At 43.0% G+C, this 144,179-nt stretch overlaps 1 protein-coding gene and 1 long non-coding RNA gene across 2 annotated transcripts; one reads left to right on the plus strand and one right to left on the minus strand.

Moving 5' to 3' along the window:
* Positions 1-7,188: 7,188 nt before the first annotated feature.
* Positions 7,189-111,432, minus strand: LOC115142809 (copine-9-like). Its single transcript, XM_065001641.1, has 14 exons — positions 110,774-111,432; positions 57,759-57,822; positions 54,789-54,892; positions 54,306-54,410; positions 46,805-46,846; positions 46,198-46,273; positions 45,271-45,324; positions 44,752-44,813; positions 44,497-44,543; positions 43,836-44,017; positions 26,673-26,800; positions 19,036-19,138; positions 18,800-18,857; positions 7,189-8,603 (listed from the first exon to the last, which is right to left on the minus strand). Exons 1-14 carry the CDS (start codon positions 110,869-110,871, stop codon positions 8,338-8,340), a joined length of 1,389 nt encoding a protein of 462 aa, XP_064857713.1. The 5' UTR covers positions 110,872-111,432; the 3' UTR covers positions 7,189-8,337.
* Positions 63,085-66,983, plus strand: LOC115142810 (uncharacterized). Its single transcript, XR_010458775.1, has 2 exons — positions 63,085-63,296; positions 64,246-66,983. It is a non-coding gene; the product is annotated as an uncharacterized LOC115142810 (long non-coding RNA).
* Positions 111,433-144,179: the final 32,747 nt, after the last annotated feature.

Raw genomic sequence — 144,179 nt, forward strand, 5'->3', positions numbered from 1 at the left:
TACTGTACACAGAACACAGCCGGATATTCATGCTTTATGCAAAAATATTCAACAGGTGATGTGAATTTAAGTTTACTTTGGTACTTCATAACACTGCTACACGCATGCACTATGTTTAAACGTTGTGTCTATTAGAATTTTATCTACTATTCAAATGCTCCATTATCGTTTTTGGTTCTTATATATATGTATTATATATTATTTTTATTTTATTTTTTTATTACACCTTTATTTAACCAGGTAGGCCAGTTGAGAACAAGTTCTCATTTACAACTGCGACCTGGCCAAGATAAAGCAAAACAGTGTGACACAAACAACAACACAGAGTTACACATGGAATAAACAAACGTACAGTCAATAACACAATAGAAAAGTCTATATACAGTGTGTGCAAATTAAGTAAGATTAGGGAGGTAAGGCAATAAATAGGCCATAGTGGCAAAATAAATGACAATTTAGCAATTAAACACTGGAGTGATAGATGTGCAGAAGATGAATGTGCAAGTAGAGATACTTGGGTGCAAAGGAGCAAAAAATATTAACAATATGGGGATGAGGTAGTTGGGTGGGCTATTCACAGATGGGCTAGGTACAGGTGCAATGGTCTGTAAGCTGCTCTGACAACTGATGCTTAAAGTTAGTGAGGGGGATATGAGTCTCCAGCTTCAGTGATTTTTGCAGTTCGTTCCAGTCATTGGCAGCAGAGAACTGGAAGGAAAGGAGGCCAAAGTAGGAATTGGCTTTGGGGGTGACCAGAGAAATATACCTGCTGGAGCGCGTGCTATGGGGGGTGCTGCTATGACGACCAGTGAGCTGAGATAAGGTGGGGAATTACCTAGCAAAGACTTATAGATGAGCTGGAGCCAGTGGGATTAGCAACGAATATGAAGAGAGGCCAAGCCAACGAGAGCATACAGGTAGCAGTGGTGGGTAGTAAATGGGGCTTTGGTGACAAAACGGATGGCACTGTGATAGACTGCATCCAATTTGCTGAGTAGAGTGTTGGAGGCTATTTTGTAAATTACATCGCCAAAGTCAAGGATTGGTAGGATAGTCAGTTTTACGAGGGTATGTTTGGCAGAATGAGTGAAGGATGCTTTGTTGCAATATAGGAAGCCGATTCTAGATTTAATTTTGGAGATGCTTAATGTGAGTCTGGAAGGAGAGTTTACAGTCTAACCAGACACGTAGGTATTTGTAGTTGTCCACATATTCTAAGTCAGAACCGTCCAGAGTAGTGATGCTAGACGGGCGGGCAGGTGCGGACAGCGATCGGTTGAAGAGCATGCATTTAGTTTTAATTGCATTTAAGAGCAGTTGGAGGCCACGGAACGAGAGTTGTGGGCATTGAAGCTCGTCTGGAGGGTAGTTAACACAGTGTCCAAAGAAGGGCCAGATATATACAAAATGTTGTCGTCTGCATAGAGGTGGATCAGAGAATCACCAGCGACAAGAGCGGCATCATTGACGTATACAGAGAAAATAGTCGGCCAGAGAATTGAACCCTGTGGAACCCCCATAGAGACTGCCAGAGGTCCGGACAACAGGCCCTCCGATTTGACACACTGAACTCTGTCTGAGAAGTATTTGGTGAACCAGGCGAGGCAGTCATTTGAGAAACCAAGGCTGTTGAGTCTGCCGATAAGAATGCTGTGATTGACAGAGTCAAAAGCCTTGGCCAGGTCGATGAATACGGCTGCACAATATTGTCTTTTATCGATGGCAGTTATAATGTCATTTAGGACCTTGAGCGTAGCTGAGGTGCACCCATGACCAGCTCAGAAACCAGAATGCATAGTGGAGAAGGTACGGTGGGATTCGAAATGGTCGGTGATCTTTTTGTTAACTTGGCTTTTGAAGACCTTAGAAATGCAGGGTAGGATAGATATGGGTCTGTAACAGTTTTGGTCTAGGGTGTCACCCCCTTTAAAGAGGGGGATGACCGCGGCAGCTTTCCAATCTTTCACAATCTCAGACGATACAAAAGAGAGGTTGAACAGGCTGGTAATAGGGGTTGCAACAATTGCGGCGGATAATTTTAGAGAGGGTCCAGATTGTCTATCCCAGCTGATTTGTAGGGGTCCAGATTTTGCAGCTCTTTCAGAACATCAGCTATCTGGATTTGGGTGAAGGAGAAATGGGGGAGGCTTGGGCAAGTTGCTGTGGGGGGTGCAGAGCTGTTGACCGGGGTAGGGGTAGCCAAGTGGAAAGCATGGCCAGCCGTAGAAAAATCGTAGATTTATCGGTGGTGACAGTATTTCCTAGCCTCAGAGCAGTGGGCAGCTGGGAGGAGGTGCTCTTATTCTCCATGGACTTTAAAGTGTCCCAGAACTTTTTGGAGTTTGTGCTAATTTCGGCAAATTTCTGTTTGAATAAGCTAGTCTTTGCTTTCCTAACTGCCTGTGTATATTGGTTCCAAACTTCCCTGAAAAGTTGCATATCGCGGAGGCTATTTGATGCTAATGCAGAACGCCACAGGATGTTTTTGTGCTGGTCAAGGGCAGTCAGGTATTGAGTGAACCAAGGGCTATATCTGTTCCTGGTTTAAAAAAATTTAACGGGGCATGCTTATTTAAGATGGTGAGGAAAGCACTTTTAAAGAATAACCAGGCATCCTCTACTGACGGAATGAGGTCAATATCCTTCCAGGATACCCGGGCCAGGTCGATTAAAAAGGCCTGCTCGCTGAAGTGATTTAGGGAGCGTTTGACAGTGATGAGGGGTGGTCATTTGACCGCGGATGCATTACGGACGCAGGCAATGAGGCAGTAATCGCTGAGATCCTGGTTGTAGACAGCAGATGTGTATTTAAAGGACAGGTTGGTCAGGATGATATCTATGAGGGTGCCCGTGTTTACGGATTTGGGGTTGTACCTGGTAGGTTCCATGACAATTTGGGAGAGATTGAGGGCATCTAGCTTAGATTGTAGGACGGCCGGGGTGTTAAGCATGTCCCAGTTTAGGTCACTCAACAGTGCAAACCCTGAAGATAAACGGGGGGCAATTAATTCACATATGATGTCCAGGGCACAGATGGGAGCTGAGGGGGGTCTGTAACAAATGGCAACAGTGAGAGACTTATTTCTGGAAAGGTGGCTTTTTAAAAGTAGAAGCTCGAACTGTTTGGGCACAGACCTGTATAGCATGACAGAACTCTGCAGGCTGTCTCTGCAGTAGATTGCAACTCCACCCCCTTTGGCAGTTCTATCTTGGCGGAGAATGTTGTAGTTGGGGATGGAAATTTCTTAATTTTTGGTGGCCTTCCTAAGCCGTTTTGGCAGTTCCTGTTTACTATACAGTGTACAATAAAGAATATTGACAGAATTCAATACAAAATCCGATCTCATACAAAACCAACCCAGCATAGAACACTCATCAAATATTTATGAATGTTTTAGTCAATTTAAAATGTGAATAACGGTTATTCTCGATGACCACAACTATCAGAAATGTGTTGACTAATCAGGTTAGCGTTCAAAATAATGGAATTATGACTTGCATTGAATCAAATAAAAATAGAATCCTGCCTAACTCACACTTGTGGGATTATGACAGAATTAAGGCCACATATCCATATCCCTATGCCATAAATCATAAGACAACCCTTCATACCATTGTCCATCTTATTCTATAGCCCCTGTTGACCTACTCTTACAATGTCCTAAATGCTTGATCATTCCCCAAAAGTTTGGTGACAAATGTTTCCCTAATGGTTCATCTCTTCCCAGGGTATCTAAGGGCCACTTCCCATTACGGTTTAAATCCAAAATTCTCCTTAAGTGCTGTAGGAAAAAGGAACAACGGCATTTGGCACGACATCGACTAACTGTTGTTGTGCAATTTACTTACAGAGAAATCAAAATTGTACAAGAGAAGCCATGTCCGTTTTTGGCACATCTCCAGAAAGCTGTCAGAAGGTTATTGGCAGTCTTTTTAGTAGTAGTAACTATCACTATGGTGGAGTGAGTGAGTGAGTGAGTGAGTGAGTGAGTGAGTGAGTGAGTGAGTGAGTGAGTGAGTGAAAGAAAAGAGAGAAGAACGTGTGTATGCAGTAAAAGAGAGAGAAATCAAACAAGTCAGAATAGAGACTTGACTGTGAACAAAATCTCTGCGTTTGAATGATCCGTTATAGTCAGGAATTTCTCAAAGAAAAAATATATAATAACAAGACAAGTAGGCCTACAAAACAATGACATGCATTGTAAATAAACTTGTGTAGATCCTATGAGCCCAGCCAAAATAATGAAAAAATATAGACCCATATCTTGGAAACCAGAGCTGTGGCGGAAAGAAACCATGCATAAATATGCAGTGTAAATCAGCCCATTGCAACTCCTTCGAAACAGGCTTAGTGGCAAGGGACCACACTTTTGAGAACAACTTATGCTGAGGCACAATCTCTTTCACTCCTCTCCTCTTTCTAGCAGAAATGGAGTGACACAAAGTTGACCCTGATGCTTTGACATGTTTGAAAGACGGAGCAGGTTTTGCCACCATTGACTAAAAGCTTGGAAAAGTTTACATTTGGAAGGAGGAAATCAAGGAGAAGTAAAAAAAAAAAAAAAATAGTGACTAGGTACTGTGGTATATTCAGACCAGTGTTTGGGTCAGAATGAACCTGTGCAGTGACGTCAGACGGCCAGTTGTATGGTGGTATAAAAATAAAAATGGGGGGCACACAAGCTATTTCCATCTCAAGACGATTTTTAATTTCCAACCCGTCATTTGAAAGATCAAGACTTCGCTCTCAACAGGAGTACGCATTGCCAGCCAGCAGGCCCTTATTAAGTTATTTCAATATTCACACATCCTGTCTCTGAATTTATTTTCTGCAATATAGAGCTTTCACAGGCCATCATATGAAACATGTATACAATTCAACACGTGGAATATATCAGTAATATAGAGAATATATTTATCATGAGGTAACGTGGCTAAGATATCCAACTACATACATACATACATATAGTGAGGACTGGCATAAAACAATATAATCACTTTTCAATCGCCCCCTGGACAAGAGGAACCAGTCCTTAAACAAGGACATGATGTACAGATATATGAACACAATGGGCGTTTCTCAATATGCATACTACCGTGCTGCACACTCTCACGCTCCGAGTGCATTCTCCGACCATGTTCTCTTGAGTACATAATTGTGAGGACGAGAGTGTGGAGAATGCATAAAACGATACATTTGAGAAGCACTCGCACTCCCTCTACTGTACTGCCTCACAATTCCCCTCCCCATTCACTAAACCTTCTTCCAGCCAGGACAATGGCAACAATAGACGACACAAGATATACACAAAGCAAACGTTTTACTTTCTAATTATCAGCTAGATCTGTGTATCGTAATAATCTAGCTAGCCAGCTAGTTAAACAGGCAGAAATGACTTAAAACTAATGTTATGCAAGGTAGATGTACAGTTGAAGTCGGAAGTTTACATACACTTACGTTGGAGTCATTAAAACTCGTTTTTCAACCACTCCACAAATTTCTTGTTAACAAACTATAGTTTTGGCAAGTCGGTTAGTACATCTAATTTGTGCATGACACAAGTAATTTTTCCAACAATTGTTTACAGACAGATTATTTCACTTATAATTCACTGTATCACAATTCCAGTGGATCAGACGTTTACATACACTAAGTTGACTGTGCCTTTAAACAGTTTGGAAAATTCCAGAAAATGATGTCATGGCTTGGAAGCTTCTGATAGGCTAAATGACATCCTTTGAGTCAATTGGAGGTCTACCTGTGGATGTATTTCAAGGCCTACCCCTTCAAACTCAGTGCCTCTTTGCTTTGCAAGACCTCAGAAAAAAAATTGTAGACCTCCACAAATCTGGTTCATCCTTGGGAGCAATTTCCAAACGCCTGAAGGTACCACATAAACAATAGTACGCAAGTATAAACACCATGGGACCACGCAGCTGTCATACAGCTCACGAAGGAGACGCGTACTGTCTCCTACAGATGAACGTACTTTGGTGCGAAAAGTCAAATCAATCCCAGAACAACAGCAAAGGACCTTGCGAAGATGCTGGAGGAAACAGGTAGAAAGGTATCTATATCCACAGTAAAACAAGTCCTACATTGACATAACCTGAAAGGCCGCTCAGCAAGGAAGAAGCCACAACTCCAAAACCGCCATAAAAAAGACAGACTACGGTTTGCAACTGCAAACGGTTTGCAACTGAGGACAAAGATTGTACTTTTTGGAGAAATGTCCTCTGGTCTGATGAAACAAAAATAGAACTGTATAAATATATAAAATAAATAAATATATATATAGAAACTATAGAAATAGATATAGAAACTTAAGGACAACAAAGTCAAGGTATTGGAGTGGCCATCACAAAGCCCTGACCTCAATCCCATAGAAAATGTGTGGGCAGAACTGAAAAAGCATGTGCGAGCAAGGAGGCCTACAAAACTGACTCAGTCCCACCAGCTCTGTCAGGAGGAATGGACCGAAATTCACCCAACGTATTGTGGGAAGCTTGTGAAAGGCTACCCGAAACATTTGACCCAAGTTAAACAATTTAAAGGCAATGCTACCGAATAGTAATTGAGTGTATGTAAACTTCTGAACCACTGGGAATGTGATGAAAGAAATAAAACCTGAAATAAATCATTCTCTCTACTATTATTCTGACATTTCACATTCTTAAAATAAAGTGGTGATCCTAACTGACCTAAGACATGGCATTGTTGCTAGGATTAAATGTCAGGAATTGTGAAAAACTGAGTTTAAATGTTTTTGGCTAAGGTGTATGTAAACTTCCGACTTCAACTGTACATATTTCATTGGTAGCTACCAATTCTTCATGGCTAGCTAGCTAGCCAGTTAGCCCTATTGACTTACTATGGACTTACCCATTCACTGAACCGTCTTCCAGTCAGGTCAACAATGGCAATAGTAACGAAACAAGATATACACAAAGCAACCTTTTTACTTCATAACTATCAGCTAGCATAATAATGTAGCTAACCAGATATTTTAACATGCAAAAATGATCTAAAACTAATATTATGTGAGATATATTCTTCGTGGGTTGCTAGCTAACAATTATTTGTGGCTATCTGGCTAGCTAACAGTACTAGTTGCTAGCCAGTTAGCCCTATTGACCTATTATGGGCTTGTGATATATGGTATGTAGGCAGATAAACATGGCAAAATGAACACCGCCTGTATTTATTAACGTATCAAAATAAAATATTATATTCAGGCAACATATGAGATGTGAATAAGCAACATTTCATTCTGAATAGGAGTGTATTTTCTCTCGCTTCAGCTCAAATAATGGCCACCATTGATTTCAATACATTTTATGTCATTTTTTACGTGGTTGCATCATATTTCTTTGCATACTTTCCGTTGAAGCTTGCATTGATGCATGCTTCAAAATAAGTACAAATGGAGTACACATTCCAGAAGTGCCCTCTGTGCTCCGTTTCGCATACTTTGACTTCAACTCATACTCTGACCCTCCCGTGCTCCAATTTGCGTGCTCGAAGCACGGTAGTATGCATTTTGAGAAACACCCAATGACTCTAGATGCCGAGGCTGAGACCTCAACCGTCCAGAGACGCCATCTTGTTACCGTCTCCCTTGTTTTGCGAAACTCATCCAAAAGCTTTCAGAAATGCCCTGAGAAGAATCCAAACATGAATAGACTTCCTGTGCCTTTCACTTGTTTTGGATATTAACCGGCTATCCCACTTTCTTCAATGTTTGTACAGTGTCATTATACACATGGAAATATACATTGGCCAGAGAGTGGACAAAGTAAAGTACTGCCATTGAATCCCAAGTGGCCAATTTGTTTCTGTTTTGGACCACAAAAGATGTGAGAATGAAACACTCATTGCATGCGTGGCTAGTGAGGCATAGGAAAAAAGGTGAACATCGATCGCTCTTTCTGTCTGTTGACAAGCCAACAAACCCTTGCTTTTTACAACGTTTAACGGTGACTGTTCCTTGACCCCTGCATATAAAAAGAAGCTAAGGGGTCAGTGAGGGGTTGGCAACCACGAAAGCAGTTCCAACAGTTCTCACTCCAAAGGTCATGCTCCATTTGACCCTTGTTAAGCTGTACAGTTGTTACATCACAGCATGCCGGTGTTCACCAGGCAGGAAATCGCTACTGCAGTGTGTGTGTGTGTGTGTGTGTGTGTGTGTGTGTGTGTGTGTGTGTGTGTGTGCGTGCGTGCGTATGTGTACCCCAACGGCTTCAGTGTGTGTCTCTTCAGGTATTTGCTGCAACTGAAAATGGTCCAAACAATGTCTCTAAACCCAAGAACCAAAGACCCCCACCCAAACCCCTCTCTCAGATGCGCAGCTTGTGGAGTCCTGGCGGGGTGGTAGTGGTGGTGGAGGAGGCGGGCCGGGGCTCGATGTCCCTCGTCTTCATGAAACCCAGCAGCTGCTCAGGGATTTCTGCCAACACGTCCTTGGCCAGCCGTGCCATGCTCAGCACCTGGTTGCCCTGGCGGTCTATGTAGTCCCGGAAAGGCACAAACTGGACTATGTCTCGCTCGGCAATGCGCCCCTTAGAGGACACTCTGACCTCGTCACCATCCAGTTCCTCCATCGCTATGGAGCAGAAACAGATAGAGGCAGAAGTAGAGAAATGGGGTAGAGGCAGGGAAAGAGAGGGAGTTAGAGACAGAGTTAGAGTCATAGACAGAGACAGAGAGAGAGTCAGACAGAGAGTCAGAGTCAGGGACAGAGACAGAGATGACGTCACGTAAATCCATTTTTAGACAGAATGCTGTTTGTGTTATTAATGTGTATTGGATTTGTGATAAATATGGCAACCTACCAGTGGAGGCTGCTAAGGGGAGAATGGCTCATAATAATGGCCGGAACGGATCAATTGGAATGGCATCAAACAGCTGGAAACCATATGTTTGATGTTTTTGAAACCATTCCGCTGATTCCGCTCCAGTCATTACCATGAGCCCATTCTCCCCAATTAAGGTGCCACCAGCCTCCTGTGTCACTTTGTTTGCCAAAAGCGCAACTAATAATATAATAGTAGGTCAAAGACATAATTCTGTACATGAAAGCCCCAGAGCAAACATATTTTAAAAACATCTTCCTGAAACTTCATTCTTACATTATTAGGAGTGATTTTAATATAACCAACGGCATCCATATTAGGAACTATTTTCTGAGAACCGACAACATCCTAATGTGGATGCCGTAACTTTCTAACAGACTACATCATGAATACTAATATCTATTTTGGTGGCGAGAAGATGTGGGTCCATCTTATCTGGTGTACTGGAGTAGAGAGGAGCTGGGAGGCAGATGCCTGGCCATGCCTGTGGGACTATACAGTTGGGTTCACACTGATGTCTTTGAGAGAGCATGCCTCAGTCATGGGCAGCAACCCAAAACTACTCAATACCCACCCTCCCTTATCTCCTCTCCTCCAGGACCAGTAACCTGAAAAGCACTGGATAAATAAAGGCAATGGGCTGGAGACCTATCCAGTGCTTTCACCTATGGCTGTAGGGTATAGCAGTGCAGAGAAGAAGAGAGAGGGGGTGAAGGGACAGCAGGATGGCAGGAAAGTGGGGCAGGTGTCTTGGGTAAACCCAGACATGTGGGGGGCATCCCCTGAGTCACTGACTTATACAAAGCCTTCTGCTCCCTTGAATGTCACACACACACACACACACACACACACACACACACACACACACACACACACACACACACACACACACACACACACACACACACACACGTGCTTACAGAGTACACACACACACTCACCCACCTTCTGTTTCCCATGAATTTCACACCCATGAATGTGTGTGTGTACACGCAGGCGCAGGAGTGCTTGGTACACACTGATGATGCACATACGTTCACTCCACACACATATGCACACAAACATCTACAGGTACACAGGTGCATCCAAACAGATGCCCACATGCAGACTTCATGGGAACATGGGAGGCATTTTGGAGAGAGGAACATGGCATGATGGAAAGATTCGAAGAGGGGAAGGATAAGAGAGGAGAGGATGGGAATAGCAGAGGAGAGAGGAGAGGAGATGCGTTGCACTCAAGCATATGTGCGAGAGACAGTCTGTTTGCACAGGCTCCCTGTGGAGAGAAAGAGCTCCCAGTTCCCTCTGACTGAGCAAGAGAAGGATAAGAGAGCGTAGATGAGTCAAATACCCTTCCACCTATAGACCACTTAAAGGTATGCTGATTTCCCAACTACCACACAATCTGGAGCAATCAGTCAAACCATCACAAACCAATACTCTAGTGATTTAATTTATACACTTTTAAATCGCTCTGTCTCACACACACACACACTAGAGACTCACACATAGGCACAAGCATGCATGCACACACATACACACACAACCCCTACGGCAGCTACCCCTGACCCCTCGCACAGCCCTGTGTAGTTTGTAATAGGTCCCAAAGAGACCCCCTTGTCGTTAGGCATGAATAATTTCCCCTTTTCTGCTTCCTTTCCCCAACTACCGGCAGTATCTTTAATTCAAATCACTTAGCCAATTAACTTTTGGAATAGGCATAATGCATAATAAGTGTGCTCCAGTGTTTGCACATTTACTTTGGGAGTGATTGCTTTGTTTTGCTGCTCTCTTGCTAGCTGAAGAGCTTCAGCTTTCCAGCACAACTCTTTCTCACTATGCCAGAAGGAGTGTACACAGCAGTGGCGATCAGTGCCGTTTAAGATGAGGGAGGACGGACAATTTTTGTTGTTGTTGTTGATTAGCATGGTCTTCTTTCTATTTCAGGTATGTTTATCCACGCTTTGTTCCATTTGCTTCCGTTTAAGAAACGTTTTTCACAACAGAATCGGCGGAATGAATACATCACATGAACACATGCAAACACAGTTCACATTCATAGCAGCCACATACAAACAGCATGATCACTTTCTAATAGCCCTGGCCGGGGTTTCCTGGAATGACATTGACCTCATCCCTTCAGTAGATGATGCCTGGCTATTCTTTAAAAGTGCCTTCCTCACCATCTTAAATAAGCATGCCCCTCTCAAAAAAATTAGAACTAGGAATAGATATAGTCCTTGGTTCACGCCAGACCTGTCTGCCCTTGACAAGCACAAAAACATCCTGTGGCGTTCTGCATAAGCATCGAATAGCCCCCGTGATATGCAACTTTTCAGGGAAGTTAGGAACAAATATACACAGGCAGTTAGAAAAGCTAAGGCAAGATTTTTTTTTAGTACTAACTCAAAAAAGTTCTGGGACACTGTAAAGTCCATGGAGAATAAGAGCACCTCCTCCCAGCTGCCCACTGCTCTGAGGCTAGGAAACATTGTCACCACCGATGAATCCACTATAATTGAGAATTTCAATAAGCATTTCTCTACGGCTGGCCATGCTATCCACATGGCTACCCCTACCCCGGTCAACTGCCCGGCACCCTCCACAGCAACCCGCCAAAGCCCCCACCATTTATCCTTTACCCAAATCCAGATAGCCGATGTTCTGAAAGAGCTGCAAAATCTGGACCCCTACAAATCAGCCGGGCTAGACAATCTGGACCCTCTCTTTCTAAAATTATCTGCCGAAATGGTTGCAACCCCTATTACTAGCCTGTTCAACCTCTCTTTCATATCGTCTGAGATTCCCAAAGATTGGAAAGCTGCTGCAGTTATCCCCCTCTTCAAAGGGGGTGACACTCTAGACCCAAACTGCTACAGACCTATATCTATCCTACCCTGTCTTTCTAAGGTCTTCGAAAGCCAAGTTAACAAACAGATTACTGACCATTTTGTATCCCACCGTACCTTCTCCGCTATGCAATCTGTTTTCAGAGCTGGTCGTGGGTGCACCTCAGCCACGCTCAAGGTTCTAAACGACATCCTAACCGCCATCGATAAGAGACATTAATGTGCAGCCCTATTCATCGACCTGGCCAAGGCTTTCGACTCTGTCAATCACAACATTCTTATTGGCAGACTCGACAGCCTTGGTTTCTCTAATGATTGCCTCGCCTGGTTTACCAACTACTTCTCTGATAGAGTTCAGTGTGTCAAATCGGAGGGCCTGTTGTCTGGACCTCTGACAGTCTCTATGGGTGTGCCACAGGGTTCAATTCTCGGGCCGACTCGCTTTTCTGTATACATCAATGATGTTGCTCTTGCTGCTGGTGAATCTCTGATCCACCTCTACGCAGACGACACCATTCTGTATACTTCTGGCCCCTCCTTGGACACTGTGTTAACTAACCTCCAGACGAGCTTCAATGCCATACAACTCTCCTTCCGTGGCCTCCAACTGCTCTTAAACTCAAGTAAAACTAAATGCATGCTTTTCAATCAATCGCTGCCCGCACCTGCTCACCCGTCCAGCATCACTACTCTGGACGGCTCTGACTTAGAATACGTGGACAACTACAAATACCTGGGTGTCTGGGTAGACTGTAAACTCTCCTTCCAGACTCACATTAAGCATCTCCAATCCAAAATTAAATCTAGAATGGGCTTCCTATATCGCAACAAACCATCCTTCACTCATGCTGCCAAACATACCCTCGTAAAACTGACCATCCTACCGATCCTCGACTTCGGTGATGTCATCTATAAAATAGCCTCCAACACTCTACTCAACAAACTGGTTGCAGTCTATCACAGTGCAATTAGTTTTGTCACCAAAGCCCCATACACTACCCAACATTGCGACCTGAACGCTCTCGTTGGAAGGCCCTCGCTTCATACTCGTCGCCAAACCCAAGTCTCTGCTAGGTAAAGCCTCGCCTTATCTCAGCTCACTGGTCACCATAGCAGCACCCACTCCTAGCACGCGCTCCAGCAGGTATATCTCACTGGTCACCCCCAAAGCCAATTCCTCCTTTGGTCGTCTTTCCTTCCAGTTCTCTGCTGCCCATGACTGGAACGAATTGCAAAAATCTCTGAAGCTGGAGACTCACATCTCCCTCACTAGCTTTAAGCACCAGCTGTCAGAGCAGTTTACAGATCACTGCACCTGTACTTAGCCTATCTGTAAACAGCCCATCTATCTACCTATCTCATCCCCATGCTAGTATTTATTTATTTATTTTGCTCCTTTGCACCCCAGTATCTGTCTACCTGCACATTCATCTTCTACAAACTTTTGATCTACCATTCCAGTGTTTAATTGCTACATTGTAAATACTTACAACCACCAAATGGCCTATATATTTTGTCTCTTATAACTACTACCTCATTTGCACTCACTGTATATAGACTTTTTGTTTTCTTTTGTTCTACTGTATTATTGACTGTATGTTTTGTTTATTCCATGTGTAACTCTGTGTTGTTGTATGTGTCGAATTGCTACGCTTTATCTTGGCCAAGTCGCAGTTGCAAATGAGAACTTGTTCTCAACTAGCCTACCTGCTTAAATAAAGGTGAAAAAAAACTTTACTCATTGTAATTCCCTCTCGCATTTACACGCTCTCCTCCTCTTTCACATTTTCCCTTCGCTTGTGGACAACACATCAGCTGTCTGTGACCAGGTGAAAAAACCTTTCAAGCTCAATAATATCTACTTGTGTTAGGATGGATTGTCCTGACATTCTATAAACTCGCCACGGACGCCCTCGCCTTCACGCGCAAACAGTTGTATCGTTGCCAAGCACACAGACATAGGCTGTATTAAATATCCTACCTGCAGCTGAAAATTTAAATTTAAATTAAGAGCGTGTTGTTAATTAAGCTACTGTACCGCTGCTGTGCGTAAATGCGCATTGCTCTTAATTAAAGACGCACTTCCAAACTTTCCATATGCAAACATTCATATCATAACCGCTAACCACTACACACAGCCTACATCATTGTCACCATATTAGCTAGCTAACATCATTGTCAACATAGCTAATAGAACTAACGCATTAGTAAACCCTCTACAGTAATGCAGTATAGTGTACAGTCAGCAAACAGTTTAGCAGTTACACAGCTCTCGTGGCAATAAATTAATAAAACCAAAAGCTTACCTTGACTTGGAATCAAATCAAATCAAAATCAAATCAGATTTTATTTGTCACATACACATGGTTAGCAGATGTTAATGCGCGTGTAGCGAAATGCTTGTGCTTCTAGTTCCGACAATGCAGTAATAACCAACAAGTAATCTAAATAACAATTCCAAAACTACTGTCTTATACACAATGTAAGGGGATAAAGAATATGTACATAAGGATATATGAATGAGTGATGGTACAGAGCAGCATAGGCAAGATACAGTAGATGGTATCGAGTACAGTATATACATATGAGATGAGTATGTAAACAAAGTGGCATAGTTAAAGTGGCTAGTGATACATGTATTACATAAGGATGCAGTCGATGATATAGAGTACAGTATATACGTATGCATATGAGATGAATAATGTAGGGTAAGTAACATTATATAAGGTAGCATTGTTTAAAGTGGCTAGTGATATATTTACATCATTTCCCATCAATTCCCATTATTAAAGTGGCTGGAGTTGAGTCAGTGTCAGTGTGTTGGCAGCAGCCACTCAATGTTAGTGGTGGCTGTTTAACAGTCTGATGGCCTTGAGATAGAAGCTGTTTTTCAGTCTCTCGGTCCCAGCTTTGATGCACCTGTACTGACCTCGCCTTCTGGATGATAGCGGGGTGAACAGGCAGTGGCTCGGGTGGTTGATGTCCTTGATGATCTTTATGGCCTTCCTGTAACATCGGGTGGTGTAGGTGTCCTGGAGGGCAGGTAGTTTGCCCCCGGTGATGCGTTGTGCAGACCTCACTACCCTCTGGAGAGCCTTACGGTTGAGGGCGGAGCAGTTGCCGTACCAGGCGGTGATACAGCCCGCCAGGATGCTCTCGATTGTGCATCTGTAGAAGTTTGTGAGTGCTTTTGGTGACAAGCCGAATTTCTTCAGCCTCCTGGGGTTGAAGAGGCGCTGCTGCGCCTTCTTCACGATGCCGTCTGTGTGAGTGAACCAATTCAGTTTGTCTGTGATGTGTATGCCGAGGAACTTAAAACTTGCTACCCTCTCCACTACTGTTCCATTGATGTGGATAGGGGGGTGTTCCCTCTGCTGTTTCCTGAAGTCCACAATCATCTCCTTAGTTTTGTTGACGTTGAGTGTGAGGTTATTTTCCTGACACCACACTCCGAGGGCCCTCACCTCCTCCCTGTAGGCCGCCTCGTCGTTGTTGGTAATCAAGCCTACCACTGTTGTGTCGTCCGCAAACTTGATGATTGAGTTGGAGGCGTGCGTGGCCACGCAGTCGTGGGTGAACAGGGAGTACAGGAGAGGGCTCAGAACGCACCCTTGTGGGGCCCCAGTGTTGAGGATCAGCGGGGAGGAGATGTTGTTGCCTACCCTCACCACCTGGGGGCGGCCCGTCAGGAAGTCCAGTACCCAGTTGCACAGGGCGGGGTCGAGACCCAGGGTCTCGGGCTTGATGACGAGCTTGGAGGGTACTATGGTGTTGAATGCCGAGCTGTAGTCGATGAACAGCATTCTCACATAGGTATTCCTCTTGTCCAGATGGGTTAGGGCAGTGTGCAGTGTGGTTGAGATTGCATCGTCTGTGGACCTATTTGGGCGGTAAGCAAATTGGAGTGGGTCTAGGGTGTCAGGTAGGGTGGAGGTGATATGGTCCTTGACTAGTCTCTCAAAGCACTTCATGATGACGGAAGTGAGTGCTACGGGGCGGTAGTCGTTTAGCTCAGTTACCTTAGCTTTCTTGGGAACAGGAACAATGGTGGCCCTCTTGAAGCATGTGGGAACAACAGACTGGGATAGGGATTGATTGAATATGTCCGTAAACACACCAGCCAGCTGGTCTGCGCATGCTCTGAGGGCGCGGCTGGGGATGCCGTCTGGGCCTGCAGCCTTGCGAGGGTTAACACGTTTAAATGTCTTACTCACCTCGGCTGCAGTGAAGGAGAGACCGCATGTTTCCGTTGCAGGCCGTGTCAGTGGCACTGTATTGTCCTCAAAGCGGGCAAAAAAGTTATTTAGTCTGCCTGGGAGCAAGACATCCTGGTCCGTGACTGGGCTGGATTTCTTCCTGTAGTCCGTGATTGACTGTAGACCCTGCCACATGCCTCTTGTGTCTGAGCCGTTGAATTGAGATTCTACTTTGTCTCTGTACTGACGCTTAGCTTGTTTGATAGCCTTGCGGAGGGAGTAGCTGCACTGTTTGTATTCGGTCATGTTACCAGACACCTTGCCCTGATTAAAAGCAGTGGTTCGGGCTTTCAGTTTCACGCGAATGCTGCCATCAATCCACGGTTTCTGGTTAGGGAATGTTTTAATCGTTGCTATGGGAACGACATCTTCAACGCACGTTCTAATGAACTCGCACACCGAATCAGCGTATTCGTCAATATTGTTATCTGACATTGTTATCTGATTGTTATCTGATATCCCAGTCCACGTGATGGAAGCAGTCTTGGAGTGTGGAGTCAGCTTGGTCGGACCAGCGTTGGACAGACCTCAGCGTGGGAGCCTGTTGTTTTAGTTTCTGTCTGTAGGCAGGGATCAACAAAATGGAGTCCCAGTGTTGGTTCTTTGGCTTTCCCTAAAGGCAAACTCTTTTTGGTTCCAGGTAGAATCCTTTTGGTTCCAGGTTTCTACCTGGAACCAAAAGGATTCTACCTGGAACCAAAAAGAGTTTGCCTTTAGGGAAATGTAGGACCCTCTGGGGAAAGGGTTCTACATGGAACCCAATAAGGTTCTACCTGGAACCAAAAAGGGTTCTTCAAAGGGTTTTCCTATGGGGACAGCCTAAGAAGATTTTTAGGTTCTAGATAGCACCTTTGTGTAAATAGGGAATAAGGTGCAATTTAGGAAGCATCCACAATCCCGTTCCTTGGTTTTGCCATTGTCGAGTTGTGGCTGACTATTGGCCAATATGGGGAATATATAGGGAATAGCGTGCCATTTCAAGATTGTGCAACAGCTGCAATTGCATCATTATCCAATGATTGACATGAGTATGGTAGGCAGAGAAGGATATCACTCAAACCAAGTTCTCTGCTGCTGCAAATTGTAACTAAAATAAAATGGTACCACAACAGAAATGGGACTCAAGGTAAACTCTTAGAAAAAATGGGTTCCTTGTTTTTCCCATAGGAGAACCCTATTTGGTTCCAGGTAGAACCCTTTTGTGGTGAAAAAGGATCTACTTAGAACATTTAAGTGGTGAAAGAGTTTAACGTAGAACCTTGTATAAGTGAATGAGTTCCAACAAAAAAATATATATTTTCAGAAGGTTCTCCTATGGGGACAATTAAATAACCCTTTATGGTTCTAGGTAGCACCTTCTTTTCTAAGAGTAAGTAGCATGATAATGAAGTAAAAAATGTAAACATCCTTTGCATGAATGGATTGTTTTTTGCAGAGTTTACTCACACATGGTATTATTATTCAGCTCTGCCGTTAACCTTCTGAGCTTAAGCTAGGTGACCCAGGTAACAAAGCCTCAGTGGAAGTCTGATATATCAGGTGTGTTAATCCGGCACCATATTGGAAAAAAATGGACTGAAACAGGGAGGGAATAGATGGGTTGGCTGGAAGCCACGTTTTTATGATTCTGAATGGTCAGACAGCAACAGTGACAAGAAGATACCATGTGGGGAATCGTAGGTGGCTCGTTTCATCTTGTTATTGATACCATGTCTTGTTTTGAGGTGTTTTGACTGATTTCATGTTAATGTCTCAAATTCGCTAGCTAGCTAACCAACAAATGTAACAATGTTTTTGAGACAAGTGCTCATTGTGCAATAAACATTTGAGGATTAAATATAGTTTAAATGTTGTCAACAATCTAAGCCAACCCTGTCTGTGCCCCATAGTTGCGCACGTGCTGGTTTTGTTGCTAAACAACCAACCCGTCTATTGCTAATTTCGTGTTCAATTGCAAAACGTTTTCCATTGCCCTACTCAATACGACCTAGGACTCACTTACTCTGAGTTCCTCTCCACTGAGAGACATGACACAGGAGTCACGACCTGTTACCACATGAGACTAATGCTAAGGATTATTTGGGAAGGGGGAAGGAATCAACACACTCCTCTTCCTGGAGAGCAACTGATAGTATGTTTTTTTTTATTGTTTTTAATTTTAAATTTACATTTATTTTTAGTTATTTTATTCCTTTTGTTTTTCAATTTTGGGAGTCGTTTTCTTTTAGGGTGGATCAGCTTTAATATTGCAGATAGATTGTTACTTCCATCAATGTATTTGTCTGCATCATTTCCAATCCCCCATATATTTTTGGGGTATATATAAACATGCATACACATACACATATATATACAACTGATTTACCTCACCTGGTCCACCTTTTGGGTGGAGTTTGCACTTTAGGAGCAATGGAATGGGGTCAAATAAGCAAACTCCGCCTACCTGGTGCCCTAGGCAAACTAAAAATTAAAAAAACTATTTGGGTGTGCAGGTTTTGGTTCTACCCATACTCAAGCTGCTCTTCAGGATCAAATCAAATGTGTTAAAAGAGTAGAAGAGGGCTGGAGCAAAAGCCTGTACCGCTCCATACCAGATGTGGGTGTCCTTGCTGTACATCTATGATAGGGGGAGATACATTTGGAAGAAAGGGAGAGCAGGAAGGGGATTCACCAGTTCCTAAAACTTCTGGGAAGGTGATTGCAGTTGTTCTGTCACCTACCCTGCTGATCTTTAGTGCACTTCACAGACAGTGACACATTGACAGCCTAGCATTGAGAGAAGAACAGAAGCTGGGTCAGCACCATGCAATTTAAAAGCCCCCCCACCGGACAGACACTTACCATCAAACTCAGCAGGACCCACTCCCACTATGATGATAGACATGGGCAGAGCGGCAGCCTGCGGCGAAAAATCACACACACACACACACACACACACACACACACACACACACACACACACACACGCACAGGAAATGATATCATTATGACGTCCCGTGCCACATTTTGGGACACACACAAACTTAAGGCCCACCAATGTCAACAACACACATCACTGAGTTGTGATGAACACTCACATTGACCACAGCCTCCTTGGTCTGCACCATGTCTGAGATGACTCCGTCTGTGATCATCAACAGCACAAAGTACTGGGATCCGTCAGTCACATCCTCAGCACACCTGCACGGAGCAACACAGCACAGGTTGAAACACAAATCAAACCAAATCGTATTTGTCACGTGCACCCTTCCCAAAATAGTAACACAAGAGGAATAAAATAAAATACACAAGAATGGTGCTATGTACATGGAGTACCAGTGCCAGATCAATATGCAGAGGTACGAGGTACTTGAGGTGGATATGTACATGAAGGCAGGGTAAAGTAACTAGGCATCAGGATAGATAATAATACGAGTTAAATAAAGAACAGAGCAGCAGCGGCAAATGATGAGTGTAAAAGTGTGTGAGTGTGCGTGTGTAATATGTATGTGTGTTTGTGTTGTGTCGGTATGCGTGTGTGTGTGTTGTGTGAGTGTGTATGTGAATGTGTGTGGGTTTTGTGTGGGAGGGTCAATGTAGTGTGTGTGTGTGTGTGTGTGTGTGTGTGTGTGTGTGTGTGTGTGTGTGTGTGTGTGTATATGTTTGTATATATAGTCTAGTGAGTGTGCGTAGGGTCAGTGGAAGGTAGAGTCATTGCAGATAGTGTGTGTACCATTAATTTACTATTTGGCAGTCCGGCTATTTTATTTATCAGTCTTATGGCTTGGGGGTAGAAGCTGTCTCTGAGTCTGTTGGTCCGAGAGCCGTACCGTTTTGAACAGTCTATGGCTTGGGGGGCTTTGGCAATTTTTCGGCCCTTCCTGTCACGTTCTGACCTTAGTTCCTTTATTATGTCTTTGTGTTAGTTTGGTCAGGGCGTGAGTTGGGTTGGGTAGTCTATGTTCTTTTTTCTATGTTGTGTTTTTGTGTTTGGCCTGGTATGGTTCTCAATCAGAGGCAGGTGTCGTTCGTTATCTCTGATTGAGAATCATACTTAGGTAGCCTGTTTACCCCATTTTAGTTGTGGGTGATTGTTTCTGTTTTCTGTGTCTTCACCATACAGGACTGTTTCGTTTTCGTCTTTCACTTTGTTATTTTTGTGTTCAGTGTCTTTTCATTAAAAATGACGAACACTTACCACGCTGCACATTGGTCCGATCTGTCATACTCCTCGTCAGAGGAAGACGAATTGCGTTACACGTCCTCTGACACCGCCTGATATAGAGGTCCTGGATGGCAGGGAGCTTTGCCTCAGTTATGTTCTTAACTGTCTGCACCACCCTGTGTAGCGCATTGCAGTCAAGGGCGGTGCATTTGCCATGCCAAACGGGGATGCAGCCAGTCAAGATGGCCTTGATGGTGCAGTGGTAGAACTCTCAGCCTCTTGAGGGGGACAAGGCGCTGCCATGCCCTATTCACAATTGTGCGGATGTTTGTGTACTATGTTAAGTTTATTTGAGCTGTTCTTGTCATAATATGGACTTGGTCTTTTACCAAATATGGCAATTTTATGTATATCACCCCTAAGTTGTCAAAACAGAACTGATTGGCTCAAACACATTAAGAAGGAAAGAAATTCCACAAATTAACTTTAAACAAGGCACACCTGTTAATTGAAATGCATTCCAGGTGACTACCTCATGAAGCTGGTTAAGAGAATGCCAAGATTGTGCAAAGCTGTCATCAAGGCAAAGGGTGGCTACTTTGAAGAATCTCAAAATAGAAAATATATTTTGATTTGTTTTTTGGTTAATACATGATTCCATATGTGTTATTTCATAGTGTAGGATATAGAAAATACAAAGAAAATAAAGAAAAACTCTTGAATGAGTAGGTGTGTATCCATTCCTATACGGGTCCAACTTTTTTGTCTGGTGTGCATAGAGGGAGACTTTCTTCTGTCTTCTGGTCTTCTGTAGTAATATAGCATACACTTACAACTTTTTGAATACCATTACACTAAACTGTGCTCGATTGCCAGACGTAATATTCCCAGGTAGTCCGTTATTACCACTACATTACTATTCTGTTGTCTAGACTGATGACATAGACTTGTTGCGTTGTTTAGACTGTTGACATAGAAGTGTGTTCCGTTGTTTAGACTGTTGACATAGAAGTGTGTTCCGTTGTTTAGACTGTTGACATAGAAGTTGTAGCTGTCGTGTTTGTGTCTGAGCCGGTTGGCTAGTGCGTCTGCTTGTGGGACAGAGATGGTAGCTAATGGTAAGACTCCGCAGGGCGGACAAAACCCGCTGGCTGACTGTTTGATTGGACAGAGACCCGCTGGCTCACTGCCTGATTGGCTCACTCTCACCGTCTGGATGGAGGTGGAAGAGGAAAAGAGTGAAGGGTAAATGGCACCTCTCTCTCTGTCGGGTAATATCCCATCCTCTCCATCTGTCTGTGTCTAGTTCTCTCTCACTAGTGTGTGAAAGTCTCTCTCCTTCTCTCTCTTACGTCCGTCCGTCGGTCCGTCTGTCTCTCACTATCTCTGTATGTATGCATTTGTCAGTGTCTCTCTCTCTCTCTCTCTCTCTCAAACACACACAGACAAAATCATCTATTAACTTACATTCTACGTAGTATATCAACATTACAAGTGAAATAAAGGACAAGTCAGGAACGCATTGGAGAATGGTTGAATCAGCTGACATGCACAGGGAGAAAGATTGTGGGCCTTTCACTACAATACATGTAGCCCCATTTCTGGAACCACTGGATGGGAGAGGTGGGTGTTATTAGAGAACCAAAATATTTCCCCTAGACTCTTGTTTCTAACTCCACTCAAGGTGTGATGTGGTAGTTATTACTCCAGTCTCTGCTGCTGTGAGGAGTTATATTAGGTAAAGGAGCCCAGAGAGCGGCTTGATTCACCCCCACACCTCACATGTGGACACATCCACATGACTGGAGGGCCTTCCTCCTCCTCATCATCACCATCTCTGTCCCACAAGCAGCCGCATGGGCCAAACCGGGGTGGAGGATGAGCCAAACGAGGGTGGAGGAGGAGGATGACAAAGCCTAATGAGTGGAATGGAGAGAGACTTTTGAGAAAGGGTGAGAGAGAGGACGGTGGAGAGGAGAGACAGAAAGAGAGAAAGAAAGGAAGTGAGAAAGAGAGGAGGGAGAGAGAGAGAGAGTAGGAAAGGAGATGAACGGAAATGATGAGGGCTAAAGGACAAAAATGAGATAATACATAATAGCCAATAATAGCCAATAATAAAGGTATAATAGAAAGAAAGAGAGACAGAGATAATATGTGAAAGAGAAAAATTATATTATTAATCTCATTTCCTCAAACAGGTGCTAATCATCATCATCATTATGCTAATATAGCACCATATTGAACGAGAATTCATGAAGTTCTTGCATCCACAGTCGAGCCACAGCACCCCACTCTATTAAGTTATGCAAAAGAGATGCCGCATTCACTGGAAAGTATATTGCCATACTTATATACACTCAGTATACCAAACATTAGGAACACCTTCCTAATATTGAGTTGCACCCCCACCCCAAAACACACTTCTATGTCAACAGTTTAGACAACGCAACACTTCTACGACAACAGTCTAGAAAACGCAACACTTCTATGACAACAGTCTAGACAACACAACACTTCTACGACAACAGTCTAGACAGCACAACACTTCTATGACAACAGCCTAGACAACGCAACACTTCTATGACAACAGCCTAGACAACGCAACACTTCTATGACAACAGTCTAGAAAACACTTCTACGACAAAAGTCTAGACAACGCAACAATTCTACGACAACAGTCTAGACCACGCAACACTTCTATGACAACAGCCTAGACAACGCAACACTTTCATGACAACAGTCTAGACCACGCAACACTTTTATGGCAGGTGACATCAATAAGAGATCATAGCTTTCACCTGGATTCACCTTGTCAGTCTATGTCATGGAAAGAGCAGGTGTTCTTAATGTTTGGTACACAAAGAATAAACAGGAAGTACATAACAGGGCCATTAGAAAATGTGTTTCATGAAATACATACAACATTTTGGGGGATTTAGTTGTGAGAAATTGTGTATTTTTTACTAAGGTGGGAGGTATGAGACTGTAGTTTGGTGGAAATCCCCATCGACTGACAATGATTGGTCACCATTATGTAGTTGAATGAAAATCCTGTTTAAACTGCATTCATCAATCTGACTCCACTATTACTGTATGTGAATAAATGCAGGCCCTGGGAACCCCTGTGTCACTCCCTCTTTTAATTGACCGCCGTCCGACAAACATTATAACACAGTTTCCCTGTCACAATAAATCCATAGCTGTTACAAACCAAACACGACAATTGAATTAACAGTAACATTCATTTAGACGATGAAAGTTTTCATCAGTTTTCACACCTCTTCTTGCGTCAGTGACCCCAGGACTTTGCTGGGAACTTCTCGTCTCAGAGGATAAGGTGTGTTTCTCCTGTGAGATGCAAATATACGGTCATCCATCAGAACAGTTTCATAAAACGCGATTGAGTCATCACGCTGGGTCTCGGGACCTGCAAGTCGCTAGTCGCGAGTTTCACCTTCTCTCGTTTTTCCACTACAAGACCTTAAGCAGACCATTTAGGGAGAGTCTTTCCTCCTTCCTGGGAAATACCAAGATCACAAGATCTTCTATAATTCATATTCTATGCTCTGCTTATTTCTATGGAAAGTATCCAGGGACACCTTTATAACACCGGAATACCAGTAAAACACTCACACAATGGCACATCTACTATTCCTTTCTAATACTACAACTATTACACCATATAATTAATTATGTTTATATGAACTACATGGCCTTCTCTAGTACTACAGTGTCCTATACAACATTCAGCAACACAACTCCTGACAAGTTTTAATGGTCGCAAGGCCCCATCTAAGCCAATTATTAAGAGTTTTGCAGTTATGTGGAACCTTTAGAGATGGAAAACAAATAGAAATAGAGCACACGGAGGCAGGGGAGAGCAGCTAAGCTAGGCCGTCAGTCTGTCAGAGTGAGAAGGAGTGCGATAGAGACAGAGACAGAGACAGCTCAGGGGAGAACATGTCAGAGTAACTCATGAGGGCTAGGGCAGCCTAAGGGTGGAATACTGCAGAGGAGAGGAGAGGAGTGTGTGTGTGTGTGTGTGTGTGTGTGTGTGTGTGTGTGTGTGTGTGTGTGTGTGTGTGTGTGTGTGTGTGTGTGTGTGTGTGTGTGTGTGTGGTGGGGGGTGGAGGGTAAGAGAGTTTGTGTGTTTGCATACAGTATGTATTTGCATACAGTATATGTGACTCTCGTATCGTTTCAAGCAAGTCAAAACACTGAGTATACACAAACATTAAGAACATCTGCTCTTTCCATGACATAGACTGACCAGGTGAATCCAGGTGAAAGCTATGATCCATTATTGATGACACTTGTTAAATCCACTTCAATCAGCGTAGATGAAGGGAACTGACAACTGAGACATGGATTGTGTATGTGTGGCATTCAGAGGGTGAATGGGCAAGACAAAATATTTACATGTAAGAGCCTTTGAACAGGGTATGGTAGTAGGTACCAGGCGTACCGATTTATGTCAAGAACTTCAACACTGCAGTTAAGAAAGTATTTACAAAAATAAACTGAAGTAAAATATGAATAAATAAAAGAAAAAAAAGAAGAAAAAACAACAACTAATAATTAAGGAGCAAAATAACAGTAGAGAAGCAATATACAAGGGGTACCGGTACAGAGTGAATGTGAGGGGGCACCAGTTAGTCGAGGTAATTGAGGAAATATGTACATGTAGGTAGAGGTAAAGTGACTATGCATGGATAATAAACAGAGAGTAGCTTGCAGCGTACAAAAATGGATGTCAGGAAGCTTGGCCTCAGTGAATGTACTGGGCTGCACGCACTACTCTCTGTAGTGCCTTGCGGTCGGAGGCCGAGTCGTTGCCAAACCAGGCGGTGATGCAACGCTCTCGATGGTGCAGCTGTAGAACCTTTTGAGGATCTGAGGACCCATGACAAATCTTTTTAGTCTCCTGAGAGGGAATAGGCGTTGTCGTGCCCTCTTCACGACTATCTTGGTGTGTTTGGAGCATGATAGTTTGTTGGTGATGTGGAGACCAAGGAACTTGGTGTCCACTCTCTACCTGCTCCACTACAGCCCCATCGATGAGAATGGGGCGTGCTCGGCCCTCCTTTTCCTGTATTCCACAATTATCTTTTATCTTGATCACGTTGGGGGAGAGGTTGTTTTCCTGGCACCACACTGCCAGGTCTCTGACCTCCTCCCTATAGGCTGTCTCATTGTTGTCAGTGATCCTTGAGATATTTCTACAACTTGATTGGAGTCCACCTGTGGTAATTTCAATTGATTGGACATGATTTGGAAAGGCACACACCTGTCTTTTTAAGGTCCCACAGTTGACAGTGCATGTCAGAGCAAAAACCAAGCCATGAGGTTGAACGAACTGTCCGTAGAGCTCCGAGACACGATTGTGTCGAGGCACAGAACTGGGGAACGGTACCAAAACATTTCTGCAGCATTGAAGGTCCCCAAGAACACAGTGGCCTCCATCATTCTTAAATGGAAGAAGTTTGGAACCACCAAGACTCTTCCTAGAGCTGTCCGGCCTGGCCAAACTGAGCAATCGGGGGAGAAGGGCCTTGGTCAGGGAGGTGACCAAGAACCCAATGGTCACTCTGAAAGAGCTCCAGAGTTCATCTGTGGAGAGGGGAGAACCTTCCAGAAGGACACCCATCTCTGCAGCACTCCACCAATCAGGCCTTTATGGTAGTATGGCCAGACGGAAGCCACTCCTCAGTAAAAGGCACATGACAGCCCGCTTGGACTCTCAGACAATGAGAAACAAGATTCTCTGGTCTGATGAAACCAAGATTGAACTCTTTGGCTTGAATGCCAAGCGTCACGTCTGGAGAGAACCTGGCACCATCCCCATGGTGAAGCATGGTGGTGGCACGGTGGTGCTGTGGGGACTGGGAGACTAGTCAGGATCGAGGGAAAGATGAACAAAGCAAAGTACAGAGAGATCCTTGACAAAAACCTGCTCCAGAGTGCTTAGAACCTCAGCCTGGGGTGAAGGTTCACCTTCCAACTGGACAATGACCCTAAGCACACTGCCAAGACAATGCAGGAGTGGCTAGGGGGATAAGTCTCTGAATGTCCTTAAGTGGCCCAGCCAGAGCCCGGACTTGAACCCGATCGAACATCTCAGGAGAGACCTGAAAATAGCTGTGCAGCAACACTCCCCATCCAACCTGACAAAGCTTGAGAGGATCTGTAGAGGAGAATGGGAGAAACTCCCCAAATACAGGTGTGCCAAGCTTGTAGCGTCATACCCAAGAAGATTCGAGGTTATAATCAATAACAAAGGTGCTTCAACAAATTACTAATTAAAGGGTCTTAAATGTCATATTTGTAGTTTTTTTTATACATTTGCTAAAATATAATAAAACAGTTTTTGCTTTGTCATTATGGGGTATTGAGTGTAGATTGATGAGGGGAAAAAACAATTTAATACATTTTCTAATAAGACTAATGTAACAAAATGTGGGAAAAATCAAGGCGTCTGAATACTTTATTAATAATGCACTGTGTGTGTGTGTGTGTGTGTGTGTGTGTGTGTGTGTGTGTGTGTGTGTGTGTGTGCTGTCATTCTCTCACCGTGCCACCTGGTTGATGACAGGAGCAAAGTTGGTGGGCCCGTAGAGCTGAACAGTTCGGAGACTCTGGAAGTAGGCCTCCAACACTCCCTCGATACCCACACAGTTTGGGTTCTCACTGTTGGAGTTCTGTGGGAAACCATGTACAAGAGAGACGGAGAGAGGGAGAGAGAAAGCTCAGATGCATCGAATACTAATGCATCGGAGAGAAAAAAAGAAAAATAATAAAGTGTTTGTGAAGTCAACGTCCATTTTTCTTCCAAGTATTTTATTTTCACATTGTCAGGGTAAATCAATCAAGACATGAGAACAAAAATAATCCATCAAACAATCTGTTTGAATCTTTTGTTCCCAAAAGTACATTTATTGAGGACCAGCAACACAATTGATTAATTCTGTTACATTTTGGTAGGCAGACCAGTTCTGAGCGCAGTGGTCACACAATCTTTAATTGTGACATACACAGACACTGTTTTAATGGTGGAGGTTCGTGAAACATTATCTGTCTCTTGTCTGTACAGTCAGTGTCAAAACTCTTCCGGTAAGAACACCCATTGGCTCATTAAAGCCACTTCCTATATAGCACTCGTACAGTACCAGTCAAAAGTTTGAAGGGCTTTCTTCATTTTTACTATTTTCGACATTGTAGAATGATAGTGAAGACATCAAAACTATAAAATAAAACATATGGAATCATGTTGTAACCCAAACAGTGTTAAACTAATCAAAATATATTTTATATTTGAGATTCTTCAAAGTAGCCACCCTTTGCCTTGATGACAGCTTTGCACATTCTTGGCATACATTTTTGTAGGGGTTGATACATTTTACGTTACAGAAAATCATGTCTGAAATTTTTAAGTGGAAATTACAATATTTAGAAGCCTTTTTAAAACTCAAATAGACTACAAGTTTGCATTTCCTGCTTGGCAGGAAAATTCTCAGCAATAAAAGAGTGATCAAATTAAGATCCTACATCTGTGGCTAAAGCTGTCTGGGTAACTTGCATGTCAGTTAAGATTTAATGAGCTTGTTCAGAATCATTCAATTTTGATCAAAGTAGGCCAATTTGTATTTACAAAAATGTAGACGTTAATGCCATAGTCACTACAATAAATCTAGCAAATCACAAAGCCGGTATGTAGTTCTGTCCTTGAGCTGTTCTTGTCTATTGATGTTCTGTATTATGTCATGTTTCGTGTTGTGGACCCCAGGAAGAGTAGCTGCTGCTTTTGCAACAGCTAAATGGGGATCCTAATAAAATACCAAATAACAACGTTAAACTCTCTCCATTGAGCAGTAGACTGTATCATGATGACATCCAGATGGTTTATACCAATATTACAAGTTATTTCTCGTGTAGGCTGCTACCCTTCTCAAAATCAAATCAAGTGGGATGGAACAAATTATCCAAGTTAGCTACCACCGGCGGCATGTGATACAGCTGCCAGGTGGGACGCAACTGCTGCCTAGTGAGAAGCAACTCATGTTGGCAAGCACTACTAGCCTCTTCGCTCCGGGATACCTCCTCCCTCTGGGCACACCACATCATTTCAATGTGGATAATTGTGTAATAATTGGTAGCTATGTTTGTCATAACGTTGCCCTGTTGGTGAGGTTTATGACCCCCATAAATACCTTTCCCCATTTTCTCTCTCCACTCTACAGAATGGACTCTTGGAAAGCCCTTTGTTAACATAGCGGGAGGATGGTAACATCAAAAGGTTGGGAACGGAACAATTTTTCGGTAATCCAACCAGTTGAAAGTATCCGTTGTCCATGAGTTTAAATTGGCTAATTTCAACCTGGAGGTGACGATCGCCACTCTGGAAGGATGAATTTCGACTACACCAGCCAGAATATAGCACAAGCTTAGTATGTCAACTTGGTATAAACTTTGAACTCTTATTCACTAAAGAAGTGATACATCCTAGATGTCGAGTTATTAGCAGAAGCTGTAAACGTACATGGCCTAGGAAAGGACAGCCAATACAGCGTATCCATTCTACCACAGAAACATTCTTCAAAGGACAAGGGCGATCTCTGCTGGGCAAACCAGCCTTCCATCTTCGAGCAATCTATCGAAGCGCAGCTCAGAGTAAATATATTTCTTGCATTTTCCTTTTTTGAATGGGCGGTTACTTAGAATGCATAAGAATCTGTAGTTATGATAGCATTGCTTCTCAAGGTCCGATAGAGACCCAATCCTTTTGTTCCTCAGTCTTCCCGTTCTTTCATTCAGAAGCCAACCCTCTTTCCTTGTGTAACCATTAGTCATATTGGTTTCGTCCGCTAGGGATGTTTTCTTTTATGACATAATTAGTAATCCATGTCTGATCCATCCTGTGTACATGTAATTCTGTGTGATTATTTAGGTATTTAGTAAATAAATAATTAAACCAAATTTTGTATTGCTGATTCAACTTGTTAGCCAGGGTTCATGAAGATAACCAAGAATTGTACGACGTTCAGATGAGACTGAATAAGATTATTAATAATTGACTGCTATTGAAATAAAAGATGACCAGATCTTTAAGAGTTTATTCGGAAGACAACAGCTCTATAAACATTCTTCCTTGGTACCCCGACTACCTAGTTAATTACATTTACATGATTAGCTTAATCAGGTAATATTAATTACAGAGAATTGATTTGATAAAATAGCATGTCATATATAATTTAATCCAGGGTAAAGACACGACACGTTGATCAATGAGACTACAACCTACTGTATATTCACTCACTCAAAAAGACAGTGAAAAGTTAGTTAGATATCCAATGCGTTATCACTATGCTTTCAACCATCTAAAAGCACAACCAAATGCCAATAGAAAAACAATGTCTGATTTTTGGTTTAGTTGTCACCCAAATGTCTATCCCTGAGCTTTCAACCATTTAAAAGCACCGCAAAGTTGAAATGGGAATACAATGTCAGATATTTTGCTTATTTCTACAAAATATTAATGTGCTATCACTGTACTGTACTTCATTTAATAGCAGAATGAAATGACCTGGATTGCAGTTGACATTACAATATAAATACATGGTGTAAGTGATCAATGTTGTTGAATAGTCTGCACAGATTATTACAGCAATTGTGAAGATCTCCACATACCTGCGATGACCTATGCATGCTATTTTGAACATGCATTTATTTCATATCATTTCATATAAGCAGGGATAGTGAACGTGTCTGAAAGATTTTGGGTCATTATATATGAGCTGGGGTGAACGACTTTGATGAATCCGCATCTAATGAATTGCTCTACTCATTTATGAACTGAGCAAGAGCGAAGGACGGTATGTGAAGCTCCACCCGATGATTAATTGTTCTGTTCCTTTTATGAACAGAAGTTAAGGACCTTTGGTGAAACTAGTGATAGTGAAAGTGTAAAATACGGAAGAAAATACAGAATACTAAGAAGAAATGTATACTGGCACCAAATTGGTACCAAGTATTTGGTCTCCAAAAATCATTATTTCACTGTTAGAATTACAGAACCTTTTTTAAATTCAGAACTTAATATATCCAAAAGTAAACAGAAATGGCATTGACAAAATTATTGACACCCTAGACTTAATATTTGGTAGCACAGCCTTTGGTCAAAATAACTGCAATCATGCTCTTGAGCTTCCTGCACCTCTGTACTGGCAGATTGGCCCAATCCTCTTGTGCAAACTGCTCCAGTTCTCCCAGATTTGAAGGGTGCCTTCAATTTGAAGGGTGTTTTGGTATACCGTCCAACACTAGTATTTTCCACGTTGAAACAACTTTTATTCAACCAGTTTGTGCGCAGTGGGCTGTCTCCAGGAGCAAGAATCTCAATACACTGCTTGTCATTACGTTAGCTAATTTGCATGTCATGGTGACATCCAGATGGTAACCACAATTTATAGAAATGTATTTTACAAGTTTTAACTAGTGCGATGCTGCTGTTGTTACCAGCTAGCAAGCGTAAACTAGCTGGCTGGAAAGGGCTAATCAGATCTCCACTCGACTCTCAGCAACATACATCACCAATTTTTAGCACTAGGCGTGTCCGTATAGCCTCTCCAGTAATTGACATTGGTTTATTGTATTATAAACAGAGGGCATCCGTATAGGAAAAATTTACAATATTGGGGAATCAGCAGGTAGAGACTATGTATCCCCGATGTCTGCAAAGGAGAGTTTTACAATGCATTTCTTCTGATGAATTACAGACAGAGGCCCTGTTAGTAAAATATCCCTATGTTATGTCTCAGCTATGTAAGAACATCGTGAATTTCCAGTAGTCACAACATAGGGTGGCAGGTAGCCTAGTGGTTAGAGTGTTGGACTAGTAAGTGAAAGGTTGCAAGATCAAATCCCCGAGCTGACAAGGTTCTGCCCCTGAACAAGGCAGTTAACCCACTGTTCCTAGGCCGTCATTGAAAATAAGAATTTGTTATTAACTGACTATAGTCTTTGTAAGTCTGTGTGCTTTCTGGGTTGGAGCTAAAGCCTGTATCAGACAATAAAGAGCATCACTGCTAAAGAGTTGAAAAGACATGTCACTACAAGTGAATGGCATTCAGCCAACATAAAAGACAGTATGAGTCTGCTTCAACCCCTGTCCAGACAGGAGAAGAGAGTGTTCTTCAGGCAATATTCTTTATTAAAGTTCCTACGAAAAACAAGTGAACAGCAGTCTGACCTTTATCCTTCTCTCTGAAGAGAAATGTAATTGAAAGGAGGAAGCAATCACCTTAAAAGAAGTGAACTCGTCTGCAAAAGATGAGAGACCTGACTGCATGACCAATCCATTTGTTGAAGCAGTTTGTAGTTCCCACAGACAGAGCCGTAGCAAAGTACAATAAACTTTTCTTTGATACTTTGATTAAATAAGAAGAGAGATACTCACCGCTCATCTAAAATATCTTACAGTTGCGGGCACTAAAGTTAGGTTGCGTTGCGGTATTGGCAGATGCACAATGCATCTGCAACATGACGCTCCGCCGCCTCGACATGACAGTTTGTCTAAAAACTGAAGCATAACTAGTCACGAAGACAACACTGGCACAATGTTGTGACATATTTGTGATTGATATATTGGCTTCATTTTTATTATTTTTATTATAAACTTTCGATTCCAGGTAGAACCTTTGTCTTGTTTGAGGGTACATCATCGTTGGGTGAAAAAAGTGTTCTACCTGGAACCAAAAAGGGTTATTCTACAGGAACAGCAAAATAACCTTTATGACATTCATATCAAAGGCGAATGAGATTCCACAACCAATACACTTGACAACGTTAAAGGAAAGGTTTTCAGCCGAGAGGTACGTTTTCAGGTTGTTAAGATACAGGACTGTTTCGCTAGCACAAACTGGAATATAAACCAGGATTCATATTATAACATTCAGGAGTTTACAACATCAGTCACCGGCTTCATTAATAAGTGCATCGACGTAGTCGTTCCCACAGTGACAGAAGGTGCAGTTGAAGTCGGAAGTTTACCATTAGGTTGGAGACATTAAAATTAGTTTTTAAACCACTATACAAATTTCTTGTTAACAAACTATAGTTTTGGCATGTCGGTTAATTAAGACATCTACTTTGTGCATGACACAAGTTATTTTTCCAACAATTATTTACAGACAGATTATTTCACTTATAATTCACTGTAATCACAATTTCAGTGGGTCAGAAGTTTGACTGTGCCTTTAAACAGCTTGGAAAATTCCAGAAAATGATGTCATGGCTTTAGAAGCTTCGGATAGACTAATTGACATCTTTTGAGTCAATTGGTTCATCCTTGGAATTTCCAAATGCCTGAAGGTACCACTTTCATCTGTACAAACAATAGTATGCAAGTATAAACACCATGGGACCACGCAGCTGTCATACCGCTCAGGAAGGAGACATGTTCTATCTCCTAGAGATGAACGTACTTTGGTGTGAAAAGTGCAAATCAATCCCAGAACAACAGCAAAGGGCCTTGTGAAGAAGCAGGAGGAAACAGGTACAAAAATATCAATATCCACAGTAAAACGAGTCCTATATCGACATAACCTGAAAGGCCGCTCAGCAAGGAAGAAGCGACATTGCGACGTCCCCTTAGACTAGCTTGCCTGCCCCGGTCTGCTAACTGCTAGCTTGCCTGCCCCGGTCTGCTAACTGCTAGCCCCTACTAACTGCTTGCTTGCTAACCCGGTCTGCAACTGCTAGCTTGTTTAGCCCCGGCCTACTAACTGTTAGCATCGGCCTGCTAACTGTCTGAATCACCATGTCCCCAGTCAGCCCAACCACTCACTGGACCCATATGTTCACTTGGCTACGCATGCCTCTCTCTAATATCAATATGCTGTGTCCATTACTGTCCTGGTTAGTGATAACTGTCTTATTTCACTGTAGAGCCTAAAGCCCTGCTCAATATACCTTAACCAACCATGTTGTTCCACCTCCTACATATGCGATGACATCACCTGGTTTAAACATCTCTAGAGACTATATCTCTCTCATCATTACTCAATGCCTAGGTTTACCTTTGTCTGTTCACTATGCCTTGAATCTATGCTATCGTGCCCAGAAAACCTGCTACTTTTACTCTCTGTTTCCGAACGTGCTAGACGGCCAGTTCGTATAGCATATAGCCGTACCCTTATCCTACTTCTCCTCTGTTCCTCTGGTGATGTAGAGGTTATTCCAGGTCCTGCAGTGCCTAGCTCCACTCCCACTCCCCAGGTGCTCTCATTTATTGACTTCGGTAACCGTAAAAGCCTTGGTTTCATGCATGTTAACATTAGAAGCCTACTCCCTAAGTTTGTTTTACTCACTGCTTTAGCACACTCTGCCAACCCGGATGTCTTAGACGTGTCTGAATCCTGGCTTTGGAAAACCACCAAAAACCCAGAAATCTCCATTGCTAACTATAACATTTTCCGCCAAGAGAGAACTGCCAAAGGGTGCGGTGTTGCAATCTACTGCAAAGATAGCCTGCAGAGTTCTGTATTACTATCAAAGTCTGTACCCAAAAAATATGAGCTTCTACTTCCAGAAACAAGTCTCTCACTTTTGCCGCTTGCTATAGACCTCCCTCTGCCCCCAGCTGTGCTCTCGATACCATATTTGAATTGATTTCCCCCCATCTATCTTCTGAGCTCGTGCTACTGGGTGACCTAAACTGGGACATGCTTAACACCCCGGCCATCCTACAATCCAAGCTTGATGCCCTCAATGTCACACAAATTGTCACACACTCCTGGATGTCATCATAACTAACTCGCCCTCCAAATACACCTCTGCTGTTTTCAATCAAGATCTCAGCGATCACTGCCTCATTGCCTGCATCCGTAATGGGTCTGTGACCAAACGTCCATCCCTCATCACTGTCAAGCGCTCCCTAAAATCACTTCTGCGAGCAGGCCTTTCTAATCGACCTGGCTGGGATATCCTGGAATGACATCGACCTCATCCCGTCAGTAGATGATGCCTGGCTATTCTTTAAAAGTGCCTTCCTCACCAACTTAAATAAGCATGCCCCATTCAAAAAATGTAGAACTAGGAATAGATATAGTCCTTGGTTCACTCCAGACCTGTCTGCCCTTAAACAGCACAAAATCATCCTGTGGCGTTCTCCATTAGCATCAAATAGCCCCCGTGATATGCAACTTTTCGGGGAAGTTAGGAACAAATATACACAGGCAGTTAGAAAAGCTGGCTTTTTCAAACAAAAATTTGCATCCTGTAGTACTAACTCAAAAACGTTCTGGGACACTGTAAAGTCCTTGGAGAATAAGAGCACCTCCTCCCAGCTGCCCCCTGCTCTGCGGCTAGGAAACATTGCCACCACCGATAAATCCACTATAATTGAGAATTTCAATAAGCATTTCTCTAATCCGCCAAAGCCCCCACCATTTCTCCTTCACCCAAATCCAGATAGCTGATGTTCTGAAAGAGCTGCAAAATCTGGACCCCTACAAATCAGCCGGGCGAGACAATCTGGAACCTCTCTTTTTTAAATTATCTGCTGAAATTGTTGCAACCCCTATTACCAGCCGGTTCAAACTATCTTTCGTATCGTCTAAGATTCCCAAAGATCGGAAAGCTACCGCGGTCATCCCCCTCTTCAAAGGGGGTGACACTCTAGACTCAAACTGCTACATACCTATATCTATCCTACCCTGTCTTTCTAAGGTCTTCGAAAGCCAAGTTAACAAACAGATCACCGACCATTTCGAATCCCACCGTACCTTCTCCACTATGCAATCTGGTTTCAGAGCTGGTCATGGGTGCACCTCTGCCACGCTCAAGGTTCTAAATGACATCATAACCGCAATCGATAAGAGACATTACTGTGCAGCCATATTCATCGACCTGGACAAGGTTTTCAACTCTGTCAATCACCACATTCTTATTGGCAGACTCGACAGCCTTGGTTTCTCAAATGATTGCCTCGTCTGGTTTACCAACTACTTCTCAGACAGAGTTCAGTGTGTCAAATCGGAGGGCCTGTTGTCCAGACCTCTGGCAGTCTCTATGGGGGTGCCACAGGGTTCAATCCCCAGGCCGACTCTCTTTTCTGTATACATCAATGATGATGCTCTTGTTGCTGGTGATTCTCTGATACACCTCTACGCAGACAACACCATTCGGTATACTTCTGGCCCCTCTTTGGAGACTGTGTTAACTAACCTCCAGACGAGCTTCAATGCCATACAACTCTCCTTCTGTGGCCTCCAATTGCTCTTAAATACAAGTAAAACTAAACGCATGCTCTTCAACCGATCACTGCCCGCACCTGCTCGCCCGTCCAGCCTCACTACTCTGGACGGCTCGGACTTAGAATACGTGGACAACTACAAATACCTAGGTGTCTGGTTAGACTGTAAACTCTCCTTCCAGACTCACACTAAGCATCTCCAATCCAAAATTAAATCTAGAATCGGCTTCCTGTATCGCAACAAAGCATCCTTCACTCATGCCGCCAAACATACCCTCGTAAAACTGACGATCCTACCGATCCTTGACTTCGGTGATGTCATATATAAAATAGCCTCCAACAGTCTACTCAACAAACTGGATGCAGTCTATCACAGTGCCATCCGTTTTGTCACCAAAGCCCTATACACTACCCACCATTGCAACCTGTACGCTCTTGTTGGTTGGCCCTCGCTTCATACTCGTCGCCAAATCCACTGGCTACAGGTTATCTACAAGTCTCTGCTAGGTAAAGCCCCGCCTTATCTCAGCTCACTGTTCACCATAGCAGCACCTACTCGTAGCACGTGCTCCAGCAGGTATATATCACTGGTCACCCCTAAAGCCAATTCCTCATTTGGTCGTCTTTCCTTCCAGTTCTCTGCTGCCAATGACTGGAACAAAATTTTAAAATCTCTGAAGCTGGAGACTCATATCTCCCTCACTAGCTTTAAGCGCCAACTGTCAGAGCAGCTCACAGATCACTGCACCTGTACATAGCCCATCTGTAAACAGCCCATCTATCTACCTTCCTCATCCCCATACTGTATTTATTTATATATCTTGCTCCTTTGCACCCCAGTATCTCAACTTGCACATTCATCTTCTGCACATCTACCATTCCAGTGTTAAATTGCTATTTGTAATTACTTCGCAACCATGGCCTATTTATTGCCTTAACTCCCTTGTCTTACTTCATTTGCACTCACTGTATATAGACTTTTTTTTATTTTTTCTACTGTATTATTGAATATGTTTAGTTTATTCCATGTGTAACTCTGTGTTGTTGTATGTGTCAAATTGCTATGCTTTATCTTGGCCAGGTCGCAGTTGCAAATGAGAACTTGTTCTGAGAACTTGCCTACCTGGTTAAATAAAGGTAAAAAAAAAGAAGAAGAAAAAGCCACTGCTCCAAATCTGCCATAAAAAAAGCCAGACTACGGTTTGCAACTGCACATGGGGACAAAGATCGTACTTTTTGGAGAAATGTCCTCTGGTCTGAATGAAACAAAAACAGAACAGTTTGGCCATAATGACCATGGTTATGTTTGGAGGAATAAGGGGGACGCTTGCAAACCGAAGAAGACCATCCCAATGGCAGTATCATGTTGTGGGGGTGCTTTGCTGCAGGAGGGACTGGTGCACTTCACGAAATATATGGCATCATGAGGAAGGAAAAGTATGTGGACTAGGATAAAAAAATACAGGACTAAGATCAAATCCAGCTCTGACAACTGATGGATGTGGTAGGGCTGGCAAACTATCACAGATTACAAAGGGGCCATACGGAATACCAAGACGCATACTCAGAGCATGTGCTGACTAGCTGGCAAGGATCTTCACTGACATTTTCAACCTATCCCTGACCCGGTCTGTAATACCAACTTGTTTCAAGGAGACGACCATACTCCCTGTGCCCAAGAATGCCAAGGTAGCCTGCCTAAATAACTATTGCCCCGTAGCACTCACATCTATAGCCATGAAATGCTTTGAAAAGCTGGTCATAACTCACATCAGCACCATCATCCCAGACACCCTGGACCCACTCCAATTCGCATACTACCCCAACAGATCCACAGATGATGCAATCTCTAATACAATCCACACTGCCCTCACCCACCTGGATCAAATGAATACCTATATAGGAATGCTGTTCATTGACTGCAGCTCAGCATTCAACACCATAGTCCCCTCCAAGCTAATCACCAAGCTCAGTACCCTGGGACTGAACACCTCCCTCTGCAACTGGATCCTGGACTTCCTGACAGGCCACTCCCAGGTGGTGATGGTAGGCAATAACACATCCTCCACGCTGACCATCAACACGGGGGCCCCGCAGAGGTCAGTGCTTAGTCCCCTCCTGTACTCCATGTTATCCCACGACTGCGTGGTAGCACAGGTGCGCACGACTCCAACACCATTATCAAGTTTGCTGATGACACGACGGTGGTAGGACTGATCACCGACGACGATGAGGCAACCTATAGGGAGGAAGTCAGAGACCTGTCAGTGTGGTGCCAGGACAACAACCTCTCCTTCAACATCAGCAAGGCAAAGGAGCTGATTGTGGACTACAGGAAATGGAGGGGAGAGCACGCCTTCAACCACATCAATAGGGCTGTAGTGGTGCGGGTCTAGAGCTTCAAGTTCCATGGTGTCCACATCACTAAGGAATTAACATGGTCCACACACACGGACACAGTTGTGAAGAGGACATGACAGCGCCTCTTCCCTTTCAGGAGACTGAAAAGATTTGGCATGGGCTCTCAGATTCTCAAAAAGCACTACAGCTGCACAATTGAGAACATCTTGACTGGCTGCATCACCGCTTGATATGGCAAATGGAAGGTACCCAACCGCAAGACGCTATAGAGGGTGGTGGGTACGGCCCAGTACTCACCCGGGACAGTTGTAAATCACGCAGATTTTAGAGAAACAACAAATGTCGGTACATGTAAGTGTCTTATATTGGCTGAAAGCTTAAATTCTTGTTAATATAAATGCACTGTCTAATTTACAGTAGCTATTACTGCAAAAAGAATGCCATGCTATTGTTTAAGGAGCGCTCCTAACAACAAAACACCTTTTTCATCACAATAGGTTTGATAAATTGACCTCTGAAGGTGAAATGTGTACTTACATCCTGAAATCTTGCTCTGATTTATCATCCAAAGGGTCCCAGAGATAACATGAAGTGTAATTTAGTTAGAGATCATTCTTTTTCATATCCTGAAAAGGTTCATATGTCATGCACGATCGATTTTGTATTTCCACTCGTTCAATTTGCAAAGAAAGGAATCTGTGAAAATCTAACCCTAAATGTTGTTTCAATCAGTCAAACCACGTTTGTATTTATTCCTCAGAGATCCTAGAATGTAACCAGACTTCACTATATCATTAGGAGTGTAGTATATCCTATAGGACACCAAATTTGGTCAGAGAGCAACGCCTTCATGGCACACCGATGGCGCGAGCGGTCTTCACTTGATTGACTGTAACTTTGTAAAATAATCACCAATCGGGTTCTAATAAAGCCAGCTAGATAGCCAATGAGCGGGGCTTTACGGGAGTATGTGGAAACCCAGTATTTGTCGCAGAAAGTTGCTACTAACCTTGTGCGACGTCAAGCCTTTTCCTTTTGGACAAACATTTTAAGAATATGGAGAGTTATGAAGTTATGAAAACTGGGTGTTTTGCAAATGTTGAACTTATAATATGGCTACTAATACTGGAAAAGCTAAATCAAAGTCCAAGTATACAGATTTGATGATATTCTTGCAGAAAAATGTAATGTGAATGTAAATGTCTCCTTCACGATTTGCCCAAATGTACCTGGGTGACTTTACACTAAATGTTATGTAGTTTTCTCATACTTCAAGTTATCCGTCTGAAACTTTGCACATGCACTGCCATCTTGTGGACACCGTCGCAGTTACAACCAGAGTGATGGCTAGATGTAGGGACCTTTCTGTTGCATTTCAAAGATGGTGGTAGAAAACAACTGGTTGTTTTTTGTCTTTGTATTTTATTCTACAAGATCTATTGTTATATTCTCCTACATTCCTTTCACATTTCCACAAACTTCAGTGTTTCCTTTCAAATGGTACCAAGAATATGCACATCCTTGCTTCAGGGGCTGAGCGACAGGCAGTTAGATTTGGGTATGTCATTTTAGGCAAAAACATTTTTTTAAAGGGGGCTAGCCCTAATTAACTCTCTTGCCCTGACTCTATGCTCAAGTTCACACATACTTACACTGACAGCCCAACACACACATACACTTTTTTTTAACCACACAGCCATTACTGACAGTTGTATACAGATAGCCATGCAATCTCCATAGAAAACATTGGCAGTAGAATGGCCCGTACTGAAGAGCTCAGTGACTTTCAACAAGGCATCGCCATATGATGCCACCTTTCCAACAAGTCAGTTTGGCAAATTTCTGCCCTGCTAGAGCAGCTCCTGTCAAAGTGCTGTTATTGTGAAGTGGAAACGTCAAGGAGCAACAACGGTTCAGCCACGAAGTGGTAGCCAACACAAGCTCATAGAACGGCACCGTGAGTACTGAAGCGCGTAGCGCATAAAAATCGTCTGTCCTCGGTTTCAACAGTCACTACTGAGTTCCAAACTGCCGCTGGAAGCAACGTCAGCACAATAACTGTTCGTCCGGAGCTTCATGAAATGGGTTTTCATGGCCGAGCAGCCACACATAAGCCTAAGATCACTATGCACAATGCCAAGCGTCAACTGGAGTGGTATAAAGCTCACCATCATTGGACTCTGGAGCAGTGGAAACACGTTCTCTGGAGTGATGAGTCATGCTTCACTATCTGGCAGTCTGACGGACGAATCTGGGTATGGCCGATGCCAGGAGAACGCTACCTGCCCCAATGCATAGTGCCAGCTGTAAATGTTGGTGGAGGAGGAACAATGGTTTGGCCCCTTAGTGTCAGTGACGGGAAATCATAACGGTCCAGAATACTTAGACAATCTAGATGATTCTGTGCTTCCAACTTTGTGGCAACAGTTTGGGGAAGGCCTTTTCCTGTTTCAGCTCACAATGCCCTCGTGCATCAAAGCAAGGTCCATACAGAAAAGGTTTAGCGAGATTGGTGTGGAACTTGACTGGCCTGCACAGAGCCCTGACCTAAACTCCATTGAACAACTTCCGGGTTGAATTGTAACGCCGACTGCGAGCCAGGCCTAATCGCCAAACATCAGTGCCCGACCTCACTAATGCTCGTGGCTGAATGGAAGCAAGTCCCCGCAGCAATGTTCCAACATCTAGTGGAAAACCTTCCCAGAAGAGTGGAGGCTGTTATAGCAGCAAAGGGGGGACCAAATTCTCAGGATTTTGGAATGAGATGTTCGACGAGCAGGTGGTCACATACTTTTGGCCATGTAGTGTATATCTTTATCTTTAACTCTGCATTGTTGGAAAAGGACCCGTAAGTATGCATTTCACTGTTAAAGCCAAATTATGCTTGATCCAAAAATGTGGTAAGAGGGAGTGACGCAATTGTGGTGCCTCCGGAGGCATGCAGAAGTTAAATTGAGCTCGGTATCACGTGTGCGCCTCCCAAATTTTGTAACCATGTGGAGGGCTTCGTCCATCTCCGCATTGACATGATCGTTTGATGGTAGGTGGTGGCGGTGGGGTCAAGTATAAATACAAACTCATTTGCGTGACATCAGCTCTGCTCCACGAAGCGCAAGAAGTCAGGGCAACTTCTGCAGAGGCCGTATCTCAGTAAACGATGTACGGCAACTGCAGAAGTCAGATTTACCATGCAGAGCCTTTTAGTCTACACCTGTTGTTTACGAAGCATGTGATAAATATAATTGGATTTTCTTATGAGTTGAGGCAGCCCTCCTCTTCCAGCAGGATCAGACAATGTGGTCTAATTAAAAGATCTCTTTGCAAGACTTGCTTGGGCTTCGTCACGCCGAGGTGAGCTCTAATTGGAAGAGCTGATTTAGCGGTGGCCCATTCGCAAATGAGCCAAGTTAAAAAGCAGTGATGAATCTCGACAGCAATGGTGTCACTTTGTGTCACAACGTACTCACTGGTTTCAGACACTTTGGGGAGGAAGAACAATAGCACTTTTTGGATACTGCGAAGCATGTCTTTCACAAATCTGATATAATGCTACAATTTGATATAATTTGAGAGGGAATTTTGAGTTCAGACATCTATGAATCATAAGACAGAGGAAGATGATTCAGACAGTGATTGATTTAGTCAGATGTGTCCCTGTCTTGGCATGGGGCTATTAGCTGATACTGAAAATAATAAAATATATAGAGAGAAAATAATCTGTGTGGCATCCATATCTTTCTCTTTATCAATTTGTTTATCAAAATTGACCAGCACTGGTGTTTAGACCTGAACTTTCTATACATCGGTTAAAAATATGGACAGCATTACTGGTGCCGTTGTCATGAACTGTTATGGAAATCTATTTTGTAAAGGCTTATGCATGGCATTGAGACCTTACAACATAGTCTCATTACAGACCTGACCTTCGCATCATTTCCTTCACATCAAGGAGACTTCTGTGTGGCGAATTCCTCCAGCTTTGGGTCTAAAATTAGCTGAAAATAAGACTCCTATTGTTTTTTTACACTTATTTGTTCAGGAAGTCATCCCCTTTTTCTTCCTCCTCTGATGTATCTGTCCAGGGAGATAGAATCCGAGGAGAACTCGTTTTTTTCTTCTTCGTGTTTAGCGTTTGTTATTCTTTCTTCATCGGCTCATGAAAATAAGCTAAGCGCTACGTCCTCTAAAGTCTATTTCGGTCGGTGTCTGTCTTGTCCCTTTTTGTTTTGCACTTTTCCACATCAAACAGATGGAGTTTTTACATTTTTCCCCACCCTTGCTCTACCCTTGTTCAATCACTTCACATAACTACTTGAAGCTGACACTAGCTCATTGGCTTACACAATGGTGCTACAATTTGTGTTTTATGTTGACATATTTAGAGATTCGCGTGTTCTTCGTGACTTTACCACACCATGTTGAAGCATCAACCAGCAGTAGAAACAACAACAAAGCTAAGGGATGGGGCTGGAGAAATGGAACCACTCTCATATTCATAGACAGAGCTATGGATGCAAGGACTGACCATACATGATATCAAAATGATAGTTTTAACCATGTTTTGAGGCTATTTGGTGTTTGTTTACATTTACTTGGTTGACAAACATTGTGGTAAAACAAGTTTATATTTTGGGTTATGATTAGTACGACAGGTGAACTAAGCTCATGAGGCATTTATAAGTTATATTCTTTAAGAATCAATGGGTACATATAATTAATTTATATGTCCAAAAATGGATGTAGCAACTATTGATTGACCCTTGAATGTAATGTGTTCAGGGTGTCATTTATGTGGGCTGTAAGGGTGGGTAGTCATTGTCAGACTTTGCAGGAAATGACAAGGAACTAAGGATACTCCGTTCTGAATCATGCCAATACACACCTTCTGACGATGTGTGTTTTCATTACGCAATGATGTTATATATATATAGTATATGAGTGTGAGTGTTTTTTTTGCCTCATGTCAGTAGGCATAACACAGCTCTGATAGGTATTGGGAGAATTTAAGTTAGCAAAATCAAGTATTTCACAGTTGACCAAATTTGGATTACTAACAGTCCTAGGAAGTTAAATACAATTTATTGTCACATGCTGTCACGACCTCCGCCAAAGTCGGGACCTCTCCTTGTTCAGGTGGTGCTCGGCGGTCGGCATCGCCGGTCTTCTAGCCATAATCGATCCACTTTTCATTTTCCATGTGTTTTGTCTTGTTGTTCCTCACACCTGGTTTCAATTTCCTCAATTACATGTTGTGTACTTAACTCTCTGTTCCCCCCATGTCTTTGTGTAGGATTGTTTATTGTAGTGCTTGTGCACGTTCCCCGTGAGCACACGACGGGTTATTTTTGTGCCCATGTATCTTGTTGTTCAGGTTGCTGTTGGTTTTGCTAATAAATCTCCGGTTATCACCCAGTTCTGCTCTCCTGCGGCTGACTTCTCTGCCGCCAATTACGCACCCCGCTACACATGCTTTGTAACCAGGTGTAGACTGACAGTGAAATGCTTATTTACGGACCCTTCCCAACAATGCAGAAAGAAAAAAATTGAAATGATACAAAAATAAATACACAATGTTATAAGGGGGAAACACATTTTGCCAGCAATATAATAGAGCAAATGAAACATTTATTATTCTTGGAGCATCAGTCAGCCTTGGATACAAATTGATATGGGTGGTGTTCAGTAGCATGGACTACTCAAAAAATAGAACAGGACTCTATTTCAAGAAACAGCAAGGTCTCTCAACTGAGCCCGAACAGATGGACATTCACCATTTTAGTTTCCAACTCTCATTTGACATGAACTCTTATCAGCAAAGGGAAGTGTATGAATAAACTAAAGCATTGTGGATGGCAACTTCACATCTGTAAAAGCGTGAAAGCGAGAAAAAAAACACCTTACAGAAGGGACGTTGTCATCAAATAGTATTTATATAGTTCCCAAGGACTGAGGACTCTTCTGTGGATCAGTAAATACTGCAGCATAAAGTACCAGCACCTCATTGCAATAAATAAAACTGTGCCTGTTCATTACCCACAGTAAGTCCATCATAAAGACAATAAAAAAAATGTATCATCATATACACAACAACTGCTCCCTCCCTCCCTCCATCACTCTCTCACCAGTGGGAAGACATGGGAGATCTTGCCATCCGGGGGCAGCTTTGCTCCAAAGCCGTAGGCAGGGAACATCTTGTCACTGTCGTAATCCTGGATGATCTCCCCCACAGCCTTCAGGGCCATTGCGTAGGCATTCATTTGGTAGGGACTCATGTAGTGCAGAGAGGTGGGCTGGGATGGGTTACCTGGAACACAGAAACAGAGCATTGGTTATTTCTTTATATATCTTTTTTTTACCTTTCTTTAGAAAGGGAAGTCATATTGAGACCCAGGTCTCGTTTTCAAATGAGCTCTACGACACACCACACAAAATACAAAACACACACATCAAGTACAAAAAAGGCATAGGCCAAACAGGCAACGTTTCACACTATCATACTACTTGTCTTAGAATGCATGTTGAATACATTGATATAGATAAGTGCTATGCTATTGACCTATTAACCTACAGCCACAAGGTCGTGGGTTCAATTCCATCAGCATCCACTGACAAGAAGCTACAGCATTGCAGTATCTAACGTTCATTTGATAGTAAAATATTGCTGGCAATATTTGGCCCTGCTTTGACAAATGTTAAAGTAAGATTATTTTGAAAGAAGTTTGGGGAAACTAGTCCTTTAGTAGAGGCCCTATGACTCGTATAAGTGATTCTGCCACACTTTACCATTAGACGCTGTGAAATCGATGGCCACTGTGAAGTTGAGTTGCGTCCTGGGGAGACAATGATGAATTACATTGAATAACCCAAACGTTACCAGACAAAAACATAATAAAGACTAAAAAAAAGGACATTTGTCTGTTTAAACAATACAAAACAATTTCAGACATGAAAGCCAGGCTGAGCGAGCCATCAACGGCTCATCCACATTATTAAGAGTAGCCTCTAATGTTAATGGGACGTCACAAAGATTTGGCTCACCCTCCCCGGATGAAGTCTACAAACGTGTATTCTGACTCCACTTTAAAGGACAGCAGTGTGACCTTCAGGGGAGGGAGAGAGGAGGAGAAGGAGAGGGGGGGGGAGAAATAGGGAGAGAAGGGAGAGAAACAGTGAGAGAGAGATAAAGAGGGGGGATATAAGAAAAGGGATATAAGCAGAAACAGAAAGAGAGAGAGAGGGAAGAGAAAGAGATGGCCAAAGCAAAACCTTTAATGCATATTTTTTACCTTTATTTTACTAGGCAAGTCAGTTAAGAACAAATTCTTATTTTCAATGACGGCCTAGGAACAGTGGGTTAACTGCCTGTTCAGGGGCAGAACGGCAGATTTGTACCTTGTCAGCTCGGGGATTCGAACTTGCAACCTTTCAGTTACTAGTCCAACACTCTAACCACTAGGCTACCCTGCCACCCCAATGACAGGATTCATTGCCAATGTGATATATCTATAAAACATATGATAGATGGACAATGGAAAGCTCAAGCTCAAAGGTTCTTACTGTCCCTGAATTGATGTATTTCTTCTTCTTGCCTTTCTTTTTATGGTTTAGAACCTGGACAAAAAGAGGAAAGATGCGTACATTGAAAAGATGACTAGTTTGATTTCACCACATAGTTTGCTGTGTGAAAGTGTGGTATGGAAAGAAACTGACTGTATGGAACATGTCATATACTAAGTGATAAAGGACGGATGAAAAATAACATTATTTTCATAGCGGGGATATCTAAGGGAAGTCGTAAGAGTTGGAAAATGTGAAGCTTCAAATGGGTAAATCACAAAAATGCTCATCTCCTTATTAAAGATATATGTTTTCTGATGTCTTATTTGAGTAACAGCTGTGTGCTGTGTACATGTGTACTTCAATTATTAGTCAGTAAAAAATGTCCTACATAGAGAGACAACATAATACAACCCTTATTATAAAGCATTATAAAGGCTCAAACATGCTTTAAAAAAGTCATAAATTCCCAGTGAGCACAAGACGTAAAATCTGTTTTCCCAATATCTTTTTTACAAAACAAAGATGTATTTTGAACTTTTTTTTATGTCTTGTGTTCGTTGGGTTATACCTGCAGGCTGTAGTCCTTTCCTAGTGGAATGTTATTGATATTTTTCATAATTAATACACATTTTTTTGTTGTTTGCCCGAAAATCCTGTGTTTCTATGTGAAACAGTTTTGTTATATTTCAGTCTTCTGTGATGTACAGTATATGAAGTGTAATTTTGGGATGCAAACTCAACATTTAATACATTTCAACTCTATATCTGACATGGTACAGGTGTCTTCTTTTTTTTAAAGCCCAGAACCATGTGTGTGAGCTGTAGATTTTAGTTTCAAAGTAGATTTATTTAAGACCACCAAGAAACACTCTGTGTGACCCCTGCAATAATTTAAGTGTTACCGTTATTTTTTCTTTTTTTTACCTCATAGACGTTGAACTGGCTCTGGCCTCTGGAGAATTCTCTGTAGCTGGTGGTGAACTCGCCAATGAAGTCATGACTGTGGGAATAGTTGCGAGAGTAACACCTGCAGCATCTGAAAGAGTATTATACTAAAGGAAACACCAACCCCGTCCCCTCTCTGTACATCTAAATACCATCACCTAAAGCCAAATAGGACCTGCCCGCTATCAATCTGCGTGTGATATTTAGAGAGGAAGCCCTGTGGGCACATTATTAGCCACCATCAGTGAAGAAGGAGAGAGGGAAAGAGGACAGAGAGATGGAGGGAGTCAGTCAACACTCATATTCATAAACCCTCTCGCTTCTGATATTACCGCCAACCTTTAAAAGTTCCGGTCAGTGAATTATGGTTGTGTGCTTATGGTGGAGAGTCCCTCTCACCCCCCTCATCCCCCCCATCCCAATGTCACTGGACTAATAAGGTGATGAAGATTCCCCTCCAGAGAAAGAACGAGGGATGACATTTGAGGGAGACTTGGAGCGTCTGAGTCTGTCTGGAGATTGTAAATGAAATTAATGAGTGAAGAAACAAGGGGGAGGAGGGAAGCGAGAAGAGAGAGAAAATTACCTTCCATCTCTGTCCCAATCATACACGTCCACCTTGACTGTCCTGGAGAAAGGGAAGATACGAGAGAGAGAGAGAGAGAGAGAGAGAGAGAGATAAAGTGTGTGAGAGAGAGAGAGATAAAGTGTGTGAGAGAGAGATAAAGTGTGTGAGAGAGAGAGAGATAAAGTGTGTGAGAGAGAGAGAGATAAAGTGTGTGAGAGAGAGAGATAAAGTGTTTGAGAGAGATAAAGTGTGTGAGAGAGAGAGATAAAGTGTGTGTGAGAGAGATAAAGTGTGTGAGAGAGAGAGAGATAAAGTGTGTGAGAGAGAGAGAGATAAAGTGTGTGAGAGAGAGAGATAAAGTGTGTGAGAGAGAGATAAAGTGTGTGAGAGAGAGATAAAGTGTGTGAGAGAGAGAGAGATAAAGTGTGTGAGAGAGAGAGAGATAAAGTGTGTGACAGAGAGAGAGATAAAGTGTGTGACAGAGAGATAAAGTGAGAAAGAGAGAAATGAAAGATGGTACACTACAGAAGCTTGAACAACAGTAATAACACTGGAAATACACATGTCATATACATGTATTATACAACAGATGGGTCTAATCCTGAATGCTGAATAGTTAAAACCGCATTCCAGCAAAAACTAAAATGGATGAGTGGAACATTTCTTATGATCTTTTCTGTGGCATGACTATGGATGAATGGGAAAAATATATAGATATATATTTTTGAGGATACTGCATTGAATGGCCTAGAGAAAAGCCACAACGAAAAAAACACAGTTCAGAATACAAACTGGGCTATGCGTTGCTTCGAGGGCTGGCTAGCAAAGAAGAAAAAAGTTGCTGACTTCAAAACTGTCATGAAGGAATAGTTTAACATCCTTCTCCGACAGTTTTATGGAAATGTTCGTAATGGGAAGGGGGAGCAGTACAGCATAAGTAGCTACCTGGCATTCCATTGGTGGCAGCTGGTGCCTTATGAAGGACACTGAATTTACCACCTCAGATAATGTATTTCTGGGCAACATCAAACAGCTAAGAAAGCAAGGAAAAAATATCACATACAGCCACCCTCCCATCACCGATAAGGACATGCCCCAGCTCCAAAACTCCCAGGCTCTGAATCCCAGTACACCAAGGGGTCTGGTCCAGAAAGTGTGGTTTGACCTCCAGTTACATACACCAGACAATTAAAGCCCAACTCATTCCTCGTAAAAACAGACAAGAACGGCCTAAGGTATGTTGTTCATAGCCTGTTTGTGTTATTTCTAAGTTGCACTCATAAGTAGGCTACTGGAAATCAATATTATAACAACGTATTCTTTCTCTCAGATACGCCACTCTCGCATATAACGAGACCACAAAGAATTATCTGGACCCAAGGGCCAGGCAAAGTCAGGCATCATAAGCTCATTGTTATGGATCGAAATACATCTTCACTAGAAAACAGCTTAAACAAATGCAAATACAGCTACTTTGCGGTTATTCTGTCTGCACTTTTTGACGTGACTGTAAATTAGCCGTAGATGGCTAGCTAGCAAGCAAAGGAAAATAACGCTGCCAGTCGGTATGGCAATACAACATTTAGAATGAACGACTGGGTTGCGTCTATAGATACAGAACAAAAATAACAAACGACTGGGTCACATCTCTAGCAACCCTAGATTTGCATCGGGACTATATCTTGTGGAAGGATGAAATAGTATGAATAAATTAATAAAAATAAAGTTTAAGGAAAATATGTCGATCATTATTTGATGATCATTTCGGGCCTAACAACGCCCGTGCCAATATATCCAACAAACACCGGCTTCTCGGGCATTATTACTTATATGTAACTACATGTTTGGGAAAGATAAGAAGAGAGGGAGGCAAACACAGTATGTCCCTTGAGAAATATGAGGTGATGATCAATAGACAGTATATCACAAAAGTGAATACACCCCTCACATTTTTGTAAATATTTGAGTATATCTTTTCATGTGACAACACTGAAGAAATGACACTTTGCTACAATGTAAAGTAGTGAGTGTCCAGCTTGTATAACAGTGTAAATTTGCTGTCCCCTCAAATTAACTCAACACACAGCCATTAATGTCTAAACCGCTGGCAACAAAAGTGAGTACACCCCTAAGTGAAAATGTCCAAATTGGGCCCAATTAGCCATTTTCCCTCCCGGTGTCATGTGACTCGTTAGTGTTACAAGGTCTCAGGTGTGAATGGGGAGCAGGTGTGTTAAATTTGGTGTCATCGCTCTCACACTCCCTCATACTGACTGGTCACTGGAAGTTCAACATGGCACCTCATGGCAAAGAACTCTCTGAGGATCTGAAAAAAAAGAATTGTTGCTCTACATAAAGATGCCCTGGGCTAGAAGAAGATTGCCAAGACCCTGAAACTGCAGCACAGTGGCCAGCACAGTGGCCAAGACCATACAGCGGTTAACTGGACAGGTTCCACTCAGAACAGGCCTCGCCATGGTCGACCAAAGAAGTTGAGTACACGTGCTCAGCATCATATCCAGAGGTTGTATTTGGGAAATAGACGTATGAGCGCTGCCAGCATTGCTGCAGAGGTAGAAAGGGTGGGGGGTCAGCCTGTCAGTGCTCAGACCATACGCCGTACACTGCATCAAATTGGTCTGCATGGCTGTCGTCCCAGAAGGAAGCCTCTTCTAAAGATGATGCACAAGAAAGCCTGCAAGCAGTTTGCTGAAGACAAGCAGACTAAGGACATGGATTACTGGAACCATGTCCTGTGGTCTGATGAGACCAAGATAAACTTATTTGGTTCAGATCGTGTCAAGCGTGTGTGGCGGCAACCAGGTGAGGAGTACAAAGACAAGTGTGTCTTGCCTACAGTCAAGCATGGTGGTGGGAGTGTCATGGTCTGGGGCTGCATGAGTGCTGCCGGCACTGGGGAGCTACAGTTCATTGAGGGAACCATGAATGCCAACATGTACTGTGACATACAGAAGCAGAGCATGATCCCCTCCCTTCAGAGACTGGGCCGCAGGGCAGTATTCCAACGTGATAACGACCCCAAACACACCTCCAAGACGACCACTGCCTTGCTAAAGAAGCTGAGGGTAAAGGTGATGGACTGGCCAAGCATGTCTCCAGACCTAAACCCTATTGAGCATATGTGGGGCATCCTCAAACGGAAGGTGGAGGAGTGCAAGGTCTCTAACATCCACCAGCTCTGTGATGTCATCATGGAGGAGTGGAAGAGGACTCCAGTGGCAACCTGTGAAGCTCTGGTGAACTCTGTGCCCAAGAGGGTTAAGGGCTAGGGCTGTTTACCGCCCCCTCTGGAGGAATTGGGTGCCCATATTAAACAGGATAAATTTTTGTCAAAAGTTGCTAATATATGCATATAAAAAATATTTTCGAATAGAAAACACTCTAAAGCTTCTAAAACCGTTTAAATTTTGTCTCTATGTAAAGCAGAACTCTCAGGGCATGCATTCTCCCAAACTCTCTCTTGTCATGGGAAAAGTTGGCCCAACTTTGACGTCATCGCAAACGCCCTTCCCAACCAGTTACAGCTCTGGGAACAGTCTCTACGTGTTCAGCGCGAAGCCTGCTTTCAAATGGGGCTTCTCATTGTGAGAATCGCGAGCTCACGAGAGTTTGAGCGGGCCGAAAGCTCTCGGTCACGCGAAAAAAAAAAGTTACTCTTATGCACGCTCTGGTCGGGTGAAGTCTTTTCCTCAGGATCGATTAAACGATGAGTGTGTTTCTGTTCGTCCTCACAATTTCTGTGCACCTTTATAACATGTTAAAGCTTAATTATGAACATAGTTTGACAAGTTTACTCGACATATAATATGTAATTTCGACGTTTTGGTGCGCATCCACTTGACTTTTGGCTACATTTCGACCGAAATGTGTCGTTTTTGAGAACCGAAAGACACAGACTTGAAAACTAAACGCTGTTTTGGTAAGTATAATCCCTTCCAGGTCTTCTGATGGAAGAACAGCAAAGGTAAGGGAATATTTATGTGGTAAATTTGGGTTTCTGTGGACTCCAAGATAGAGGAGCCATAATGCTACTTTTGGAGCGCCGACTCCTAGTATAGCCTAGTGAACGCAACCTGTAACGTTAAAAATAAATGTAACACAGCGATTGCATTTAGAAGAAGTGTATCTTCCTATACATATCTAGAACATGCATATTTAGTCAAGGTTTATGATGTGTATTCCTTGTTAGCTGACGTTATCTGCCGGAGCTATGTCATTTCTCCGGACATTTTAGTAGCATTTTTTGAACGATGCGTCATTGTAAACAGAGTTATGGATATATATAGCATATTATTGAAAACAAAATGAATGTACTGTGTAACATGTTATATTACTGTCATCTGATGAAGATTTCAAAAGGTTAGTGAAATGATTTTTCTTTTAATCCTGCGTTTGTTGATTGCATATTTTTCCCTACTTGGCTATGCAAATTAGCTATGTCTGCGGTGGTGGTTTGACATAAATATGTGCTATGTTTTCGCCGTAAAACATTTTAGAAATCTGACTTGCTGGGTAGATAAACACCTTGTTTATCTTTCATTTGAGCTATTGGACTTGTTAATGTGTGGAGGTTAAATATTTTTAGGAATATTTCTTGCTTCCCATGCGCCACATTCCAGTTGAAGGTGTGGGGGGGGGGTGTTCCCAATTGGGAACGTGTATCCCCAACAGGTTTTAAGGCAGAGCTAGAAAATGATGGTGGCCACACAAAATATTGACACTTTGGGCCCAATTTGGACAGTTTCACTTAGGGGTGTACTCACTTTTGTTGCTAGCGGTTTAGACATGAATGGCTGTGTGTTGAGTTATTTTGAGGGGACAGCAAATTCACACTGTTATACAAGCTGTACACTCACTACTTTACATTGTAGCAAAGGTAATTTCTTCAGTGTTGTCACATGAAAAGATATACTCAAATATTTACAAAAATGTGAGGGTGTACTCACTTTTGTGATATACTGTAAATAGCCTTAAGGATTTACCTTGTAAAAATGGTCATGTGTTTGTGACACGTACTACATTGAATTGATTAACAATAAAATATGATTAATTGACATTTGCACTTTGCATAAATCAGTAATATTGTGTGAGGGTTTGTGTGCATGTATGTGTGTGTGAGTGTGTGTGTGTGTGTGTGTGTGTGTAATAACCAAAGATAAAACGAAACGTTGTGGAACCTCCATGTTGGTCCCAATAACACCAGCGCTGGCCTTTGAGACAATATGGCCGACTGCTGGCATTATTCTGACCACCACAGAGCATCATGGGTACTGTAGTACATCATGCTACAGCAACATTCCATAGTCCTTAGTATTGAGCACAGACCGTGACAAAACCACAAATCATTGGCTACTTAGTCCCACAGCCTTGCCAATGGCTCAGTTGTACGGAAGGCATAATGGGAACTCCCCCAGATGTTACACCAAACTCATTTAGCTATCAGGAAAAAAATCCCTGGTTTTACTGAATATAGAGTACCTGCTACAGTATCCAAAGTTGCTTTGACTAAAAGCTTCTGCTCAATGACCAAATGTAACAGTAGGGGCAATGTACAGGAAATCTACAGAAAACTACATGAAACTTCCAAAATATACTGAACAAAAATATAAACACAACATGTAAAGTGTTGGTCCCATGTTTCATGAGCTGAAATAAAAGATCCCAGACCTTTCCATTAGCACAAAAAGCTTATTTCTCTCAAAAGTTGTGCACAAATTTGTTTACATCCATGTCAGTGAGCATTTCTCCTTTGCCAAGATAATCCATCCACCTGACAGGTATGGCATATCAAAAAGCTGATTAAATAGCATGATCATTACACAGGTGCACCTTGTGCTGGGGACAATAAAAGGCCACTCTAAAATGTGCAGTTTTGTCACACAACACAATGCCACATGTCTCAAGTTTTGACGGAGCATGCAATTGGCACGCTGACTGCAGTCCACCAGAGCTGCTGCCAGAGAATTTAATGTTAATTTCTCTAACATAAATCACCTCCAATGTTGTTTTAGAGAATTTGGCAGTACGTCCAACTGGCCTCACAACCGCAGACCATGTGTAACCACGCCAGACCAGGACCTCCATATCCGTCTTTTTCTCCTGCGGGATGGTCTGAGACCAGCCACACGGACATCTGATGAAACTGTGGGTTTGCACAACGTAGGAATCTCTGCACAAACTGTTAGAAACCGTCTCAGGGAAGCTCGTCTGCATGCTCGTCATCCTCACCAGGGTCTTGAACAGACTGCAATTTGGCGTCATAACCAACTTCAGTGTGCAAATGCTCACCTTCTATGGCCACTGGCAGGCTGGATAAGTGTGCTCTTTACGGATTAATCCCGGTTTAAACTGTACCTGGCAGATGGCAGACAGCGTGTATGGGCGAGCGGTTTGCTGATGTCAACTTTGTGAAAAGAGTGCCCCATGGTGGAGGTAGGGTTTAGTATGGGCAGGCATAAGCTACGGACAACGAACACAATTGCATTTGATCAATGACGATTTGAATGCACAGAGACACCGTGAAGAGATCCTGAGGTCCATTGTTGTACCATTCAGCCGCCGCCATCACCGCATGTTTCAGCATGATAATGCACTGCCCCATGTCACAAGAATCTGTACACAATTTCTGGAAGCTGAACATTTCCTGGTTCTTCTATGGCCTGCTTACTCACCAGACATGTCACCCCATTGAGCATGTTTGGGATGCTCTGGATAGACAGGTGTACGACAGGGTGTTCCAGATCCAATAATCAGCAACTTTGAACAGCCATTGAAGAGGAGTGGGACTACATTCCACGGCCACAATCAACAGCCTAATCAACTCTATGTGAAGGAGATGTGTCGCGCTGCATGAGGCAAATGGTCACACCAGATACTAACTTGTTTTCTGATCCACGCCTCTACCTTTTTAAGGTATCTGTGACTAACAGATGCATATCTGTATTCCCAGTCATGTGAAAGCCTAATGAATATATTTCAATTGACTGATTTTCTTGTATGAACTGTAACTCAGTAAAATCTTTGAAATTGTTGCATGTTTGTCAAGCCCTGACCTTAGAGATCCTTTTAATGTCTCTATTTTGGTTTGGTCAGGGCGTGAGTTGGGGTGGGCATTCTATGTTTTGTCTTCTATTTCTGTGTGTTTGGCCGGGTGAGGTTCTCAATTAGAGGCAGCTGTCTATCGTTGTCTCTGATTGAGAACCATACATAGGTAGCCTTTTCCCACCTGTGTTTTGTGGGTAGTTGTTTTCTGTTTTTGTGTCTGCACCAAACAGATCTGTTTCGGTTTTGTTCGTTCTCTTTGTTTTTTTGTTATTCAGTGTTCAGTTCTATTAATAAATCATGAACCCTTACCACGCTGCGCTTTGGTCCACTTCTTCATGCAATGATGACCATTACAATTTTGCATTAATATTTTTGTTCAGTGTAGTTCATGTGGTCATGCCTTTACCCTGGGTACTAAGTGACCTTTGATCTCTTGACTGTCTGCATCACTCACCTGTCATAGTCTCCGTTACAGAGGGCTCGTACAGGGATGGTGAAGGGCTGCCACACAGGGTTCAGAGTATTCTTTACCACCTCCGTCTTATGGCAGATGGTGAACCTACGGTACACAGCACACACAAGGATCTCTGAATACAGATACTGCACAGGGATGGAACATAGGCCTTAGAAGTATCAACCACAAATACCAAAGAAGATGGTGAACCTACGGAAATCGAATGGCCGTGGTCTGAGGTGCTTTTCCTCCAGTTCTAGTAATTGTATTTATATGGTCCCCATTTCAACACAGTACACACAAGGACCACTAAGTACAGGGATGAAAAGGCATAGCCCTAGAAGTATAAGCCACAAATACCAAATAAATGAAAGTCTTTGTTTTCTCCAAAATACTTGTGACAGATTCATTCATATATTTGGATCTACATAACAGACAATGTGGGAAGAGAACTCATCTTGACACACGCACACACATACTCACGTTCCGTCTTCATTACTGCGGTAGAAGACCAGGAATGGGTCTGACTTGCCGAAGAAGTCTTTCTTGTCCAGCTTGTTGGCACACAGCTGCATGGTAGCAATGTCCTGAGAGAAAAGACAAGTCTCAACGTCAAAGCAAGGTGGTGGTTTTAAGTCACCATAGTGACATAAGTAACATAAATGACATATAACTAATATGTCAGTTTAAATGACATATATTGTAACTACAACGTCACTGTTAAATGTCACTATTTTGAAATATTCTAAATGTTGCATTTATATATTTCTCTGACCAAGTATGTGAATGTATGGTTCTTGTATGGGGATTGTTTAGAGGTTAAATTATTACAACGTTTTAATAAGGTAAAGAATAACTACACAAGCTTTAATGGTAAAAGTAATTAATAAGTATGGTATGCGTATGGAGCTGCAATGCACCTCAGGAACAACACCCATATTCATAATATTTCACAGGGAAACCTCTGAGAAAGCAAAAACAACAGACTCATTTGGTTGAGCAAATATCTCCTGGGAGGAGAAGCCCACCCATATAAATAGAACATTTACTTGAATGGGGATTCCTGTTCTAGTAATTATATTTCTATGAGTCCCCTGCAGCATGCCCCTTCCACTATATTTCTGTAATGAACGATATAATGAACTATGTTCTCCATGTCTTAGAGCAACGGTCTGCAACCTTTTCTAGCATGACAGCAACTTCCATTTTTTGGGCAGAAAACAGTGCACTAATTTATATTTCACACTAAGGACCTGCAAGCTTTTCTAGCATAAGAGCTCAAATTAAACATGTCTCGAGCTAATCTTTTTTATTCTAGCTTTTCTAGCTTTCAAATAAGCACATTCTTCTCTTCTCCCCTGCAAGAATGTGTCTATTTGAATGCTAGAAAAAATAAGTAGCTCGAGACATGTTTAATTTTAGCTCTCTTGCTAGAAAAGGTTGCAGGTACTTAGCATAAAATAAAAATGTGTGCACTGTCTTCTGCCAATATACCTGGTCAAATAATGGTTAATAAACAACTCTAGGGTGGGGGGGGGGTTGATTTCATATTTTCCCAAATGATGTTTTCTCACTTTTATTTGTCTTTTTTGTGTGTGTGGTGGGTAGAGAGATAGAGACAGACAGAGAGAGAAGAGACAGAGAGAGAGAGAGAGAGAGACTAAGAGAGTATATTAACGGAACAGAGAGATAGAGATACAATTATTCATACCTCTGAGGGGAATTGTCAATGTCATTATTCACAGATCGGATGCATTTTAATTTTAATATTGTAGTCATCATTTCATTGTCAGAATGATAATTCTTTAATGTTTGCGTCCCAAATGGCACCCTATTCCCTGCCTTGCAAAAGTATTCATCCACCTTGGAGTTCTATTCTGTTGTATTACAACCTGTAATTTAAATAGATTTTTTGGGGGACTTAATGTAATGGATATACACAAAACAGTCCAAATTGGTGACGTGACATTAAAAAAATTACTTTAAAAAAAATGTCAAACGGAAAGTGGTGCGGGCACATGCATTCACACCCTTTGCTATGAAGACCCTGAATAAGATCTGGTGCAACCAATTACCTTCAGAAGTCACATAATTAGTTAAATAAAGTCCACCCGTGTGCAATTTACAGAAGAGTGGCCAGATAAAAGCCATTGCTTAAAGAAAAAAATAAGCAAACGTTTGGTGTTCGCCAAAAGGCATGTGGGAGACTCCCCCAAACATATGGAAGAAGGTACTCTGGTCAGATGAGACAAACATTTTGCTTTATGGCCATCAAGGAAAACACTATGTCTGGCGCAAACCCAACACCTCTCATCACCCGAGAACACCATCCATGGTGGTGGCAGAATCATGCTGTGGGGATGTTTTTCCATCGGCAGGGACTGGGAAACTGGTCTTTATTGAAGGAATGACAGATGGCGCTAAATACAGGGAAATTATTGAAGGAAACCTGTTTCAGTCTTCCAGATATTTGAGACTGGGATGGAGGTTCACCTTCCAGCATGAAAATGACCCTAAGCACACTGCTAAAGCAACACTCGAGTGGTTTAAGGGGAAACATTTAAATGTCTTGGAATGGCCTAGTCAAAGCCCAGACCTCAATCCAATTGAGAATCTGTGGGATGACTTAAATATTGCTGTACACCAGCGGAACCCTTCCAATTTGAAGGAGCTGGAGCAGTTTTGCCTTGAAGAATGGGCAATGGCTAGATGTGCCAAGCTTATAGAGACATACCCCAAGAGACTTGCAGCTGTACTTACTGCAAAAGGTGGCTCTACAAAGTATTGACATTGGGGGGGTGAATAGTTAACCACGCTCAAGTTTTTTTGGGGTCTTATTTTTTGTTTGTTTCACAATAAAAAATATGTTGCATCTTCAAAGTGGTAGGCATGTTGTGTAAATTAAACGATACAACCCCCCCCAAAAAAATGTATTTTAATTCAAGGTTGTAAGGCAACAAAACAGGAAAAATGCCAAGGGGGGTGAATACTTTCCCAAGCCACTGTAGTGCATTACTTTTGACCAGGGCCCATTGTGCTCTCAAAAGTAGTCAAAAGTATTGTGGGAACAAGATGTTATTTGGGACACAGACACTCTTTTGTATTCTCTGTTTTTATTTATTTATTTTTACCCCTTTTTCTCCACAATTTCATGATATCCAATTGGTAGTCACTGCAACGCCCATACGGACTCAGGAGAGGAAAAGGTCGAGGGCCATGCGTCCCCCGAAACAGCCCTATGTTGAGGGCTGAGCGCGATGGGACAAGGACATCCCAGCCGGCCAAACCCTCTCCTAACCCAGACGACGCTGGGCCATCTGTGCGCTGCCTCATGGGTCTCCTGGTCGTGGGATCAAACCCGGGTCTGTAGTGATGCTTCAAGCACTGCAATGTATATTCCCTATGTTGAATGGATGATAATATGTGTGTGTGTGTTGTGTGTGTGATACTGACCCTGCAGTTACTCAGTTCCTCAGCGGTGAATATGATGTTCCCACACTTTTTCCCTGGGATCCCACTAGAGAGAGAGAGAAAGAAAAATCAAAAACTCAGAATGATAAGTACTGGGTTAGGGTCCTTTGTCATTATTTTGTGTACATAATTTGCTTTTTAAATGCTGAATTCATCACTAATTATTAGTGCCTCTTTGTATGCATTCATGTGAACATTGCATGTAAGGTCAAGACCTTGAGTGAAATAGACAAACATATGCAAGCATGCACACTCACATACACACACACACACGCACACGCACACACATATATACATCCCTCATGTTGACAGATAGAGGTCTAGAGGTCAGTCCTGATAGCTGTATTAACTTGCCTTCAGACTCCAAATCAACAGGTCTGAGAACAGTCCATCACTTCACATTAGCACTCCACACATTGAAACCAGTGGCAGAGGACTGACTTTAGATCAGATGTTGGGATGACAAAATACTAGTTTCATAGTAACAGACAGGGGCGGTTTAGGGAGACTTTTCTTCACCTCCACACCTTTTCTACTTTCCAAATGGCACCATATTCCCTTTATAGTGCACTACATTTGACCACAGCCAATTCAGCACATAAATAGGGAATAGGGTGTAATTTGAAACGCACCCATAGATGATGAGTCATTTTCACCAGGGGACACATTACCATTCAATCCAAGCAAACAAATTTATTTTAGGGCCGATTGGAGTGTCTATCAAATGATGTATGAGGCGATTAGGGTAATTGTAATGGAATTAGATTTAAAAATGGAGGCCAGACAGACTGATGTTAAGAGGGGAATACCTATTTAACAAGGGGAGGGCTTTTTCATTTTGGGTACCACTATCGATACATTTGCTGTGAGTGATGCTTTCAGAATAGCTTAAATAGATGTGAATCAATGCTAGAGAGAGGAAAAAAGCATTAGGGTTCTCTTCCTAAGAAGAAGATTGATAGAAGCAAAAACCAGAGAATCATTTCACGTAAATGATTAATCACAGGTTGAGTCTTATAAGAGAATTACAGATGGTCAAATCCAGCATGTCATACAGTGATTTATTCCATCCAGTAGACATTGCAGTAAGGCTGGGAAGCGTGGCTATAGGATGATTAACATTCTTGCTGTGAGTTTTAAGGGTGTAATCATAAACACCCATGCCACATACACACACCCTGAAGTGCTCACGACAGCCTGAGGTGGTATGTGCACGGGTGACAATTTACTCTACTCGCACGCACGCACGCACGCACGCACGCACGCACGCACGCACGCACGCGTCAGGTTGACAGCCTCTGCACAGGGCTATTTATAATGCTTACAATGCCGTTTGAACCTTTACCCCAGCATTCCATGTACTCAGATCTTCTCTATTCTCCTCTACGCCACTGTGACAGCCTGATTACTTCACAAGGGCTGCTGTCAGAAAAGACACCCTAATACCTTCGGTTCTGATAAACACACTCACACTTACGCACGTACACGCACAAACACAGAGACACTCAGACACACACAGAGACAGGCACATGCACAGATGGGAGTCTAACTGTGCAGAGCAAATGCCCCTTTGCCCCCCCCCACTCGCCAAGTGCCCTTTTGGGTGGTGATATAGTTTTATGGTGGCCGTTAAAAGCCAAGCTGCAGCATCATGAACTAACTATAGACGATGGAATGATTTCTGACTGAGACATGTTTAGCAAATCGGCATGAGGGGGAAAAAGCATGTACAACTAAAACAAAAGACGACTCATTTATTAGATTATAAAAGCAGGACTGGGCAGCCTTCTTTACATGCAGCTCAAGGTTTAGGTCAGGGTCAAAGAAGACGCCAAGGTTTCTGTCCGTAGGCTTTACATTGGTGAACAAATGACCAAGGTTATTTACATCAGGGTTCTAAAAGGTGGGGGTGAAATTAAACAACCTCTGACTCATCCCTTCTTCAGTTCTGAACCCACTGCCCGCAAGTTGCTGGGACATCTTCAAGTTTGCTAACGGAAGATAAATCACAATAAGAAAAAAAAAGATCTAACTAGCAGATCTACATAAATCATCAACATCAATGATCAGCTGATAGCCCACCCTCTTTTCCCGATGTCAATCATGCCTTTAGGAGGCATTGTAATTGTAAGCAACTAGCTTGCTTACAATTTGTGATGAATGTGTTGTTGCAGAAATAAATAGGCCCTTTTTTCCTTTTGGGCTCTGGTCAAAAGTAGTGCACTATATAAGAAATAGCATGCCATTTTGGACATTTACATGCCAAATTGTACCCTATTCCCAATCTAGTGCACTACTGTTGAATTTCAAGTGCACTACTTTACCACGGGAAGTCGTGCACTATATAGGCCAGGGGATATGGTGCCATTTCAGACGCAGCCACAGTGGCTATGTCCCAACTCTCCATTCCTCTCGCGAAGTGTACACTTGCACACTCCCTGTCATTGATTTAAAAACATTGGCTGGAGGGATTTTCCATCATTACAAATGAACATTTCTGGAAAAGGGAGGAGAATCAGGACATAGCCACTCTCTCGCTCCAGGCCCAATTCACACATTACCTGGAACACAGGTGCTACAGGCTGGATGTGTTATTTCACTGGGCACTTGAAAAATAAAGGAGACTTAATAATAACTTAATAATTGCAATAATTGAATAACCTAATAACCAACATTTCAACAGACAAGCCGACTTCATCAGGGTATAACGAAGACAGCTTGTCTGTCGAAACGTTAGTTATTAGGTTATTCAATTATTGCATCTGAGCTCCTAGAGTGTGAGGCTCTCCTTTCTTTTTCAAGTGTTCTACTCCGCTAGCCAGCATCTCGCCTAAACAGGTGTGCATTTCTTTCGCCTCCAGATTCCAATGGGCACAACCCGTCATTTCAAAATTGTCAATTGGGTAATATTTTGTTGATACGTTGATCAATGAGATTACAACCTATATTCACCCACTCAAAAAGACAGCCAAAACTTAGTTGAATTTCCAATGTGTTGTCACTATGCTTTCAACCATATAAAAGCACAGCAAAGTTCAAATGAGAATACACTGTAAGATATTTTGTTCATTTATACAACAGCTGTGCACTGTGCTTCTAATAGCAGAGCCAAATGACCTGGATTGCAGTTGAGATTACATTAAAAGTATATGGTGCAGTGATCAGTACCATTCGAGATTCTACACAGGATATTACAGCAATTGTGAATTTCAAGGAAGCTAAAATGGGTATCATTCCCATTCATAGTGCGTTAGTTGAAAGAGGCGCTGTGGTTCCCTGTCCGAATTCGCCCTGTAACACGCCAATTTGACCTGTTAGGAAACCATCTGGTTATTATTGTTTTGAGAAAGACCTTATAATAGTAAATGATGCTGTACATGCTAGAGCACTCCTGGTGCCTCCAGGTAGTTTTTTTCAGTAATTGATTTACCCAATGCGTTCTTTAGCATCAGCCACAGGATTGGTTCTCGTTTACGTTTCTTGAAAGAAAATAGACATGGACGGTGATGCCTCAAGGCTACATTGAATCACCTGCCATCTTTGCCCAAGAAATGTATTGGAACCTAGAGGGTTTTGTTGCTCCTGGAGGCAGTATTTTGGTTCAGTATGTTAATGATTTATTGGTTTTCTTACAATCAGAGGAGATATGTCATGAGGACACAAGGGTATTGTTGATTTTTTTGGCAGAAAATTGTCATAACGTTTCCCCCAGGAAATTGGAATTATGCTGGAGCTCCGTTAAATATGTGGGTCATGATATTACTTCTGAGGGTCAACACCCTCTCCAAAGATAGATTATAGGCAATTAAAGCTTTGCCTAAACCTGTTACCAATGAGCACATGATTTCTTTGTTGGGTGTGCTTGGTTACCGTGGTTGAAAAACTATGCAGAGATAGTTCAACCGCTGCACGATTGTGTAGGATTTATATGGAGGTGAGTGAAGTTGTGGTCTAGACTGATGAGGCTGAGGTGGTATTGGTAAAATTTAAACAAACATTAATGTTTACCCCTTGCTTGGGTTTGCCAGACCATACTAAAGACTTTCCATCTGGGTAGAAGTATAACCTTGCTGGTAGATTTTAGCTTTATTATGATGATAGTATTTCCACTAGGCTACCCTGGGGCGGCAGGGTAGCCTAGTGAAATTAACCGGAAGGCTGCAAGTTCAATGAAACAGGCAGTTAACCCACTGTTCCTAGGCCGTCATTGAAAATAAGAATTTGTTCTTAACTGACTTGCCTGGTTAAATAAAGGTAAAATAAAATAAATAAATGAAATTGTGGAATGAAGCATGTGTGTAACTGTATGAGTTACTAGTTTTTTTTTTTTTTTTTAACCTTTATTTTACTAGGCAAGTCAGTTAAGAACAAATTCTTATTTTCAATGACGGCCTAGGAACAGTGGGTTAACTGCCTGTTCAGGGGCAGAGCGACAGATTTGTACCTTGTCAGCTCGGGGATTCGAACTTGCAACATTTTGGTTACTAGTCCAACACTCTAACCACTAGGCTACCCTGCCGCCCCAGTTAGATTGTACAACCCAGAATGAAGGGTTTGAAATGATAAAGTGTCTGGTTTTATGTGTTGATTTTGCTTACTTTAATATAAGTATTTTTGATAGAACCTCCTTTGATAGTTTAAGCCATAATCTAATGATTACCTTAAATCAGAAGTGATAAAAGGAGGGAGTGTGAGGGAACATGTTATTGTCCATGCAGGTGACTGTGACCTCCTCTTCAGACCAAATGGCAGTACGCCCAGAACATTGCTCTGAGAACAGGAAATACGTTTCTCAGTTTCAAGGTCCCAGCTATGAGTGAATAAGTTTTGTGAAGTATCAGTCAGTCACATGCAGGAACCAACGTTAATATTGCATAATGTAAATCATACTTATATGACTTGTTTGTATAGCAGTATATAAGGATTGAAAGGGAACTCCTTTTCAGAGTTTTCACCAAGTTTGGATCGAGTTTGTGAACCTCTCCGGCCATGATAATAAAGAGTGTCTCATTTAATATTGACTTCAGGTGTCAGTGATGTTGAATGTCCATCACAATGTGTTACTCATTTTAAGTTTGAATGTTACATTAGTTTACAAGATACCCTTAAAAATGTAAAGTCCCCATATTTGGGGACCCTATTCGATTTTTAAAAATTAAATTCAGTCTGGTAGGAGAACGGTAGCCCCATCTGCAAAAGCAGGGTGTCTGCGGAAAGCTGAGTATCGTGCCTTCAAAATCTTTGGTGTGACTTACTACCATATATGGGCATATGAATATATAAGGAAAGGCCGAACCAATGACCTAATTTCAAGATGGCTGCTACCTACATTCCTGTTAGGGTTGTGAAGCATAAACAAAGTCAACATGGAATACGGTGATACACACCGAAAGCTGGGACTCCACAGATCATGAGGATATATTATTTGTCTGCCTGTGACCTACCGTTATTGATCTCCAGCCCTGAGAGTCTAAATGTTTATTTTACACTGTTTTCACCAAACAGCAAACATCTTACAAGGTAAGCTTCAATTTGGTCTGTGTTTGAGCTATAGCTACATGGGGGTATCAAATGAATCCTTAGGTTGGAACAAATCTAGCCTATTGCCAACGTTATCTGATGATGTATGACATAATGGCAACATCGAATGTCCACCGAGTGACTATATCTTTGCGCATCAAAAATATGATGTCTCCTGCTTATGCGCTGTGGGCATCCGTTACACAGGGGATTGGCTACAATGGTACCTTGACAGTCTTGTAGCCAATGAAATAAGATTGAACATTTTATGCGTAAATGCAAACTATTGCTACCTGGCTCAGAGACGAGATGCACCGAGTACGCTACATTACATTGCAAACAGATTTCATCGCTTTAGTTTCATTACTTTAGCATAAAAGATAGCTTCTGAAGGGGGAGGTTAAAAATTAAGAATATCGAACAGGAACCTTCAAAGAATGTTGAACAGGAACCTAAAAAGAGGATTTGGACGGCCGACGAAGATTGCTTTCTAGAAGGATTGGATCCACTTTTAGATCTGTACGAAAATTATTTTCATGACTTTATCTAGCTAATTTACTATATGTATTACATATTTTATAAGTTGTCTGCTTTTTGTGCTTTGGATTTAGTTCACATAGGCCTATGTAACAAGCAATTTCAATGTTATATAATTCCAAAGTAGTTCTATTCTATTCTATGTTGCTGTTCTAAGTTTCATCCTTGTAACTTTGGAGAGGCCACTGAACTCTCATGGACATTGTTAACTTGTGGTTCTCACCTCTACCTTTGTCTCCAAAGTGTTACTGTTTTCCATTGTGAGTGTGCTTCACACAATGTTTGTGAGTCACTGTACAGATAAAGTTTAGACTTGGTGTTTTTCCTTTACAGTAATGTTGTTTTGTAAATTTAGTCAACTTTAATTCTGTGTATCTTACAACAATATATCCCTTTATTTTATTCACCACAGAGTGGAGGATGCAGAGCATTTGGATGATGACGTTTGGGAGCTACCCCTCCCCAGCAAGCACCCTCACCGGCCAAGGTGCTCACACCCCACTGCTATGTCAATCACCCTGTCTGATGTTTCTACATCCACTTTTCAAAGACCTCTTGAAGAAGAAAATAGGGTCTTGTGGCACCATTCGTCCTAACAGAATCGGTTTCCCAAGACCAAGGTAAATGACATGACAAAGACAGCAGAGAGGGGGACCATTTGTTGGATCAGGATTAAAAAGCCACTTTTTGTGAAATGGAAGGACACTAGGGAAGTAACCATGCTCACCACACAGCATAAGACATTCAATAACGACCATGTCTCAAGGAGGGTGAAAAATGCCAATGGGGCATGGGTGAGGAAGAATGTCAACGTTTCTGTTTCTGTGAACGACTACAATGCCAGCATGGGCGGTGTCAACCTATCTGATGCTCTGATAGGCTACTACCAGGTCCTCCACAAGACCAGGAAGTGGGTATAAGACTTTTTTTTTTACAACTTTATGGACATTACTACAGTAAATGCTTTCATTCTCCATAAGCAGATGGCCAAAGCAAAAGGTCAAACCCCTCTCTCCCAGTTGGCCTTCCGAGATAAACTGGTGTTGGAAATGGCTGAATTGGAGGTCCAAAGCAACCTCACTACCATCACAAGACCCCCCACTCAAAGTGAGCGCCACTATTTAACACACATGCCAAAAGACAGAAGGAAGAATTGCAAGCATTGCACAAAACACAGATCTTCTGTCCGAAATGACAGATTGCTTTTTGTTTCCTGGCAGAGAGGGACTGCTTCAAAGATTATCACGACATGCACAAGCTATGGTGAAAGTGAAATCTAATCATCTACACCTGGGATGTAAAACATACACGAATGCCATTTGTAAATAGTTCAGCTTATTTAAATTCTTGCACCTTTTGTTGTGAGGGACAAATGTTTTTTATATTTTTTATGTATATCTGGTGCTTTTATATTGTTTATGTAAACAGTTCATTTGTATGTGGGACCAACACATTGGATATGCCTATAGGCTAAACGTTCAAGAACTTTGAAGAGGTTGAAAAAACACGTGGATATCCTTTGTATGTCCCCCGACACCAGCACAATATTTGAGAGAGGTTGGTGTTACAGAAATGTTGTTTTTATAGTGAACAATCTAATCAAATCAAATGTATTTATATAGCCCTTCGTACATCAGCTGATATCTCAAAGTGCTGTACAGAAACCCAGCCTAAAACCCCAAACAGCAAGCAATGCAGGTGTAGAAGCACGGTGGCTAGGAATATCCTTTAGGCACATCCAGTGTGCAAAAACAGTGCAATTACCATATTCGGACACTTTAGAGAGGTTGAAAGGAAACTTGAATGTGCCCTGGATACCCCATATCACCCCCACAATGTTTGAGTGAGGTTGACATGGTAGAAATTGTGTTTTTATACTGAACAGATAGCATTTAGGGATTGCAAATATGTAACAGCACTGAAATTAACTAATTTACAGACATGCCACTTTGGAGAGGTTTAGGGACACTTGGATATGTCCCATGACCACACCTGACACCACTTACTAAAACATCTGCCCATTTTTTTATTTTTTTATTTTATTTTACACCTTTTTTGTGGTATCCAATTGGTAGTTACGGTCTTGTCCCATCGCTACAACTCCTGTACCGACTTGGGAGAGGCGAAGGTCGAGAGCCGTGAGTCCTCCGAAACACAACCCAACCAAGCCGCACTGCTTCTTGACACCTATGCCCGCTTAACCCAGAAGCCAGCCGCACAAATGTGTCAGAGGAAACACCGTACACCTGGCAACCATGTCAGTGAGCATTGCTCCCAGCCCACCACAGGAGTCGCTGGGACAAGAACATCCCTGCCGGCCAAACCCTCCCCTAACCCGGATGATGCTGGGCCAATTGTGCACCGCCCCATGGGTCTCCCGGTCTGTTATTTTGTGTTTGCTTGATCTTGTGAATTCTGAACTATGTAACTCCTATCTATCTTCTGATCATTTCCTCACAATCTCACAGAATGTGAACACACATGAACAGCAGTTACTTTTGGGTATGTCTATTTAGGCGGGAAATCTACATTTTGCCATTATATTTAAGAGGTTTAGACTATTTTCTGGTATTACAAAAGTAATATTGAATTGTGCTTGGTTGTCAATGCAACCATATATCAACATTTCCATGTATCTAATGCTCGAAAAGTTCCATCTGTGCCACTGACTTAGTCTGGCTTTAATTCCAGTTTGTCTTGAAATTAATAAATGATATGTTGGATTCACGTCTCCATTTCAACCAAAAATAATAAGATAAAGAATAGGACAAAATTAAATAAAACTTTAAATGCACTTTAAATCAAGTTTGATTTGATCCTATGCTTTAACCTTGATTTTTGGTTAAGATGGAAACATGAATCCAACATATGAATTATTAATTTGTAGACAAACTGGAATTATAGCTAGACTAAAGTCAGTGGCACAGATGGAATTATCCAAGCAGAAGACATCTCCTTCAAATGTTGGTATTTGGTTGCGTTGACAATCAAACAATTCAATATCGCTAAATAGCATTATATTTGAAATCAGTGATTGAAACCCTACCCACTGGGCACAAACTGGTTGAATCAATGTTGTTTCAACATAATTTGTCAACGTATTGTGACATGGAATCTACATGGAAAATACATTGGATTTGAAAAAAGTAATCAACTGTGGTTTAAAGGGTGGATTTTCCAACGACAGGATTATGTCATCATTGTAACCAATTTTCAACACAGGCAAACCTTGTGTAAAATATGTTGATTTTGTACCTTTGAAACAATGTCAGATCTTCAACGTTATATACACTATCAGAAAAAAACAATAGTCGGGCAGCACCTCCTATTGGAGAGTTGATCTATCTACAGCTATTAATTTGGTCTCCCATCCAGAGTTTTAACCAAGCCCTGCTTAGCTGTTTGTCACTGACTACTACCAAAGTGCTATCGTTGAGAATGATTATTAAGAGATATTTTAATAACTAAATATATTCACTGTTGCAATCGAAGTCATTCCAAAGGGTAGGTTTTACAGATCAAATAAAATGTAACTATACTTTATAAGTAATATCATCAGTGATACTATTTAGGCTTATACAGCATTTGCAAAGTCATTAACAGCGTTTGTTTGGAATGTATTTTGGTTTGAGTGTGTTGTATGTACAGTATTAGTTTGACCAGTAGATTAAAAACCATTGCCCTTATGAACTAAAACAATATTATTCAAGCCAGGAAACAAGCCAGGAAACAATGCTTGCACACTGTATCATCTGTCCTGGATGAGTTGTTGCCATGGTGACATGTGATTGGTAATAATAGCCAGATCTGGAAAGTTCCATAAACACCAAGCCTTCAGATTTGTGCTTGGGATATACAGTGCCTTTCGAAAAGTATTCAGACCCCTTGACTTTTCCCACATTTTGTTACAGTACTGTAACGGTTCTCTTGTGGTGAAGGAGAGTCGGACCAAAATGCAGCGTGTAGATTGCGATCCATGTTTAATAAACGTAAAACACGAATCAATACAAATAATACAAAAACAAAGAACGTAATGAACGTAACGAAAACCGAAACAGCCTATACTTGTGTAAACTAACACAGAGACAGGAACAAGGACACTAAAGACAATCACCCACGAAACACACAAAGAATATGGCTGCCTAAATATGGTTCCCAATCAGAGACAACGATAAACACCTGCCTCTGATTGAGAACCACTTCAGACAGCCATAGACTTAACTAGAACACCCCACTAAGCTACAATCCCAATACCAACACACCACATTAAAAAAACCATGCCACACCCTGGCCTGACCAAATAAATGAAGATAAACACAAAATACCTCGACCAGGGCGTGACAGAACCCCCCTAAGGTGCGGACTCCCGGACGCACCTCAAAACAAAAGGGAGGGTCCGGGTGGGCGTCTGTCCATGGTGGCGGCTCCGGCGCGGGACGTGGACCCCACTCAATCACCGTCTTAGTCCCTCCTCGCGTCCTTGGATAGTCCACCCTCGCCGCCGACCATGGCCTAGTAGTCCTCACCCAGAACCCCACTGGACTGAGGAGCAGATATGGACTGAGGGGCAGCTCGGGACTGAGGGGAAGCTCGGGACCGAGGGAAGCTCGGCACCGAGAGGAAGCTCGGCACCGAGAGGAAGCTCGGCACCGAGAGGAAGCTCAGCACCGAGAGGAAGCTCAGCACTGAGAGGAAGCTTTAGAACAAGGCTGCAACCTAACAAAATGTGTAAAAAGTCAAGGGGTCTGAATATTTTCTGAAGGCACTGTATATATAATGGCTTGTGGCGTACCGCGAACAAGCCACCGGGGCAGACTCGTCAAGGTCTGGTGACAGACGGAGTCTACATCATGCGGCGGTGGCATCACGCGACGTTGGCTCCCTCTGCTGGACGTACCAGGTCTCAAGGGGTCCTCCGGCAAGGACCACCAGCCGTACGGGGCCCATAAAACTGCCAGGAGGGCAGCACACGGGAGGGTTGGAGGTAGTGATAGGTTGCTACCAGATAGACGTCCTCACGGTCTGCTAGAACCGAGGTGCTCGGTGTTCTACCCCAGAGACGACAGCATTCCCAAGAGCCCAGAAGGCGGTAATTCAGAAGAGGTCTCCTGCATCAAATCCCCTGGTCTGCCACAGGCTATACATGTAATGTGAGCTCATTGCAACTCACATGCACCACCTCACCTCTGAGTTGTTGTTATTGTTAAGGAATGGCATTTAAGATGAGTGTGTAGGGCTTGGTCTAAGGTGCATTAATATAGGAAATAGACATTAGAATTAGAGACTGCTATTTGCTTTTATTGTCTTATTAATCACTATGTGAGGTAGCCACAGTTCACATTGCATGGTCTATGCCAAGAACACATTTAGCCAAAAAAGTCAATTGGACATCACTCTGTCAAAATATAAGTCTCTCTTGCCAAGAACTTTGAATAAAATAATGAGATCCACACTGCGTAAACATTAGTGTCACATGAACATGACTGTAGTGCTTCCAACTCTCAACCATTGGGGGTGAGACGCACCCACCACACCTCTTATTTCTCAGGCATTAAAACAGTAGGCCTACTGTTTTTTATTTTCTAATTAATCCAGTTTATTATTCAGTGCATTAACTTTTCAACTGTGCCTCCAAATATTTTTGAAATCGGAGCATATGCGTCTGCAATTCTACATCACAAACGTTGAAACGGCAGCTTCCTTCACCTGTGAGATGCATCATTTTTCTGTCACAACACTGTGAACCACACCATATTGAAGCTTGTGATTGGTTAAGTAAGGGTCCGGGAACAAGGCGGTTGGATTCACGTTTGTAAAGAAACACCTCTCACGATTAGAGTGGAGTGCAGTAATGGCAGACTGGACCCCGAGTGTCCAGTCTGGAGTGTGAAGCCACGAGCTCTGGTGGTCGGCTACTGCGTGGCAACCTTGTGGTACCAAAAGCCCTGGTTTTCTCTAGAAAGCCTATGTAAATTCAGATCTCCAAAAGGGCAAATCAACTTTGATCCCCACAGTGAATTATTTTAAAGTTTGCTACAAATCAAGATGTTTAATTAAATAGAGATCCATTCTGTCTACTACATCTGTCATCACACAGGACCACATGCTGACACAGACCAATTACGGAAGGGCAGGCTACGAGCCGGTTGACTCTCTCAGGCAGGATGATAACGACTAAATCGAGATCATGATCCTTTGCTAGGTACGGCCACATTCACCATGATCCATAGCGATTTTTTGACGCCATTCAACCTCATTCAGCAATATGGCCCGCTTCAAATTCAACTATACTAAACAAAAATATATACGTACCATGTAGTTTTGGTCCCATGTTTCATGAGCTGAGATAAAAGATCCCAAATATTTTCCATATGCACAAAATGTTTTACGTGCCCATAATCAATTGTGTTATTTGTAACTTATTTTTGTACTTATTATGTACATAATGTTGCCGCTGCCGTCTCTTATAGACGAAAATAACTTCTGGACATCAGGACTGCGATGACTAATCACGGACTGGCAAGGCCGACGCAAACGATATACTGCTTTCCCAGGAACAGGCCCAGATCCCTGTGATTTGCGTGAAGAGGAGGCAGAGAAAAAGTGGCCGGAGGGCGAGCTGCTTTCTGAGAATTCGCAGGCGATCGAATAAACCCCCACTGCCTTCCATTCTGCTAGCAAATGTGCAGTCTTTGGACAATAAAATAGATGGCCTACGCCGAAGATTAAACTACCAATGGGACATTCAAAACTGTAATATCTTATGCTTCATGGAGACGTGGCTGAACGACGACACTATCAACATACAGCTGGCTGGTTATATGCTGCACCGGCAGGATAGAACAGCAGCGTCTGGTAAGACAAGGGGCGACAGGCTACGTATTTTGTAAACAACAGCTGGTGCACGATATCTAAGGAAGTCTCGAGCTATTGTTCGCCTAAGGTAGAATATCTCATGATAAACTGTAGACCACACAACCTAACTGTATTTTTCATAGTTATTTACATACCACCACAGTCAGATTCTGGCACTAAGACAGCATGGGGCGGCAGGGTAGCCTAGTGGTTAGAGCGTTGGACTAGCAACCGGAAGGTTTCAAGTTCAAATCCCTGAGCTGACAAGGTACAAATCTGTCGTTCTGCCCCTGAACAGGCAGTTAACCCACCGTTCCTAGGCCGTCATTGAAAATAAGAATTTGTTCTTAACTGACTTGCCTAGTTAAATAAAGGTCAAATAAATAAATAAAAATTGAATGAGCTGTATTCTGCCATAAGCAAACAAGAAAACACTCACCCAGAGGCGGCAACATCCACACTTAGCTAAAGGCTAGAGCTGCCGCTATCAAGGAGCAGGACTCTAACCCGGAAGCTTACAAGAAATCCTGCTATGCCCTCCGACGAACCATCAAACAGGCAAAACGTCAATACAGGACTAAGATCGAATTGTACTACACCGGCTCTGATACTTGTCGGATGTGGCAGGGCTTGCAAACCATTACAGACGACAAAAGGAATCACAGCTGAGAGCTGCCCAGTGACATGAGCCTACCAGACAAGCTAAACTACTTCTATGCTCACTTTGAGGCAAATAAAACTGAAACATGCAAGAGAGCACCAGTTGTTCTGGAAGACTGTGTGATCACGCTCTCCGCAGCAGATGTGAGTAAGACCTTTAAACAGGTCAACATTCACAAGGCCAGACTGATTACCAGGACGTGTACTACGAGCATGTGTCTTCACTGACATTTTCAACCTCTCCCTGTCCGAGTCTGTAATACCAACATGTTTTAATTTAGGATAGGCGTCCCGCTAGCGGCACACCTCGACAACATCCGGTGAAATTGTAGAGAGCAAAATTCTAATTACAGAAATAAATATTTAACATTCATGAAAATACAAGTGTTATACATCAAAATAAAGCTTAACTTCTTGTTAATCCAGCCGCTGTGTCAGATTTCAAAAAGGCTTTACGGTGAAAGCATACCATGCGATTATCTGAGGACAGCGCCCCGCTTACAAAAGCATACAAACATTTTCAAGCCAAGTAGAGGAGTCAGAAATAAAGATAAAACTAATCACTACCTTTGATGATCTTCATCTGGTTGCACTCATAAGAGACCCTGTTACACAATAAATGTTTGTGTTGTTCGATAAAGTTCCTCTTTATGTCCCAAAAACTCTTTGTTGGCGCATTTTGTTCAGTTATCTACTGGCTCAAAGGCGGTCACAACAGGCAGACGAATGCATCCAAATACTACCGGTAAAGTTTGTCGAAACATGTCAAACGATGTTTATAATTAATCCTCAGGTTGTCTATTGTCTACATAATCAATAATATTTAAACCGGACAATAGCATCTTCAATAGAAAGGAAAAAGAACGAAGGGCACGCAATCGGTCATGCGCGCAAATGAGCTCTGGTTCATTCTGCATGCAACTTACAAAATGGTCTCATTTGTCCTAATTTTTCAGAAAACAAGCCTGAAACAATGTCTAAAGACTGATGACATCTAGTGGAAGCCATAGGAACTGCAATCTGGGTCATAACCCAACAGATACGGTATAGGCATTCAATTGAATGTGCTTTGAACGTTCATTGCCCAGTACATCAACTGGGGCCAAGCGTCCTGCCCTAAAAATTGTCAAAGACTCCAGCCACCCTATTCATAGACTGTTCTCTCTGCTACTGCACTGAAAGCGGTCCCGGAGCGTCAAGTCTAGGTCCAAGAGGCTTCTAAACAGCTTCTACCCCCAAGCCATGAGACTCATGAAGACCTAATCAAATGGCTACACAGACTATTTGCATTGCCTCCCACCCCCCTCTTTTACACTGTTGCTACTCTCTGTTGTTATCATCTATCATCTATGCATAGCACACTGTACGTGTACATATTACCTTAAATAACTGGTGCCCCTGCACATTGACTCTGTGACGGTACACCCCTGAATATAGTCTCGCTATTGTTATTTTACTGTTGCTCTTTAATTACTTGTTACTTTTTTATTTCTTATTCTTATCTGTATTTTTTTTAAATTGCATTGTTGGTTAGGGGCTCGTAAGTAAGCATTTCACCATTGTATTCGGTGCATGTGACTAATAAAATTTGATTTGATTTGACAGGTGTACCTTGTGCTGTGAACAATAAACCCCACTCTTAAATGTGCAGTTTTGTCACACAACACAATGCCACTGATGTCTCAAGTTTTGAGGGAGCGTGCAATTGGCATGCTAACTCCAGAGCTGTTACCAGAGAATCGAATGTTCATTTCTCTACCATAAACCGCCTCCAATGTCGTTTTAGAGAATTTGGTAGTACGTCCAACTGGCCTCACAACCGCAGACGTGTATGGTGTCGTGTGGGCGAGCGGTTTGTTGAACAGAGTGCCCATGGTGGTGGTGGGATTATGGTATGGGCAGGCATCAGCTATGAAAAATAGCATTTTACCGATGGTAATTTGAATGCCCAGAGATACCGTGACAAGATCCTGAGGCCCATTGTTGTGCTATTCATCCGCCGCCATCACCTAGTAATGTTTCAGCATGGCCCCATGTCGCAAGGATCTTTACACAATTCCTGGAAGCTGAAAATGTCCCAGTCTTCCATGGCCTGCAAACTCACCTGACATGTCCTCAATTGAGCATTTTTGGGATGCTCTGGATTTACGTGTATGACAGCTTGTTACAGTTCACGCCAATATCCAGCAACTTCACACAGCCGTTGAAGAGGAGTGGGACAACATTCCACAATCAACAGCCTGATCAACCTTATGCAAAGGAGATGTGTCACGCTGCATGAGGCAATTGGTGGCCACACCAGATACTGACTGGCCATCGGGAGTTTTCCATAGCGCTGACGTCATCCACTTATTCCTATCTATTGCTCTTAATGTTGATGGACTGGACAGGCGCGTTCGTTGTCCGCTGATCATTCTTTATTAACTAAATTGCCAAAAGTTCAGCATGGCAAATTGTAGTGGTGTTTTGTACACATAATCGTCAACAAATTAATTTGCTGTCACTACTGTCTCTGTCACAGAACGCTTACTTATGACAGCATGTGATAATATAGCTTTGTTTTTTTAATCCATCACTTGCAGCCTAGCCCCAGATCCATAGGCTATATTATTCACCTTGTATGGTCATTGGCAATTTAGCACTAGGTTCATTAGGCTGTAACAACGAAAAGGCAGCATTAAGCAGGAATTATTTGTCTCACTGTACTACATACATTATTTTGCCCAAAAGATTGTGAACCCAAATGTGTAACTGTGGGTAACCTATTTAGTCTTTCACAATAGCTGATGTAATTCATTAGAACAATTCCCAATGGCCTAAAAATATAGACTAATTAGTGAGGTTATCTCAGCAAGAACATTCCTGTTATTCCCCATACTTTCATTATTTTACTTCTTGCCAATGTTGCTGGTGTAATTAGCCTATTTGAAATATGATATGCCAAATAAAAATGTTTAAAGTATGTTTAAGTTCAATGGGCCTCTTGAGAGGCGCAGTGGTCGAAGGCACTGCATCACAGTGCTAGAGGCATCACTACAGACCCAGGTTCGATCCCCGGCTGTGTCACAGCCAGTCGTGACCGGGAGACCCATGAGGTAGCGCACAAATGTTACAATTTCTTCTGTGTTAGGGGAGGGTTTGGCTGGACGGGATGTCCTTGTCCCATCGCGCTCCAGTGACTCCACGTGGCAGGTTAAGCAAGCAGTGTGACTTGGCAGGGTTGACGCATGGCTCTCGACCTTCACCTCTCCCGAGTCCGTACGGGAGTTGCAGTGATGGGACAAGACTGTAACTACCAGTTCGGGAGAAAAAAGGGTAAAAGAAATCATAATAAACAACATTTAAAATCATTTTTATGAGAGCTATGCATTTATGGACAGTGTTGAATATAGGGTAAGCCATGGGAACAGGCTATATTGAAATACCCCTTGCCTCAAATATCCTGTTTTGTCATTTTAGGATTGTGCACAGCTGCTAGGCAGAAACAGTAGGCATAAATGCAAATGATCTTGCCCTTGCAGAGTAATATGATGGCTAGGTTTTTGCAAATCAGCCTCAACCACCCGAAGATTGATATTCATTAGATTATTCTTGAATGTGGGGTAATTTGTAGAAATCAAATGTCACATGAACATATTCAAACCCTCAGTATTTGGGAAACATTGATCAGGGGTGGCGTGCAACCCTTTTGGAGAGCTTCCTCGAGGCAGGATTTTCTATGGTCCTGATTAAAAGGGATAGTGCACCCAAATTAAGGTTGGTTTCTTATGGACAAGGAGATGCTGCAATCCATCCTAAAGTTAGCCACAGCCACCGACCGTTAATATGAGCATTTTCTAACCAAAAAACAATGTAATTCAATTTCCCCCAGCTAGCATACTCTAAATGTCATGCCCAAATAATCTCAAAGTAGCTTCAAGCCAAGTCGATGAGTTTTGAGTGTATTCAACTTTAAAAGAATCCTGAATGTATCTGACCTGTGTTATTTAAAAATATATATGTTTTACCCTGGTCATGGGCCTTAGCCATGTGAAAATATACAGAAGGGCAGGAAATTAGCTTTAAAACCGCATTTTATTCCTGGGGAGGTACCCCCAGACCCCCACCGGGAAGGTGTGGAGCCAATGACATTAACAATAGGAAATCTCACTCCAAGCTACAGTATCTTGGGAGTTTCATCAGACAACTGACTTCCTAATATGGATGCCATAGCCAGAAGCTTTGTCAAAGTACTGTCCGGCACCATCTTTGTCAACCTGCAATGTAATGAATCAACAGTTACTGTACATACTTCTGCACTCTATAACTTTCTGCCAGAGAAACTTCAGTACGTCGCCCATGGCACTGACTAAGAGAAGGTCAGTGATAGAAGCATTCATTTCTTTGATCTCGATAACTTCACAATACCTTCTGACACTACTTCCCCAATCATCTGACGTCTTGAAAAGGTCTCCAATCAAAGTAGTCCCAGAATGTTTTAAATCGAGTGAAACTCTTCGCAGGAGCATAGCTATACTACATGGGGAGAAGATCTGTGCAATTCTACCTGTGCCGTGGCTGCCTACACTCCACAGCAGATAGATCTATCATGGGCATGATGAAAAAGGGGAGGTGGGGTGGGAAGTGGAGGAATGGAAGGGACGAAGGGGGAGGGGTTACACTGGTCGTGTGACAAGCTCGGCAAGATTGAATTTAAACCCAAAGTACCACTTTTCCATTCATTCATTCATAGGTTAGAGTGAGGAGGATAGTGAATCCCCGGGGGGCACTGTCTCGTCTCCTTCTCTGTAATGTGAACACTGACTGCACACACATCTTGGAGAGCTTGGCAGAGGTGGGCTGCTCTTTACCTGATTGCTGTTGGGAGAGAGAAAGAGGGGGAGAGATGTTTCTGTCAGGTACAAGCCCTAATTGGAGTGAACTAAGGGACCAAACAGAACGGAAGAGGAACAGAGAATACTTTTTATTGAATCTCTTTTCTGGGTTGTTCTTGTCCTTTGTGTCTTCTTTATTTCTCTCTCTGTCTGTCGTCCCCTACCTGTCTCCCCCCACATCTCTGGTGAACATGACATGAATGCTTTTCGTCAGAGGGCCGGGTAATTGAATGAGCTTCTCCTGCTGTCACTCTCCCTGTCGCCCTGTCATCCCCATCAGCGTGTGACGAGCGGACGAGGGACGGGGGTGGTGTGGTGAGGGGCTGGGGTGTGGAGCAGGGGCCGAGCTTGTCACACCACCAGCGTCCCCCCCTCCTTGTAATCAAAATGAACACTCGCCTCCGTATGCAAGGGCCCCATGGGAGACCGCCTTTGTGGGATATCGCTCCCCCCTCCATCCTTTCCATTCCTCCACTTCCCTCCCCTTTTCATCATGCCCATGATAGATCTCTCTGCTGTGGAGAGTAGGCAGCCACGGCACAGGTAGAATTGCAAAGTGCTTCTCTTCTGTGGTATAGCTATGCCCCTGCGAAGACCAAAATAATATTTTTTTCAAGAGTTTATTCTGGTTTCACTCGATTTTAAACATTCCGGGACTACTTTGAGTGGAGACCTTTTCAAGACAAGGTCAGAGGATTGGGGAAGTAGTGTCAGGTGTCCGAATGGGATAATTTTTTATCAGCATACAGTGCATTCGGAGAACTTGGACACACCCCTGATGAGATGAGAGACAACCGAAAGACAATATAAGTGCAAGAGTGTCTTACAAGATCATAGACCAGAAATGGCAATGTAATTACCTTAAAGTATATTTCATGTAACAGTGGTATTGGAAGGTGACGAGATTAAGATTGTTCTTTGAATACATAATTCACCGCCACACCATGTCAAGCACATTTAATTCAGGGAGTAATGTATGAGGCGACACTGAAGGACACACACTTCTGGTGAGATTAGCGGAGGCTTAGGGAGGGATACTTTAGGATGTGAGATAAAGAAGTACCCTTCTTCAGCAGGGTCTGCATCTAAAGGCCTTTTGGAGAAAAGGAGGGTGATTCATTATGCATGTTTGTTTGCTCGGGCCTCCTTTCCCCACATGTAAAACGTAATGAGAAATTTAACAGAGAGAATGAGAGTGGAAAGGGGCTTTTAATTGGGAAAGAGGGGATGTGGGTATAGGGCTCTTTGTTTTTTATGTTTTGCAAGATTATTTCAAGTTTTTTAAGATGAACAGAAATGAAGAAGAAAGCACACTTTATTTTACCGTCCTGTTATGTGAAATGTATTAATTAACGTTTGGGAAGAATCCATAATCATCCATTTTTAGAGATATTTTGATTCTGGTAAGATGGATTGCTATATTTGACAGAATCCTTGCATAACACCAATGATTATTTATTAATCTACTGTATAGAATTGGATCCAAATTCAAGACGCATGTTGCCAATCTGCCACCATGGCACTGTACATTTAAGTTTTAAATAAAATACACTGCTCAAAAAAATAAAGGGAACACTTAAACAACACAATGTAACTCCAAGTAAATCACACTTCTGTGAAATCAAACTGTCCACTTAGGAAGCAACACTGATTGACAATATATTTCACATGCTGTTGTGCAAATGGAATAGACAACAGGTGGAAATTATAGGCAATTAGCAAGACACCCCCAATAAAGGAGTGGTTCTGCAGGTGATAACCACAGACCACTTCTCAGTTCCTATGCTTCCTGGCTGATGTTTTGGTCACTTTTGAATGCCGGCGGTGCTTTCACTCTAGTGGTAGCATGAGACGGAGTCTACAACCCACACAAGTGGCTCAGGTAGTGCAGCTCATCCAGGATGGCACATCAATGCGAGCTGTGGCAAGAAGGTTTGCTGTGTCTGTCAGCGTAGTGTCCAGAGCATGGAGGAGCTACCAGGAGACAGGCCAGTACATCAGGAGACGTGGAGGAGGCCGTAGGAGGGCAACAACCCAGCAGCAGGACCGCTACCTCCGCCTTTGTGCAAGGAGGAACAGGAGGAGCACTGCCAGAGCCCTGCAAAATGACCCCCAGCAGGCCACAAATGTGCATGTGTCTGCTCAAACGGTCAGAAACAGACTCCATGAGGGTGGTATGAGGACCCGACGTCCACAGGTGGGGGTTGTGCTTACAGCCCAACACCGTGCAGGACATTTGGCATTTGCCAGAGAACACCAAGATTGGCAATTTGCCACTGGCGCCCTGTGCTCTTCACAGATGAAAGCAGGTTCACACTGAGCACATGTGACAGACGTGACATTATGGAGACGCCGTGGAGAACGTTCTGCTGCCTGCAACATCCTCCAGCATGACCAGTTTGGAGGTGGGTCAGTCATGGTGTGGGGTGGCATTTCTTTGGGGGGCCGCACAGCCCTCCATGTGCTCGCCAGAGGTAGCCTGACTGCCATTAGGTACCGAGATGAGATCCTCAGACCCCTTGTGAGACCATATACTGGTGCGGTTGGCCCTGGGTTCCTCCTAATGCAAGACAATGCTAGACCTCATGTGGCTGGAGTGTGTCAGCAGTTCCTGCAAGAGGAAGGCATTGATGCTATGGACTGGCCCGCCCGTTCCCCAGACCTGAATCCAATTGAGCACATCTGGGACATCATGTCTCGCTCCATCCACCAACGCCACATTGCACCACAGACTGTCCAGGAGTTGGCGGATGCTTTAGTCCAGGTCTGGGAGGAGATTCCTCAGGAGACCATCCCCCACCTCATCAGGAGCATGCCCAGGCGTTGTAGGGAGGTCATACAGGTATGTGGAGGCCACACACACTACTGAGCCTCATTTTGACTTGTTTTAAGGACATTACATCAAAGTTGGATCAGCCTGTAGTGTGGTTTTCCACTTTAATTTTGAGTGTGACTCCAAATCCAGACCTCCATGGGTTGATAAATTTGATTTCCATTGATAATTTTTGTGTGATTTTGTTGTCAGCACATTCAACTATGTAGAGAAAAAAGTATTTAATAAAAATATTTTGTTCATTCAGATCTACGATGTGTTATTTTAGTGTTCCCTTTATTTTTTTGAGCAGTGTATGTATCACAAACTCTGCTATCTAAACTTCGGTAAGCAGAGGCTGAATATCAGTCAAGAAAAGGAGGTCATCAATTACTTTTCCCAAACACTTTCCAGCCATGCTTATTACCATCATCACACACAGACATATCTAAAGGCAACTCCCTAAAGTAAAGATGAACATCGAGTGGGGGGTATTTCGGCCGGGTAAGCTGGAAGATCGTTTACAATGAGAGCACACTTCAAGCTTCTCAATGGAGCACTCCCTTAGCAGTCGTATCACACATTTTGAGAGCTTCACAGTATATGGTTCTATCTGCATTTTTTGTCAAAATTGAGTTATGGACACAGGCTTGTTTTGTTCAATGTTCTCTACCTTGTATAGTAGTTTAAATACCCCCAATTCCTGTTGTTTAGTTAAAAATAAGGTAAAAATGACTGACACCATTCAAACCAATGAGGGTTCGGTACTTCAAAGCCAATTGTCTCAGAATCATCTTTTTGCAGCTATAACCTTATAGTCCCAAGCTCTCAATTTATCGACTACATTTTACCACTAAGTCAATTAAGAGTCAATCATGAATAATGTCTAGTACAAGGGTACAACCTTTGTCCCCTGACCTCCTTTCCCTAGTTCAAACAGACAGGGTGTTGAGTGTGTGTGTTGGGGTAGGGGACACCAAGATTGGTTGTCACAGTGCAAATTACTCCAAATCTAAATGACACTGTGTAATATTTTTAAGGTTAAAATGTGTGAATTCTTTGAACGAACTCATCCACCTGGTCAATTCATGTCAGCATGACAAAACATTGAGGTGAGGGGAATGTGTGTCTTTCATAGGTATTTTTTTTTATTGTGGAGTACCCATGAACAATTATGTTTGTTGAAAAGAGGAAAGGGAGAGCTATATTTCAAACCTATTTCGCAGTTCCGGAAGTGGTAACGAGGCAACACTAAAAATGTCCTCCCCCACGAATGACGCAGCCCCCCCAAGGGCCAATTAGTGACAATTACTCAAATGTATGTTGCGTGGATTAATGAGAGAGAAAAAAAAAATGAATTATTTTTGCCCTCGCTGGAAATCACTGGTAGTTGCTTATAGTTCCTTATAGGAAACGTATTGCTCATGAGCGCCTGCAAATAATCAAATGATTTGCCACATGCGCCGAATAGAACAGGTGTAGAATTGATCACGAAATGCTTACTTACGAGCCCAACAATGCAGAGTTAAAAAGTAAGACAATTAGCAAATAAAATTAGTAACAATAAATAACAAGACCATATACAAGGAGTACCAGTACATTTGAGTAATTTAGCAGACGCTCTTATCCAGAGCGACATATAGGAGCAGTTAGGGTTAAGTGCCTTGGTCAAGGGCACATTGAGTTGGCTGGGAGATTCAAACTAGCAACCTTTTTGGTTACCGGCCCAATGCGGTTAACCGCTAGGCTATATGCAGGGGTACAATGTATTTGAGGCAATATGCACATGTAGGTAGGGGTAAAAGTAGGCCATCAGGATAGATATTAAACAGAGTAGCAGAATTGTATGCAGAAAGTGTGTGTGTGTGTGTGTGTGTGTGTGTGTGTGTGTGTGTGTGTGTGTGTGTGTGTGTGTGTGGAGTGTGGGCAGTCCAGTGAGTGTGCATAGAGTCAGTGTAAGAGAGTCAGTGCATGACAAAGGGTCAGTGCAATAGTCTGAGTAGCCATTTGATTAGCTGCTCAGCAGTCTTATAGCTTGGGAGTAGAAGCTATTCAGGTGCCTTTTGGTCCCAGACTTGGCGATCCGGTACTGCTTGCAGTGTTGTAGCAGAGTGAACCGTCTATGGCTTGGGTGGCTGGGTTCTTTGACACTTTTCCAGGTCACCCTCTGACACTGCCTAGTATAGAGTCAGTCAAGAAGCTCTCAATAGTGCAGTTGTATAACGTTTTGAGGATCTGAGGGGCCATGCCACATTTTTTCAACCTCCTGAGAGGGAAGAGGCACTATTGCGCATTCTTCACGACTGTGCTGGTGTGAGAGGACCATCTTAAGTCCTTGGTGATGTGGACACAGGAACTTGAAGCTCTCGACCCACTCCACTACAGCCCCATCGATGTGGATGGGGCGTAGTCCACGATCAACTCCTTTGTCTTGCTGACATTGAGGGAGAGGTTGTTATCTCAGACCTCCTCCATGTAGGCTGTCTCATCGCGGTCAGTGATCAGGCCTATCAGCAAACTTAATGATGGTGTTGAAGTCGTGTGTGGCCACACAGTCGTGGGTGAACAGGGAGTACTGGAGGGGATTAAGCACACACCCCTGAGGCGCCCCCGTGTTAAGAGTCAGTGTGGCAGATGTGTTGTTACCTACCCTCACCACGGGGGAGGCCCGTCAGAATGTCCAGGATCCAGATGCAGAGGGAGCTGTTCAGTCCCAGGGTCCCAAGCTTGGTGATGAGCTTGAAGGGACTATGCTGTTTAACGCTTGGCTGTAGTCAATGAATAGCATTCTCACATAGGGATACCTCTTGTCTAGGTGGGAGAGAGCAGTGTGGAGTGCAACAGATATTGTGTCGTCTCTGAATCTGTTGTGGCGGTATGTGAATTGGAGTGGGTCCAGGATGCCTGGGATGATGGTGTTGATGTGTGCCATGATCAGCCTTTCAAAGCATTTCATGGTTACAGATGTGAGTGCTACGGAACGATAGTTGTGTGGCACGTTAAGTTTTGAGTTCTTAGGAACAGGAACAATGGTGCTGCTTGAAACATGTTGGGATTACAGACTGGGACAAGGAGATGTTGAAAATGTCCGTGAAGACACTTGCCAGCTGGTCTGTGCATGCTCAGAGAATGTGCCATGGTATTCCATCTGGCCCAGAATACTTGTGAGTGTTAACCTGTTTAAAAGTCTTACTCACATAAGCCACAGAGAGCGAGATCACACAGCAGTCCGGGACATCAGGGGCTATCATGCCTGGCTCAGTGTTTGCGTCAAAACTAGCACAAAAGGCATTCAGCTCGTCTGGGAAGTTTGCGTCACTGGGCGACTCATGGCTGGGTTTCTCTTAGCAATCTGTAATAGTCCTGCCACATCTACACAGTTTGTGGTGAGATGTAGAAAGCAGTGACGATTACAGATTAAATATCTCTTGGTAGATAAAAAGGTCTGCTATTTACCATGATGTATTCTATGTGAGTATAAGCTTAAGACTTTCTTTACATTTAAAGAAGTACACCAGGTGTTGTTTACAAAGAGGCACACCCCTCCTCCTTTGGTTTTGCCCAAGTCCGCTGTCTGGTCACAACAAAGCATGTAGAAACCCTTGAGTTTTACGTTCATAACGCCCATCAGTCAGGTGTCTTAAAAGCATAGAATATTACAGCTTTTTCACTCTCGAACGAAGCTCATCCATCTTGTTCTCAAGTCTCTGGACATTTGCAACTAAAATGGAGGGGAGTGCCAGATGATTTTCTAACAAGGACTCCAGCCCTGCTCCTGCGTCTTTGCTTGTGGTGCTTAGGTAGCCGGATAATGGAGTAGGTTCCGGTGTAAACAGTCGGAGTTAGGAGCCGAAATTGACGTCAAAGTCGAGGGTTAGTAGCTGTCGATTCGTAGTTCAAAACTACTTGGCGGTCATAGGTGATAATGGTATGAGCTTTCTGTACATAAAAGTACAGATAAACATGAAAAAAGTCCCAAAATAGCAGAGTCGGGTTGGAGCATGTAAGATGTGGACCATCTCTGTCGGCGCCATCGAATATGTACACAATTTAATGTCTGTAGCTCAAACGGGTCAGGAGATATGCTTGTTCAAAGTTTTCAGTTGATTACTATAATGCACCCCTTGGGCCAATCAGTGTAATTGTCTTAATGCCGAATCTCTGTGGCAAGACACATCATTCAGTCAAGTTTAGTCAAAATCGGGCCAGTGGTGTCTGAGATAGTCACACACAATAACGTACACTACCGTTCAAAGGTTTGGGGTCACTTAGAAATATCCTTGTTTTTGAAAGAAAAGCACATTTTTTTGTCCATTAAATAACATCAAATTGATCAGAAATAAAGTGTAGACATTGTTAATGTTGTAAATGACTGTTTTATCTGGAAATGGCAGATGTATTTATGGAATATCTACATGGGCGTAGAGAGGCCCATTATCAGCAACCATCACTCCTGTGTTCCAATGGCACGTTGTGTTAGCTAATCCAAGTTTATCATTTTAAAAGGCTAATTGATCATTAGAAAACCCTTTTCCAATTATGTTACCACAGCTGAAAACTGTTGTTCTGATTAAGGAAGCAATACAATTGGCCTTCTTTAGACTAGATGAGTATCTGGAGCATCAACATTTGAGGGTTCGATTACAGGCTCAAAATGGCCAGAAACAAAGAACTTTCTTCTGAAACTCGTCAGTCTATTCTTGTTCATTCTTGAGAAATGGCTATTCCATACAAGAAATTGCCAAGAAACTGAAGATCTCGTACAACGCTGTGTACTGCTCCCTTCAGAACAGCGCAAACTGGCTCTAACCAGAATAGAAAGAGGAGTGGGAGGCCCCGGTGCGCAACTGAGCAAGAGGAAAAGTAAATTAGAGTGTCTAGTTTGAGAAACAGACACCTCACAAGTCCTCAACTGGCAGGTTCATTAAATCATACCCGCAAAACACCAGTCTCAACATCAACCGTGAAGAGGTGACTCCGGGATGCTGGCCTTCTAGGTAGAGTTCCTCTGTCTAGTGTCTGTGTTCTTTTTCCCATCTTAATCTTTTATTGGCAAGTCTGAGATATGGCTTTTTCTTTGCAACTCTGGTGGAAATGGAAGAAGAACCAAACTCTCCCAGCTCACAAGGTGGCAATTCACAGGGATCTTGCAGTCTGCTCCAACCAACGGTGCACATGCACAGCATCGCTCTTATCCAGAGTGACTTACAGTACTGAGTGTATACATTTTCCTACTTTTTCTGCACTGGTCCCCTGTGGGAAACCCCACAACCCTGGCATTGTAAGCACCATGCTCTACCAACTGAGCCACATGGGACCACACATCCATGCTACTGTCCTATATTCAGTATCTGGGCTTCATAAGAAACCAGAAAAAGAGCTGTCTGACTCCATCTCAGCACATTCCATTTCTGGGTCTTGAGCTAGACTCATTCGCATATCACGCTTTTCTTTCCCCACGGAGGGTGTCCGGGGGATGATGGGATGATGGCCGGGGGATTGAGGGATGATGGCTTCTGTAATGAATGTCCCCGTGGGGCTATTGTTGATACTGAGCTGAGTACTAGCCACTCACCTGGCCACTCATCTGGACGTATCTCGCAGCCTAAACCGGTTGCTTCGGGTTTCCATGTGGTGGGACCCTCTGCTTTTGTCGGGCCGTCTTATGCTGGTCAGAACCGCCAATATGTCAGTGGTGGCGTGCATCAACAGATGCAGAGAGTCTGTCTCTCTCTAACCTTGACTCGCTTTCTATTGCTGGGGAGCAGTTTGCACATCTTTTCGCTTTGGAAATATTTTATCTAGGTGGTACCCTCTCTCTCAGGAGTGGAGGCTCTCCCAGATATGGGTCATTTTCGGCAGGGCCTATGTACTGTAGATCTTTACGCATTGCGAGAAAATACGCAGTTTCTATTTTTCTTGATGAGGGACCCTAGTGACCCTTTGGGAACGGACACTCTGGCGTACCAGTGGCCACACACTCCTTTCCGCGTTTCCGCCAGTGGTTCTGATTCAGCCCCCATTGGAGTGGGTGCTCCGGGAGGGCTTACCATTGATTCTTATGGTTCCCCGTTGGCCCAGGAAGCCTTGGTTCATAGATATCATTCACCTTTTAGGAGAGGACTTGTGGAACCTTCTGTTGCCTGTTGTACCAGGCGCACAGGCAGGTTTGTCAAGCGAAGCCAGAGATTTGTTTCCTGAGGGCCAATCGATGGCTAGAGGTTTACTTTCAAATGTTATTGCTACCATTTAGTCTGCAAGGGCGCCCTCTGCAAGAGGGCTGTATGTGTATAAGTTGCAAGCATTTGAGCTCTGGTGCCAAAATAAAGGACTTGTTCCTTTTCAGTGCTCTGTGAGGGACATCCTTATGTTCCTACAGGAGCTTTTCAAACATTCCCCACTTTAAAAGTGTACATGGTTGCTGTCTCAGCATGTCATGTGGGAATTGACAGAAACTCACAGGGGCTCTCCCCCTGGTGGTGTGGTTCCTGAAAGGTGTACATCATCTCGGACCAGTCTCTAAACCTATTGCACCCACATGGGACTTGCCACTGGTTTTGCAGCCCCCTTTGAGCCTCTGGAGTCAGTGGCACTGAAGATCCTCTCCAACAAAGCCTCCCTGCTCATGGCTTTAGCTAAACTTGTTGGGGACCTCCACGCGTTATCCGTACACTATTCCTGTAGTTCGCCCCGGGCGACTCTAAGGTGATGTTGCGTACAAATACTGTCTTTGCCCTGAAACTCATGGCTATATCCTCCTTAGCTTTTGAGCTATTTCCCTTTTCGCGTTCTCCTTTTGCTTCAAAAAAGCAACAGAGATTACATGCCCTGTGTCTGATGCGAGCTTTACGCATGCACATTGAATGGACCTGGGATATCTGGTTATGTGACCAACTTTTTGTCTGTTTTGCTAATCCTGTCATGTATTGTCATATTATGTCTTGTTCCTGTTCTTTCTCTTCACTCCGTCTCCCTCTGCTGGTCGTATTAGGTTACCTTCTCTTCCTCTCCTTCCCCCAGCTGTTCCTAATCTTCTCTAACTACCTCGTTCACCCTTTTCCCACCTGTTCCCTTTTTCCCTCTGATTAGGTCTCTATTTCTCTCTCTGTTCCTGCTTCTGTCTTTTTCTACTTTGGCTACTGGTGAGCGCTACTACTCTGGTCTCTCCTTCAAGATCCTGCACTACCTTGTCGGTCCATCTACGCTGGACCGGTTCGTCATTTTGCTTCCTGCAGTGCCTTGATAGACTCTGGGGGCGGAGGGCTGTTTTATGGAGCGAGACCTGGGCTCGGGGGTAACATGACATTCCTCTCAGACAGTTAAGGGAGCCCACGGCCTTGTTCGCTTTGGATGGTAGTTCTCTCCCAGGATTCAGCGTGACAGTTAACGCTACCTTTAACCCTCACTGTCTCTGGTAATCATAGCGAAACCCTTTATTTTTTAATTTTTCGTTCACCTTTTACACCTGTTGTTTTGGGCCATCCCTGGCTAGTTTGTCATAATCCTTCTATTAATTGGTCTAGTAATTCTATCCTCTCCTGGAACGTCTCTTGTCATGTGAAATGTTTAATGTCTGCTATCCCTCCTGTTTCCTCTGTCTCTTCTTCACAGGAGGAGCCTGGTGATTTGACGGGGGTGCCGGAGGAATATCACGATCTGCGCACGGTGTTCAGTCGGTCCAGGGCCACCTCTCTTCCTCCGCACCGGTCGTATGATTGTAGTATTGATCTCCTTCCGGGAACCACTCCCCCCCGGGGTAGACTATACTCTCTGTCGGCTCCCGAACGTAAGGCTCTCGAAGATTATTTGTCTGTAGCTCTTGACGCCGGTACCATAGTCCCCTCCTCCTCTCCCGCCGGAGCGGGGTTTTTTTTTGTTAAGAAGAAGGACGGGTCCCTGCGCCCCTGCATAGATTATCGAGGGCTGAATGACATAACAGTGAAGAATCGTTATCCGCTTCCCCTTATGTCTTCAGCCTTCGAGATCCTGCAGGGAGCCAGGTTTTTCACTAAGTTGGACCTTCGTAACGCTTACCATCTCGTGCGCATCAGGGAGGGGGACGAGTGGAAAACGGCGTTTAACACTCCGTTAGGGCACTTTGAATACCGGGTTCTTCCTTTCGGCCTCGCTAACGCTCCAGCTGTCTTTCAGGCATTAGTCAATGACGTCCTGAGAGACATGCTGAACATCTTTGTTTTCGTTTACCTTGACGATATCCTGATTTTTTCACCGTCACTCCAGATTCATGTTCAGCACGTTCGACGTGTCCTCCAGCGCCTTTTAGAGAATTGTCTTTTTGTGAAGGCTGAGAAGTGCACTTTTCATGCCTCCTCCGTCACATTTCTCGGTTCTGTTATTTCCGCTGAAGGCATTAAGATGGATCCCGCTAAGGTCCAAGCTGTCATTGATTGGCCCGTTCCTAAGTCACGCGTCGAGCTGCATCGCTTTCTCGGCTTCGCGAATTTCTATCGTCGTTTCATCCGTAATTTCGGTCAGGTGGCAGCTCCTCTCACAGCCCTTACTTCTGTCAAGACGTGCTTTAAGTGGTCCATTTCCGCCCAGGGAGCTTTTGATCTCCTCAAGAATCGTTTTACATCCGCACCTATCCTTGTTACACCTGACGTCTCTAGACAGTTCGTTGTCGAGGTTGACGCGTCAGAGGTGGGCGTGGGAGCCATTCTTTCTCAGCGCTCCCTCTCTGACGACAAGGTCCACCGTTGCGCGTATTTTTCTCATCGCCTGTCGCCGTCGGAACGTAACTATGATGTGGGAAACCGCTAACTGCTCGCCATCCGCTTAGCCCTAGGCGAATGGCGACAGTGGTTGGAGGGGGCGACCGTTCCTTTTGTCATTTGGACTGACCATAGGAACCTTGAGTACATCCGTTCTGCCAAACGACTTAATGCGCGTCAGGCTCGTTGGGCGCTGTTTTTCGCTCGTTTCGAGTTCGTAATTTCTTATCGTCCGGGCTCTAAGAACACCAAGCCTGATGCTTTATCTCGTCTCTTCAGTTCTTCAGTAGCCTCCACCGACCCCGAGGGGATTCTCCCTGAGGGGCGTGTTGTCGGGTTGACTGTCTGGGGAATTGAGAGGCAGGTAAAGCAAGCACTCACTCACACTCCGTCGCCGCGCGCTTGTCCTAGGAACCTTCTTTTCGTTCCCGTTCCTACTCGTCTGGCCGTTCTTCAGTGGGCTCACTCTGCCAAGTTAGCCGGCCACCCCGGCGTTCGGGGTACGCTTGCTTCCATTCGCCAGCGTTTTTGGTGGCCCACTCGGGAGCATGACACGCATCGTTTCGTGGCTGCTTGTTCGGTCTGCACGCAGACTAAGTCCGGTAACTCCCCTCCTGCCGGCCGTCTCAGACCGCTTCCCATTCCCTCTCGACCGTGGTCTCACATCTCCTTAGATTTTATCACCGGACTGCCTTCGTCAGCGGGGAAGACTGTTATTCTTACGGTTGTCGATAGGTTCTCTAAGGCGGCTCATTTTATTCCCCTCGCTAAGCTCCCTTCTGCTAAAGAAACAGCACAAATCATCATCGAGAATGTTTTCAGAATTCATGGCCTTCCGTCAGACGTCGTTTCGGACAGGGGTCCGCAATTCACGTCTCAATTTTGGAGGGAGTTTTGCCGTTTGATTGGGGCTTCCGTCAGTCTCTCTTCCGGCTTTCACCCCCAGTCTAACGGTCAAGCAGAACGGGCCAATCAGACTATTGGTCGCATCTTACGCAGTCTTTCTTTTCGTAACCCTGCGTCTTGGTCAGAACAGCTCCCCTGGGCAGAATACGCCCACAACTCGCTTCCTTCGTCTGCGACCGGGCTATCTCCTTTTCAGAGTAGCCTCGGGTACCAGCCTCCGCTGTTCTCGTCTCAGCTCGCCGAGTCCAGCGTCCCCTCCGCTCAGGCTTTTGTCCAACGTTGTGAGCGCACATGGAAGAGGGTCAGGTCTGCACTTTGCCGTTATAGGGAGCAGACTGTGAGAGCCGCTAATAAGCGTAGAACTAAGAGTCCTAGATATTGTCGCGGTCAGAGAGTATGGCTCTCCACTCAAAACCTTCCCCTTAAGACAGCTTCTCGCAAGTTGACCCCGCGGTTCATTGGTCCGTTCCGTATTTCTCAGATCATTAATCCTGTCGCAGTGCGACTTCTTCTCCCGCGATATCTTCGTCGCGTCCACCTGGTCTTCCATGTCTCTTGTGTTAAGCCCGTTCTTCGCGCCCCCCGCTCGTCTCCCCCCCCCCATCCTTGTCGAGGGCGCACCTATCTACAGGGTCCGTAAGATTTTGGACATGCGTCCTCGGGGCCGTGGTCATCAGTACCTAGTGGATTGGGAGGGGTACGGTCCTGAGGAAAGGAGTTGGGTTCCCTCTCGGGACGTGCTGGACCGTTCGCTGATCGATGATTTCCTCCGTTGCCGCCAGGTTTCCTCCTCGAGTGCGCCAGGAGGCGCTCGGTGAGTGGGGGGGTACTGTCATGTATTGTCATATTATGTCTTGTTCCTGTTCTTTCTCTTCACTCCGTCTCCCTCTGCTGGTCGTATTAGGTTACCTTCTCTTCCTCTCCTTCCCCCAGCTGTTCCTAATCTTCTCTAACTACCTCGTTCACCCTTTTCCCACCTGTTCCCATTTTCCCTCTGATTAGGTCTCTATTTCTCTCTCTGTTCCTGCTTCTGTCTTTGTCAGATTCTCGTTTGAGTTTCTCATGCCAGAACCAAACTATCGTCTCGTTTGCTTCACCCTTGTCCCGTCCTGTCGGAATCTGCCTGTTCATCTGATGCTACGTGTGATCAGGTACCTCTGTCCTCTACGACCCGCGCCTACCCAGAGAGACCAGCAGTCTGTCGCCGCTAACCCAGCTATTCTCCTCTGCTGCTAAGAAGGGGACTCTAACCCAGCTATTCTCCTCTGCTGCTAAGAAGGGGACTCTTCTGTAAATATCAGAAGGACTTTATGATTCATTTGTCGCCCTCTCTGCGGGTTGTCTATTTTGCCATTATATACATCTGAAGAGGATCTATGTCTTCCCTGTGTTTTGACATTAAAGGACTCTGTTTTTGTTAAACCGCTTTTGGGTCCTCACTCACGTGCATAACAAATCCAGGTTGCGGCAGAATGCTCTCTAATTAGGGTCTCTCCCACTAGATTGTGGAGGCTATCTTCCTGGCAGATAGCAGCAAGGTTCCAGGGTTACCTAGAAATGTAGGCGTCCACTCCACTAGGGGTCTGGCAGCGTCTTGGGCGTTGTCTAAAGGGTTGACTATAGGAGATATGTGGTGCAGCGAGTTGGGCATCTGTGAGGCTTTATCGCTTTGATGTTACTGCTCCCAGTATAGCACACAGTGTGCTTACGGTTGAGATAGGGGAAACTCAGTAGGCAGTGCGCCGTATGCGCCATACTCAGACTTCTGCATCTGGCGGAGTTAGGTCTGGGTGGTCTGCCATGAGCCATTTCATTTAGTATCCGTTGGGGTTGGCTTGCGGCGTGATTATATTTCCCCATAGTATGTTTTCCCAACGTTTACTAACTGAAAGGGAACATAACGTTATGACTATAACTACTGTTCCCTGAAGGAGGGAAACAAAATACAACACCTGTTCCTGGGCTCGGTGAAGAGTGGTATTAAATTGAAGGAATAAATCCGAGCTTCAGCTTATCCCCTGTGGAAGATGGGGCTTCCATGGAGGTGCAAATTTCATTGGCCTTTGTCAGGCGTGATTGTAGATCTTTCAACGGAAGTCATGAGAGTGAGACTCCCCATAGTATGTTGTATCTTGTTTCCCTCCTTCAGGGAACAGTAGCTATAGTCATAACGTTACATTATCTTTACAGAGACAGAAGTCAGCTCGAGCGGGGGAAGTGTTAGACTGTAACTCACTTGTGATCAATTCTCTTCCTCAGACAAAAATGTTGTGTGGTCAAACTCCTTCAGAGAAATGTGGAAATAACAGTATGTTGGATATTTGTCACAAATGAGATTGCCAGATAAACTGTTATTATCAACAACATACTGTCTTAGTCATGGTGAGCAAGCATGACTCACTTACATGTATTGACTACTTTCCATGAAGAGCAACCTCCTACCAAAATATAAAGCAATGGTAAAAAAACAGCAGCATATGTCTGTGCTATCTGTGGACTGCCGCACACTGTAATCAAGAGCTTTCCACTTGGCACAACATGTCTACTTTGTCTTGCGGTGGGTGAGAATGAGAGCCCCAGGGTACGAGAAGGAGAAACGCGGTAACAAGGCAAGTCAATTAGCATAGAAGGCACTCAAAACGCCAACAGCGTTTTCTTTATTTAGTTCTGTCTTTTGTGTCTCTCCTTCTTTCCCTATACTCCACCCACACCCTTTTCTTACCTCTCTTTCTCTGATGATCCAACACTCACCTTTTCTTTGAGCTAGTCGGCCCTAGGGTTGCAAGTTACCAGGATATTCAGTAATTTTGGTAATTAACAGGAAATCTATGGTAACTTTGGTAATTTATGCTTCAATAACTTTGAAAAAAATATATTAATATATATATATATTTATCTGTCCATATTGTCCATGAGTTTATATTAAATAGATTATATGGTTCAAGCCTAATTAATGACAAAAGATTCTAATCATTGTTGACATTATTCTCAGTTAGCTCTGCCACTTTTCTAACTATTGCATTTTTTCACAACTGTCATCAGTTTAGCGACACAACATTTTTACAAAACGACATAGTAAAAAAAATTTAAGTGTGTCATTTTTTCAAATATATTTCATGCTGAAACCCTTATATTAAACACCAATGCTATTCACTAACTTGATAGTTTATATTTAGGATCTTATTTTACAACTTTGTCATTCTATTTTTATTCTAAAATCATCTTATTTTATTATTTTATATATTTTAGATGTGATAAGGCAACACAGAAGGCCAGAGATAAATACAGACGCCGGTGGTAATCTCAAGTACCCCAAATAGGCCACTAAAACATTTGAAATTACAAAAATGATTGTAGTTTACTGGTAAACATCGAAAGTTTACAGTAATATACCCTCCCTTTGCAACCCTAGACAGCCCCCAACTGGGATGTGCTTTTGTCAGAAAACATATGCAGAGCCTCCCTTGTTCCACCAGAAGAATTGAAATAGCTCTTAGCAAAGTCCCCCCCCCCCCCCCCTGAGCACTCTGAATCGACTGGCCACATTTGCATGCTAAGCCACTTGTAGATGCAGTATTTAGAGCTGTAACCTACATCTCCTACATCAGGTGCACTATCCACCTTATAGACATTATCATGTCATTATCATATCTAAAAAGTCATAGTGAATCTTTGGGTCAAGGGAAGACAAGCAACATTCATTATCTGTTTGGGAAAGACAACACCAAAAAGTGTAGAAAAAGTATGTTCATCCTGCCTTAGTCCTAGACAGTAAATAAATTATGCTTATATCCAGGGGGGATATGAGGCTATAAATATATTTCAGCCAATAAAAAACACTAACCCCAGGACCTCTCGTCACCAATGCCAGTACACAGGGAGCATGCCTGGCTGAATTTGATAAGCTTCCACGTTTCCCAACATCCTATTGGCATGAGGGCAACAGGGAGACCGTGGGTGGCACACTAAAGACATTTCAAGGTAGTTATATATTTGGACAAAGATCAAACACCCCACAGTGGAAATTACATTTAATGTTTATGCAGAGCTGGGCCTCAAATGCCAAGAATCTCCTTGCAGGTGGTACGGGGGGAGAAGGACTATCTAATTGAAAAGATATAAAAGGTGCTTTAAGGGTTTAGAAAGTGCCCTACGATGTGCCATTTCATAAACTCAATAAATACATTTACCAGCGGGAAAAACAATGTTCATACAAAGTCATTACAACCAGAAAGTGGTTGAAATGATGTCAGAATGTCATTTTGACGTTATTTAAACTATTTTCTGCTCCCTGGGTTAAATATTCATTCCAAAAGGAGTGCCTTCCTTGGCTCATGCATGTTACTGAATTTTAAGAAACAAGTCTGTCTAAATTCAAGATATTCAGTCTGAATCCAATGGACATCCTCTCAGCTGCATAATTGTAACATATGTATTCTAGAACACTGCCCAGAACACATTTCTTCTTCTGATAGAGAAAACAACAAATAGAGACTGGAGAACAGAGAGAAAAGAAAACAATGGGCTGGACATGCTGGGAGATGAGTTTGTATTGGTCTGCCATGTAGCAGGCTTCTGTCTGTAACGTGAGCTGTTCAGTATGTGTTGATAGTCCTTTCTACTGCGCAGTTTTTGAAAGATATAACGTTAGCCATCGAGAACTAACTAAGTTTTGCTACTTTTCTCAACAACATTGACGCCCTGAATTTAGCAGGTGCTATCAACATATCAGGTGGAGAAAGTGCTAGGCTACTTTCTGCACACGCCACGGTAAGTGTGTGAGCCGGAGTTGCTTGACACAACACAGACCAAACAAGATGTAGCTACAAACAAAACAGAGTTACATGGTTCCAGTCTGCCGTGAAGCGCTCATCCATGAGTACCGGTAAGAATCTAGATACAATTTCAAATATACGTTTCTAATTTTGTCAGAAAGTTGTTTTTATTGCAATTTAAAGCATACTGTTAGTTAGCTAGTGAACGTTAGCCTGCTGGCTCGCTAGTTAATGTTACGTGTATGATATATGGAGTAATATTATTTGAATCAGAAACCCATTGGCATGGCTAGTTATAGCCTAATGTTAGCTAGCAAACATTGAACCTATACCACTCCCTCTTCAAATTAGGGCTAATTGGAAAAGCTGTTCAAAAGAGGACATTGTATTATTTCTTTGTACTCCCTGACGAAGGCCATGCAGCCGAAACGTGTTGGATTTTTAAAGCTTTGCTTCTATTGAACATGCCATACAAATAAAGGCATTTTAATTAATTATATGAAGAGTGCCTTGGTCCTCCTTTCTTTTTGATGACCAATTCACCCCTTTTACCAAAGCGCACCTTCTGTCTACCAAAATGTACTATTGTGTACCTTAGTAGCGCTTCCCTTCCTCCCCTTTCTACTAATTGAACCTAGTTTGTTGGCTACCTAGCTACCTGCAGATTCACACTACAGCTATGACAATGTTTGTATTGGTAGTAGTATGAGTCGGGATTATGCCGGTTCATTGTTTAACTAACTAGCGTCTAAACAAAGACTCCACTTTGGCCAGATTATTACATGACCATCAAATTAGCTAGGTGTGTCTGGGGGTGATTACGGCCATCTATTGTATTTCATGAACATGTGTACATGTTTAGACAAATAGTGACCCATCCACTTAGCTAGAAGTGGCTGGGGGGGGTAATTTGTATTCCATGACCAAGCAATTTAGACAAGTGTGTCAGGTAAGCGTCATCTAATAATTATGAAATATTTTTATCTGGACACTTTCTGTTTTTGATATTGCTACTATGCAAGTAACCATTTCAGTGTACCTTTTGCACGTTCTGTATCCTGTGCATGTGACAACTTAGATAAAGCGTGTGTTTTTACTACATGGCCTCACATGTGAATCCTTAAAGAGATGGGTGAGGCTAAGGCATAAGAGGGTTGAACAATGGTGAATGGGTGTACACAAAGAAGAGCTCTCCAGTAGGCCATTTTGACAAAAGTGGGGTTAGAAGTTAATCAACTTTCAAAGCAGAATTACTTTCCCATTCTTCTTCAACTGCAGTATATGATATACCATTTCCTAGCTCTACTTTTATCCAATGTAAAAAACACTATTTCAAAATTTGCTACATAAAACCTGAATCGAGGCTTAGTGAATGGCCTTATGGGACACATGTTGCTTATGAGGACATGCATATATTGTATGTACAAAATGTCATGACTGTAGCGCAAACAGGATGGAAGTTGGGAATTTCAGTTGATCACTTTAGCGCCCCCCTTGGGCCAATCAGAGTATTGAAAATGCTGGATGTCTAAGTTTCCTCAGAATCGGGCGAGTGGTGTCTGAGATATCGCGTGTGACTAAGGACAGAGACAGATCCATAGTCCCCTCTTGATTTCATCATGGGGGACAATTACGGGTTCATCACTGCACAGTACAGTGGTCCGTCTGTCGGTTGTGGCCTGGTATGAGTGGCAGCCTTAAGAATTGGATTGAAATAAGTAATATTATAGCAGTGAAGAAATATTTTTAGACATGGAGATACGCCAGAGAGGGATCGAGAATGGGAAGTGGGAGGACATACAAGCAGCGCAAGGGTTTTAATCTGAATCTTATCAGGGCAAGAGGTGCTGGAGATGTGGAGTGGAACATAATTACAGTGGAATTTAAGAGCTCTGTGGGCAGTAACTTTTGTGAAGAAATGGGTTGGGGGGACAAGGACAGAGCAACATCGATCAAGTGTACCTGACAAAAGAGAAATATGGCATTTTATTTTAATATTCAATCTTTCAGATCTTTTACACCAAGTTGACATACCAAGTGCTTATAAGCAATGTTAACTTCACCTGTGTTTTTGTTTAGGGGAAGGGAGAAACTTGAGAGACACTGTGTTTAATATTCAATCTGGAAATATTTATGCCAAGTGCTGTTAACTTTACTTGTGTTATCATCTAGGGGAGCTGGAGAGTGGAGACACTTGGGAAGAGATGGACTGTGTGGAAGGAATGAATATGGTTGGCAAATGAATCGCGGTCACCTTCCTCAGCAGCTAGTTTAACTGGCTGCTAGCAGCTCATACATCTCAATAAACAATGTTGGCAGGTTGTTCCTCCTTTTAAATTGGTATTTGCTCTGATTTAATTCATTTGGGGAACATGAGACAATCCTCTTGGCCATGGGATATTTAATTATATAGAGGATAATAAATAATGTGTAGGGATGCACGGCACCATACTGACCTGTGCAAAGACTCCCAGTTATTAAAATGAATGGGCAAATAAGTGTGTGTGTGTAAGTGAGACAACGAGAGAGAGATAGAGACAGACAATAGGAGAAAGGGTTTTGTCATTTATTTGGCAATTCTAAAATGTCAGTAAGTACGTTAAGGTATAAGTATCTAATTATTGCCAATAATCCATTGTGGCAAACAATACCTCTTACCTCCCATATCTCTATACTGCTGCCAATGAACAGAATAGTAGCACAGTTCCCCTGCTGTTTTAATGGTTGTATAGAAGGATTGACTTTCGAGCTTTAAATAGACAGTTCATCCTCCTACTAAAAGCATACTTTACTAAATGGAGGAAGCTTTCATGATTGCATTTAACAAGGGAGAGAAGGGCAGTGAACAGGTGAAGAGGTGGACCTCTACATAAAAAGGTCTCTAATGAGGTTCAAGTGTCAGGTCAACACAGAAACAGTTCCCCCACACTCAAGGAGTTTACCATGGACCAATTAAATCAAACTTGACTTGACTTGCCCAATGACATTGGAGTGTCACCTGCCACCATGCAGTCCTCCAAATACAACAGTATTTGAGATCTTTCAAAAATACTATGCGGTTCTCGATTGAACTTGCCTGATGCAAGAGAAAGTTTGAAATAGTCAGAAAACATGTTAACCTTGCCTATCTGGCACTATGAGCAGACCCGAGCTGATGCTCAAAGCAATTTGAAAGACTTCAGATTCTGTTTAAAACCAGATCTGACCGCCACACACAGCAAACAGCCCACGGATTGTTAAAGCAGAACCATCTCCAACTAATGTGCTTCACCACCCAAAGTCACCCACACAGGAACAAAAGTCTCCTCTCCATAGCAACCCAGCCAGCGCAATGCATGCAGTTCCGCCAGAACAACACTGAAAATAAACAGACCTGGGTTCAAATACTATTTTAAATCATTTAAAATACTTTATCCTGGCTTGATTGAGCTTGTCTGTTGCAAAAGAGCCAATAAAAAAATCCCAAAAGCGTGAGCCCCACCCACTTGGCACTCTAGGCAGGCTAAAGCAAGCTCTCAAAGTATTTGGGAGATTTCGAATAGTATTTGAACCCAGGACTGAAAATAAATACAAACCCAGAGTAGCAGCATATAGCCTACACACACACATTGCAGAGACGCTGCCTGTCAGATCAAAACCCACCAACCTGCCACAATGCCAAAAACTCACCGGTACTTCAAAGACTCACATTTCACACTTTGAGATTAAGATTTTGATTGAATTTTTTTCAGAATCAAAACCACACAAACTCAAATGTATTAATCAGAAACCCATTGAAACAAAGAGCGCAGAGAGGGCCACTATAGTTCATAGGCTTTATAATGAGGGAGAGAGAGAGCCAAACTCAGGTCTGTTAACTTGTGGGTTGGTGAGTGTTGGATTGATCAAAGTTCTGAGGCCATGCCAGTTTGCTGTACTGTACTGAGTGGAACGAAAGGAACAACAGAGGAACATCAAGAGTCGCTCTACATTTAGCCTTTAAATATTTCATCAGATAGACTGTGTGCGTGTGAATGGGTGTTGCTTTCCTTCAAATTAATTTGTGAAGGTTTTGATATTGAACTTTGGTGCTGTTGTGCAGCTTGCATGGCACTGGCATAAGCTTGTCTTTGATGGCTGTGGTTTATGGAGCTTTGCAGCCTTGCTTTGTGTTGTCAGTTATTACGTTTCCTCAGAGTCTCTGTTTTTCCAAAGCTTGGAAGATGGGAAGTTAATTACTGTACAGCTGTGGGGCTTGAAGATTCTTCCCCAAGTCTTTCCATCATATCTGGTGTTGTAGTGTTGACTATCTTTAAATGTGAAGACTGTTTGTTATCAAGTAATTTCTCTATGTGTAATTATTCCGTAATTCAACGAATCACGGAATAGTAATTAACTAGAAAGTCAGGGCACCACGGAAAAATGTTTGTACAGTTTCAATTTCCAGAATGTAACTCTTCAGATATTTTATTATTTTCACAGATCACAATCTTCTATTAATGTACTATTACCTCAACGTCGCAAACCCTTGGATATTTGCACGAACCCTGTCATAAATCATGAATCAGCAATATACAAATTGTCTTAATTGTTTATTTAATAACTAAATAATCACACAGAATGACATAAAAACACACCCAATTAGGTCATACATTGGTTACTGACATGATACACTGAAAAGTCCCTAGTGGGCTAAGCCGATATGACGGCTTGGTAGACAAAGGAAAGGGGTGGGGGCCGTTCAAGAGCGGGAAACTCCGAGAGGATTCACTGTAATACAGTCGATAACTACACATGAAATGCTAATACTTTTAACATGAACAGCCGTGTATTTGAAAATCAATTGCAATTTACATATTTACGAGAGTACGCCTTTGTTGTCCCTCTCTGCAATCACCGGTCTGTCTGCTGGATAGTCAGTCAACCAAAAGCCTCTGGTTTGTCCACCAGAGATCAAAGTCTGTTGGAGTTGTAGGTTGTTATAATTAATATTTCAGAGTACCATTCAGAAATGTTCTTAGATCGGATGTGTTTACCAGACTAAAGTATTTAAACAGCTGCAGCCTGAATAATTGTTCTTTAGTTTGTAGATTTCTTAGCCATTTCAATGTGGGAATGATCTCCACGTTCTCTCGTCTTGTCTTTGGGTAGAGTTGCCAACCATTTCAACATGTAGCGACAGCTTCCATGTTTTCTGGTCCCATAGAGTAGTTTGAACCACTTCACACAACAGCGTCACCCGGCATGTTTTTGTCTAGAGGAGTAGCCATTTCAATGTGGGGACCCTGTCCCAGCAGTATCTTGACTCTGGTTTAAATTGCCTACCATTTCAACATGTAGCGACAGCTCCATATTTTCTGGTCCAATGTAAATTTTGTCACGAGTGGTTTTATACTCTGTGGAAGAAGAGGTCGGTTCCATGATGCCTGATGTAATGTCTGGGCTCACGGGGGAGTGGCCACTGACTAGTTAACACCTTATTTCTAAACAAGTATCTTGTATCACATTACATCTTCTCACAAATAGTTTCATATTCAACCATATATTTTATACAACCATCAGATGCAAACCCTATAATTGAGAAGTGTACACAACCAAAGACAGTAATGTGTGTATCCGGTCCTTCATGAGATCACCAAATGAAACAACCTCGACATGACTGTCCCTTAAGTGTCCACAAACCACTCCAACATTCTCAAAAATAGAAATACTGTTTAATTCTCAAATTTGGAGGATTATGAGTTTTGGCAAGAAGAATGCCTTTTGTTCTCCATATGCTCTCTCACTCAATACTCCATGGCAGTGAAAAGAGTTTCTACTAGGAATTTATGACCGTTGTAAAAGCTGGGGTGGGAGAGAGAATGAGAGAGGGAGGAGCCACGATATACACCCAAAAGGGCCACGTCCTGGGAAAGAATGAGGAACTCCTGACTTACTCAAGTGTAAAGAGTAACTACAAATACGGCCTTGATACCGTCTTAACATATTCAAACCTATTTGAATTTCTAATGGGGAAGGCAGAGGCAGACCTTTCTTTTTTTCTATAGTGTGTATGTTAAACTTGAAGGGGTGGAGATAAATTAAGGATGAAACACAGTGTGGTCTGTGTGTGTGTGGCTTAAATCTCCCAGGTCCAACATAAATTACACTAATGACCACCTGGTACACTGAGTGGGCATGTTCCCGTCAATCCCCCCAAAGCTCGTGCTGTGACTGGTTACAAGAGACATAATATGCACTATGGCTTTATCAACATCAAGCATACCTGAGACATGATTGCACTCACAGAGGCATTAATAACCATAACATATTCACGCAGGGGGAGTTGTTCTCTGAAGTCTAGTAACCAGGCACCAACCAGAAATCCTATATTGTGTTTGTGCGTGTGTGCAGAGATGATGATTCGATTTTTGGAGAGCAGGGGGTTGACTTCAGTCAAAGTCGGCAGGGGGTTGACAACACGCTACAGCTATGTACACATTTAATAGACATACTGTTGGTGGTCCTGTGGGTTGAAATGGCTGAATGTTTGCCCTGTTATTGTGAGGAGTTATGCTGGCGTATGGCAGTGGTGGTGGGTTCCCCTAGTAATCCCCTGCCTTTGAATACCACCAGGCTCTCTTTGTCCCTTTACTTGAGATCTGAAAGCAGATAATCGCACTGTCTGATGCCATTTTAGAGAACAGAATGGAAAAGATGAAACAGTTTATCCCGACTGAAATGTTGGTGATAGAGACAGAAGGAGACATTATGCACTCTCAGTTGCCATAGAAACATGCACATCAAGTCAGAGGAATAATAATATGTTTTGTGTGTGTGTGTGTGTGTGTGTGTGTGTGTGTGTGTGTGTGTGTGTGTGTGTGTGTGTGTGTGTGTGTGTGTGTGTGCACGTGTGTTGCTGCCATTGAGGTGTGGTTTAATGTGGTCTCTACTGTGATCAATACCTCTCTCCCTCTCTGCCTTGGTCCCTCTTATCATCTCACTCCATGGGAGTGTGTCTTTGCATGGTAGGACACACACACACACACACCCACACACACTCTTTGTCAGCACCAGTCAACCAGTATTTGCTAGTTATCTCCCAACATAGTGACATAGAGCCAGAACTGACAGAAAATGTGTGGCAAGACAGCATTTGCCCCAGTACTTTTCAATCTGGTGTGGCGCTGCCACCACACTTTCAAAGCAGCAGAAACAAACGCATTCACCAGACATATTCATTAGTTCACTCCATAGAAAAATGTAGAAAAACGTTTTGCTATGGAAAAGAAAGCAGGCGTGTATTTTCTTACATTTCAGCCCGTTTGCCTCTTTTCTCAGGTGAATACAACCCTGAGCCTGGGATTTTACGCGGTAATTCTCAGTTGCATTCACTTGTCAGTTACAGTGGGCTCCTAGCTACAGGCAACAGAGCCTCATTAACCACACCTCTCAACAACTATGTCAGGATGCCTCAGCACCTTGTTGTTTGAATGCACTCTGCACTTGGTTTCTTTCTTCGCCCTCACCCCTCTCCAGTCTGTGGAATCTGACTTTGTGGCTGTGTTATCTAGTGGAAAACCCTGCCTGCCTCGTTGCCTGCCTCATGAGAGCGCAAACACACAGTTTAGTCATCCTCTAAAACTATCTAGAATGATCCAATCTATAGCAGCTAACAAAAATACTAAAGTTAGCTTCATAGACGCTAACTACTAGAGCTTTTTTACGAAAGGATCTTCTGACCGGGGGAGTTTGGTTAAGAGCCCTGATGCTTGCTCTAAACATTAACACACATCATTGTGGTACTGTTTTGGAAACATAATAAATGTATCTTTCATATCAGCTTGTTTGCGAAAGACATAAGGAAGACATATGTCGCCACCTGTGCTAACTAGCAATCTAGCGTGCTCCAAATACCTGTTTGTAAGCTAACTGGGGAGGAAGTGTAGTTTGTCAACTGAAGGCACACACAGTGTATGGATCTGTGCAAAACTGCATTTTTTTAAAAATAATTAATTCTCACTGACATGAAAAATAAGGGGCCATTTAAAACCGTTAAAACACAGCGTCGGAATTGTAGCCAAATGTGGGCGAATGTAATGGATAAGGGTTTTTCGACAGCTATCTTTAGAGCTGCCTAGCTAGATAGCTAACATTAGCTAGCTAGGATGATGCAGTCAGCAGTTAACATGAATCATTTAGACTCACTGAATACATGTGTTTGGCACCGGATAAAGAAGATGAAATGATCTGCTGCTGCTACCCAAAGCCAAGGGATACTGAAGTTCCTGAAAAGATTAGTCAGCCAGTTTGCTAGTCCAGTAATGTTCATTGGCATATTATTTTATTTCCATTGCTTTTTGAGACGCACATCTCACTGACTTAAAAGTGAAAAGAAATACAAATTTCGCCACAGAGCAGTCTACACAGACTATATGAACACATTGGTCCAACCATAACAGATGGCTAATGCAGAAAGAGAGAATTGATGGATTCTAGCACCACCATAACATTCAAAAATACAGAAACAGGCAGCCATCATGGAGTTTAGTCTTTTTCGACTAGCGAGTGCATAGTGACACCTACTGATATGAACTGGCAATGCAGGTTTGATTAGAATAGTGCAATAGAATGAGTGGCAATCAATCAAATCATGAATGATTGAATATATGGATTTTTACAGCCAATCAGTTCCTACAGTGAGCTCCAGGGAACCAACCTCTGGTGGGCCAGATGCAGACCAGGACAACAACACAAGGTTAGTGGTTTTATGACTTGTCTACTGTGTATAGTGTTAAATGTAACTCTGCCTTTTTACAACGTCTACTGTGTATAGTGTTAAATGTAACCTTGCCTTACATCACAGAAGAGCACTGTAATCAGATGAAAAAAGAATACCTCCGGAGGTAGCGCACGACACTCGCCAAATAGCCCCCTTAAAGCAGGGCAGTGTGAACAAAATTGTCTCATTGAGCAAACACTTCTACAGTATAAATGGTAATAGCAGAGCTCATCCCCGCCACCAATAACATGTCAAATGTAGATCATACAAATAGGATAGGTTTTTTAATGTGTAACATTGTGTGGTGAGTTCAGAGGTGACACCACATTTACCAAAGTGTGTGTGTGGGGGGGGATATCAGATATGGTTAAAAATCAAACTTGGCCCTGCCCTAGGGATGATGAAAACATTATTAAAACCCTTTACACAGACAAAGATACAACAACAGCAAATTGGACAAAAACTACCAGGACTGAGGTTGCTGTATGCAGGGTTGCATCGTGAGGGTTTGCGGCTGTAATTAAAAATATACTCATACAGTATGTCATCACTATTGTGTTAAATGATTCATTCCAGTCAATCATTTTGGATTAAAAAGGCATTGGTCGCCAAGCCACCTGAAGTGTAAATATAAACCAAATGTGTTCACATTCTCAGAACACAAATAACTGTCCCTATTTTAGGCTATAAATACATAGCTTAGGCTATAAAAACATGATGTTACGTTTCCCCTGGCCCAGGTGGGATAAGAGCGCATAGGCTTCCCTAGGCTACCTGCAGCTATGGTTGTTATCAGTAGGCTACAGTTAATCAGACTGAAGCACAGACTAATTGTGCACGTTGATATTTTGATGGCGGGTATGAGCTTCCATATAAAACAGCTCCTCTCCTCACTCCTCACTTATACCCACGTTTTCAGTCGCAATTTGCTTTTACCACATGTAATGATTTGCATGAAATTGATACAAATTAAGCATAGTTTGTTGTAACGTTGTAAGCTAGGCCTAGCATACTTTTATATTTGTATGAGAGGGTTAATCGTACATCTTTGATAAGCTAACATTACTTGATGAAGACATGCTGTTATAGCAACTCTGTGCTTTTGTCGTAAAGCTCAAATGTAATAAGTGTAGCCTGCAGATGAGAAAATAAACCCTTTAGTTGTCTGCACATACATGCTTGTGCATTGTTGCATTATTCAAGAGTGTAGTATATTTTAGAAGAAGTTTGTCATTGTTGAATAGTTTGTGCTTACTGGCTAGTAGTGGCTACTGTGATATTTACGGTAAATTTGAGCTGCAGACCAAGAATGTTGCGTTGCCAGCCACAATGAAATGAAAGGCAAGGATGTAATGTTACCCCGCTTCTCAGACTCTCATTCATATCTCGTAGTGGGAATAGGGCCTCAGAGTTTGTGCTTTATGGCATTGTGCTGTTGTCTGCTACTCACACCAACCAGAGAGAGAGAGCGAGAGAGAGCGAGAACGAGAGAGAGCGAGAGAGAGAATATGAGAGTATATGAGAGTATATGGTATTGATTTTACGAAATGTAGCTTAATTAGATTAATATTATGTTGTTTCTATTACAAGAAAAACAAAAAACAAAACCCTCAGGGTTTCCGTTAGGAAAATATGGCACTGTACAATGTGACCGGTCGGGAGTAGGTTACTAGGTGACTGCGAGTGAAGAGCAAAATAATCCTAACATTTCCAAAACCTAATTGTAGGCTAACAAATACCCAAACAGAGACCCAAACATAAAAATCTAATTGATTTATCAAGACCAGTCCCCATGCTTGTCTCAGAGTAGCACGAAACGGTGCTGAAATAGTTGACCACACACGGGTAGGCTATTGCTTCAAATCCTATTATAACAATTGAATGACTTTGGGTTTGTTGTCTTTTATTAGCCTACTTTATTCCAATATTTCTGTCATTCAGTGATATTTATTCCCATAGTTATTATTTTGTATTCTTAAAAGAACTCCAGCACAGAGAAGAGAAAGGAGTGTTGAATAATTAAACATGTCGGTAAAATACTGTTAGACTTGGGGATTATCGTCACGGACAGTGCTATTCGCCTGTGTTACACAGAACGCGAAAGCTCAAGAAAATGGACAGGTACAGTAGGCTACAATACTGTAAAGTAGACCTAATAATTCTAAAAATAATGCTTAAATAAATCGACTGCTGGTCTTTACTGTATGCTGCACATTTTTCCATTGTTTTCCATTTCCAGCTACACTATTCAAGCCATCGACTCCCTGATGGTTGAAGTTGATGAGTGATCGGCAAAGGCAATCTGCTGGCATCACGGCACAACATCAACACCACTCTAATCACAGTCAGAAGACAGTTGAAGAAACGTAAGTGCTTCTGGTAAGGCTCTGTAAGACATTTTATATATAGATTTATTATTTTTGTACAGAACATAAACCATGTGTGTTCTCTTGTTTTGTACTGTTCTGTAGTTTCGACCCAATGATTCATCTGACAAACAAAGAACTTTGCGTGCTGCAGGCCCAGGCATGGATTAAAGCTGGTGAGACATTGAATGACTTCATCAAGAGATATGCTGGACCCTATGTCAGAGAGGTGTTTTTGGGACCACATGGTGTCTATTGTCCCTTGTGAAAAACAAGTGTTTGGAAACATGTTGTTATCTAATATCTAAGGGGCTTTTATATAATTATAATGCAGGGTTAATAATTACCCTCCTTGCCTACCCTCCTTCTTGGCAAGAGGCTATTGTCCTGCTAACAGCCCATCATGGGTGTATGGCTTCTGTTGTATTCCAATGTATTGAATGAGTGTATTAATTACAGTCATTTACCATTCTCATTCTCAGAGTGGAAACATTGTTTGCAGAGTTCACAATCTCATTTTCAAGTCCTCTGGTGGTTACAGTCCTAACCCTGGAACGGGTTGCACCATAGTTTTCATCAAGCCAGCTTCTTTCTATGTCCATTTTGCCTGTTATCTTTGGTCGCAATGCCATTTAAATTTTTTTTTTTTTTTAGATAAACAGCTCGTTTTTTAATGCTAACCTTATTAAGAGTGGAATTTGAGGCAGGGTGAGGAGTACTGGAAAGGTGTGACTCCAGGTTACAATAGGCCATAAGTATACAGCAGATTGCTGATTGTCCTCACTTTGATTATGCTGTAACAACATACTGTAGCACCATGACCAGGATCTCTATTCAATTAAGTAAGCAGATTAGGGCTTTCAGGAGGAACAGAAAATTGTGTGTCAGTTCATAAACCAATGTGCCATGGAATCGGTACATTGAAAATCTCTTCCCAAACATTTTGCAATTTATATGGCAGAGCTGTCAATTTTTTGGTCCTTAAATGAAACTGATATATATTTTTATTTATCACAATTTGCTTTAACCAATTTTGGTCTTTAACCTGTTGCTTCTACTCGGGACGCTTGCGTCCCAACTAGAGCTCTGGAAATGCAAATGCGCTACGCTAAATGCTAATAGTATTAGTTAAAACTCAAAAGTTCATTAAAATACACATGCAGGGTATAGAATTAAAGCTACACTCGTTGTGAATCCAGGCAACAAGTCAGATTTTTAAAATGCTTTTCGGCGAAAGCATGAGAAGCTATTATCTGATAGCATGTAACACCCCAAAAGACCCACAGGGGACGTAAACAAAATAATTAGCATTTCGGCGTTACACAAACCGCACAATAAAATAGAAAACATTCATTACCTTTCACCATCTTCTTTGTTGGCACTCCTAGATGTCCCATAAACACTATTTGGGTCTTTATTTCGATTAAATCGGTCCATATAAAGCCTAGATATCGTTATATGTAGACTGTGTGATAAACGAAAAAAACATCGTTTCAAAACGTAACGTCATTTTTTAAAATTCAAAAAGTCGACGATAAACTTTCACAAAACACTTCGAAATACGTTTGTAATGCAAAAAACCTTGAAAAAACCTACACTCGATCCCTCCGATGTCAACAACTACAGACCAGTATCCCTTCTTTCTTTTCTCTCCAAAACTCTTGAACGTGCCGTCCTTGGCCAGCTCTCCCGCTATCTCTCTCAGAATGACCTTCTTGATCCAAATCAGTCAGGTTTCAAGACTAGTCATTCAACTGAGACTGCTCTTCTCTGTATCACGGAGGCCCTCCGCACTGCTAAAGCTAACTCTCTCTCCTCTGCTCTCATCCTTCTAGACCTATCGGCTGCCTTCGATACTGTGAACCATCAGATCCTCCACTCCACCCTCTCCGAGTTGGGCATCTCCGGCGCGGCCCACGCTTGATTGCGTCCTACCTGACAGGTCGCTCCTACCAGGTGGCGTGGCGAGAATCTGTCTCCTCACCACGCGCTCTCACCACTGGCGTCCCCCAGGGCTCTGTTCTAGGCCCTCTCCTATTCTCGCTATACACCAAGTCACTTGGCTCTGTCATAACCTCACATGGTCTCTCCTATCATTGCTATGCAGACGACACACAATTAATCTTCTCCTTTCCCCCTTCTGATGACCAGGTGGCGAATCGCATCTCTGCATGTCTGGCAGACATATCAGTGTGGATGACGGAACACCACCTCAAGCTGAACCTCGGCAAGACGGAGCTGCTCTTCCTCCCGGGGAAGGACTGCCCGTTCCATGATCTCGCCATCACGGTTGACAACTCCATTGTGTCCTCCTCCCAGAGCGCTAAGAACCTTGGTGTGATCCTGGACAACACCCTGTCGTTCTCAACTAACATCAAGGCGGTGGCCCGTTCTTGTAGGTTCATGCTCTACAACATCCGCAGAGTACGACCCTGCCTCACACAGGAAGCAGCGCAGGTCCTAATCCAGGCACTTGTCATCTCCCGTCTGGATTACTGCAACTCGCTGTTGGCTGGGCTCCCTGCCTGTGCCATTAAACCCTACAACTCATCCAGAACGCCGCAGCCCGTCTGGTGTTCAACCTTCCCAAGTTCTCTCACGTCACCCCGCTCCTCCGCTCTCTCCACTGGCTTCCAGTTGAAGCTCGCATCCGCTACAAGACCATGGTGCTTGCCTACGGAGCTGTGAGGGGAACGACACCTCAGTACCTCCAGGCTCTGATCAGGCCCTACACCCAAACAAGGGCACTGCGTTCATCCACCTCTGGCCTGCTCGCCTCCCTACCACTGAGGAAGTACAGTTCCCGCGCAGCCCAGTCAAAACTGTTCGCTGCTCTGGCCCCCCAATGGTGGAACAAACTCCCTCACGACGCCAGGACAGCGGAGTCAATCACCACCTTCCGGAGACACCTGAAACCCCACCTCTTTCAGGAATACCTAGGATAGGATAAAGTAATCCTTCTCACCCCCCTTAAAAGATTTAGATGCACTATTGTAAAGTGGCTGTTCCACTGGATGTCTTAAGGTGAACGCACCAATTTGTAAGTCGCTCTGGATAAGAGCGTCTGCTAAATGACTTAAATGTAAATGTAAATGTAATGCAACTTTAGGTATTAGTAAACGTTAATAAGCGATAAAATTCATCAGGAGGCGATGTAAAGATCATTAGCTGTCCGTCTGGAAAAATGTCCGGCTAGAAACTCAACGAAAATATCCGGTCCTAGACCAAAGGAGATACGGTGCCCTGCATGTGTTTGACCAAGAAAAAACTCGAAGGGAAATGACAAGACTCTAGACACCGTGTGGAAGCTGTAGGTACTGCAACCTCAGTCAATTAATTGTGGTTCACCTTTATCAATGGGTTCAAGTAGCGCATGGATATATTTTCCCATTTTCAGTGATCAGTTTTTCCTGTGCTTGTCGATGTAAATGCCGTTCTGGTAAAGCCACAGCAGTGATTTAACCAGTTTTATAAACGTCTGAGTGTTTTCTATCCACACAGACTAAGCAAATGCATATACTATATTCCTGGCATGAGTAGCAGGGCGCTGAAATGTTGCGCGATTTTTAACAGAATGTTCAAAAAAGTAGAGGGTCGACTTAAAGAGGTTAATGAAGTGCTGACAGACAAGTTCTTTACTTTTTCCCCCTTCCACTTGATAAAGGTTCCAACTGATAAAGATTTTTTTAATCAATTAGTATATTTGAGTTTAACCACAATATTTGTTGTATTATTTGTTCTGTCTTTTCTGGTGGATTAAACTGAAATTGCAACCAACTTTCTATAGCTTGTTTAAAAAATAACAATATTTTGGAGATGATTTCGTTTTCAAATAACCGAATGTGAGCGATTGTAATATGGATAAAGTGAAAAAGACCATTCTTGAACATGGGGTGAGACATTCTTACTCATTTGTAAATAAAGCCAATTTGTTATTTAGAATGATTTATCTCTGTTTTTAGAGGGAGAGAAACCAAAACCACATGTCAAGTGTAATTCCCCCATTGTATTTACCCAATCTCTTAACTCCAGGATCACCAACAGTTTTTTGTTGTTGTTGCCTGACGCAGGACGCTAGTGCCAGAGAAGTGAGACTAAAAAAAAAAACGCCTCCATTAATTTACAAAAAGATAGTAAATTTGTGCCACAGTTTAGACTACCGATAGATCAGCATTCTATCGCCCCCTTGTGATAGTGTGGTGCAATGACAGAATGTCATCATCTACCACTAATGGTGGCGGCATAAGCTTCCTAACTTTTAAAGGAAGAACCATCATAGCAACTCGGTGCTTTTGTCTTAAAGCTCAAATGTAATAAGTGTAGCCTACAGATGAGAAAATAAACCCTTTAATTGTCTGCACATACATGCTTGTGCATTGTTACATTATTCAAGAGTGTAATATATTTTAGAAGAAAAGTTTCTGTCATTGTTGAAAAGTTTGTGCTTACTGGCTAGTAGTGGCTACTGTGATATTTACGGTAAATTTGAGCTGCAGACCAAGAATGTTGCTTTGCCAGCCACAGTGAAAGGTTAAGGCAAGGATGTAATGTTAATTGAAAAGTAGCATTCTCTTTCGCCACCCCGCTTCTCAGACTCTCCTTCATATCTCTTAGTGGGAATAGGACCTCGGAGTTTGTGCTTTATGGCATTGTGCTGTTGTCTGCTACTTACACCAAACACAGAGAGCAAGAGAGAGAGAAAGAGCAAGAGAGCGAGAGAGGCAGAGAGACAGAGACGCATTCAATCAAAGCTGGTCAGTGTGTTTTCCCGGATATATAAAATGTTGTAATTGTTTCCTTGCAAATTCAATTTTGGAGTTCTCAAAACCTTGGCTATTGAATTGAAAAGGGCCCAATTCCATCCTGAGTCTATTACATATAAAATAATATATGCCATTTTAGCAGAAGCTTTCATCCAAAGCGACTTAGTCATGTGTGCATAGATTTTTTACGTATGGGTGGTCCCGGGAATCAAGCAATGCTCTACCAACTGAGCTACAGAGGAACACATGTATTAGGTGATTCACTGGGCCAGTGTTGTGCGACTGACATGGGTTCAAATATAATTTAAATAATTTTAAATACCTTACACTTAGATATAAGGGTTCCATGTAGAACCCTCTCTGGAAAGTTTATTCAAAGGGTCCTGCTAACAGGCTAACTACACCACTCGCGTCGCGTGAATAATATAGAAATCTATATTATTAAATTATTGCACCCGCACTGCTCGCGCTCGCCAACGAGCGGCTGCGTTGCCAAGGGCTAAAATAGAAGTCAGTTCTATTTCTGACGCAGATCGCGCTGCAAGTTCTGCCTCTCGCACCTCCTCATTTGTTTATAGAAGCAGGTACCCACGTGGGTGACTGAAGACGAACGAGGTCAGTGGTGGTAATGCACCTAATTTATGAAAGTTGCCAATGATAATATAAAGTCAAGACAAGAAAAAACCTGGAAGGAGGAGAGATGACTAGAAACGATTTGGTTTTATGTGTGGATTAATTGGTGGAGTAGAGGACCTTGTGCATTTCATGTAAAATAACAACTCAATGTTTACATCCCAGGACAAATTAGCTAGTAACAGCAAGCTAGCTAAATGGGACAAATTAGCTAGCAAGTGCAAGCAAGCTAGCTAAATTGCCATACATGTGTAAGGCTTTTCGACTTGTCACCAAATTAATATAATTGGTTCAGAGTTTGTTTTGATATTTTAACCTGCGTGTTGTGATCGTGTTTGGTGTGGGGGGACAAAATACATTTATGCACGATGGCGCACAATGCGCACGCACCCAGACGGTTTGGGTTCTGTGTAAGGGGACAGCCAAATAACCATTTAAGGTTCTAGATAGCACCTTTTTTTTTAAAGAGTGTAGCTGTGCTTGATTGAGCAAACCCTAACCTACCTGACCTTCCAGACAGGTCTAGTTACCGCCATAGCATGTGTTATTGCCTCAAGCTCTCGTAAAATACAATCCTACTCAGCTGGAGTTTTGACGATAGATTCATCTCCAGTTACATGCCTGTTGTACAGTGGAAGCCTCCGGGCTTAGACACACCAACGATTGTGTTCTTGTTTTTCGCAATCTACGAGGCAATGCGAACATTGTGAGATTCTGGAAGCCTGTCAAATGCGGAGGCGTACAGTAGCAGATCGTGTTTTGATGCATGCTATTACACAGCAGATACACAGATAGATATTTGATAGACATATTGGTAGACTTACGAGAGGGTTCTCTCCAGCCGACTGCCTGTGGAACCGATGATCTCCCCCAGAGTGCAGAACATCTGGCCCAGGAAGTCCTGTAGAAGGAGGGGTACCATAATTAGCACAACACCTAGCTCCTATTATGCTTTGCCTGGAGGGGCATCAGTTTTAGCACAACACCTAATCCCTATTATGCTTTGCCTGGAGGGGCATCAGTTTTAGCACAACACCTAGCTCCTATTATGCTTTGCCTGGAGGGGCATCAGTTTTAGCACAACACCTAGCTCCTATTATGCTTTGCCTGGAGGGGCATCAGTTTTAGCACAACACCTAGCTCCTATAATCCCATAGTCTCACATGCCAGACAAGCTCTGATCTTATTGTTACGTTTTTACAGATACACTTTATGGACGGGACAGAGGGTTTGATTCATGGGTGTCATGCATCCTATAAATCTGAGGGGGCAAATAAGTATGTGAGGATGGCTGGGGAGGAGTTGGTCCGGAGGGGGGCTGGCCCCCTGTCCTGAAGTTGGAGAATTTAGCGTTTTTCAAACACCTGAAACAGCTTGTTCCTGCAATCTAGAACTTACAAAATAATGTATGTTTATTGTTATGCATACCTAAGGATGCCTTGTTAAAGACTACCAAGAAACACTATGTGCAGCCTGGTCACCAGAAACACATGTCGATTTCGGACGTTTGAGAAGGTCCTGATGACATCGATATATGCCACCCTCGGCGCTCACCCCCCCACAAAAAAAAGAAATATGTGGCATTATTGGGACTGACCTCACAACACTGACAGCCAGAGCATGCTGTTTAGACCGACCACTGTGCCACAGTAGCTCTCAATTTTCTTGCAAGCAGGGAGAGTATTTGATACTAAATGGAAACAGCACTTTTTTAAATTATTTTGTTTTATACTTTCCCTAAACCATAGCCCTAACCTTAATCACTTGGAATTAATACCTAAACTTAACCCTTTGAGTTGTTTCTGTTTAAACCCTGTAGCCATGCGGAATGAACACGGTAACCACGCGGAATTAATGGGTAAAAAATTGATGTTCATCCACATTACGTCATATCCCGACTTGAAACTATGAGACCAGGTTGTTGTGTAAACCCTGCTTTAGCCCACTGCAGTAAAATATTGAAAAGATAATGTCAACCATACAGGTCATTCATCTGAACCCTTGAACTTGACCATTATAAAATGAAGGACACCTATGGCACGGCAGCTGTTGAAAGTGACTACTGTCCGAGGATCATGGTTCACTGTTCATACAATTTTGATTGATACAATGCAATATATCCTGTGGAAATCAATCAAGGTCCCCAGTAACGATATATGTAATTCCACATACTGCACTACTTTTGACCAGAGTCCTATGGGTCCTAGTCAAAAGCAGGGAATATAATCTCACTCTTCTACACACAATACCCCATAATGACAATGTGAAGACATGTTTTTTAAAATGTATTGAAAATTAAATACAGAAATATCTCATTTACATAAGTATTCACACCCCTGAGTCAATCATTTGTAGAAGCACCTTTGGTGACTTTTACAGCTTTTAGTTGTCTTAGGTATGTCTGTATCAGCTTTGCAAATCTGGATTCTTCCGTGCAGATTTTCTCAAAGTCTGTTAAATGAAATGGGGAGCGGCGATGAACAGCAATCTTCAAGTCATTCTCCAGATTTTCAATGGAATTCAAGTCTGTGCTTTGGCTGGGCTAGTCAAGGACGTTCACATTTTTGTTCTGAAGCAATTCCAACGTTGCTTTGGCTGTATGTTTGGGATCATTGTCCTAAGGTCGTTTGCACTCTGAAGCAGATTCTAATCAAGGATTTGCCTGTATTTGGCTCCATTCATTGTTCCCTCTATCCTTACCAGTCTCCCAGTCCCTGCCTCTGAAAAGCATCCCCATAGCATGATGCTGCCACCACCATGCTTCACAGTAGGGACGGTGTTATATGGGTGATGAGCTGTGCCTGGTTTTCTCCAGACATAGCGCTTTGCATTCAGGTGAAAAAGTTACATGTCTCATCAGACCACAGAATGTTTGCCTATTGATCTCAGAGTCTATCAGGTGCCTTTTTTGCAAACTCCAGGTGTGCTGTCATGTGCCTTTTTCTCAGAAGTTTCAAATCAAATCAAATCAGTTTTATTTGTCACACACATGGTTAGCAGATGTTAGTGCGAGTGTAGCGAAATGCTTGTGCTTGTGCTTCTAGTTCCGACAATGCAGTAATAACCAACAAGTAATCTAGCTAACAATTCCAAAACTACTACCTTATAGACACAAGTGTAAGGGGATAAAGAATATGTACATAAGATATATGAATGAGTGATGGTACAGAGTGGCATAGGCAAGATACAGTAGATGGTATTGAGTGCAGTATATACATATGAGATGAGTATGTAAACAAAGTGGCATAGTTAAAGTGGCTAGTGATACATGTATTACATAAGGATGCAGTAGATGATATAGAGTACAGTATATACGTATACATATGAGATGAATAATGTAGGGTATATAAACATTATATTAGGTAGCATTGTTTAAAGTGGCTAGTGATATATTTTACATCATTTCCCATCAATTCCCATTATTAAAGTGGCTGGAGTTGAGTCAGTGTGTTGGCAGCAGCCACTCAATGTTAGTGGTGGCTGTTTAACAGTCTGATGGCCTTGAGATAGAAGCTGTTTTTCAGTCTCTCGGTCCCAGCTTTGATGCACCTGTACTGACCTCGCCTTCTGGATGATAGAGGGGTGAACAGGCAGTGGCTCGGGTGGTTGTTGTCCTTGATGATCTTTATGGCCTTCCTGTGACATCGGGTGGTGTAGGTGTCCTGGAGGGCAGGTAGTTTGCCCCCGGTGATGCGTTGTGCAGACCTCACTACCCTCTGGAGAGCCTTACGGTTGTGGGCGAGCAGTTGCCGTACCAGGCGGTGATACAGCCCAACAGGATGCTCTCGATTGTGCATCTGTAGAAGTTTGTGAGTCCTTTTGGTGACAAGCCGAATTTCTTCAGCCTCCTGAGGTTGAAGAGGCGCTGCTGCGCCTTCTTCACGATGCTGTCTGTGTGGGTGGACCAATTCAGTTTGTCTGTGATGTGTACGCCGAGGAACTTAAAACTTACTACCCTCTCCACTACAGTTCCATCGATGTGGATAGGGGGGTGTTCCCTCTGCTGTTTCCTGAAGTCCACAATCATCTCCTTAGTTTTGTTGACGTTGAGTGTGAAGTTATTTTCCTGACACCACACTCCGAGGGCCCTCACCTCCTCCCTGTAGGCCGTCTCGTCGTTGTTGGTAATCAAGCCTACCACTGTTGTGTCGTCCGCAAACTTGATGATTGAGTTGGAGGCGTGCGTGGCCACGCAGTCGTGGGTGAACAGGGAGTACAGGAGAGGGCTCAGAACGCACCCTTGTGGGGCCCCAGTGTTGAGAATCAGTGGGGTGGAGATGTTGTTGCCTACCCTCACCACCTGGGGGCGGCCCGTCAGGAAGTCCAGTACCCAGTTGCACAGGGCGGGGTCGAGACCCAGGGTCTCGGGCTTGATGACGAGCTTGGAGGGCACTATGGTGTTAAATGCCGAGCTGTAGTCGATGAACAGCATTCTCACGTAGGTATTCCTCTTGTCCAGATGGGTTAGGGCAGTGTGCAGTGTGGTTGAGATTGCATCGTCTGTGGACCTATTTGGGCGGTAAGCAAATTGGAGTGGGTCTAGGGTGTCAGGTAGGGTGGAGGTGATATGGTCCTTGACTAGTCTCTCAAAGCACTTCATGATGACGGAAGTGAGTGCTACGGGGCGGTAGTCGTTTAGCTCAGCTACCTTAGCTTTCTTGGGAACAGGAACAATGGTGGCCCTCTTGAAGCATGTGGGAACAACAGACTGGGATAGGGATTGATTGAATATGTCCGTAAACACACCAGCCAGCTGGTCTGCGCATGCTCTGAGGGCGCGGCTGGGGATGCCGTCTGGGCCTGCAGCCTTGCGAGGGTTGACACGTTTAAATGTTTTCCTCACGTCGGCTGCAGTGAAGGAGAGTCCGCATGTTTTAGTTGCGGGCAGTGTCAGTGGCACTGTATTGTCCTCAAAGCGGGCAAAAAAGTTATTTAGTCTGCCTGGGAGCAAGACATCCTGGTCCGTGACGGTGCTGGTTTTCTTTTTGTAATCCGTGATTGACTGTAGACCCTGCCACATACCTCTTGTGTCTGAGCCGTTGAATTGAGATTCTACTTTGTCTCTATACTGACGCTTAGCTTGTTTGATTGCCTTGCGGAGGGAATAGTTACACTGTTTGTATTCGGTCATGTTTCCAGTCACCTTGCCCTGATTAAAAGCAGTGGTTTGCGCTTTCAGTTTCACGCGAATGCTGCCATCAATCCACGGTTTCTGGTTTGGGAATGTTTTAATCGTTGCTATGGGAACGACATATTCAACGCACGTTCTAATGAACTCGCACACACCGAATCAGCGTATTCGTCAATGTTGTCGTCTGACGCAATACGGAACATATCCCAGTCCACGTGATGGAAGCAGTCTTGGAGTGTGGAATCAGATTGGTCGGACCAGCGTTGAACAGACCTCAGCACGGGAGCTTCTTGTTTTAATTTCTGTCTGTAGGCAGGGATCAGCAAAATGGAGTCGTGGTCAGCTTTTCCGAAAGGAGGGTGGGACAGGGACTTATATGCGTCGCGGAAGTTGGAATAGCAATTACCCAAGGTTTTTCCAGCCCTGGTTGCGCAATCGATATGCTGATAGAATTTAGGGAGTCTTGTTTTCAGATTAGCCTTGTTAAAATCCCCAGCTACAATGAATGCAGCCTCCGGATATATGGATTCCAGTTTGCAAAGAGTCAAATAAAGTTCGTTCAGAGCCATCGATGTGTCTGCTTGGGGGTGAATATATACGGCTGTGATTATAATCGAAGAGAATTCCCTTGGTAGATAATGCGGTCTCTACATTTGATTGTGAGGAATTCTAAATCAGGTGAACAGAAGGACTTGAGTTCCTGTATGTTGTTATGATCACACCACGTCCCGTTAACCATAAAGCATACGCCCCCGCCCCTCTTCTTACCAGAAAGATGTTTGTTTCTGTCGGCGCGATGCGTGGAGAAACCAGCTGGCTGCACCGTCTCCGATAGCGTCTCTCCAGTGAGCCATGTTTCCGTGAAGCAAAGAACGTTACAGTCTCTGATGTCCCTCTGGAATGCTACCCTTGCTCGGATTTCATCAACCTTGTTGTCAAGAGACTGGACGTTGGCGAGGAGAATGCTAGGGAGTGGTGCACGATGTGCCCGTCTCCGGAGTCTGACCAGAAGACCGCTTCGTTTTCCCCTTTTTCTGAGTTGTTTTTTGGGGTCGCCGGCTGGGATCCATTCCGTTGTCCTGGGTGAAAGGCAGAACGCAGGATCCGCTGTGCGAAAGTCATATTCTTGGTCATACTGATGGTGAGTTGACGCTGCTCTTATGTTCAGTAGTTCTTCTCGACTGTATGTAATGAAACCTAAGATGACCTGGGGTACCAATGTAAGAAATAACACGTAAAAAAAAAAAAAAAAACTACATAGTTTCCTAGGAACGCGAAGCGAGGCGGCCATCTCTCTCTGCGCCGCAAGTTGTTCCCTTCTGTCTACTCTCCCATAAAGCCCAGATTGTTGAAGTGCTGTTGTCCTTCTGGCAGGTTCTCCCATCTCAGCCAAGGAACTCTGTAGTTCTGTCAAAGTGGTCATTGGGTTCTTGGTCACCTCCCTGACCAAGGTCCTTCTTGCCCGGTTGCTCAGTCTGGTTGGACGTAGTGCTGAGAGATTAGTTCCATATTTATTTTTTTCTCCAATGATGGAGACCACTGTGCTCTTGCAAACTTTTAACACTCTAGAAATAGTTTTATATCCTTCCTTAGATATATGCCTCATCAAAAATTATATCACGTGATCTATGGATAATTCCTTGAACTTCATGGTATAGTTTCTGCTCTGACATGCACTGTCAACTATGGGACCTTATGTAGACAGTTGTGTTTCTTTCTAAATCATGTCCAAACAGGTGGACTCCAATCAAGTTGTAGTGACATCTCAAGGATGATCAAAGGAAACTGGATGCATCTGAGCTCAGAGTGTGATAGCAAAGGGGTGTGAATACTTATGTAAATTAGATATTTCTGTATTTCTAAAATTTCTAAAAACGTCTTTTCACTTTGTCATTATGGGGTATTGTGGCAAGATGGGTGAAAAAAACATATATTGAATCCATTTTGAATTCAGGCCCACTGTATGTGTGCTAACCTCAAAATGTACCTAGCTAGGTGGTTACCTAGGTGGTTACCTTGTCGTTGCTTGTTTCTGTCTTGTTTCCATCTTGTTTTGCTGTTGATTCCTTTTTCTTTCCGGTCATTATCCAGTTATTTCAGCAATGTACTTGAGTAATTATTATTTAACTTACTGGTAATTTCTTTATACAGTAGTTTCAGTGTACCTACTACGGGACCTTGACACTGTATTCTAAAGCAAACAGCTGTTCCCCTGTTACCATGTAAATTACTATTACTTTCTTAATATTTTCACCATAGTTTCTGCATGCCTTACTGTCACTTTTTTTTAAACTTGTATATCAAACTTTATGTACATCACACTTAATTTGATGCAATTTCTCCCTATACAAATGAACACAATCCCAAGTTATTAAACTACTATGTTCATTAATGGAACTTAATTTATTGTTAGTGTAGCCGGTCTGGCACTATGTGTGAATGCGCTGGCTACTGCTCTCTGGCTTTGGTTCTGCGTTCTGGTGCATGTAGATTAATTGGGCACAGGACACACTGCTGCCGGTTCTGGTCTTTTATTACTGGATGAGATTAAATAACTGCAGTGAATAAATGCAGTGCAAAGCAATTACATGAAATGGCAAACCTCTCTATGCTGCAAACTGTAACTAGGCCACTCAGGAACATTCAATTTCATGTTGGTAAGCAACTCCAGTGTATATTTGGCCTTGTGTTTTAGGTTAATGTCCTGCTGAAAGGTGAATTTGTCTCCCAAACAAGGTTTTCCTCTAGGATTTTGCCAGTGCTTAGCTCTATTCCGTTTCTTTTTATCATAAAAACTCCCTAGTCCTTGCCGATGACGAGAACACCCATAACATGATGCAGCCACCACTAAGCTTGAAAATATGAATAGTGATGTGTTGTGTTGGATTTGCACCAAACATAACGCTTTGTATTCAGGACATAAAGTACACTTCTTTGCCAATTTTTGGGCAGTTTTCCTTTAGTGCCTTATTGCAAACAGGATGCATTGGCCTCATGGTGAAATCCATGAGCGGTTTCCTCCCTCTACAGCAACTGAGTTAGGAAGGGCGCCCGTATCTTTGTAGTGACTGGGTGTATTGATATACCATCTAAAATGTAATCAATAACTTCACCATGCTCAAACGGATATTCAATGTCATCTTTTTTTTTACCCATCTACAAACAGGTGCCATTCTTTGCGAGGCATTGGAAAACCTCCCCGGTCTTTGTGGTTGAATCTGTGTTTGAAATTGAGTCCATGCAACTTGTTAAGCAAATTGCCTTGTTAAGCAAATTTTTACTCCTGAACTGAAGGGGTTGAATACTTATTGGTTCAAGACATTTGAGCTTTACATTTTCTATTCATTTTATTTTAAATTGAAAAACATAAATCCACTTTGACATTATGCGGTATTATGACAAAATATCTCAATTTCATCCATTTTAAATTCAGGCTGTAACACAACAAAATGTGGAACAAGTCAAGTAGTGTGAATACTTTCTGAAGACACTGTATGTGGGGAAACAATTAAGAAAGTAATAGTAATATACCGGGGAACAGATCGTTGCTTTAGAATACAGTTTTAAGGCCCCATAAGTACACTGAAACTATGGTAAAACTATAAAGAAAGTAATAGTAATTTATATAACAATGACTTAAGTAGAGTGCTGAAATACAGTACAAGCAAAGACCCAAAAGGTACATTTTGAGGTTGTACTGTAGTTCCTCAAATGTTTAATTCCTAATATGTATAAACGGTGCTGCTAAGAAGAGGGAAATGGCCTTAAATACTTAACTTTGCTTATTAGCCTCTATTATGGATAACATTTTTTTCTACATAACAACCAGGAAAATTCATCTAACTTTTTTATCAGTATTTAGCAGCTACATACTAACTATTAAAGGATTATTACTGCGTTCTTACCTGTTCGTTGCCGTCTTATTTTCCTGTTGTTTCCTATTACTTTCCGGACGTTACCCTGTTATTTCAACACTATAAATTAAAGTGCAACCCAGTTATTTTGTTGACTAACCTTCTGCTCATCCACAAAGGTTTGCAATTGAGAGAGAAAAACATATCTGTTAGTTGGATAACTGCAGAGACAAAAAACAAACATTTCTTAATTTTTTTGTTCATTATTCCAACATTCTCCCCTTGAAAAAACGAACCAATAAGTAATCAAATCAAAGACTAACCAAATGTAACCGCTTTAATTCTCCCTTGAGAGTTCATGAAGTAAATAGATACATATTTGCATGCCACATAGTTAAGTATGCTTATATCAATTGTATGAAGTCACCAATATGCTTACATGTTTTGAAATGTTTGAACTTCTGGTGTCCACATTGTACCTGTAAGAAATAAGAACAATAAATCATCACCTGATAATGGGTTGAATCCACCAAAAATACAAATGACAAATTAACACTTACAAAATACAAATGAACACTTACATATGTACATTCCATATTTAGCTGCTATGGGAACAAATACATTCAAGCAGCATATTAAAAACTGGGTTGATGTTGTCAATTACATTGGCAAGTAAATATTTGCCAGGGCAAATATTTAATTATAAATCAGATTATTTGACATGGGGGAGATGTGGGAAGCGAAAATTATTTTTTTGCCAGCTAGCTAGCTAGCACACTGCTAGCGGAGAAGCCTACAGCCAACTGGCAGGCACAAAACAAGGTCATGTAAAATAAACCTAAACTTTCATTACATGAAGCTATTTTTAAAATATGCAGTTGGTTTTCATTGAAATTAGTGAACAGTGGTGATGATGTTTTAAAAATTATGTAATTGTCAACGAGAGTTACTGCTAGTCTTATAAGGAGTTGTGGTCAGTCTCAGCGACTCTTTGTGAGACTGTCGTAATATGGACACCGTACATGTAGGTTTTTTAAAACTATTTTTACTAGAACACAAGGTGCTATCAATTGGTGGTTTGAGACTAAAAACAACGAGGAGTGGCAGGTAGCCTAGTGGTTAGAGCGTTGGGCCAGGAATCAAATCCCCGCGCTGACAAGCTAAAAATCTGCCCTTGAACAAGTCAGTTCACTGTAGGCCATCACTGTAAATAAGAATTGGTTCTTAACTGATTTGCCTAGTTAAATAAAAAAAATACTTGTTTCAGTAAATCTGGGAGAAACCCAAAACTAATTTTATATCAATGATAATATACTAGTTACTAGTTACACTATATATACAAAAGTATGTCACTTAAAATGACTAGATTTGGCACACAGCCATGCAATCTCCATAGGAAAAGAAATGTCAGTAGAATGGCATTACTGAAGAGCTCAGTGACTTTCAATGTGGCACTGTCATTTCCAACAAGTCAGTTTGTCAAATTTCTGCCCTGCTACGGCTGCCCCAGTCAACTGTAAGTGCTGTTATTGTGAAGTGGTAGGCCACACAAGCTCACAGAATGGGACCGCTGAGTGCTAAAGCACATAAAATGTAAAAAATATGTCCTCGGTTGCAACACTCACTACCATGTTCCAAATTGCCTCTAGAAGAAACGCCAGCACAATAACTATTTGTCGGGAACTTCATGGGTTTCCATGGCCGAGCAGCTGCACACAAGCCTAAGATCACCATGCACAATGCCAAGCGTCGGCTGGAGTGGTGTAAAGCTCACCGCCATTGGATTATGGAGCAGTGTAAATGCGTTCTGTGGAGTGATGAATCATGGTTCACTATCTGGCAGTCCGACAGACAAATTTCGGTTTGGCGGATGCCAGGAGAACGCTATGCATAGTGCCAATTGTCAATTTTGGTGGAGGAGGAATAATGGTCTGGGGATGTTTTTCATGGTTCGAGCTAGGATCCTTAGTTCCAGTGAAGGGAAATCTTAACGCTACAGCATACAATGACATTCTAGACAATTGTGTGCTTCCAACTTCATAGCAACAGTTTGGGGAAGGCCCTTTCCTGTTTCAGCATGACAATGCCCCTGTGCACAAAGCAAGATCCATATAGAAATGTTTTGTCGAGATCGGTGTGGAAGAACTTGACTGGCATGCACAGAGCCTTGACCTCAACCTCATCAAACACCTTTGGGATGATTTGGATCGCTGACTGCGACCCAGGCCTAATTGCCCAACATCAGTGCCCGACCTCACTAATGCTCTTGTGGCTGGCTGAATGGAAGCAAGTCCCCGCAGCAATGTTCCAACATCTAGTGGAAAGCCTTCCCAGAAGAGTGGAGGCTGTTATGCCAGCAAACGGAGGACCAACTCCATATTAATGCCCATGATTTTGGAATGAGATGTTCAACGAGCAGATGTCCACATACTTGTGGTCATGTAGTGTAGTGTTAAAGTAAAATTAAAGTAGTGTTAAAGTAAAATTCCAGACTGTTAGTTAAACCACAAACGAATTTGAATATTCGCCTAATGTCAGTTTATGTGACAAAACAAGCATTGTACAGTCTAAACCGCTGTGAAATATACAGTATTTCTATAACCAAAAATATTGTGTTTTCAGCTGTTTGAAGCTGGTGTACAAAACCGAAACTTAAGAATGGGAAGCATAGAAATAGCGCACATAGAACATATCTACCACTTCTTAGACCTTCTTTCAATGAGAATGACAGCTCTATAATTAACATTTCCATGTGAATTTGAAAGTATTCAGACTGCTTGACTTTTTTTCACATTTTGTTACGTAATAGCCTTATTCTAAAATAAATTGTTTTTTAAAATCCCTCGTAAATTGACACACAATACCCTATAATGACAAAGTAAAAACAGCTTTTTAGAAATGTTTGTACAAAACTGAAATACCTTATTTGCACAATTATTCAGACTATTTGCTATGAGACTCGAAATTGAGCTCAGGTGCATCCTGTTTCCATTGATCATCCTTGAGACGTATCTACAACAAAGGCACACACCTGTCTATATAAGGTCCCACAGTTGACAGTGCATGTCAGTGCAACAATCAAGCCATTCTCCATAGATCTCAGATACAGGATTGTGTCGAGGCACAGATCTGGGGAAGAGTACCCAAAAATGTATGCAGCATTGAAGGTCCCCAAGAACACAGTGGCCTCCATCATTCTTAAATGGAAGGAGTTTCCCAAAGGCACCTAAAGGAGTCAGACCATGAGAAACAATATGCTCTGGTCTGATGAAACCAAGATCTTTGGCCTGAAAGCCAAGCATCACGTCTGGAGGAAACCTGGCACCAAACCCTATAGTGAAGCATAGGGGTGGCAGCATAATGCTGTGGGGATGTTTCTCAGTGGCAGGGATTGGGAGACTAGTCAGGATCAAGGGAAAGATTAATTAAGCAAAATACAGAGAGATCCTTGATGAAAACCTGCTCCAGAGCACTTCAGGACCTCAGACTGGGGTGAAGGTTCACCTTTCAACAGGACAACGACCCCAAGCACACAGCCAAGACAGTGCAGGAGTGGCTTTGGGACAAGTCCCTGAATGTTCTTGAGTGGCCCAGCCATAGCCCGGACTTGAACCCATTAGAAAACCTCTGGAGAGACCTGACAATAACTGTGCAGCGACGCTCCCCATCCAACCTGGCAGAGCTGGAGAGAAGAAGAATGGGAGAAACTGGTGTGCCAATCTTGTAGCTTCATACTCAAGAAGACTTGAGGCTGTAATCACTGCCAAAGGTGCTTCAACAAAGTACTGAGTAAAGCCTCTGAATACTTATGTAAATATGATTTTATATATATATTTTTTTTAAATATAAATTTGCAAAAAAACAGTTTTTGCTTTGTCATTATGGGTATTGTGTGCAGATTTATGAGGGAAAAAACTATTTAATCTATTTTAGAATAAGGCTGTAACGTAACAAAATGTGGAAAATGTTAAGGGGTCTGAATACTTTCCAAATGCACTGTATTGAAGCTTTAATGTGCTGCATCATAAGTTAAACCATAAACATATATTAATGCACTTCATCATTCAGTACAGGCAGCCTCAACCAGGGTTTGGAATGGGAACAGAACAGAAAACCACCAAATAAACAGAACCAGAACAGACAACGAATGTGATCTATACTGCTGTCATGACTCTCTCTCCTTGGTGAGGAACAAAGGTGCCAGATCAGCGTGGCAGTCAGTAGCCACGCCCCAGTGAGCTCAGAGTTTGTGCCAGTATGATGGAACGCCCCCTTTAGCCAGAGTGCTTAAAAGACCGGCGTGATAGACAGCATGAGCTGAACATTACGAAGTGGTTGGAACCTATGAAAACCAGACCAAGACATGCCGGGTTGCTTCTGGCGTGTAAAGTGGTCGGAAGCTGATGTAACAATGTGCTGGGTTCGTTGTCTGAGTCAGGCGCAGGACACAGGTTCGAGAAAAACACAACAAGTCTTTCCTCAAAATATGAATACAAAAAAAACGGAATATCTTCAACAAGGAAACATCCCGTAAAGAGAAAACCCACCAACACACACAGTAACCCAAAACAATCACGGACAAAACAGAAAGGTAGACGAGAGGTTAAATAAGGAACATAATAAGGGAATAGAAATCAGGTGTGCGTAATCAAGACAAAACAAAAGGAAAAAAGGAAACACGGAAACACGGATCGGTGATGACTAGAAAGCCGGTGACGTCGACCACCGACCTCAGTCGAAGTCGTGACAGTACCCCCCCCCCCCCTTGACGCGCGGCCTCGGGGACGACCCGGAGAACGGGACGCAGGGCGATCCGGACGGAGACGGTGAAACTCCTGTATTAAAGATGGGTCTAGGATGTCCTCCGCCGGTACCCAGCATCGCTCTTCCGGGCCGTACCCCTCCCACTCCACGAGGTACTGAAGGCCCCTCACCCGACGCCTTGAGTCCATGAATGCTCGTACGGTGTACGCCGGGGCCCCCTCGATGTCCAGAGGGGGTGGAGGAACCTCCCGCACCTCAGACTGCTGGAGCGGACCAGCCACCACCGGCCTGAGGAGAGACAGGTGGGAACATGGCTACCTAAGTATGGTTCTCAATCAGAGACAACAATTGACAGCTGCCTCTGATTGGGACCCATTCCAGGCGAAACACATAGAAATACAACACAGAACAAAACACAGAATGAAAAACATAGAATGCCCACCCCAACTCACGCCCTGACCAAACCAAAATAGAGACATAAAAAAGGAACTAAGGTCAGGACGTGACAGTGCCCCCACATAGGTGGTGCCTCTCAAGTGGCGACCATCGCTGCCGACTCCGAACTGGGGACCCTTACCGCGGGCCCCGAATAGGCGGGAGACTCTGGCGGCGCCGGACAGGCGGGAGACTCTGGCGGCGCCGGACAGGCGGGAGACTCTGGCGGCGCCGGACAGGCGGGAGACTCTGGCGGCGCCGGACAGGCGGGAGACTCTGGCGGCGCCGGACAGGCGGGAGACTCTGGCGGCGCCGGACAGGCGGGAGACAGGCGGCGCCGGACAGGCGGGAGACTCTGGCGGCGCCGGACAGGCGGGAGACTCTGCCGGCGCCGGACAGGCGGGAGACTCTGGCGGCGCCGGACAGGCGGGAGACTCTGGCGGCGCTGGAGTGAAGGGCGACTCTGGCGGCTCCAGACAGACGGGCGGCTCTGGCGGCTCCGGACTGACGGGCTGCTCTGGCAGTCCCGGACTGACGGGCGGCTCTGGCAGCTCCGGACTGACATGCGGCTCTGGCAGCTCCGGACTGACAGGCGGCTCTGGCAGCTCCGGACAGACAGGCGGCTCTGGCAGCTCCGGACAGACAGGCGGCTCTGGCAGCTCCGGACAGGCGGGAGGCTCTGGCAGCTCTGGACAGGCGGAAGACTCTGGCAGCTCCGGACAGGAGGGCGGCTCTGGCAGATCCGGACTGGAGGGAGACTTGGTTCTGGGAGCAGGCACAGGACTCACCGGGCTGGGGAGACATACAGGCGGCCTCTTCCTTGGCCGAGGCACCGGATCACTGGGCCGTGGAGGCGCAATGGAGGTCTCGAGCAGCGAGCCTGCACAACCTGTCCTGGCTGGATATCCCCTGTAGCCCGGCAAGTGCGGAGAGTTGGAACAGACCAAACTGGGCTGTGCTGGAGAACCGGGGACACCGTGCGTAGGGCTGGTACGGTATAACAGGGGACAAGGGGACGCACTGGAGACCAGATGTGCTGAGCCGGCATCATCCCTCCTGACTCGATGCCCACTCTAGCCCAGCCGATTCGAGGAGCTGCGATGTAGCGCACCGGGCTATGCGTGACCACTGGGGACACTGTGCGCTTCACCGCATAACACGGTGCCTGCCCGGTCACTCTCTCGCCACGGTAAGCACGGAGAGTTGGCTCAGGTCTCCTACCTGACGCCGCCAATGTCCCCGTGTGCCCCGCCAATGTCCCCGTGTGCCTACCCCAAAACAATTCTGGGGCTGCCTCTCGTGCACGGTACCTCGAGCTAATTCCTCGTAGTGTCGCCGCTCCGCTCTAGCTGCTACCAGCTCCTCTTCGGACGGCTATACTCTCCCGGCTGTGCCCAGGGTCCCTTGCCGTCCAATATTTCCTCCCATGTCCAGGAGTCCATTACACGCTGCTTGGTCCTTTGGTGGTGGGTAGCTCTGTAACGGCTGTCGTGGGTTGAAGAAGGTGAGGACCAAGGTGCAGCATGGTACGTGTTCATCTTTATTTATGAATTGACCACTGAATCAAAAAACAACCAAAGAGAATGAACGAAACCGAAACAGTTATGTCTGGTACAGAATACAAAAACAGAAAACAACTACCCACAAACACAGGTGGGAACAGGCTACCTAAGTATGGTTCTCAATCAGAGACATCGATTGACATTTGCCTCTGATTGGGAACCATACCAACACATAGAAATACAACACACAGAACAAAACATAGAATTAGAATTCCCCAACTCACGCCCTGACCAAACCAAAATAGAGACATAAAAAAGGAACTAAGGTCAGGACGTGACATTAATAATCTGAGACGGCACTCAGAAAATAAATAAAATTATCCGCCATGTTGGAGTCAACAGAAACCAGAAATCACATTATAAATATTCCCTTACCTTTGATGATCTTCATCAGAATGCACTCCCAGGAATCCTAGTTCCACAATAAATGCTTGATTTGTTCGATAATGTCCATTATTTATGTCCAAGTAGCTACTTTTGTTAGGGCTTAGGTATACAAATACAAACGCTCAGGCAGGTCCATCTGAACGTCGGGCGAAAACTTCAAAAAGTTATATTACAGGTCGAAGAAACTTGTCAAACTAAATATAGAATCAATCTTCAGGGTGTTGTTATCATAAAGTGAGTGTTGTTCAATAAAGTTCCAACCGGAGAATTCCTTGGAACGCAGGTCGCTATCATGTGAATTGCGCGTGACCAGGACCTGGCTCTCTGCCAGTAACCTGACTCATTCAGCTCTTATTCAGCACCACAACACAGTAGAAGCCTCATTCAAGTTTCTAAAGATAGTTGACATCTAGTGGAAGCCCTAGGAAGTGCAATGTCATCCATATCCTACTGTGATTTCAATAAGGGCTGGGTTGAAAATCGACCAACCTCAGATTTCTCACCTCCTGTTTGAATTTCTTCTCAGATTTTTGCCTGCCATATGAGTTCTGTTATACTCACAGACATCATTCAAACAGTTTTATAAACTTCAGAGTGTTTTCTATCCAATATTAATAATAATATGCTTATATTAGCAACTGGGACTGAGGAGCAGACCGTTTACTCTGGGCACCTCTATGCACCTTTCATCCAAGCTACTCAATACTGCCCCTGCAGCCATAAGAAGTTTGTTAAGGGCTCGTGAGTAAGCATTTGAAATCAAATCAAATCAAATTTCATTTGTCACATGCACTGAATACAACAGGTGTAGACCTTACAGTGAAATGCTTACTTAACCTGTCTAGGACTGGCCAACAGCCAATGAAATTGCATGGCGCCAAATACAAATCAACAGAAATCTCATAAATCACATTTCTCAAACATACAAGTATTTTACACCATTTTAAAGATACAATTCTCGTTAATCCAGCCACAGTGTCTGATTTCAAAAATGCTTTACAGCGAAAGCTCCACAAATGATTATGTTAGGTCACCACCAACTCACAGAAAAGCCTCCCCAGATTCTCCTTCACCCAAATCCAGACAGCAGATGTTCTGAAAGAGCTGCAAAACCTGGACCCGTACAAATCAGCTGGGCTAGACAATCTGGACCCTCTCTTTCTAAAACTATCCGCCGCCATTGTTGCAACCCCTATTACCAGCCTGTTCAACCTCTCTTTCATATATCGTCCGAGATCCCTAAAGATTGGAAAGCTGCCACGGTCATCCCCCTCTTCAAAGAGGGTGACACCCTAGACCCAAACTGTTAAAGACCTATATCCATCGCGCCCTGCCTATCTAAAGTTTTCGAAAGCCAAGTTAATAATCAGATCACTGACCATTTCAAATCCCACCGTATCTTCTCCGCTGTGCAATCCGGCTTCCGAGCCGGTCACGGGTGCACCCTAGCCACGCTTCAAGGTACTAAACGATATCATAACGGCCATCGATAAAAGACAGTACTTTGCAGCCGTCTTCATCGACCTGGCCAAGGCTTTCGACTCAATCAATCACCGTATTCTTATCGGCAGACTCAATAGCCTTGGTTTTTCTAATGACTGCCTCGCCTGGTTCACCTACTACTTTGCAGACAGAGTTCAGTGTGTAAAATCGGAGGGCATGTTGTCCGGACCTCTGGCAGTCTCTATGGGGGTACCACAGGGTTCAATTCTCGGGCCAACTCGTTTCTCTGTATATATCAATGATGCGCTCTTGCTGCGGGCGATTCCCTGATCCACCTCTACGCAGACGACACCCTTCCTTGGACACTGTGCTAACTAACCTCCTAACAAGCTTCAATGCCATACAACACTCCTTCCGTGGCCTCCAACTGCTCTTAAACGCTAGTAAAACCAAATGCATGCTTTTCAACCGTTCGCTGCCCGCACCCGCCCGCCCGACTAGCGTCACCACCCTGGACAGTTCCGACCTAGAATATGTGGACAACTATAAATACCTAGGTGTCTGGCTAGACTGTAAACTCTCCTTCCAGACTCATATTAAACATCTCCAATCAAAAATCAAATCTAGAATCGTCTTTCTATTTCGCAACAAAGCTTCCTTCACTCAAGCCGCCAAACTTACCCTAGTAAAAGTGATTATCTTACCGATCCTCAACTTCGGCGATGTCATCTACAAAATAGCTTACAACACTCTACTCAGCAAACTGGATGCAGTCTATCACAGTACCATCTGTTTTGTTACCAAATCACCTTATACCACCCAGCACTGTGACCTGTATGCTCTAGTCGGCTAGCCCTCTCTACATATTCGTCGCCAGACCCACTGGCTCCAGGTCATATCTATAATTCTATGCTAGGTAAAGCTCCGCCTAATCTCAGTTCACTGGTCACGATAACAACACCCACCCACATGTTCCAGCAGGTATATCTCACTGATCATCCCCAACAACCTCATTTGGCCGCCTTTCCTTCCAGTTCTCTGCTGCCAGTGACTGGAACGAATTGCAAAAATCGCTGAAGTTGGAGACTTTTATTTCCATCACCAACTTTAAACATCAACTATCTGAGCAGCTAACCGATCGCTGCAGCTGTACATAGTCCATCTGTAAATAGCCCATCCAATCTATCTACCTCATCCCCATACTGTTTTTATTTGATTTACTTTTCTGCACACCAGTATCTCTACTTGCACATCACCATCTGCTCATTTATCACTCCAGTGTTAATCTGCTAAATTGTAACTATTCGCTCCTATGGCCTATTTATTGCCTACCTCCTCAAGCCTTTTGCACACACTGTATATAGACTTTCTTTTTGGAGTAAAGGTGGTCTAGAATTGTTTTCCCTCTGGTTGCACATTTAACATTCTGATAGAAATGAGGTAAAACTGATTTAAGTTTCCCTGCATTGAAGTCCCAGGCCACTTGGAGCGCCGTCTCTGGATGAGCATTTTCCTGTTTGCTTATGGGAGTATACAGCTCATTGAGTGCAGTTTTACTGCCAGCATCGGTCTGTGGTGGTATGTAGACAGCTACAAAAAATACAGATGAAAACTCTCTAGGTAGATAGTGTGGTCTACAGCGTATCATGAGATACTCCACCTCAGGCGAGCAAAGCCTCGAGACTAGATATCGTGCACCAGCTGTTGTTTACATATATGCATAGGCCCTCGCCCCATGTCTTACCAGAGGCTGGTGTTCTATCTTGCTGATAGAGTGTATAACCCGCCAGCTGTGTGTTCTTAATGTCGTCATTCAGCCACGACTCGATGAAACATAAGATATTACAGGTTTGAATGTCCCGTTGGTAGGATATACGTGCTTTCAGTTCATCCCATTTATTTTTCCAGCGATTGAACATTAGCTAGCAGGACGGAAGGCAAAGGCAGATTAGCCACTCGTCGCCTGATCCTCACAAGACACCCTGATCTTTTTCATCTGAAATCTCTCTTTCCTTCTCCAGCGAATGATGGGGATCCGGGCCGGGTCAGGTGTCTGTAGTATATCCCTCCCGTCCTATTCATTGAAGAAAAACTCTTCGTCTAATCTGAGTTGAGTAATCGCAGTTCTGATGTCCAGAAGCTATTTTCGGTCATAAGAGATGGTAGCAGCAACATGATGTACAAAACAAGTTATGAACAACGTGAAAAAAAAAACAAAGTAGCATGGTTGGTTAAGAGCCGATAAGACGGCAGCCATACCCTCCGGCGCCATTATGGACAATCACTGTTGCATTCGGAGCATGTGATTAATACAATTTGATTTGATTTGATACATAACTCACACAGAACAGATAAACATCATGTTTAATAAATAAGCAGCGTGTATATGGATATGAAGGAGGAGACAAGAATGACAAAGACAAATATATGGAGATGGAGTGAATGGTAATGAATTCCAAAAGAGGATCGACTATGGACTGAAGTACCCCATGCCCCCCACCCCCCTCCTCCACCCACGGGGAAAATTTGATACATTTTTCCTCAAGGCTACCTCGTCATCCCCATGGAGTTCTCTTAAGTGCCAACATGCCGAGTTCCTTTGAAAGGGCTTTTGTTCATGTTCGACAAAAGGAAATCCACTTGCTGTTAAACTGAACATAATGTAGAATATTGTGTTTTCTTCTTTACCGCCGGACCTCTCTCTCACTCCCTTTCTATCTGGACCCACTCATTCCTGTCCAAGTGCTTTTGAAGTTAAACCTTGGCAGATGGTGCTCTACCTCGCGCTAAATAGAAAACAGTGACCTTGCCAACACCTGGGTCCTTTGGATCGATTTGCCCTTTTGAAGGAGCTCTTCAATTTTTTTTTTCTTGACTGTAATTAACAAGATGAGGTCCTCTGGGACTCCACAGTATATTGTCTAAATTACATACAAAAGCCATTTAAAGGGCAGCTATATTTGGTACTTTGATAGTTGATTTTATTGATGGTGTACATAGTGTTGATAAGTAGGCAATTCCCTGCACGCTTCAAGACATACACCTCTATTAAATTGGGTTCCCAGGAGAAATGACTGCAATGTTCAGTGAGTGACAAAGGCCCTTGAATGAGATTCAGGTCAGAGAGCCAATTGCTGTCCTAATAGGATATTGCAAAGCCCTATGGACCCACCAGGTCCAGGGACGATATACAGTTGAAGTCGGAAGTTTACATACACCTTAGCCAAATATATTTAAACTCAGTTTTTCACAATTCCTGACATTTAATCCTAGTAAACATTCCCTGTCTTAGGTCAGATAGGATCACCACTTTATTTTAAGAATGTGGAATGTCAGAATAATAGTAGAGAAGAATGAGAAGACCTCCAATAACTTGACTTTGTTGTCCTTAAGCCATTTTGCCACAACTTTGGAATTATTCTTGGGGTCATTGTCCATTTGGAAGACCCATTGCGACCAAGCCTGAACTTCCTGACTGATGTCTTGATGTTGCTTCAATATATCCACATAATTTTCCTTAATCATGACGCAATCTATTTTGTGAAGTGCACCAGTCCCTCCTGCAGCAAAGCACCCCCATAACATGATGCTGCCACCCCCATGCTTCACGGTTGGGATGGTGTCTTTGGCTTGCAAAGCCTCCCCCTTTTTCCTCCAAACATAACAATGGTCATTATGGCCAAACAGTTCTATTTTTGTTTCATCAGGCCAGAGGACATTTCTCCAAAAAGTAAGATCTTTGTCCCTGTGTGCAATTGCAAACCATAGTCTGTCTTTTTATGGCGGTTTTTGACCAGTGGCTTCTTCCTTGCTGAGCGGCCTTTCAGGCTATGTTGATATAGGACTAGTTTTACTCTGGATATAGATACTTTTGTACCGGTTTCCTCCAGCATCTCACAAGGTCCTTTGCTGTTGTTCTGGGATTGATTTGCACTATTCGCACCAAAGTACGTTCATCTCTAGGAGACAGAACGCGTCCCCTTCCTGAGCGGTATGACGGCTGCGTGGTCCCATGGTGTTTATACTTGCGTACTATTGTTTGTACAGATGAACGTGGTACCTTCAGGCGTTTGGAACTATAGTTTGTTAACAAGAAATTTGTGGAGTGGTTGAAAAATGAGTTTTAATGACTCCAACCTAAGTGTATGTAAACTTCTGACTTCAACTGTAGAAAGATTGAGTTGTCAAAAGGACACTGTCAAACACAAAGTCACGCATAAAGAGAAAGATGTGTTAATGTTACAATGAATGCCTTCACTCTTTAACTCCTTGATTCCCACCGTATCCCCGGTGCACTTTGGACTTCTAACCCTTTTACATTGTGTGTTTGAGCTACAGACTTCTGTACCATTGGATTAGTCTATTTCTTATGCATCTGCATAGATACCAACCGCTAGTCTGTCTGATAAATGAGAGCTTGATCCCGAAGGGTTCCAGGGCAGGGTCTTCTCACAAAAAAACTTCTGTAGACTCTGACATACACGTACATTACATGTAATCTGTTTTGTTCTATGACACTCACAAGCCACACAAGAGTAGTTAGGAGGTAAGGAGCTTCTACATAGATCATAGGGAATTCCAGGACATAGTGTCTATAATGCTGTCACGAATTCCAAACTCACAAAGTTATCACTCACTTGTTGGATATTCATTTCATTTCCCACTGAGCAAACCATTTACTGTACTAAATGTATTTTTATAAGGTCTTTGCTTGGCAGACCTCGGCAGATCTGAATGCAACTGTTTTGTGTTTTACTTGTAGCCTTGGTTGACCTGAAAAGAAAATGGTAAAATTTCATTGTTATGCTAAAGATAATGGCTGGACATGCAAAAGTAGTGAAGAAATGTGGAGGTAGTGAAAAAAACGCAGATTTGCTGGGGTCCTCGGGCCTGATGAGGTTTTAACAAAAGGGCTCATAAAGGATTATGTTGCTGTCCCTCTAGGAGAACCCTTTTGGTTCTAGGTAGTTTCTTTTTTCTAAGGGCTTGGCTTGGACCTATGAAAATGTAAGATATCATTCAAAAGTATTTAGCAAAAGAACTGAAAGCTAGGGGCTAATGTGTATCACGAGGGAAAGTAGAGGGGCTCTCCTGAAGACCAAGAAAGCTATAGCAACCACATTATCAAAATCTACCAAAATGGCAGAGAGCAGAGCTCCCCACCATCAAACAATAAGCTTTTACAGTATCTCTAAACTCCAGAGCCTTTCTTTTTTCACTTTTTTATTTTTTTATTATCTCCCTCCCTACTCTCCCTCTTTAATGAATCATCCATCTCTCTTGATACATCACTTTTAATCGGAATTCCCCCTTACTCGCTTACTATAAATCCCATCTCTGGCGATGTAAAATTGAATGCAGAGCCTGGCTTCGGTGGTATCAAATCAAATTACCGCACAGTAGGATAAGCCTGGAAATGATTGCAAAATTAGATTTAGCGCCATGAGGAGCGATAGACTCGCCCAAAAATTGGATAGCCCTCATTTACATGGCAGACCACAGACAGTGGGGCAGTTCTTTGTAATTGAGACAAAGGATCCGGCATTAAACACATTGTGATGTCCTGGGAGATGGGGCATGAATTACCACGAATTACCACATTGTTACAAAGAAAATCCTAACGAGAGGGAAACATTATTGTTTTCTGTTATGCGCATTTGCTAGCTGGGAGGCAAATGATCCTATTCAGAGGCCGAATATACATTTACATTTAAGTCATTTAGCAGACGCTCTTATCCAGAGTGACTTACAAATTGGTGCGTTCACCTTAAGACATCCAGTGGAACAGCCACTTTACAATAGTGCATCTAAATCTTTTAAGGGGGTGAGAAGGATTACTTTATCCTATCCTAGGTATTCCTGAAAGAGGTGGGGTTTCAGGTGTCTCCGGAAGGTGGTGATTGACTCCGCTGTCCTGGCGTCGTGAGGGAGTTTGTTCCACCATTGGGGGGCCAGAGCAGCGAACAGTTTTGACTGGGCTGCGCGGGAACTGTACTTCCTCAGTGGTAGGGAGGCGAGCAGGCCAGAGGTATACAAAACCTTAATTGCGGGCACGGCTCAACGCATGGGCATACCTGGGCTGACGGGAAACCCAGAAAAAGTGATAGCGGCTAGGGGCCCATGGAATGGGTTATTATCCGTGCCCGCTTAATTACATTTATCAACAACAACAACAACAAAAGGCCTTTATAGGCTGCTGTAGCCACAAACCAGTAGCACAGGACCAACTCTGGCTCTTCAGTTCTTCTATTATTTTAGTTCTACCCCACTGATACAGGGCTGTGGTGGGATAGGCTGCCTTTGATACTAAGTGAACCACTATCTTCAATAATTGAGGCAGAGCTAGAGGCTCCTTCTACTTCCATCTTGGTATGAGTCAAGAGACTTGGCTTTATTTGCCTTTTGGCCGCAGAAGGAACAGCACTAGACAATTCCAGCATCACCGTCAATCCCCCCTAGACTACAGTCAAGCATGTTCTGGAAGAGTTTAGCAACTACATGTTATATAGAAGCAAACAACTGTATAGGATCAAAAACTATAGATTTAAAAACTATAGGGTCACACTATAGCAGGGGTCTCCAACCTTTTCTAGTATGAGAGCTGCTTAAAGAAAAACAAAATAAGTTGCAAGCTACTCGTTTCTTTCTAGCTTTCAAATAGGTACATTCTCTTTTTCTCTTACCTCCAACAACCCTTCCTTGGTGTACAAGATATGTGTTTTCTGTCAATATACCTGGTAGAATAATGGTTCATTAACAACTCTAAGGGGGTTTTGTATTTTCCCGAATTCTGGTTTTGGTTTTTCACTTTCAGAAGAGAATCAACAAAATGAATACATTTATATTTTTAAGTGTAATTCCACTTCAATTGCACATCTAGGAGAGGAATGTGTTTGGCTAGCAATGTTTCTGTACTGCTGCTGTACATGTCATGACTGAGTTAAAAAAAAACAATCCCAGATTGATACAAATAATCATCATACAGTTCTGTCAAGTAAGCCTACTTTTGAAATAAAAGATGTCAACGATTACTGTTCCAAAAGGATTTTTTAAAATAACATAAATAAATGTTATATTTATTATTTAATGCTGGCGCTCAAAACATGTGCAAATTCCGTTAGAAAGGTGTCCATTATTAAAGCGCAGGGCTTGTGCAATGTGCCATGCCTTTATTTGTCTTACAGGAATGACATACATATGAGAAGAAAACTAAAGTCGCTTCCTTTAAGTACAATTCCTGTATGATACCCAGTTCGTCCACTAGACAGCAGAAGATGATCACATGAAGTCCATGACACCTTGAAACCAGATGCGTCTGGTTTGGGTAGTGACTCACTGTGACAAAATGCCTGAATGTATTTTCAAGCCTGACATCTTAAAATTACCCGAGTTGTCAAGTTTGTTTTTTGAAATAACACCCAAACAGGTGAGGAAACAAATGTATTTTCCCATTCATTTTTCCCATTGTAAACGATGAGTTAGATAAACAGCGCATATGGAAGATGCATTCAAGGTAATATGGATGGAGAAAGAAATGTACTACATTACGATGACCACCAGGTGTACCCTTTATATGCATATTCAATTTTTGGATAGTTTGTGGGTTGTTATTCTACGTTTAGTTGCCTGTTTGCACTAGTCATATAGCTTGGAGGCAGGTGGAGATAGCACGGGAGGAACGGCGACGATATGAGGGTACACGGCTAGCACGGAAGCCTGAGAGGCAGCCCCAATAAAAAATAATTGGGGGGGGGGGGGGGGACACACGAGGAGATTGCATGAGTCAGGTCGGAGACCTGAGCCAACTCCTTGTGCTTACTGTGGGGAGTGTGTTACTGGTCAGGCACCGCGTTATGCGGTGGAGAGCATGGTGTCTCCAGTGCGCTATTCTAGTCCGGTGCGCTCTATTCCAGCTCCTCGCATTGGCCGGGCTAGAATGGGCATCAAGCCAGGAAGGAGGGTGCCGGCTCAGCGCTCCTGGTCTCCAGTGTACCTCCTTGGACCAGGGTTATCCTGCGCCGGCTTTGCGTACTGTGTCTCTGGTGAGTCTACACAGCCCAGTACATCCTATGCCAGCACCCTGCATTTGCAGAGCAAAAATAAACATCCAGCCAGGACGGGTTGTGTCAGCTCTACACTCCAGACCTCCAGTACGCCTTCACAGTCCAGTATGTCCTGTTCCTCCTCCCCGCACTCGCCCTGAGGTGTGTGTCACCAGCCCAGTACCACCAGAGCCGACACCACGCACCAGGCCTATAGTGCGCCTCGGTAGTCCAGTACTCCCTGTCCCTGCTCCTCGCACTCGCCCTGAGGTACGTGTCCCCAGCCCGGTACCACCAGTGCCAGCACCACACACCAGGCATATAGTGCGCCTCGGTAGTCCAGTACGCCCTGTCCCTGCTCCTCGCACTCGCCCTGAGGTACGTGTCCCCAGCCCGGTACCACCAGTGCCAGCACCACACACCAGGCATATAGTGCGCCTCGGTAGTCCAGTACGCCCTGTCCCTGCTCCTCGCACTCACCCTGAGGTACGTGTCCCCAGCCCGGTACCACCAGTGCCGGCACCACGCACCAGGCCTACAGTGCGCCTCGGCAGTTCAGAACGTCCAGCGACAGTTCACAGACCAGAATGATCCCAAACACACCGCCCGGGCAACGAAGGAGTGACTTCGTAAGAAGCATTTCAAGGTCCTGGAGTGGCCTAGCGAGTCTCCAGATCTCAACCCCATAGAAAATCTTTGGAGGGAGTTGAAAGTCCGTGTTGCCCAGCAACAGCCCCAAAACATCACTGCTCTAGAGGAGATCTGCATGAAGGAATGGGCCAAAATACCAGCAACAGTGTGTGAAAACCTTGTGAAGACTTATGGAAAACGTTTGACCTCCGTCATTGCCAACAAAGGGTATATAACAAAGTATTGAGATAAACTTTTGTTATTGACCAAATACTTATTTTCCACCATAATTTGCAAATAAATTCATTAAAATTCCTACAATGTGATTTTCTGGATTTTTTTTCTCATTTTGTCTGTCATAGTTGAAGTGTACCTATGATGAAAATTACAGGCCTCTCTCATCTTTTTAAGTGGGAGAACTTGCACAATTGGTGGCTGACTAAATACTTTTTTGCCCCACTGTATATTTTTTTATTTTTTTTACCTTTATTTAACCAGGCAAGTCAGTTAAGAACACATTCTTATTTTCAATGACGGCCTGGGAACAGTGGGTTAACTGCCTGTTCAGGGGCAGAACGACAGATTTGTACCTTGTCAGCTCGGGGGTTTGAACTCGCAACCTTCCGGTTACTAGTCCAACGCTCTAACCACTAGGCTACCCTGCCGCCCCCATAATAGCATGTCACCTGCGTAGAGTGAAATTGTATGCGCTAAGCCCCCTCTTCAAATACCTTTGATAGTGGTGTTATTACGTATTGTTATGGCTAAAGGCTCAATTGCGATGGCAAACAGCTGAGGGGATAGAGGACAACCCTTTTTTGTTGGAAATGGGATGAAAGGTTATTATTTTGTTATTATTTGTGCGTTAGGGGAGCCATAGGGGAGGAGTAAACATATCAAGTATGTTATAAAGACGTCTGATGTTGAAAAAATAATGACAATTTTTAATGAAACCAGTTTGATCTGTAAAGATAATGGAGGGAAGGACTGACTCAAAACGGCAGGCAATCATCTTAGAAAGTAGCTTTACTTGGCAATTCAGTAAAGAAATTGGCCTATATGAACCACTATCGAGAGTTTTTTTTTTTTGCCTTTTTCCGAACAAGTTAAATACACGCTTGTCTCATTGTTGAGGGTAAATCATTTGAGGAGAATGATTCCTCATACGGAAAGCAAGAGAGGAGAGAGTTGATCTGAGAATAATTTTAAGAATTCGCTGGGAAAGTCCAGGGGATTTACCACACTGCATACATTTAATTGCTAATACAATCTCTTCTACAGAGAACTGATCTTCTAATTCAGCAGCTATCTCAGGTTCAACTGTAGGAATATCTTAGTTCTCAAAGAAGGTGTTGAGTAAGGTAACATTACCAGCAGATTCCAGAGTGTAAAAATTATGAAATCATGACTTGACCTCTAAATTATCAATACATTTGTTTCCCCATCTCGTCAGTTATCTCAGGTACGGTTTGATTTGCGGTTCTCTGACGCAGCTGGTGTGCTAGCATTTTCCCTGATTTCTCTCCATGTTCATCATTTTTGTATAGAGATTTACTAATTACATTTTCAGCTTGTCGAGTTGACATTATATGGGGTTTGATTAAGCTCGAGAAATAGCTCAATTTGAGATTATATGAAAGCAACAATTGTATCTTTTGATAGCAGTAGTGAGTTATGCCGCTAAGGGCTATAATTAGGCTTTGTATTTGGTATAAGTAGTTTCATAGAAAGAGGAGAATGATCCGAAATTACTATAGCTTGGTAATCACACCAAGTAGTTGATATGTGAGAAGGTCTTGTGAACTGGTGAGAAAAAAAGAATACTCCCTAGCTGTGGGACTCCAGAAACGCCACGCATCAGATATGCCATATGTCTTAAGAAATAGCTGAATTGTGGATACTGTCTTTGATGAAGATGATACCTTCGGAGAGCTACGATCCAGATTGGGCGACAGTACACAATTCATATCATCACCTAGTATTATGTGGTGTGTCCATATTTGGTAATCGAGAAAATACAGCTGTGAAGATTGAACTGTTATCCTAATTTGGTACATAAATGTTAGCCAAGATAACAGGTGTATTATACAGTCTTCCTACTACAATAATGAAATGGCCTGCTGAGTCTGCCTCTAAACTTGACATTGCGACTGGTATGTTTTGACAAATTAAAATGGCTGCTCCTCTAGTTTCAGAATAAAAATTGGAATGATATGATTGACCCATCCACCTTCCTTTTAAACGAGAGTGGTAGAAAGTGCGGAGATGTGTCTCCTGAAGAAAGGCAATATCTACAGTACCAGTCAAAAGTTTGGACACACCTACTCATTCTTACTCAGTTTTTCTTTATTTTTAGTTATATTGTGACATGGTAGGGGTGGTATACAGACGATAGCACAATTTGGTAAAAGACCAAGCCAATATTATGGCAAGAACAGCTCAAATAATTAAAGAGAAATGACAGTCCATCACTACTTTAAGACATGAAGGTCAGTCAATGTTTCCTCAAGTGCAGTCGCAAAAACCATCAAGCGCAATGATGAAACTGCCTCTCAGGAGGAACGCCACAGGAAAGGAAGACCCAGAGTTACCTCTGCTGCAGCCCAAATAAAGGCTTCACAGAGTTCAAGTAACAGACTGTGTGAATCAGGTCTTCTTGGTCAAATTGCAGCAAAGAAACCATTATTAAAGGACACCAATAAGAAGAAGAGACTTGCTTGGGCCAAGAAACACGAGCAATGGACATTAGACCGGTGGAAATCTATCCTTTGGTCTGATGAGTCCAAATTTGCGATTTTTGGTTCCAACCGCCCTGTCTTTGTGAGACACAGAGTAGCTGAACGGATGATCTCCGCATGTGTAGTTCCCACAATGAAGCATGGAGGAGGAGGTGTGGTTGCGTGGGGGTGCTTTGCTGGAGACACTGTCAGTGATTTATTTAGAATTCAAGGCACACTTAAACAGCATGGCTATTACAGCATTCTGCAGCGTTATGCCATCCCATCTGGTTTGCACTTAGTTGGACTGTCATTTGTTTTTCAAGAGGACAATGACCCAACACACCTCCAGGCTGTGTAAGGGCAATTTGACCAAGGAGGAGTGTGATGGAGTGCTGCATGCATCAGATGACCTGGCCTCAACAATCACCCGACCTCAACCCAATTGAGATGGTTTGGGATGAGTTGGACCGCAGAGTGAAGGAAAAGCAGCCAACAAGTGCTCAGCATATGTGGGAACTCCTTCACTTTTGGAAAAGCATTCCAGGTTAAGCTAGTTGAGAGAATGCCAAGACTGTGCAAACCTGTCATCAAGGCAAAGGGAGGCTACTATGGAGAATTTAAAATATATTTTGATTTGTTTAACTACATGATTCCATGTGTTATTTCATAGTTTTTATGTCTTCACTGTTATTCTACAATGTAGAAAATAGTAAAAATAAAGAAAAACCCTTGAATGTGTGACGTGGTAAGGTTGGACCCAGGTGCAGAGAAGAGATCAGACGAGGAATCAGTGGTTAAAGATAAACATAATACTTAATTGAGAAGCGGTAGCCACAGGAACACAGTACACTTGAAAAAAAACAAAAAAAACAACTTCCTCAGGAAACAACCACACACAGTAAACAATTCAAGCTTCTGAAAAGGACAACAGAAAACACACATATTTTAACAGGGAAATCAAAACGAGTCAATTGGACACACCTGAGTGTCGTTAATATCTCTAGGACGGTTTCTGGCACCCTCTGGTGACAGGTGGAACCATGACAGAATGAGTAGGTGTGTCCAAACTTTTGACTGGAACTGTACTTTCAAATGATTTACATGAGAAATAACCCTTTTACGTTTTCATTGGGTGATTTAAAGATGTAACAATCCAGCTATCAAAAGTGACCGAGCAACCAGCTGTCCCTCTCATGATATTAGGCCTAGCCATGTAAAGTCAGGGGGGAAGGATAGATACCAGATTACAATAACAACTGATCCATTCCAAAAAATAGCAAATAAAAAACCCAAAAGTTGAAGAAGAAGAAAAAATGTAAACAAACAATACTCTGATATGAAAAGAAAACCTACCCTGGTCACCTATTGAACAAGGTAACCGCTAATCCCCTCGCAAAGATATTCACACATGATGTGCTTGCAGTGAGGAACACTAAACCTATCGAGTAGAGAGCCATGCTGAAATAGTGAAGGATTTAAAACAAGTCAATCACCACCTTCCGGAGACACCTGAAACCCCACCTCTTTCAGGAATACCTAGGATAGGATAAAGTAATCCTTCTCACCCCCTCCCCCCTTAAAATAATTAGATGCACTATTGTAAAGTGGCTGTTCCACTGGATGTCTTAAGGTGAACGCACCAATTTGTAAGTCGCTCTGGATAAGAGCGTCTGCTAAATTACTTAAATGTAAATGTAAATGTAAGTTGCACATAAGAAATAAATAAGAAATATTTATTTACAACTCAAAACTAGGCTGTTTTAAAAGTAAATATAAAACATTTCATAAATCACATATTACAGCAATACCACTAAATTAGCAGCAACGTCTTTAAAGAAATGACATAACCTAATAATAGAACTGTAATAGAACTCATCTACCTTGGATATGGGTACCATCGATAAATAGAAATGAGCAGCTTCATGGTAATAAAATAAAATGTTAAAACAAAAAGAGAACTGACTCACCAGAACTAAGGCACTAACGTTACCAACAACAGCAACTGATACCACTGGCAATGCTATACAGTATCTACAAATGAGAGACTGAGTCTGCAGTGGTAGACACATTTGTCCATTACCCTAATCTCCAAATAGGTGAACATTCAGCTATGCCCCTTGGGAAGATAGAGATGGGTGATCCATTGCATCGACGTGGGCCAAATTCTCTTGCACACCGAAGGACACCAATACAATCCAGATAGTAGTGTGGTTTAGCCACAATGACGCAAGGTTTTCCGGCAGGCTTTTTTGCTTGAAAACCCAGATGTGAGTGGTCTACAAGGACGTCTTTATCCAATGTGAGGGCTTCCTTCAATAACTTTGCGACCGATGAAGTAGAACTTGAGCCCGGGTCCTCAGCTACCAACATTATCCTGATATTGGATCTTCGCAGATAACCTTGTAAATGTATGCAATGTTCCTTAAGGCTAGTCACATCAGTTGAGAGGCTTCTTAACCGTGGTTTGTAGCGTAGTCGTGTCGTCTGAGCATATTGACAAGCCTTGTTCCATGTCGGAGACATTTTTTCTTAACTGTATCCAGTTCAGTAAGAACTATTGCTGCATGCTTTGCGAGTTCATTTTTGACTGCTTGTAACTCCGACTTGTTAATTCAATTAAAGTCCTCACTGAGCGCCTCCTTGAGTTCCGACTTGAGTTTAGATTCAATTTCCGCTCTGAGGGCAGCAAGAATCCCGGCCTTGATATCATCTGTGTTTTTTTCGCTGACCCGAGGGGAGGAGCCGATGCCCCCACTTGTTGAAGAACTCGAGCTCCTGGTCTTGGGCCTAGTGTTTTCTCTTTTGTCAGTGACTCCGCTGAACTTTAAATCAAAAATAGTTGAAAAAAGTTGAAAAAAGTAAAGCATCTCATTCAAAGGCTGTGTTTCCTAGTTATTTATGGGTCAAAGCGCAAAGAAAGTATTAAATAAATGCAATTTCAGCAGGAGCTCGGAAAAACGTGACCTTCTACATTTGCTCACTAGCGCCCCGTTATGTTTGGATTTTTAAACCAATAGTGGCTAACCAGGGGTGTGATAATGTACATTTGGCTTTGGTTGGATATTAGCCAGTAGCTAGCAGCGTCTGATTTGTTTTTAGCGGTGGAAGATTTGTTTATGATAGTTTGCGTGGAATGTGAAAAATGCATGTACTTCTCTGAAATGTTTGGCAAGCTACTCATAGGTGGGCTGTGAGCTACTGGTAGCTTGAGATCGATTTGATAGATTCCCCTGTACTATTGTATTGAAAGTGTCTGTTTTATGCCTAGAAGGCAACCTTCCAACGATAGTGTTACTTCCAACTCTCTCTCAGCAAGATGTTAAAAAACAAAACACTATCTTTCTGGCCTGAACTTCTTCAAAATTCCAGCTGAGCCTGTTCTTTCATCTTCCATTTTGTTTTCTATCAATTTTCTACTTGTGCATCAAACAGTCATGGTAATTTCCAGTATTATCTACTGTAAATGGAAGAAAATTGTCTTAACTCCCCTACACTTTTGACAAGTCATTTGACTTGGGAGAGCCGAATGACATACCTTTGCTTCTCTGTTCTCACCGCTCGATGAGTAGCTGAGTTCTCTTTTCAAAAGAACACAGCTACTTCTCGGAACGCAAGGTAATTGACCTGAGGATAGGATCCTCATAATTCAGGAAAGGTATGGCAAATAAAGACAGGAGTCACGCACATCAGTGGGCCCCATGCCTATCTTGAAACATCTACAGGATACGGCTGAGCATCATAGACAGTATTATATATATTTTGTATTTTTCCTATGCCTCTCATAGCCTTGATATACAGTGATACACTAGATATAACAGAGTGGGAAGCCTTTCTGTGACGTAACTGACTCTCTCTCTTTCACTCTTCTTCTATACAATGATTCCTTTAGAAATACAAGAGAAAAGGATATTGTCTACAAGTATGTATAGATTAGATAACCTGCTCCATCTAGTTTCAAAGTGTATAGTACAGCTCTGAATTTATTCATTAATGTGTGGATTTGTTTCCCCTATCGAATGAGACTCATATTTCAACTTCAATGACCAGATCAAATGGGCTCATTCTAATATATACAACTCCCTTGGGGTAATCAATGTAGTCCCGTATCTCTATCCATATCTCGAAGCCCTTACAGTACCTCCACAGCACTACCTATCTTCGCTATCTATTGTGATTCAGATGCTAAAAATAATCTCTAGAGGGAAGGGGGTGGTTAAATTATTCATCCACCTCCGCCAGGGGATCTCTCCCTGTTATTGGAGCCACCTCTTGTGACCCCTTATCAGGGAGACCACAGCTGTAGCGCTCCCCTGGTGCCTTGAAGATCCATATCTGGACTATCCTGGAAATGCAATAGGCACCCAGTTTATTTCCACATACCCCCTCGGTCCTCACTTAGGTATGTTGCACAGATGACGGTTAATTCCATCATACAATAAGTTGATATCAATCAATATGTTGATACACAGGGTTGAGAATAGCCGTCAATAGCCGGGTATGGCCAGTGTTTCATCAACATGCTATTGATTGAGGAGCGCCAAAAGGTCACAAGATGTGCCACAATAATTATCTTTCTCCGTCACCGAACAAGCTGAGTCATTATTCTCAGCGGTGCCATTTACGCACGTCAATGCCCCTAGTCTACCACCACGCCGTGAGCATCGTAATAAATGGACTTTATTGCACTGGTGGTTAATAAATCATCTTCGGGATCGGTGTCCCTTCCATGGGACGGTTGAGCTAACGTAGACTAATGCAATTAGCATGAGGTTGTAAGTAGAACATTTCCCAGGACATAGACATATCTGATATTGGCAGAAAGCTTAAATTCTTGTTAACCTAACTGCACTGTCCAATTTACAGTATTACAGGGAAAGAATACCATGCTATTGTTTGAGACTGCACAATTTTGAACATGAAAAGTTATTAATAAACAAATTAGGCACATTTGGGCAGTCTTGATACAACATTTTGAACAGAAATGCAATGGTTCATTGGATCAGTCTAAAACGTTGCACATACACTGATGCCATCTAGTGGCCAAAATCTAAATTACACCTGGGCTGGAATAATACATTGTGGCCTTTATCTTGCATTTAAAAGATGATGGTACAAAAAAATACAAAATAACGGTTGTTTTTTTACTTTGTATTATCTTTTACCAGATCTATTGTGTTTTATTCTACTACATTCCTTTCACATTTCCATAAACTTCAAAGTGTTTCCTTTCAAATGGTACCAAGAATATGCATGTCGTTGCTT

This window comes from Oncorhynchus nerka, linkage group LG15, assembly GCF_034236695.1.
Source record: "Oncorhynchus nerka isolate Pitt River linkage group LG15, Oner_Uvic_2.0, whole genome shotgun sequence".
Classification (NCBI taxonomy): domain Eukaryota; kingdom Metazoa; phylum Chordata; class Actinopteri; order Salmoniformes; family Salmonidae; genus Oncorhynchus; species Oncorhynchus nerka.

Bases quoted from the DNA above. Each gene is read 5' to 3' on its own strand.
- LOC115142809 (XM_065001641.1), bottom strand. From the start codon at position 110,871: ATGGTACCCCTCCTTCTACAGGACTTCCTGGGCCAGATGTTCTGCACT. The intron at 57,823-110,773 runs GTAAGTCTACCA...CTCTCTCTCTAG, and splicing joins CGGCTGGAGAGAACCCTCTC to TGGGATCCCAGGGAAAAAGT. The intron at 54,411-54,788 runs GTGAGTATGTGT...TGTGTACCGTAG, and splicing joins CGCAGTAATGAAGACGGAAC to GTTCACCATCTGCCATAAGA.